General features: G+C 35.4%; 4 protein-coding genes across 13 annotated transcripts in view; 2 read left to right on the top strand and 2 right to left on the bottom strand.

The window, feature by feature from the left end:
- The first annotated feature begins 10,997 nt into the window (after positions 1–10,997).
- On the top strand, positions 10,998–12,892 carry LOC128221134 (uncharacterized). The gene is made up of 3 exons (XM_052929590.1): positions 10,998–11,146; positions 11,380–11,576; positions 11,795–12,892. The coding sequence occupies exons 1-3, from the start codon at positions 11,009–11,011 to the stop codon at positions 12,846–12,848; spliced, it is 1,389 nt and encodes a 462-aa protein (XP_052785550.1). The 5' UTR covers positions 10,998–11,008; the 3' UTR covers positions 12,849–12,892.
- Positions 12,893–23,702: 10,810 nt separating this feature from the next.
- Positions 23,703–57,750, top strand: LOC128222086 (uncharacterized). 7 transcript variants are annotated; one of them, XM_052930898.1, is made up of 41 exons: positions 23,703–23,956; positions 24,434–25,081; positions 25,536–25,648; positions 26,290–26,445; positions 27,524–27,889; positions 28,214–28,256; positions 28,556–28,627; positions 30,170–30,340; positions 30,792–31,031; positions 31,307–31,564; positions 31,719–31,772; positions 32,009–32,065; positions 32,341–32,394; positions 32,607–32,849; positions 33,532–33,694; positions 33,887–34,064; positions 34,411–34,521; positions 35,407–35,571; positions 36,050–36,249; positions 36,625–36,771; positions 37,235–37,390; positions 37,638–37,851; positions 37,997–38,107; positions 38,926–39,053; positions 39,914–40,126; positions 40,331–40,486; positions 40,766–40,851; positions 41,107–41,225; positions 49,045–49,338; positions 49,613–49,723; positions 50,056–50,131; positions 50,426–50,621; positions 50,994–51,129; positions 51,427–51,672; positions 52,316–52,603; positions 52,786–52,848; positions 53,336–53,401; positions 53,512–53,601; positions 54,168–54,233; positions 54,617–55,127; positions 55,588–57,750. In XM_052930898.1, the coding sequence occupies exons 2-41, from the start codon at positions 24,643–24,645 to the stop codon at positions 55,794–55,796; spliced, it is 6,765 nt and encodes a 2,254-aa protein (XP_052786858.1). In that variant the 5' UTR covers positions 23,703–23,956; positions 24,434–24,642; the 3' UTR covers positions 55,797–57,750. The 7 variants fall into 7 exon arrangements, with proteins under 7 accessions (XP_052786858.1, XP_052786857.1, XP_052786856.1 ...); XM_052930897.1 differs by having other exon boundaries at positions 23,703–23,981; XM_052930896.1 differs by having other exon boundaries at positions 23,703–23,981; positions 24,431–25,081.
- A 1,231-nt stretch (positions 57,751–58,981) lies between these two features.
- Positions 58,982–83,526, bottom strand: LOC128221763 (collagen alpha-2(I) chain-like). Its single transcript, XM_052930364.1, has 24 exons — positions 83,370–83,526; positions 82,435–82,566; positions 81,859–82,035; positions 80,260–80,311; positions 78,032–78,121; positions 76,743–76,859; positions 75,298–75,345; positions 74,968–75,084; positions 73,914–74,030; positions 72,600–72,680; positions 71,601–71,681; positions 70,515–70,595; positions 70,250–70,309; positions 69,433–69,696; positions 68,926–69,038; positions 67,586–67,754; positions 66,764–66,876; positions 65,895–66,036; positions 62,905–63,040; positions 62,019–62,143; positions 61,484–61,550; positions 59,926–59,995; positions 59,598–59,728; positions 58,982–59,061 (listed from the first exon to the last, which is right to left on the bottom strand). The coding sequence occupies exons 1-24, from the start codon at positions 83,505–83,507 to the stop codon at positions 59,040–59,042; spliced, it is 2,643 nt and encodes an 880-aa protein (XP_052786324.1). The 5' UTR covers positions 83,508–83,526; the 3' UTR covers positions 58,982–59,039.
- Positions 83,527–99,772: 16,246 nt separating this feature from the next.
- LOC128221872 (atrial natriuretic peptide receptor 1-like) overlaps positions 99,773–115,234 on the bottom strand; it is a 355,937-nt gene continuing 340,475 nt past the window's right edge. For all 4 annotated transcript variants that reach the window (XM_052930497.1, XM_052930496.1, XM_052930499.1 and 1 more), the window contains 7 exons: positions 114,774–114,923; positions 112,809–112,932; positions 110,983–111,051; positions 109,889–110,063; positions 108,412–108,510; positions 106,960–107,051; positions 99,773–105,124 (listed from right to left, as the gene is read on the bottom strand). In XM_052930497.1, coding sequence (XP_052786457.1) covers positions 105,044–105,124; positions 106,960–107,051; positions 108,412–108,510; positions 109,889–110,063; positions 110,983–111,051; positions 112,809–112,932; positions 114,774–114,923 — 790 coding nt within the window. In that variant the 3' untranslated portion in view covers positions 99,773–105,043. The remainder of the gene's footprint in view (positions 105,125–106,959; positions 107,052–108,411; positions 108,511–109,888; positions 110,064–110,982; positions 111,052–112,808; positions 112,933–114,773; positions 114,924–115,234) is intronic.

Here is a 115,234-nt window from a genome sequence, read left to right as displayed (position 1 = left end):
AAAGAAACCACTAAAATTGGAAGCATTTTGATTACTAGATAAATTGAATAATTTATTTACACATATGTATGCGTTTGTCATGTATATCAGCCATGTGGTATTGTCACAGGTTCATTACATAAACTTCATACAAACTATGTGCAATTCTGACTAATTTGAAACAAGTCATGTATTTCTTAGCATTGCATTTAGCTAGTGTTTCAAATATATTCATTTTGTTATAGAATCTTAAAGAATTATAAATGATTAAATCAGTATGTTATGTGTGACATAATTTGTTTTTCATCAGCCAGAAGGGCTTATCAGCATATTAAATCAGTATGTTATGTGTGACATAATTTGTTCTTGATTGGCCAGAAGGGCTTATCAGCATATTAAATCAGTATGTTATGTGTGACATAATTTGTTCTTTATTGGCCAGAAGGGCTTATCAGCATATTAAATCAGTATGTTATGTGTGACATAATTTGTTCTTTATTGGCCAGAAGGGCTTATCAGCGTATTAAATAAGAATGCTGATACACTCTTCTGGCTTTTAATGTCTAACGGACAAATTGTATTGTTAATGGAGTTTTCAAATCAGATGACATTATGGATGCGTGTTGACAGAATGGTTCACACATTTTGTTATATCCATATATGACGTAGTTTCATTGTCCATTGTTTTCAGATTTTCAACAGCGTTTGTTAGGATGAGTTAAATTTTTAAGTTGTGAATTAAATGTGGCACTGTTTAAAATGGTTTGTTTTGTTACGGTCTTAAGCGCATAATAACGATGATACAGATCTATGGCATCATTTGCTCCCAGGAATCAACAATTATCAGAAATATTGTTTTATTTTACAAGTGAACTTGCACATTTTATTTATATACTTTACTTATTAAGTTTATTCTGATATATTTGTATTATTTCTTGATTTCAACATTTGTTGTGATTTTGAATGGTAACAGAATAAATTTTAAGAAATTCAAATTAATGATTACATGATGTATTATAACGGCACTCAATATTTCCGATGGGCTTAAGTAAATATTTATTATTGTTAACTTTTGAAAGTAAAGATGAAATCCAAAGATGTTCTGAAGATCCATTTGTTTATCAGTTGTTTCTTCCATTCATAAGCTATGTGTTTTTAGCTTGTTCAGTTTGTCAAACAATGGAAATCAATGTATTTGTTTTGGTGGTTGGCGAGTTTATAAAGTGGAAGCATTTTAACCTAAAGAAAAAACCCATCCAAGATATTCAAATGATTTGGTCAACATGTTCTAGAGACAACACACACATGTATAGCAAGACCCATAACTCTGGATTAAATAGATATTGAGTTATGCTCCTTTCTCAATTGCAATAGTCTGATTTACGACATTTGGATTTAAAGCTGCACTCTCACAGATATACCGTTTCTACGTTTTTATTTTTTGTCTTGGAAGGAGCAAATGTTTGTGTAAATATCTACAAACCAATGATAAAAGATTGCTGACAAAAGACCTCAGATTTTCATATTTCTGTTCATAAATTAATGTTTTATAGCTTAAACAGTTACTAACTGTTCAAGTAAAATGTATAAAAAATCAATTTTTTAACTTAAATATAAAAATCTTAAGTTTTTGTCAGCAGTCTTGTATAACTGGTTTCCATGCATTTTCGCAAAAAATGTCTCATTTGAAGACAAAAAATAAAAAAAAGTTGTCAAAACGTTCAATCTGTGCGAGTGCAGCTTTAAGACTGTTAGTGTAGGTAACCAGTGAAAACACTTGTCCCGTAAATATCTGTGGTATGTTACACAAAGTGTGTGTAGATCTACATAAGATAATTTCTTTACTTCAGTATTTCTAACTATCTCTTGTAAAATGTAACCCAACATTGCTTAATGTGTTGTAAATTAATCTTGCCGAAATTTAAGTATTTCAATTTGCATTGAATTCTTTATACTGTATACATTTCTTTATCTTTAAAGCTGCAATCTCACAGATTGACTGTTTTGACAAAAAAATCTTCGAATGATCCAGTTATTTTGTGAATGTCTGGGAACCAGTGATATAAGACGGTTTACAAAACACAGATCACAGTTTTTCATATTTAAGGTTGAAAATTAATGTGTTACTAATGCTTTAAGAAAAATGACTTTGTCAGCATACAACATCAATTTGTGAATATTAATATGAAAAATTGCGATATCATCTTATATCACTGGTTTCCAGATGTTTAGACAAAAATTGGCTTATTCAAAGACAAAAATAAAAAAGTTGTCCAAAAGGTCAATCTGTGAGAGTGCAGCTTTAATAGTTGTTTTGTTATGTGACATGTCCACAGTGATGACGTTTACTGTATGTGACTTAATGTTCATGACATCATATTTGAAAGTAGTTTTTACATGTGTGTATTTCAGAACGGAACTAAATATCTAATTTGATTGTGTGTACCTGTTTTGTGAAGCTTTTTTCAACATTTAAATGATGGATGTTTTTTTTCTTTTGCATATTTCAAAATGAAGTTTATTTGATTTTTTGTATGTGAACGTAAAACCATAGATGTTGGCGTACAGAGTGATTTATATCTCCTGTCATGTATTGCGTTGCTTCAGTCATGTGGTGAATTTGAGCTATAGTTATCATAAAGATAATTAGAAACACATTCTTTTCAAGAGCAATTAACTATTTAAAACTTAAATAAATGAATCTTGTCTGTACATGAATGATACAGACAATTTATTGAACATTATTATCAGTAGAGCATCAGAATACTGCTATAAATTTGCTACACAAATTAAAGAAACTCTTTTACTATAATATGACGTCATTTGTATTTACTGAATTATGCCAGATTATGATTTATATACAATACAATACAATACAAAACAGACATCTTTATTACACTCAAGTTATATGTTCATGACAACATGAGCACAAATAAGCAAACACAGACATGTATAGCAGAAACATATATTCTGGCATGATATAAGATACATGTACATAATTATGTATGGTTGTTTTTTTCTATGTCAGGCATGGCAGAAGCAATGAAATATTTACCTTAGGGGAATAGTGTTGTGCATCTTGTATCTCTTTTGACGCCCATATTTCACATCCATAACTCGAGTTTATTTTTTAATGAATTTTTGATAATTCAGTTTAATCCAGATTCTGGATTTGCATAAATCAACAGATTTGTTGAATCAACCTCTGTTAAAGTGATGATATTAAACAACTAGACATATAATTTTAGGATTTTTATGAAATTCAATGACCATTTTACAGGAAAAATACAACTATTTATTAACCCTTTTAACCCTGCATTGAGATCTTCTATCGAACATACAATGTGTTTTCATTGGAATTGAATCATTGTGGCCTATCCAGGATATTGTGATATGCTTTAAAAAAGGATCGGAAAACTGTCAAGTCAATTGGGTGTGAGATATGGGGCTGAAAGTGAAATTTGACAGTATAATGTTAAGTGCTTCATTTCTTCTATGTTTGATCTAAATATTGAGTAATCTTTGTATAATGTTAAAATGCCTAAGTTATATTATATTTGTATAGACTTTTATCATTAAAATATGTTGATAAAGTGCAAACCTTTTTGTTTAATTATTCCACCACCTTTTTATCTAGAATATTCGAAAAATATGTAGAGCTATACTACTAGCATGTAAGCACCTTTAAGTATTTACTCTAGCAAATACATCAAGCTTTGAAACATTCGACATGTGTTCCCAACATTTCTAACCTACTTTATTAATGAAGTAAGATAACTCTATTTTTCATATAATGCAAATTGTGGCCCTTTATCTACTGTCGGGATTAGATTTAGAAATTCTGGCGAAGGTGTTGCATGTAAGCACACATTAGTAAATGTCTTAGCAACTACATGATGTATATCAGTGAGACTTTATACGATGGTACTCAACCATCCAACCTACTCTAGGTAAAATACTCAAGTTATATAACTCTTGTGCATATAATGCAAATCATGGCCCTTATTATTTCTCCGAAGAAATCCTTGTGTTTTCACAATTAAGTTAATCTCTCAGCATCTACTTGATGTATTACATTGATTCTATATGCAGTGGTACTCAACCGCCAATCGTACTCAAAAAAGCAAGAAAGATGACAAAACCTTGCTAATAATAAATTATGGCCCTTTATTATTTGACTTATGCCTTCTGGTTAAGGTTTTTCAAGTTTATATCTCACCAAATACATCATGTATTTTTCATGTTTTTTCAACATACTTCATAACGATAACTCTATCCATATAATACAAATTATAGCTCTTTATTATTAAATAAGTAAATCCGGTTAAGGTTTTCCATGTTAGCACACATATATTAGATCTCAACAACTTCGTGATGTATTGCATTGCCACCTTATACAACTGTACGCAACCATCCAACCTACTTAAATACTAGTAATCAGTTAAATAATAACTAGATAACACTATTATATACAATTGCCAGCCTCTAAGCTCTCCTTTTCAGGGTTATGGCTCTTGAATTGTGAATAATTACCTTGTCTGCTTTTTATCATGAAACATTTTTATCAATCATGAACAAACTTGTTCTAACACTAATTAGTGTTAATGCTCATGTCTCCGCAAAAAGTAAGAGCATCAAATATTGTTTTGAAGATACATATGCATTTATAAACGTTCTCAGCCGAGTGCCAATCTGTCACTGGGTGTTCCCCCTATCTCGGTACACCCTCTAGATGGTGGGGCAGGTAGTGGTGATCAGTCACTACCTCGTCTACTCTGGCTTCCAAGTCGGTTCATTGCGTCATAGCAAGAGCAAACTGGACGCTGTCTCTGCATCTCCGAAGAGCGTAGACGACGGTCTTTCTGACTCGTCTCTTGATGCTTACAGCTCCCAGCATTTTTCACATTGACCGTGATGGAAACCTCTACATCCAACTTCCACTAGAAAGATCCACGTCTTCCAACCCTTCTCTCTACATGTGTTTACCAAGTCTTGGTATTTCTTCTTCTTTAGCTCGTATGCCTCCTCACATCTCTCTTCCCAAGGTACTGCAAGCTCCACCAATACAACCAGCCTTGGAGACCTGGACCAAATAACTATGTTTGGCGGAAGGGTGGTATAGGCCACTTCCTCGGGGAACTTCAACTTTTCCCTCAGGTCTTCAAACATTTCCGAGTTTTGAGATTCTTGCATGATGCCCCTACACGTTGTTGTTGTTGTTGGCTTCTTCTTCCATTGTCTTACAGCGCTCAACGTATGTCAACATTATTTCAATTGTTTCTTACTTGCAAGAGAAAAAGAATATCAAGACATATCAGCAGTGGTTTAATGTTTCTTATCAGAAAGCCAAAAGTAAGGGCATCATATATAAAAAAAAAATGTCAACATTATTTCAATTGTTTCTTACTTGCAAGCCAAAAGTATGAACATATATTAGCAGTAGTTTAATGTTTCTTATCAGAAAGCCAAAAGTAAGGGCATCATATATAAAAAAATGTCAACATTATTTCAATTGTTTCTTACTTGCAAGCCAAAAGTATGAACATATATCAGCAGTAGTTTAATGTTTCTTATCAGAAAGCCAAAAGTAAGGGCATCATATATATAAAAAAAATGTCAACATTATTTCAATTGTTTCTTACTTGCGAGCCAAAAGTATGAACATATATCAGCAGTAGTTTAATGTTTCTTATCAGAATGCCAAAAGTAAGGGCATCATATATAAAAAAATGTCAACATTATTTCAATTGTTTCTTACTTGCAAGCCAAAAGTATGATCATATATCAGCAGTAGTTTAATGTTTCTTATCAGAAAGCCAAAAGTAAGGGCATCATATATAAAAAAATGTCAACATTATTTCAATTGTTTCTTACTTGCAAGCCAAAAGTATGAACATATATTAGCAGTAGTTTAATGTTTCTTATCAGAAAGCCAAAAGTAAGGGCATCATATATAAAAAAATGTCAACATTATTTCAATTGTTTCTTACTTGCAAGCCAAAAGTATGAACATATATTAGCAGTAGTTTAATGTTTCTTATCAGAAAGCCAAAAGTAAGGGCATCATATATATAAAAAAAATGTCAACATTATTTCAATTGTTTCTTACTTGCGAGCCAAAAGTATGAACATATATCAGCAGTAGTTTAATGTTTCTTATCAGAATGCCAAAAGTAAGGGCATCATATATAAAAAAATGTCAACATTATTTCAATTGTTTCTTACTTGCAAGCCAAAAGTATGATCATATATCAGCAGTAGTTTAATGTTTCTTATCAGAAAGCCAAAAGTAAGGGCATCATATATAAAAAAATGTCAACATTATTTCAATTGTTTCTTACTTGCAAGCCAAAAGTATGATCATATATCAGCAGTAGTTTAATGTTTCTTATCAGAATGCCAAAAGTAAGGGCATCATATATAAAAAAATGTCAACATTATTTCAATTAATTCTTACTTGCAAGCCAAAAGTATGATCATATATCAGCAGTGGTTTAATGTTTCTTATCAGAATGCCAAAAGTAAGGGCATCATATATAAAAAAAAAATGTCAACATTATTTCAATTGTTTCTTACTTGCAAGCCAAAAGTATGATCATATATCAGCAGTAGTTTAATGTTTCTTATCAGAATGCCAAAAGTAAGGGCATCATATATAAAAAAATGTCAACATTATTTCAATTGTTTCTTACTTGCAAGCCAAAAGTATGAACATATATCAGCAGTGGTTTAATGTTTCTTATCAGAATGCCAAAAGTAAGGGCATCATATATATAAAAAAATGTCAACATTATTTCAATTGTTTCTTACTTGCAAGCCAAAAGTATGAACATATATCAGCAGTGATTTAATGTTTCTTATCAGAATGCCAAAAGTAAGGGCATCATATATATAAAAAAATGTCAACAATATTTCAATTGTTTCTTACTTGCAAGCCAAAAGTATGATCATATATCAGCAGTAGTTTAATGTTTCTTATCAGAAAGCCAAAAGTAAGGGCATCATATATAAAAAATGTCAACATTATTTCAATTGTTTCTTACTTGCAAGCGAAAAGTATGATCATATATCAGCAGTAGTTTAATGTTTCTACCAGAAAGCCAAAAGTAAGGGCATCATATATAAAAAATGTCAACATTATTTCAATTGTTTCTTACTTGCAAACCAAATGTATGAACAGTTTAATGTTTCTTATCAGAATGCCAAAAGTAAGGGCATCATGTATATAAAAAATGTCAACATTATTTCAATTGTTTCTTACTTGCAAACCAAATGTATGAACAGTTTAATGTTTCTTATCAGAATGCCAAAAGTAAGGGCATCATATATATAAAAAAATGTCAACATTATTTCAATTGTTTCTTACTTGCAAGCCAAAAGTATGATCATATATCAGCAGTAGTTTAATGTTTCTACCAGAAAGCCAAAAGTAAGGGCATCATATATAAAAAATGTCAACATTATTTCAATTGTTTCTTACTTGCAAACCAAATATATGAACAGTTTAATGTTTCTTATCAGAATGCCAAAAGTAAGGGCATCATATATATAAAAAAATGTCAACATTATTTCAATTGTATCTTACTTGCAAGCCAAAAGTATGATCATATATCAGCAGTAGTTTAATGTTTCTTATCAGAATGCCAAAAGTAAGGGCATCATATATATAAAAAAATGTCAACATTATTTCAATTGTATCTTACTTGCAAGCCAAAAGTATGATCATATATCAGCAGTAGTTTAATGTTTCTTATCAGAATGCCAAAAGTAAGGGCATCATGTATATAAAAAATGTCAACATTATTTCAATTGTTTCTTACTTGCAAGCCAAAAGTATGATCATATATCAGCAGTAGTTTAATGCTTCTACCAGAAAGCCAAACGTAAGGGCATCATATATCAACATTATTACAATGGTTTCTTACTTGCAAGCGAAAAGTATGAACATATGTCAGTAGTAGTTTAATGCTTCTTACCAGAAGGCAAAAGTAAGGGCATCATACATCAACATTATTTCAATTGTTTCTTACTTGCAAGCGAAAAGTATAAAAAAAAGTATCGAGACATCCCATCAGTAGTTTAATTGTTGCTTGCAAGCTAAGAGGAAGGACATTAAATACCATAATAACATAATAAAATATTGTCAAGTTTTTTACTAGTTATTCTTTATACAAAGTGAAAAATCATAAAGACAAAAACAAGTATTAACGTACTTCAACAGTGTTATAGTTGTCTCTAACTTGAAAGCGGAAGATAATATAAAATAAGACACTGACGGCTGGAGGTTACTCTCTAGGCCAGAGTTTTTATATCTTTAGATTTACGGGAGCGCCGTACCTAAATATTGCAAAACCCAAATAAAAATAAAATTCATTTTCGTAGTTTAATTTTTATTTTTTCCGACGAACGGTGCTCGAATGTTAAGAACAAAATAAAATTAGTGTTCTATAACCCATATCTCAGAACCAACTGGTGTACCAATTGTCATTCATTATCGGTCTTTTTACTGCACAAACCACGTAAACCAGTCGGAAAAACGCGGGGGGGGGGGAACAGAACAGGTACCCGTTACCATAACAACGTCCTGTCAAAAGTGAAAGTACTTTTTGTCATACCCCTTATTTCTCGCAATTTCTGCAGCTATATCTAGGAATGTTTTACTACAAAAAACGTTCCGATGATTATGTTTCATTGTTTAAATCAAACCGTGGTGAATTTAGAGCGTGTTTATTGTGATTTTTTTGTAGATTCAGTATGTTGTTCGCGTTTCGTGAAATGATTGCGAAACTTCAGTCAAAATAAGGATACAATAATTCGTGGGTTGTATTGTCTATTAAAAGTCGTTGGCGCACGTCGTATATTAACAAGGATGAATTGGATTACAGCGCAAAAATGTATAGCTTCTGACAAACACAAACTGCAAAATAATATCGTTTTCATCATAGCCAAAATGGATATTTTTGTCTGAATTTGACTCTGGGGAGCATTGAACACACTGCTTCACGATCACATATTTGAAGAGAAAAACACAAGGTATCGTGATATTCGTAGTTGTTAATTAGTTTAATAATGATTTAGAATTTAAATCGTTATAGAATACTGAAAATGATGTAATAATAACATAGTGTGTGTTTCCGATAAAACAGAAAAAAAATCTGAACATAAGATATCTGGCAGTCAGTGCAAGAAGTCAAACTTATCCGTTTCTTATTGCCAACGGGCATAGCTGGAATTAGAAGGATATTTTTCAGGACTGATTCTAAAATCAGTTCTTAGACCTGTTTTTTTGAAACATATAACACTTGTAAAATTTATCTGAATGCTCCCGAATTTTCTTTGGTGAAGTACATAAATGTAGATTTTGACTGTCTGTGTATCCGTAAGCCCTGTCAAACTTTGAAGTGAAGAGGAATTTCCATCAGGGCTTCTACTTTTTTTGGGTTATATTTTCTATATAAAAACCACATCACGGTAAATTGTCACGGTGCTATTTCTTTAAAGACAGAAAAAACACATTTGACCTCCTTATTATACCGTGTCTGAAACTGTGTTCAATGTTTGATTACTTCACAATGGAAAGGATATGCTTATATTGTGGGCAAAAGGTTAGAATTGGCCATTTAAACTTCTTTATTACACTGACATGTTTCATAAAATCCATGGGTTGATAATATATGCACCTCATATGCATAGATGCATTCGAACAAATATATACAATTAATTTCAACGAGCACGTGAACTCACAGTGTTGAGGTCAATATTTTCAGTCATTAAAAGGATCTTTTAATTATGCTTTTGAAACTTTATGGTGAACTATCACGCTTTTTTCAGCCTATGAAATAGCTGACACAAGTAAGGTGTGTTTTGTCTTCATGATATAAGAAGTTTTAAAAAATAAAAAAAATCGGAGAAAAATCCGTTTTATTTTTATTTATTTCTCCTTTGGGACATTCTATGCATTTTATTTTTATTTTTATTTCCTCCTCCTTACCCAACTTTTTGAAAAATCTCCCGTAAATCTAAAGATAAAAAAACTGGCCCTGCTTATTAATTTCCCTATAGATAAATTCAATACAAAGAGACAACAGTTCAGATTGGAAAAATGACATTTCTAAGGTTTCACTTATATGACAACCATACTTTTCCATTACTTTCAGTTTAAACCTAATTGGTTTTAAAAGTGTCTCCGAAGAAAATTCACTCGTTTGCAAAGTTATTTTCAAGGATTGTTACTCGTCAAACGAGTGTCAAACATTAGTTTTACGTGGTTATCCACGTGGTTTGTAACGTAAAGATCGACATAACTGAGAATGGTATTTATATATTCTAATATAACTTATTATTATATTTGATTAGTCTTTTAATTATTGTTTAACGTATGTTATTCATTAAACACGAAATTCTACGAGATTGTGCAAACAATTGTCTATAACTTTTTAAAGGGAGGTAATATAAACTTCTGAAACATAATTTTCATGTAACCTGTACTTGGTATTAAACAATTTGTCAGATTAAAGTTAATTTAGCACATACAACGTTCTTTTTATTTTGCATAACATTTGAATCATATACTAGACAACTTGTATAAAAAAGAACACACAATTCCGCATTGTGTTACAATACTATTAACACTATTATGAATAATCATGCAAAGGGAGGTAATTTACCATGTTTGCTTGTTTGTTTCTATTAACGATTGGTGTACGTATACCTACTCTTTAACTTGTATGTATTGTCCTTTCCGATAACTCGATTATCTTTCCCTGAATACTCTTCAAGTGGGCATGCGCAAAAAGCGGAAATTTACTTCCGGGGACTACACAAACCAGGAAGTAAACAGCAACAAGTGAAAATGGAAAGTAAAGATTCAAAACTAATAAAGAAAACGGGCAGGAAAACCCCTAAGTACTGTTGTATTTGTAAAGGAATTTACAGAGGAAAGGTTATTGATGGGAGAAAAGTGTCATTGCACCGTTTTCCTCAGAACAAACGTTTAAAACGTGTGTGGGTGCAGCGATGTAAAACGGTCATGAGATCGTTCCAGTGGAATGAACACAGACGATTGTGTAGTGAGCATTTTGTTGGCTTCAGAGGACCTTCATTCCAGCATACACTTCCATCTATGTTTCCAACTGAGACTGGTGCTACCAAAACCTTCCAGCCAACGGTATTTTTTATTTCTTATATTAGTTTAAGTTCTTCCTTACATGCACCTCAAAATGAATTATGTTATATCAACGGTGCTTAAAAACAATGTCACAGCACTTATTTGTAAATTTTGTAATTTAAGAAATGATTAAAGAATTGTTTTCAAATACAGCCTGGAAAAATGTGTACCATATAGCCTGGCAGATTTTGTACTAAAACATTTATCTTATACAGTTTCATTTGCAATTTCAGCTCCTTGATGAAGACGTAGGTGATGATGATGATGGTGATACGGTCAATGACGATTTAGACCTAGAACTGTCAAATGATGATAGTATACAGCCACAACTGTCATTTGTATCCCCTTCCGGGCATGCCATTGATACCTCTGTCCACCTGCATGATTACTGCATGGGACCAGTACTACAGCCACAGAATCAGTCCTTTAGGTATTGTTCAATATATATATATATTGCTTCTTGTGCTATGAAATCGATCTGATAAGTTAATTACTTCTGATCATTTTTCTTCATTCTTTAACAAAAATAGGAAAATTTAAGTGTTTGTAAATGTTTAAGGCCAAAAAAACAAACATTTGGTTAGGGTTACCAGACTGTACATGTAAGATGTGGTAAATGGGTACATGATCAATTTGTATATGTTTCAGATGTTGTGACACACAGACTGAGAACAACTGTGCAGTGATGGAAGTACAAACTGAAGAAAGTTTCCTGGGAAAAACAGCAGACTTCAGTTCACAAACAGAACATTCTACTAGAGACTTTGGTGTACAATGTCAGCTACCTATGCTCACATATGATGACGTAAAATACAATGACGATTTGGTCAGTTTTTACACCGGAATCCCTAATCGAGTTGTGTTTGAAGCTTTGTTTGATGAAATCAAGGATGAAGCTGAAGTGCGGACATCAAGGCGGAAACTTAACTATAAAGATTCAGATGGAGGACGGCCAAGAACTCTAAGTGTTCTGGATGAATTTTTCATGGTGCTGATGCGCCTACGTCTAGGTCTGTTATTTGAAGATCTAGGTACTAGGTTTTGCATATCCACTTCACAATGTAGTGACATTGTTGAAAGATGGATCAACTATTTACATGTACAATTATCCTTTCTTGTTCAATGGCCATCTCGTGAGGTAGTGAAAAATAACATGCCTGAACAATTTAAAGAGAAATATTCTAACACTAGAATTATTATCGACTGCACTGAAATTTACAGTGAAACATCCAGTTCTCTTTCTTTGAAAAGTTTAATGTACAGTGATTACAAGTCTCACATGACTCATAAGATTTTGGTGGGTATAAGCCCAAATGGTGTTGTAACTTTTGTTTCTGACTGTTGGGTGGGCTGTACCAGTGACAAGAAACTCACAGAAAAATGTGGACTCTTGGACTTGCTTGAAGAAGGAGACGCCATAATGGTTGATAAGGGTTTCACTATTACAGACCTTACTACTCCAAGAGGCATTCATCTCATTATTCCACCATTTAAACAGAAAGGAAAACAATTCTCTAAACGTGAGGTTCTCCTTACAAAAGATATTGCAAGTTTACGAATACATGTTGAAAGGCAAATGGAGAGAATCAAGAACTTTCGAATATTGCATGGCAATATTCCTATAACACAGTCAAGGAGAATTTCTAAAGTGTTCAAAATATGCACATATTTGACAAATCTATGGCCACCACTTGTTCAATAATAACTCATGTGTCAATGAAAGCGTTTGTATATATCAAGCATTAGATTTAGGGATAAAAACTTGTATACTTCTAACTAGAACAATGAAATTACAATTTTGTTTTAAAATCATTTTTTCGAGCAAGTTATATGATAACATATGAGATTACACATTTGATTCAGGTTTGACAAAAATGGATAAGGAAATATGCTCATGTGAATGGATTTCAAGATTTGATTTGAAACATGTATGCATTAACTGATCAATTTATTGATATAATTTTTTGTTTGTGAAACATCTGCTTTGTATTTTGTGGTTTTATTATTTGTAACATTTCTAAGAATAAAAGTCAAAGATCACTTATTAAGTTTGGCTCTGAAATGAGTTTTTTTTTATTTGCCATGTGTAATTGATCTACCACGTACTTCAAATCATTAGTATTGAATTGCTTAAAGGATTTTTCAGTATGAACCATTTTCATATCAGTTTCATAATTGAACTAAGTGGAAATAAGAATAGGCAAGAGTGCCATAGATCAAACTGAAATGCCCGACAAATGTTAACTTTAAGATACATTAGATTAAAAAAACTAGCCCCATGCTAAATATGTCCCAATGTTTAAAGGGACTGTACACCAGATTGGCACCAATAAAGTTTTTTTCTGTAACAAATCTCAGGACAAATTATTTAATAAAATGTTTTACTCTTCTGATATGATAATGGTAAAGAAATACCAAAATGTAAAAGAAAATTGAGCTATGGATTGAACTAGTGTCACCAAAATAGCTGTCCAGTGTTGTATCCACTTTGCTACGAAGGCTTATCCGAAACCATATGAATGCTTAAGCTAATATACCTTACTTGGTTATATCCCATGATATCATCAACTAGCAAATCACGCATAAGAATGAATTCTACTAGGTATACATACCCAGTAAAAAAAAATTAATGGAGAAATATGGAAAAAATAATGCGAAAATAAATTAATTGTATACTACGGTATGTGGTACTTCAGTTAGTTAGTTTCAATGCATTGTACACATTGATACCAAGTTTATGTCAGTTTTTGACAAGTTTCTTTTTTTTTTTCGATATTTCATCACACGGTGTATAGCCCCTTTAAGTTTTGCACCCTGCAAACATAAGAAAGTAACACTCATTTGTTGTTTTTAATTAGCAAGTCAGAAAAGGAGAACAACTCGACAGTCTTGAGTTATGGGCCGTGCAGTAGCTACATGCAAACCAATATTCAATTGAACATCTTCAATTGTTTTAGAGTAAAACTCAGCTACTTCTTTAAACAATGGCAATATAAACGCTATCACTATCCTGCACACAAAATGCAATAATAACACACTTGAAAGGTTAAACATATGTCCATTTATTAAGCTCAGAAATACATCCCTGAAAACTAGATAAATGGAAAGGAAAAGTAGAAAAGGTCAAACATAAAACAAGGAAATAATTAAAGTAGATTTACAGCATCGCATAATCACAATATGTTGACAAAAGTACACATACTTTCAAAATACTGCCCAAAATTTAGATTTACAACTTTTTTATTCATGGTTTCAAATTATAGTAACAATACAGTCATTTTGGAGTTTCATTTTGAATATAGTTATGAAAATAACTGAAAGCAAACAAGATATTCACATAAATTGCCATTATTGATCATTCAAATGTACATGTATAAACAACACATAACTAGACGATGTACAAATCAATTGAACAGACTCATTCCCCTTTTAACACGTTGTGCGTACAGTTCAGGAATGTATGATTCAAGGCAAAATCTGTCAAGTTGACACAACATTTTCAGCCAAAATGATTCACAAAATGCAATTCTCTGTATAGAAAGACCTACACATGTCCAAACTACAAAATCACACCATTTCCTCCCGGTGATTCCCATCTGCCCTTGGACCTGGTAGTAATATTTGTGTGTTTCCTTGAGTAACACCTGGCCATTCTCTAACTGACAAAAAAAATCATTGTCTTCACAGCATTCCTCAGGCGTTTGCATCCTCCATTTCTTAGAGGCAGGACACTTAATCTCAACCAGACCAACACTTTCTGTACAATGTGAACAGAACACAAGCCCATCTGGACTGGCACCAAGGTAGGGTCTGTCGGCACATACAACTAGACCACTGTCTTTAACTGCTAGTCCTTTGTGGTCAGTTTGCATTGCTTTCGCATACATTCTCTTTGCAGCCTTCTCATGTTTAATTCCATATTCTGTGTACTTGCTTGTGAAATTGGAATACAACATCTGCCGCAGGAGTCCGTCAGGTTCAGTTGATTCTTTCCTACGACAGATGCTGCCAAAGTTTGAAGCTGTTAGGCGTTCTTTTCTGGCCTCTTGCCATTTCCCACTTTTTTGGCCCCTTGTTAAGATTTCAGTTAATTGAATTTCTTCAGCGCTTTGCTTCAAAGAGTCAAAATGATCCAAAAACACTGTCTTACTAGAACTGTCCCTCAAGTTTACACTATCATGGTAGTTGAATGGCACAGAATGTAACACAGGGAGATCTGGTTCATTTTCAGTTGTTTCAATTTCAAAGTTTTTTAACCAGCCTACATTCAACTTCGAACCAACCAGTTTCTGCCTAAATCTGTCAATGTTAACAGTGCATCCATTGATAGAGTTCAGTTCATGGTTTTTGTTTACAGAAACTTTACGTACTGACACGTTGTACAGTTTCTTCTTTGAGAACATAAGATCTTCAGATTTCCTAGGCGACAGCTTACGTTTCCGTGGTGCAGACAGCATGCTGAAGTTGTTCCAGGCACAGGGTTTGGATGTTGGAGCAAGGGTTTTTTTACGCGTCAGGTCTTCAAGTCCATACAGCAGGGCACCAATATGGTTGCAGCATTCACCTTCACTAGATGAAAATAAAAAAATTCATTTACATGTGTGCCTTTTTACTTGTTATACTTACATGTATATTCCAAAACATTAAAGTTTGAAAATGGAGGTGAATACACAGTATTTTACACTTAGTATTTCCTGGTAGGCCATGAACATACAAAACACAAACAGTGCCATAAGTAAACACCAACACGGTGAAGGGAGTTCATTGAATCAATACATAAGCTCGCCTGTTCTTTCATTCAGAAAAAAATAGCAAAACTCAGCTAACCATGAAAGCCAAAATTATGACAGTTATAACATGTGCTTTTTTGTCTCTTGTAACAAGTGTACCAAGTTTGATAAGAAGATATGAAATAGTTTGAAGAATGCCCCAAGTTTAAGTATTTGATAATACTGACAAAATAGCCTAGCGTGTGTGGGTTTGACACCTTTCATCAATGCAGATCAGAGACTTTGATTTATCACAAATTAATTCAACTTACCCAGCTGGACAGTTGCAGAACGCGGAGTGTATGCAGCCAGTCACTTTCGACAGAAGGATCCAGGGTTGGTACTCTGGTGACTTTCTTTTGTTTGCAGTTGGAAATGATGGCAGCACGGAAGCTTGAACATAACAGTGGCTGCACTCTTCGCTTATGAGATGGACCTGAAGAATAAATTATAAATAATATTTTAATTTAAATGACAATAAATAAACAACATACATCATAGAACATATGAAAATTGTACAAAATACATTATTTTTTTTAAAATTAAGATAAGTATATAGTCAGTGTGGTTCGACACATACATGTGCTTGCATCCACCACACCCCCCTTAATTGTGGCTAGCCCCGCCTACATAAAAATGTTGAGTACATTTTTCACACCAAATTATTTTTATGTCCAAGTCAAAATAGTCCCCTTGAGCTAATTATATAACTAGATGAAGTAAACATGGCAGAAAAAACAGCCTCAGACTTATTATAAACTCACTATTTGACATACCTCAACTTTCTGTACATGTCCGTCCACATAATAAGTCCTCGCCTTCAATTGACGTTTCGAGTCTCTTTTCAGTACAATGTAGTTGTATATATCCTTTTCCTCTACAGCAGGAAACAGATCAATAGTGGACTTCCATGCCTTCAGTGTTGATGGCGGTGGAAGACCCTCGCCACATGGGAGGATAAAGCGTTCGGTTGCTCTTCTCTCTCTTTCTTCCCGATCTCTCTCCTCCAGCACGCGTTTGTCAGTTATAGAAAGTCTATATGCGCCTTTTATCCTCTCAATCAATTCGCATTTAAGACCTGATACATTCAATTTCCGGTTCGCAAGGTATCTTTTCAAATCGACGACCTTAAATGGTGTCAACTCATTGTTATTCATACACGCCCCAGTGATCTCATTGTCTACGTCGGCCATCTTGCAAAATGTATTCCCCGGAAGTAGGAAATGGAGTAGCCTCCCTTAGAAATCAGGGGAAGTAACCAAGTTATCGGAAAGGACAATATTACAATTTCTAATATTCAAATTGGATTGTTGATACAATAGTCTTCTCGCATGTGTTGCACAATAACATGGTGTATTAAATACGTGATACCCGCATTACACCGGCATGTACCTTTTCATTACGTTCTGAAAAATGTAGCCGAACGGGCTAAACTGTGCGAACAAAGTGGACGTCGTAGCAACTATTTTACGACCGTTAAAGGAGCTTCATGGGCCGGCTCGCACGCGTTTGGTCGGGAATGTGCTCCATCACCGTTACGCCAGGCTCAGAATGCTTGGGGCGACCAACCCGTCCTGCAATTAGACGGAGTTACAACGTATTACACGAGATGGACTTACTTCGAATTGAATTGCCGTACTTCAATCGTAATAGGGACGTGTTATGATGTGGTTTGGCCAGGCATTGTCAGTACGTGTACCCAATGTCTGTCCATTTGTACCTCGTTCATAGACCGTGCATGCTAATTCTACCGCATTAAGTCGTTATTTCCTTTGCAACACGTTTCTAAGCAATTCTGAACGTTCGCAGCTCTCAATACGCTCTACCTCAACTCGTTTTGAGTACGTTTCCTTTTGTAATAAAGCAGCGTCAATTAGGTCAATACCGTATGCAGTTGAAATAAAAACATGCAACCTTAATGTGTTGGGTGTAGTTATACACTTTTTGTATTTTGGTTATATCGTTTATTTTCGTTTATTGAAGTATTTCCCGAGGTCCCAGCGTCTTCGATATAGCTAAATTTGACTGAATTCACATTTATTTTTGTAAAACGAATAAAATAAAGATGCTCTCTCTTTTTTTAAGTCTGAGTCTTAGTATTCGTAATCACAGAAGTTTGATGGAAACGTACTCCACGTCAGCAGTACAGCTCTTTTTAACTGTGCATAGTGTTGGTCAGTGAACTGGATTGCCGTGTTTATATTTCTGGGGAGATTTTTGACCACGCCCCCCCCACCCCCCTCCTTTTTTGAAAACCCCAGGCTTATAGCTTTTGGTACTTCCTCGGTGAAACTTATTGTGATGTTACACTGAATCAAACAAGTATCACCTATATACAGGTAATCCAGCACAACAGACTTGAGCAGAAAGACTATTATTAATTACGTTATACGAAATTAGTCTTTACCGTTACCATGCATGCCATGATGTGTTTTAAGCATGACCTACTATTTTTTTATTGGTTACGATCTAATATTGTTTGTGATAAGATTGTGCATTATGTTGTATATGAAAAGTCATGAAACTGAATTCTAAAGCCCTATACGTATGTGTAAGAGTTTATTTTGGCGATCTACAGAATATGGAACGAGCGCAGCGAGACCGCAAGCCGACAAATATCGCTCCATTCTATGAACAACGCCAAAATGAACTCTTATTTAATAGGTGTTCGCGTTTATTTGACTCACTAGCTCCGCCCTCTATATATAGTCACGTGATATTTTGGCGCGGAAGTTAAATCGCACAAGGGGTTAAATACGTGAATGAGTGTCGTGAAATGGTAAATTGTCGTGAATTTGTTAATATTTCATATCATTGTATGCCTATCAATTTTCATTTCCATATCCAGCAGTGAAAATACAGTATCACTATACTGTCGTTTTTTTGATTCCGTATCATACGAGTACCGTGTGTATTCCAGAACTACTTTCGCGTTGCTAAAAATAGCGTTACACAAAAAACTGGTAAATCCTGTCAACTTTTATATAAAATACATAAAATGATCTAACTTTACTCACCCTCCAGAAGCATGTAAATATTCAGGAGCATGGTTCTTCAAAGAAACATGAGGAGAGGCATGAAGCAGAGAACACTTCCAATCTATCTAGACAACTAGTTGTTTGCCATTTCAAGGTTCAGAAAGTAGAATTATCATAAACATGAGCAGCTCGCCAATACAGAAGAAGAAAGCGAATTCGGGTCATCGATATATATAGAGATTAGGTCACGAATTGCGTCTACAGGAAATGACGATTACTGTAGTGTATACTCGTAAAATAAGTACCGTTTTTTGTTGTTGTTTTTTGTGCTGTGACATTTAATTATAGTTTTCGTATAAACAATTTGTTAATTTAGCTAAGATATATAAAACATTTTCTTATTATTTAGCTCAATAAAGTAAATTTTGTAACTTCGGACTTCGTTTCGCGGTAGTAGCCTCCATTGACTTTAATACACAAAGTACGTATAACATTTTAAAATAATAAGAAGATCTTACGTAAATGCTTATTTCTAATTTTAAAATTTTCACATATACTTTTTGACCGTGTACTGAATATTTGTCAATACAATCCGATCGCTGATTGCACATCTATTTTAACTTAAAGTCATGACGTAAGCTTTAACTGCCTCAAGACAACTGCATCCTTAGCTGTCAATCATAGTTACTTTACCACAAGTGCAAAGGGATCAGCGACCTTTGGAAAATCGACGACTGTACCAAATCGTATATTTAGTACATATTAGTTGTCTATTCACAATGGAATGCTGCATACAATGACATAGAGTAAAGGTTTGTCGTGTCCAGGCTGTAACTTTTTCTTTTATGGACAGATTTTAAAATTATTTGCCAAATGTGTTTGACATACCAAGATGATGTGTCGCGTGTAAGACCCATGTCCCTACCTCTTTGGTCAAGGTCACACTTAGTGTTTATTCACAATGGAATGCTGCATATATGACATAGAGTATAGCTTGTCGTGTCCGGGCTGTAACTTTCTCTTGTATGGACATATTTTAAAATGACTTGCCACATGTGTTTGACATACCAAGACAACGTGTCGTGTGCAAGACCCGTGCCCCTTCCTCTAAGGTCAAGGCCACACTTAGGTGTCTATTCACAATGGATTTTGTCTATTCACAATGGAATGCTGCATATAAGGACAAAGAGTATAGGTTGTCGTGTCCGGGCATTAACTTTTTCTTTTATTGACATATTTTAAAAAAAACTTGCCACATGTGTTTTACATACCAAGACGACGTGTCACGTGCAAGACCCATGTCTCTACCTCTAAGTTGAAAGATACACTTAGGTGTTTATTCACAATGGAATGCTGAATATGAGGACATTAGAGGTAGGTAGGTAGGTTGTCAATTATAGGTGTTTTTTATGTTCAGAGGCAATTTAAAATAACTTGACATATGTATTTGACACGTAAAGGCAATATCAAGTTTTCATGTACTGACCTTGTTCATAGGTCAATGTCACATTCGGGGGCATTCGTCACATACTGTGACAGCTCTTGTTTACAAGTACGTTTGTTTGGATCTCGCCTGTGACTATGTTTTACCTCTTAATATATCACAATTACAAATATTGCACTGGGAAACTTCCTAACAAAATACCTTTTTTTGAAAGTTTTATTGTTTGGCTGTGTAAAGCGAGACGATTTAAATGAAAACCAAAAATAAACTAAAACCTGAATATCTAAAATAACGAGTCTAGAGTTCATCAAACATACGCTAGATCTACATGAATGCATTTACAGCGGAATACAGCGCGGCGTATACGAGACTCTAGCAAACTAAATCAAAATATAGCACTTTAAACATTTACATGGTTGCACTTAATTGTTTTAATACACTGAAACAATGCAACAATAGAACTATGTAAATAAATACGAACAAAGCTATCTTAAACGTACTATTTATATAGCGATTTATTCGCGATTTCGCGATTAATACAATCGTAGTACAGCCAAATGATGAGTTAGACCCACTTTCAATACTCCCCGCCGATTTTCGCTTTCTTGGCTAGCACACTGAATTTATAGATTTTGCGTTCCGCGGAGTTTGGATTTTAGGCCCTCTGAGAGTGATCTGTCGACCGAAGAATTAAAAAGGCGAGTTCCTTGCAGGTATAAAATCCGCGAAACTCCGCACACACTTGTTAACTCTCTATGCTAAAATTTATGTTGTCTGAATAAAAAAAAACAATCGATTATGATGGCAACAGTAAATTGCTTATATTCTTTTTAGATCTACTTCCGAGAAAAGATTTGATTAACTTTTAAATAGACTACAGATGGTCGTTAATATGGGCCCAGTTACCGCGTGTACGGATATTTATTTTAAAATAATGTAACATAATTTACTAATCTATTACCAAATTTTGTTTGTAACATAGCAGACAAACAATGGACGGGGGTTATCCTTTCTTGCTGCTGTAATGTTGGTGGAATATAAGCTCTAAATGACAGCGTATGTTATAATGCCATTCCTCAAAACATTAATATGTCAACTGAAAGTTACTTAAAATTTATTCGGTAAGATGAGTTTGTGTTTCCTGTTTTTTATGTGTAAGAGTTCATTTTGGTGATCTACAGAATATGGAAATTGAATTATGTTGTTGGAGATCTAAACATATGGAGTGAGCGCAGCGAGGCCGCAGGCCGACAAAGCTCTCACCACTCTATGTACAACGCCAAAATGCACTCTTGACTTATTGTGTGACCGCGTTTATTTGACTCACTAGCTCCGCTCTCAATATGTAGTGGTATTTCGGCGCGAAAGTTAAATCACCCAGGTGTTAAATACGTGAATAAATGTCGTGAGATGGTAAATTTTGTTGGCTCTGTTAATATTTCATAGTAGGAATTCAAAACAGTTTGTGATTGTACAAAATACGGACAAACAAAGACAGATGAACTTTTAGGGAATAATGAACAAATTGTAGATATTTGGAGTATCATAATTACCTTAGTGCGTTGCAAAGAACAGAAGCTTGGATGATATTCATAATGGTGTTAAGCTCTTCCCAATCACGCAGTTCTGATCTCTTTCTCATGAGGATAAATATCAACAAAATCACATTTTAGTACTGAAAAGAGCTTGCTGTGTTATAAATTAAATGAAAATCTTAAAATAATTAGAAGATCTTACGTAAATGCTTATTTCTTATTTGCAAATTGTCACAAAATCGTTTAAAAAGTGTACTAAATATTTGTCAATACAATTCGATCTCTGATTACTCATCTATTTTAAATTCGTGTCATGACGTAAGCTTCTACTGCCTCAGAAAAAGGCATCCCTAGCTGTCAATCATAGTTTTTTTCCCGCAAGTGCAGAGGCGGCCTAGGGAAAATAGACGACTGTACCAAATCGTGTATTCAGTACATATTTGGTGTTCGCACATATTTGTGGGCCAAATCATGTAGACCGACTAAATACTCTCTACGAAAAAACATGTTGTATTAATCGTTAAATATACTCTACTTGATATGGAGCAGCAGTGAATGGGGTAAATCATTGATTATCTTTTGTTCACAAATATGTGCGAACACAAATGTATAGCATGTGCTGAAATGTATATATTTGATTACTAGTATATAATTTGTATATTTTGCTTTTGTATTTGTTATGCGCGCCATTTCTGTAGAAATAAGGAGAACCTACCCACCTACCTACCTACCAGAGGTGGATCCAGGATTTGACGTTAGAGGGGGCGTTACTTCTGGGTGTTATCGTTGGACTCGCGCCCCTCCATAAGAACTGAATTTTACTTAGTTGAAAGCGTTGGCGGGGTGATGGGGTGGGGTTTGCTCCCTCTATATTTTTCTTTACAATATTTTAGTCCGGAATGGTACATTGTGTGCGTATTGTTTTACTTTTTTTCTCCTAAATTGAAAGGAGGTGAGCCCCCCCCCCCCCCGCATGATTAGCTATTGCCTACCTTCCTACCTTTCTATTTTACGATCTAGTGTGTGTTTCACATAGTATATAAATAGGGTAAGATTCCGTTTTTTAACAAATACGTTTGTTTGGATCTCGCCAGTGGCAATGTTTTACCTTTTAATATATATTCGAAATCCGGATTTGAAGATAAATATTGAATTTGAATTGGATATGAATTTTCCATGCACCGTGAAACAAAAGGGCAATTTGGAAATAAAACACATCGATAATATATGTTAATATTCACAGTTGTCAAACTTTGAACCTAAATAAGATATCCGAAAAGTTTTAAGGCAATTTAACAGGTTTTTTTATTTGTAAAATGCTTTTTTACTTTTACTGTTGCAGGTGCAGGCTGAATCACAACTACAAATATTGCAGTGGGAAACTTCCTAACAAAATACACTTTTAAAAACGTTTTAATTTTTGGCTGTGTAAAGAGAGACGATTTAAATGAAAAACCGAAAATAAACTAAAACCAAAATATCTAAAAAAAATCAACTGAATTAGGTCTCGAGTTCATTAAAAATACGCTAGATCTACATGAATGCATTTACTGCAGAATGCAGCGCTACCGAACTAAATCGAAATATAGTAGTTTAAACATTTTCAAGGTTGCACTTAATTGTTTTAACAGACTGAAACAATGAATAGAACCATGTAAATAAATATGAACAAAGCGATATTAAACGTACAATCTATACAGTGATTAATGTGCGTCAATTGCACAATCAATACAATCTTTTGTGCTTTATATAGCAACTAGGTAAGCTACATGCAGTTTCGTTTTCTGAAAATGAATGCATATCGAGCGCAGTCATAGCTTGTTATCAGCCATATTGTAAACGGAATCAAAACAAGACAGTGAATTGAGCTGTGATTAAACTTTCAAAAACAATATCATAAACATTTTTACGCTAACTTGACTATTGTGTGTAGCGAGTGATTTTTGTCATAAACTTGATTTAATTATATCTGGTGATCTAATAGTTCTACAATCATCGGAATATCGTGTAATATATCATGAAACCATAAAATGGCGGAATTGTTAACTCTCTCAGCGGACGCTCCATTCATATTATAACATACTGTATAATAACAGTTATACCAGCTGTGTATGTGAATACATGTATATATAACACTGTGTTTATACGTAGTTGGACTATTCTTAAGCAAACAGGAAGTTTTACCTATGTATATGCGTCTGTGGCATGTCGTTTCAAAGTTTCATTGTTCATTTTAGTCTGCACAAGTTTTTTTTTACATTTAAAGATAAAAATAACTTTACGATATATACATCTAGAGTTATACGACAGTGTGGTTATCGTTTATTATATAGCGTGTAATTAAACTCTAAAATACAGCATATTTCACATCAATATATAAAAGCAGCTAAAAAAGAAGCCCCTGTCATATTCCTCTATAATGGATTTAATCGGACGTATGTGCTTATAACGGATATATCATTTTAACTGTAACGATTAATGACAATGAAACGAATGTACAAATGAAAACCTAGTTAGTTTGAAAAAAATCTATTACTTAAATGTTTTCAAAACAAAAGCAGGTTTTGGAAAACTGAAACTGATAAGTTTACTTCTAGTGTTATGAATCAATCATTTAAAAAGGAAACAAATACACATGCGGAAAACAGAAGATAGTGGCGTGAATAACTAAACTTCAAAGGTACTTGTACCTTAATGAATATTTTCTCGTTGTTGCCAGTGAGAAGAATGCTGGTGACACCCTCGAATAAGGATTACGTTGAAATCTAATATGTCAGGCGATACAAATTTATATCGACCTCCATTCAAATCTTGGGTGAAAGCATGTATTGGTCTACGGTACATGCAAGATGGATGCGAAAAATGCGTAGAGGACGAAATTAAATATCAACATTCAACAATTGTCGCAAAGGTCGAAAGTAGAAGCCGGACCCCGGGCTACAAGTATGACTGCAGTGCTTGTACCATCGACAATTTGCGTCCAATTCACCGGAAAGAAAACTGCCCGTACACAAAGAAAAAATGCCTTTGCGCAAGGGAATGTAGCCCCACCCGACGACATTGCCCTCAATACAGCGCCTGTAGTCGATTTCACGACTATGTGTGGGATGAATATCAGGAAGGCTCATGCCCAACGTTTCTTAATAGCAATGTGGAACTCTGGTCTACCAACTTTTGGGAGTTTGGAAAGTGTTTTATTCAAACACAAGGTTTGCTTTAACATATGTTTTATTTACTTGATTAGTTCATTTTAATTTATACAAATAATTATATGCATGATACAATAAGTTATCATACAATAATATTAATTTCTTTTAACTCAATGGTGACGAAAGCTGATAACCTATAGTATCAATCTTGTGTCCGTTTTCTTGGTAGAAAACAGAACTGGTGTCCATTAAGCAAATATTAAATATTATGATTAGGTTTAGTTATTTTCATACTGGATGTTATCCACGTAAAAGGATAATGTACAGTCGACCCCATTGGCTTGAACTCGCTGGATGACTGGATGTAAAGGACCAATTTCTTTATATTGAAGGTAAAAATTCGCGCTTGGTTCGAATTTTTCAAAGCTCGAGGTGTTTATGCTGGTCCTTGGAAGTTCGAGCCAACTGGGTTCGACTGTATAATACGAGATTATATGTGTTTATATCGTTGAAGGCTACAAGGCGGTGACATCAGCTGCAAACACAGATGCTGCTGGGCTTCTTAGCATCTGTATTCATAACAGGACTCTATGGAACATGTTCGGACAATCACAGATAATTAAAGACGTAAGACATACTAAAACAATTATAATGTGTACTATTTTTATTAAAGATGCACTCCCAAATTAGATTTACCAAAATAATACAATTGTTTTACCATACCAAAAAGGATGAATACATGGTGAAAACAATGGTTCTTATGAAGGATACCGTGTTTAATTTGAAAGATGGTGCAAAAACACGGTATTTCTACCTTATGAGACAATAGTAGATCACAGTAAAACTTTAGAACTCACCAATTATTTAATATGTTTGCGTTTTCAGCTATTAACAGCAGGGGCCAATATCCTGTTTATTTGTTTATTTGTTAATTGGTATAGGGCCATTTAGGGTCAATTTCTATAATAAACCCCCCAAAATTGCAAAGCAGGATATTCAGATCGGAAATCTGATAAGACAATTGGGCAATTCGATTAAGATTAATACACAGAGGTTGTGTTCAATACACGTTTTTTGTTGTTGTTTTTATAGTGTGGGTGGGTTGGGGGGGGGGGGGGGGGCAGGGGGCACTTACAGAAGGATTAAACTTTAAGTAATGAAATAACTTCATAAGTGTTATGAATACCGTCCCATGTCTCGTCCGTTTCGTTTGCACTGCTTTTTTATGATAACTTGAATGAAATACATTGACCTTTATTGTGTTTTAGGCACGGAATACAAGGAATGCAATTCTTCACTCAGGGAGGTTAGACGTTTCCAAGGAAAAGTTAGAGGAATATTTAGACTCCATGGTGAAAATGCTCAGCCTCCCGAAACTTCAAAACGACGACAATGCAAAACGCGCCATTGAGAACATTGAGAAAGTAGGTTTGCATTTTTTTTTCGGAATTATTCCTTGCAAATTAGGAAAGAAAGTCGACTTCGGGGAAAATACAAAGTCAGGCCAAAATAGCTTATATAATGGCAAAAACACACCTTTTCACTTTTTAAGCTAACAAAATGATGTGAAGAGTAAGTCTTGTCAAGATTTGGTTTATTTTCAAAAAATTCATTGCTTTCTCATTTAAAATAGTATTCTGCAATTATCATTTCGGAAAAATATAAGTATTTGGGAAAATGGACATTTTTTCATTGGTGAAACCGCCTTGAGAAAGCAGTGAATTTTACCTAAAACACTGGTTTGATACCGGTTGTGATACGAATGATAGTTTTAGTTTTGTAATTATTGATGCATGTTGAGACAAGTGTAAGGTTATTGCCATACAAAAATGTATGATTCCACAAGTAGACTCGTGTTCGAGTGAACTCGTACTCAACACCGACCGCTCCAAGGCAGTTATCTCATTATTTATCGGTTAAGCTATTTCTTTCTACACTGAAAAACATGTTTGCACAATTTGCAAAACTTCTCTGACCAACCAGCTGGTAAAATTTGAGCGAGACCGCTTAATGTTTTACCACATTTACTAAAGTCAACGAACAAAATGTGTTGGAAATGAGATTTCTGTCGAGTTAAAGCTTAAAGTCCTTCGCGATGTTGTTATTGTTTGTGTATGTATGGTTCGTAATGTTAATGAACATATTTCATTAATAAAACTTATTCTATCGAGTGTCTGTTATTGGGTATTCATCCCATTATTTTAGTGGCCAACAAACTTGAAATGAGTTTCATCCGGGTATCCCCCCCTCTCCCCCACTACACAAGATCACACTATTGCATAAAGTCGTGCCAATAAGCGATTAATATAATGTTGTAATAGCTTGTTTCACATTTCTTGTGAAATGATTAACCTTATTTTTCATAATAAAAACGCATAAGCAAATACCGTTTACTCTCGTGTTTTTAACATGTCCTTTGTTTTTAAAGTCAAAACATGTTCTTAAAAAGTGTGAACTGCAAATTAGCCCCATACGTTTCAAATGCGTACATTTTTTCTTCAGCTTAAAACAGAAAACCTCGAAATAACAACAGAGGATGAATTGACTGCGCGGAAGTCAGCTTTGAAAGCTGTTTCAAAAAAGATATCAGAAATCATTGAAAAACTTGACGAGACAGAAAACAACGCAGATCAAGCAAAAGACGAATCGAATAAAGATGATATCACAAATGTGGACCAGCTACACGCTGAGTTGGCTACGTTAACCGTTGTACAAAGTGAACATCATGGAAGAATCGAAGGGTACATACGCGAATTGCAAACAAAAGTGACAGGTATTCAAGAGTCTATCAAAATGCACCAGGAAGACCTAAAAGCTATAGTAAATGGGTTAGATATAAACCATAGCCTACTAAAGGAAATACAGGAGGTGTGTATTATACCATAGTAATCGAAATTAAACTTAAGAATAAACAAGTTACATGTTGACTCCGGTGTATAATAAATGCTTTTTATTGAGAAAAGTTAATTGGTTCGTTCATGTATGACTCATGTAAAAATACAAAACGTTATTTCCACCTAAATACTTAATACAGGTGAAGTTGTAGTGACTGGCTCAGTAACTAGGAAGATTACACAATAAAATAAAGACCACTAAAATCATACCGGCGTCATATGAAACCATTCATTTTTGTTCTAACATACTAACATTTTTATCAGTACATTATGCTAAGGTTTTGTTTTTTCAATTCAGACGCAAGTGGTACAAGGGTTGACCATTACTGAGATAAAAGACGGTATGTTGGTTTTTATCCTTCTGTGTCGATAATGTTATAATACCGCAAGCTCTTGAAAACGCACCACTTATCAAGCCGATGTAATATCGTGGTAGCATGTATACTTAATTTTCAGTTATAAGAAGTGAAGACATTTCTCTATACTGAAGTGAACAAATATAAAAGATGGTAACTTTGCCTCAAAAAAAAAATGAAGTCAAAAGAAATATAAATGTTTCTATGATTATGATTCAGCATATATAAAGCGACCACAGGGTTTGAATTTTTGTCTTATAACATATTTCATTGTATTGTTTTAGATGTAAAGCAGGTTTTGGGTCAATTCATCGAAATGAGGAACAATGGGATGGCCAATGGCATTCCAATACCAGGTAACAATAAAACAGTATTTGTGTTTATAGCTGTACTCTCACAGATTGGTTGTTTTGACAACTTTTCTATTTGTTTGTCTTTGAATGAACCAATATTTGCGTAACTGTCTTGAAACCAGTTTAAAAAGACTAAAAAAGGAAAATTTCGGCAATTAACCAAACAAATGAAATCCGTTCTATTATGAGTTACCTTATATAACTGAATTGAAGGCACTGATGCCAAAATGAGCGGATTCTGACCCCAAAACAGAAATAAAAGGTAACAACTGTCAATTTGTTAAAGTGAAGGCTTTAAATCGTCGACATTTAAAGTGATTGTAATAAATTATATATATTTTCTGCATTTGTATACTAACTAAAGTGATCTCCCTTCCTTAGTATGTTTACTTTTCACTGTGTGTGTCTCCTGGAAAAGGTCACCCGTTACTTCTTCCAAAGTTATATAGCATGCCCCCACGGGGATTCACCATTTCCGTCTCTTCAAAGCTTCAAATACCTTTATTTAACCTTGTGGCATTTAAACATTATTAAGTCATGATATCTTGACGACGGGGTCAAGCAAACAATGGGCACAGCCAAACACCATCATGAACGCTTACAGCAAGATTCAAGACCCATAACTCTTTAACCAATTCCCCTTTGTTTGAAATGCGTTATCATAGGAATTTGTTAAAATCGGAATTTGATCTTGTATGGATCTTTATTTGTACGCATTGTCAATTACAAAAAACTGGTTTAAACCACAACTTAAAAATATTTGGCAGGAAGTTTATCAATCACATTGAAACATTTAGGTTATATAAAAACCATAACTATGACCCGTTGATAAGTGATATTCTCATTTGATATGACAACAATGTTAATTCTCTATAATTATATTGACGAAAGATAATGAGAACTGAAAGGTTGATTAATAACACACAAACCGATCCAGAAGAGCATTGGCCTTAGTGATATACAATACATTACAAAGAAAATGCTGTAATTCTTAAGTTTTTATTTTCATTTTTCTAAAACAAATTTATACATAATTCACCATAATACTTCAAATAAAGAGCCATAATTGTGTGACCAAATGCTTCCAAACTGAATTCATTTCTATGGAGTTAATCAATTTGGAAGGTTTTGGATGTAACTGAATGAAAGTTGAAGGTGAATGTCTTCTTACACTATTAGAACAAATTTAAATTCTGACCTGATACTCTAACTGCCTTCTTTGACAAGAAATATGATATTTGAAAATGGTTGATTACAATACATGTATATATGTCTGTGCCAAATTTAAAACTGAATATTTTACCATGATAGAAATGAAAGGCTAAGTCATGTTGGTTGGCTTTATGGTGCTCGAGACTGTGGTGTTGGGGAGCTATGACAGGAAACATTGTAAACCGATATGACTTTAAGAGTACTTCAAATTGCTCCTGCTGTCATACATACTATCATATTGTGATGGCCTTAGTTTTATCGTCCTCTAACTATTGTTTTATACATATTTTAAGAAAGACCGTATTTTTCACTAAGTTTCACTTTCAATATCAGTCATCCGGTTAGTATTGCTGACGAGGAACATATCCAACAATAAAGAACGAGTTCTTGGGGAGGTGATAGTTGAGGTAGGCGGACATGTCAAGGGAAAGGCGATATTGAAGGACGCGCAGTGGGCTCCAATAAAACAAATGGCCGAAGACTGTCTACAGAAAATGACCATTGGTAAATCCTACGAACTTACTCGTATATATGTCAAACTTTAAATGACGAAATTGCCTTTTGATTTCTGAATTATTTTAAACATCTTAAAATTAATGAGATTCTTTATTTCAAAAAAACGAAAACAACTCGTCGTGCTTATGTAATCGGAAGTAAGTTATATTAAATACATCAGTGAAATACAAGCCGTGAAATGTTCACTGCAAACTAAGGAGTTGAAATTTCAACACTATTTGGAGAACAATTTCTTCGCACGAGGGGCATCCCATGGGAAGAAAATGAGTTTTCCAAGAGGGGATATTTAGAAAATTAAAATTTGTTGAATTTCAGTGTTGATCGCATTTTATTTCACTCGTGATCATAGAAAAACTTCTTATCGATCCTACACTGAAAACCATCCATGTATTTATTCTAGACAAAAGACGTCTTAGTATAATTACTATATTGTTTTCAGACCACGGGGAGGACCAAAGAGACATTTTTGAGGTCAAAAACGAATGTATTGCGATATATGTTCAATGTTGGACTTTGCAATCGCTTATACACTTGTGTGAACAATGCATGTCCGGAAAGTTGACTGAGTTTTTCCGTCCATTGGAGGAAGAAATAAAGAGAAGGCTACCACATTACAGTGACCTTGAACTTGAGGTTGCCATTTTTGAAAAGGATTTGACTCGCTGCATGGATGTCTTTGGTGCGTATATTATCATATATTGTAACATGATTGTAGATAAAATAGGGGAGGACACAAACAAATTAATTCTATATTGTTGAATAGCAGAATACTTTATTATATTATAGTTGCATATACGACGCATCTAAATGTACAATGTTGACGTTGAAAATGAATAAAGCTGTTAATACGTAAATGAATGCATAAGGAATGCGAATAAATTGTTATACTAATTTATGGGGTTTTAACTCGTGAATGGATTATTTCCACTAAATGTGCACTTTAAATTAAAATAGTTGGGAGAGTAAAACGAAAGCTGATGTCAGAACATGCTGGTGTACAAATGGCTATAGTTACTCTGCCAAATGGTTTAGACGTCCGCCCCAGGCATTCGCTGAACAATGAAACTCATCAAGATGAGTTGTGTGGTGGAGATGAAACAAATAGCAATTTGAAAGAAATCGGAACGGATTTGGACATGACTAAAGTACACGATGAAACAATTGATGCTGAAAAAGTTAAAACAGTAATAGAAACTGTTTTCGTTTCTCAAGGTAGTAAAGTATTATTACTTGAAATATTTATAATTTTGAACAAATTTAACAATTCTTGGCATTAATATGTTTTGCAATTCAATAACGTTGTTCAATATAATTGATATAATATTGGAAATGCTACCACTCAAAGAATGTTTATGAATTGTTGTAGATGAAGAGGTTCTTTTGACAAAAAAGGAATCAGGCGATATCGCTATGCGTGCAGGTACAAATTTACATTTGTAAGATTACCTTTTTCGCCTTAAATACTCTTAAAACGGATGATCCAAATTAAATGCACATGTGTGAATTAAGTGCTCGAAAGGTGCATATCAGAAATTCAATGCAACTCTTTTTTGAACTATAATGTATTTTAAATTGGACTGCGCATTGTGATCACCACAAGTAAGCACATTGTTTTGTTGTCGTTTCACAGTAAGTATTTGTTATTTTCAATCCTAGAAGAGTTTGAAAACGAGAGTGCAACATCCTGTAAAGAAATAGATTTAAGGAAGGAAGGTAACGTGAATACTTATTCGGCAATCGTGTTTACAAAAATAATTGAAAAGGAATACAAATAATTGGTGCCCATAAAAACATAAAAAGTAAATAATATAATTTTTCTCCGTTTCTCAGTGTGGCTTACTTTTCGTAATTGAAATATTTGTAATCTTTAATTAATTTACTCTTCTAAGAATGTAATATATTTGATATTGAATAAAGCAATTAAATTTAATTAATCAAATATAGGAAAAGTTACCATTAAAGTGTAAAGAGTGTTTGATTACTTATAGAAAGAGGGGTTTCTTTGACAGACAGTGAATCAGGCGATATCGCCATGTGTGAAGGTACAAAATTACCTTTACATTCTAAATTATTTTTAAAATTAATGTTCCAACTTTTTTGTACATGCGTGTTTTAAGTGTATGAGAAATAATTCGATGCAATATACTTGCACAATAATGTTTTATTGTTTTACTGCAATGTTTTTCCTACGAGTAATCACATTGTTCTGTTTTCCTTACTACATTTTAAGTATTTCTGTAATTTGCGATCCTAGAAAAGAGTGGACACGACATTGAAGCATATAATCAGGGAACACATTTATCTGGAAGGACGGAAGGCAACACGAATACACATTCAGCAACCGTATTAACCAAATTAAATGGAACGGAATGCGACGAGACTGAAGTATACAATAAAATAATTGATGCTCATAAAGATGAAGAAGTAATAGAAAATGCTTCCGACAACGACATTGCAACATCCAATCAGAAAAGAGATTTATCCGGTAGGAAAAAAGGTAAAATTACACATTTGGCAATAATATTTACAAAAGTAATTAACTAGCTGAATATGTGTTTCATTTGGCGATTTAAAAGAGTTTTAGGAGGTTTATGAGACATGAGTAAGATGTACATGTTTCAACTTTGAGTCAATACAATACCATGCTTTATAATAGCAATACACTAAGCAATAAAATAGCATAGTGGTTAGGTATCATTTACCTCCCCCCCCCCACTTAACTGAAATGTTAACTTCAAGTGTTTCGATACTGAAACAATAGAATCTTCATTCATAATTTTTACAATATGTTCTGCTTTCTTGAAATCGTGAGGCAAGCCCCACTATGCGCTCGTTTTTTTTGGGCACTATACAATTACACCAAAATTGTTTTCACTGAGGAAAGGGAAACTAGAAAGGTTCCCGTATTAGCTCATGTCTTTTTCCACATGCTTACATTTATATTATAAACCAAATTTAGCATGACACATTTATACTCTCAAATGAAACATGTTGGCAACAGTGACGCATAAGTATGCAACTGCCATAAGTTAGACAAGATTCAAGATTCAAAATATTTATTAAAGTAACTTAAACATATACATGCTTCTCGTTACATGATATTATGAGTTAAACAAGGATGCAAAAATATGATTTGGTTCTATTTAACACTCATGAGTGAAATATGTTTATACTTTCAGATGTCACATGTTTATTGTGTAGTCTGGCATTTGCGAAAAAAGAGGACTTCAAACTACATCTTGCTGACCCCTCACATACACTGAGACTGATTCCACCATTAAGACAATCATCGAGATTCCGTGAACCCCCGAAGGGACCAGCAGAATATAAACTGTGCCCAAGGTCGGTAAAAGTTAAAGTATTGTCTTTTTTTTAAAGATCTTTAAAGATATGTTGTCGGTTGATTATCTTTAGTTGATGTTGTCAACTGAACTTTACTTTGCGATGAAAAAGAATTAAAAGTAATGTAAAGATAGTATAGTCCTTTAATCGTGTATGGTAATCTTTCATTAGCGTTATGTACATTGAATTTAGATTTGAAAAACATCCAAGATGTTCTGTTTGTTGTACGGATGCACATGGAAAAGATGAACTAGATGAATGGAACGCACTCAGACGAGAACACATTGATAATATAAATGTCATTGGTGTCAACTTGGAAACGCCAGAAATGGAAAAGGTTACTGCTAATTTCCCTCCGTTTGATTTGCCAGTAAGTATGACTAACGTTAAACTTTACTATCTTGAATATGAGTTGGTGTGTCTTTTGACGAGTTTCTTACTCGATTATGCCATGAAAGTTTTTTGTTATACATCTCAAATTCGTTGGATGTACGGGCTTGTTCCTACCTTCAGCATTGTTATACTTGTATTAAATGCAAAAAAAAATACAATCTGAAAAAAAATGAAAATGGAGTCTAGTACAACTTGTTCCTATAGTTTTCAATGTATTAATCATTATATGTCATAACGCCGGTTTGTTGATAAGGACATTATTATGACCATACATTTGAAAATAAAACCGTAAAGTCGAAACATATAATGAGCATTCATACTAGGACACGGTGGAAAGTGTGCAGTATGCAACCATCAACCAGACCTCTGATCTCAACATCTGTCTACCGAAAAAGCCACTAACTCATAAGTGGGTGTTTGAAATTCAAAGTGACGTAAGTAATTAAAAAATATAAAATAAGATATGATAAATATTATTTCAAATCGTTGGTCATGCAATATGACATGTCTTATATCGCAGTTAACATGATGCAGAAAATAAATCATATTAGTAACGTAAATTAAGAGAATGTTTGATGATATAAAGATAAGGTTCATAGAAACTGGGATTGTTTATAACATATTTCTACATAAATAATTTCGCTGGTCAGTTAATAACTACTTTGTTTATGCTTGAATGTCTAGAATAACCTTCCTATAAATGCCACCCCAACCTCTTAATGAGGAGAATTGCACAATGATGTTTATTGCCCGGAATATGTATTGCCCCCTGGTGTATATTATCGTTGATAAAATCTGAGATATTAAAAAGCATTCCCAGATCATCCCAGTTTATTTAAATATAGCCCTCAATGACAATTAGCCTATGAACAAAACACAGGACATTTGACACACTGCTGTGACATCAGGGCCCATATTTACCAATGTTTTGAGTCTTAAGTCTCAATTTTGTTGTAAAATGCTATTTTAGAAGCAGAGATGCTAAACACTGTTGTACCTGTTACGAATGATCTGTTCTACATTTAAATATGTATATGTTTGAAAAAAAATGTTGTATGAAACTCTGACTCAAGACGTGGGTGATTACCGAGGGGCGAATGCGAAAAGGTTCTAAGTGACATTAAATAAAGAAGACGATAGAACCTTTTCGCTTTCACCCCTCGATACGGACCCAGGGCTATCAACCGGTGATGCATAGCTACTTAGCTAGGCATTTCCAAGACAATTTGTTTTTAAACTTCACCTTTAAGGCTGCACAGTAACATCAAATGTAAATTAATAATCGTCGCACACATTAGTTTTATATCATTGTTTCGAAGGTTTTTCTCCAAAGAGTGAAGCTAGCAAACGATAGTGCAATAAACGTGTTTTCGGTTTATCGTGTCTATGACAAAACGGAAGACACCATCGTTTATCCTTCTTCACTGGAGTGGGAAAACAAAAACAAATCAAGAAAAAGAGATTCATTCCAGTACGAAATAGAGGTAAATATGGTATAATAATATTAAAATGTTCAGCGATTGTTAGGAAATTTAGTACATAAACTAGCACCTACCGATTTGTTCTTTTGAGTGGTAAGCTCTGAAAGTAAGTATTGCAATAAAAAAAACTACGGGAACAGGAACTGCAGGTAAGTCAATAATGTTTATTCTGTCACTGCCCATGTAACTGCTCCCGAATAATACTTGCTACTGGGAAAAAGCAATTGATGGATATTAGATATTTCTGGATAATTATCATTACTGGGTAGTTGCTTGGTAATTGCAAGGTTACAGTATTTGTTGAATAATATTAATTGATAGATAATATTTATTGCTGCATAATTGCTGGGTAATAGTGATACGGAAATGTGTTTTTATATGTTTTAGAAAATAACTTCAAATAATGTATTTCGGAAACATTTAGTAGATAGCATAACTTATTTAATGTTTCTTGCAATTCTTATGTACCGTTTGCTTTTAGGTGGCTTTCTCTGCAGAGGTATACGGTAATTTCCATGAGAGAGTTATCTTTGATTTTGGTCATACGCCTGCTGTTTGCAAGAAACTAACCGTAAGGACAACACAAAACACTAAAAACAAGACACCAAAACATTCACAAAGTAAGGATCAACATACGCGTTGGCAGGCAAAAGACGTCAAGGTTGTTGAGTTTCAACTAAGGTTAGTGTAACAAGCAGATTAAACTATCTATTTATTGAATTATAGTTTGATAAATTCTTCTAGCAGGGAATGTTATCCTGCTCTGATTTCCAAATCAAAAGTCAACGAACACAGGGCTGAGACACAATTTCAACGACGTCGCTTTCGTTAAGTCCGCATAAAATTAGTAATGTTTATCTAAAATACTACAATGAGCTGTAATTTAACATTCCTTTAAGGCACATAATAAAAAAGTTTTTTTAATACATACCTGGGGAATACCAACAGAAAATATTAGCACCGTATGTCGTGAAATATAGCTTTTGGTGCTTTCTCGGTGAAATAATTATATTGAGATTTCAGTGTGCACTTATCCTCTAGTTAAACATGTTGCAGAAACCAGGAAGAAAGACAGCTTTTAGAGGAGTATTCTATTGATAAATTTGATGAAGGTACATACCCGTCTACGCCATCGCCAACTAAACGTGATTACACCAATCTAAAAAGAGCCATGGAAATTTCATCACCAGAAATATTCTCCAAGTAAGATTTAAAAATGTAAAACTCTCTTAATGATATACTTACCAGTTTATTTTTCTTACTTTTAATAATTGCTAGTAAGTCTACAAAACTCTATTCACAAATTTTAAGCATTGCATTTTGCATGGGCAAATGTCATAAAGAGATTTATATCATTAATATACGCCATCATAAAATAACTTTATACTCATTATTATATGTTAGATATATATAATCAGCGTTATATGTTTTGACATGACGTTATTTATGTGAAAATCATTGTAAATTGCGTGCGTTATAGAGCGACGTTTAATAAAGTTTGCATGATAAATTAATACGTATTATATAGATGGTTGTCATTAAAATCGAACATTATCAAGCTCCTATACGGAAATCGGTACACCAACTAGACTCGTTTGATACATTATTTATTGTTTGATCAGTTATTGGATTTAAAAGATAAACATTTCAACATAATTCGTTTTAGAACGGACGACGAAAAGACGGATTCAAAAACGTCGAATACAGGAGAAGATTACGAACAGACACATGGGGTAAATAGACCAACCTTGAGTGAATACAAACGGCGCATGCATAAACTCCTGTACTTCGAAGAGAAAACGCAACTCTCTGTCATTTCAAAGTATGTTGAATAGTAAGACTAAAATTAAGTTATTATCAATATATGTTGTGTTTTACCTATCATCCAAGTAATTTGAATAATTATATTAAGCTTATATTATTTTCAGCACGTGCTCCTGTGTTTTACTCAAGATTGAACCAAGGAAAACATGTACAAATTAAGGACTTGTTCCATTTTTGGTGTATTTAGAAGAATTAACATTTTACATCCACCTATGATTTAAGATGTGTTCCATTAATTTATTCAGATTTGATGGGAAAAGAAAATTGACATTTAAAAACGAGTTGCCACCTGTGATTGAAACTTGCTCAGAGGCATATTACGCAACAAACGGCGCTTTGTTCACAAATATTGAGCTGAAAGATGAGCTGTCCGAAGATACCACTGCTGGGAGATTAGTCCTCCGAAATTCTGATTCTGTTTGGTTGACCCCTGTTGGATCACGAAAAATACCTGAAAAAGTACGTTTAACATATATAATGTGTATAGAATTTGATATAAACTTGTTTCAACATGTCGGTATAGGTATAGGTTTTCATGAAGCTGCTGTAGTTTATTGTTACCAGAGAAGAAAAATAAATTGCTTAATATAATCTGTTCTACTAGGTATATGAAGCCGGTGTGCATCATCGTCAAAGGAATTTTCTAGACTTTGAGCTATCCCCGGTGTGTGTTTCCGAACTTGGTTTAGAGACGAAACAGACGAGGAATTTTGAGGTACCGTTTTTGTCTCATTTAGATCAGTGATAATACTTTCTGACCTATTATATGGTATTCTTACTCGGTATTATGTTTAACATTTTCTTTAAAGCTAATCATGTGTGTTAGGTATTGACTGAAAATGAACTAAACCCAATTTGGTTTGTGAAATAAAAAGAATACGAAAGGATTATAAACCCATTTTAACGACTCCGTCCAAACCGACTGAAAAAGTTTACAAGGAACATTCGAAAGATGGCGTGTCTAACTGGAAGAGTGCGTCGCTCACAAAATAAATTCATATGAAACTATGAATAAACGGCCTTGGGAATGTAACGGTATTAACAAGTTTTGATCGCCCAAATTGCCGACTTTAATACAATCTGAACACCACTGCAATTTTTCATCAAAACAGCCTCGGATGTACATGGAAGGTTTACAATGTCAAAATTCTTCACATTAAACTACGCTACCAGCAGAACGCTTAGTGATTTTGATTTTGCATCAGTTAGCCAAAGGACTTAACTCTTAGATATCTTTATGATTTATGCAATAATACACTTCACTGAGAATCATTTTGAACTTAGTAGAATAGAATACCCGATAAAACACTACAACTAAATAACATCAATATTATTAATTTTACACACTACTTTTACTTCCAACCGGCATACTCGTCGAATGCCGGAGATGATGTTCCGAGTGGCCTATTTGACGAAAGAAGGCCATCTTCTACCTGCACAGCAGGTTGAGAACAAACATTGTTTGAAATATAATTATGGTAAGTTTTCATTATAAGATGTTCACTTTATTTATAATCAACACGTGTCGTTTAGGTGCAGCTTCAACTGAATAGAATACGGTTATGCGAAATGCACAAGGCAGTGGATGAACTCCAAAACCTCGAGATTGTCTTTCCAAATTCCGTCTCGAGCTGTGATGTTGACGCCAGTATTACTGATAAGTATGTCTTAATAGGATAACCATATCATTTCATAGTATGACTTTAATCAATACATGAACTTACAAAATACAGTCTATTTACATAGGCCAAATAAATGGTTCGGGTAATCCGAACCTACCTACGATATAGGCGCCGACCTTAACGATTTTATAGGCCATTGGTACCTTTAAATATAGTACGTATTTTAGTATGTAGTTTTAAAAAACGTTTACAACTTTATATAGACTTTGACGCCATTACCCTATGATGACAATAACATTCTGATATAAAGCATAATAAAATAACCTACATGACCTGTTTTGAAAGGGATGTAACTCTAACTAAACCATATTTTGGCCTTAGCCATATTTCTAAGGCACGAATACTGAAAAGGATAAATATCGTAGTGCCAATGGTATGCACCAGTCAATTGTAACCACAGCCCCGTCAGTTGTAACCACCGCCCCTCCCCCTTTCTTGTTTTCCTAGCTGAGAATGAAAGATCCCAGCGCTAAGTATATTGAGCGGAAAGATAAATTGCATCTGCTAGATATTTTAAAAATGGCGATGCTTTGTTGACAGATCAATATGAATTTGTGTTTCCTGTAATGTTGTGCTGAGATTAGAGTGTCATTAAACAAGTAGGAAATACTGCCCTGAGATATGTGTCTCATATGGGGCATAGGCAGTGTATCTTACCTTTACTATTAATGAATAGCATACGCTAGAACGCTAGATGTAGTTGTACTTCCGAAGGATTTCACTTCTACAATGTATTGCTAAATTTTGATTCAATAACTTTTTTGATATATTGAAGCAGTTTAGGACACTTTTAACACGGTATAGTTTGATTATTATTAAATAGTGCTTGTCCTTTTTAGTGATCATTTTCAAAATGATTTGTCGCTGAAAACGTGCAACGATAACCAATACATAGCAATAATAAAAGCTGCAAGTGTGCCGAAAAAACTGTCTCCACCCCTGCTCCTTGTTGGTCCGTTTGGAACGGGTAAAACATTCACACTCGCCCAGGCAGCAAAGGTCGTTATCCAGCAAGATGGCACACGCGTACTCATATGTACGCATTCGAACAGGTATCAACATGTTTTTTAACATTTATTTATGATTAAAAATTAATGAAAACAATCCAAATATGTTATTAACGACACATTCTACACTGAATAATTAAATGTATATATTTATATTACTATTAAATATACCTGTCTACCCAACCATTCAAAGTATCTCATGTTGTTAGAAAGGTATGGCATAACATATATTTTATAAATATTTTATAGCGAAGCCGACATATATGTTGAAGACTACTTTCATCCCTACTGCAAAGACAATCACCCAGAAGCAAAACCTCTCCGTATCTACTATCAACACAGATGGCCAAATACCGTGTCTAAAACTGTCCGACAATACTGTCTACAGGAAGGCCATTCATTTAGGTAAATGTATAATATACAAACAAATGAGAAGCAAACAAGACCAAGAAAATATACATCACATTATAATCATAGTAAAGAAATAGCCGCCTCAGCAGGAATCGAAATCGGGTCGATTGATTTTCGGTTAGGTTTGCATAATGTTTACCGAATTACAACATGAATATTGAACACTTTATAGCATTGATGAGGACCATACTATGTTTTAGGCGACAAGGCTCGTCGCTATAGTTTATTATTTAGTTACTGTTGTTAATTATCATCTGCATTTATAACGTTTAGAAAGCCAAGAAGGGAGGATATATTGCGTCACAGAATCGTTGTAACTACATTCAGCACCGCTAAAATGCTAACGGAATTTCCGGAAGGTAAAACTAGTACTTATCAAAAAGTGATATTACTTATTTAACGACTTTTCAATGTATGAATTATTGAAATAGCTATTATTAACATAAAGCCTTACTTATATAAAGCAAGGTGCATATTATCATAGCTTTTGTAGCTTATTTTCTCTTATAAAATAATGCACATGGATATACACTGTGCCACTGTTGTTATAGATATTAGTAATTTTAGTTATGATCATATTTATTCTGTAAAGTCCAATGTTTTTCCCTACTCAGATTTGTTCACACACATATACCTTGACGAGGCAGCACAGGTGTTGGAATGCGAGGCACTCATACCTCTATCTAAGGCAACGCAGTCCACTAGGGTTGTGTTAGCAGGAGACCAAATGCAGGTACAAATATATTTATTCATGTCCTTATTTAAGTTAAAAACGAAAAATTGCTACCACACATAGAAGCGTACTATTGTGTTATGCCTTTGTCGAACAATGTATGTGCACTCAGTGACCAAAATAAGAATCCAGTTCTGTTCACCATGTAGGCGTTTTAATTGATCCTCTGACAAGGGACCGCAGCATGGTGACCCAAATAGAGCTTAAATTGTTGAAGGTCATTGAACGCGTCAGGTTAAAAGTGATGACACACTGAAGACAACTGTCCAATATATTACAAGTAGTCGGCAAATAGCTATTCATAGATAATGGTTTTCTCTGTTATGTCATACCGACTGAAAAAATGATTTGATTTGAGTTGTGATATTCCGATTATCGGTTAAAGTCGATAAAAGACTGGTTGGGCCTGAATTTGGCGACAATCGATTGTATTTGGTCATAATCGATCATTCATTCAACCGGCGAATTGTTTTCCTCTTTTCTCTCATTTATTGCGTTTGGTTAATTTCTGCCAATTTTCTCCTTTGAGTTCGTTTATGCATCTGAAAGTGTTCAGTTGTTATCATTAACATTATGAACGAAAGCAACGACAAAATAGCTTCAAACATACGCATAGCAAATGCATTCTTAAGGATTATGAGTTATTGTACAATTATAAAACTGCAATTAAGTTATTGTCAAAAACCGATTGTACTATCGATAATCGGTTACTTGAATGGAACCGATTATCGATAGTCAACCTTGAACCAATTGCCAACACTAATTGGCGCCGCACTGAAGTGCACGCCTATTATGGAATGGGAATTTATTTTAGTTAGTGGTACGAGCGGTTGTTAAGTTGGTTGACAGTTGGGTTTTACTGTTATTTTAAAATGATTAAAAAATGCAAATGGGTGGCGATTGCATGGGTGTTAAAAATGCTTTTTGTGGTTGAATAGATAGTCTTCAATTTATCTTCAAAACATTATTTCGGAAGAACGACAAATAAGTTTAATAACTGTTCCCGATTCGTTTACGTTTTCCGATTGGTTACCTGAAATATCTGAAATATCATGTGCCGGAAATGCAAAATGTGTGGACCGGTAATTATGTGAATGGGAATAATTATGTTTCATGTTGTTTTGTTATGTTTACTGCATTGATAAACCTTGAGGTAATCTTTTTTCTTTAATCTAATCGATATTGTAATTAAATGTTGTAACACTTACCGGATGTTGCTATTTTTAGAACCAGAAGGTATTTCCCCGCTATTCATAGGTCAATAATGGAATTTCTACATCGTAGTAGGTGGAAACTCGGGTGATGATTTTATCATGAATATACGTTTAAAATAAGTAAACACTTAAAGTGCACACTGACAGTTGATTATGATACATCTTACAATTTGAGTCATTACAGTAAAACATGGATTATAAGTAAATTATACGCGTAAGAGAAGATTTTCTATCGAAAAAACGAATGTCAACAATCGGCATTGAACTGGGATATTCGTATCAAAGGGCTATGCATGTAAGTATCTTTGAGTAGTTTTGTACATTGATGTGTTCAAAAATGTTTGTTTTATAATTTATCATTGGAATTCTTCAATCATTTTTATTTGCTAAATGTTAAGACTTCGTGTTAATATTTTTACATACATGTACTACCTGGTATAATTATATATTACTATAAATATACATGTTACATCTACTTATGCACCAGTCAATTGTAACCACGCCCCCCCCCCCAGTTTGGTGGTATACCGGGGATAGCGGGGGGGGGGGGGAAAGGACCGTGTTTTTACCTTCGAGGTGTCCCGGCAGTGCATGCGGTGGTGGGGCGTGGTTACAATTGATTGGTGCATTATGCACCAGTCAATTGTAACCACGCCCCCCAGGTCATGGGAATAGCCGGGACTTTGACTTTCGGTCCAGCCAGCCCCAGGTAAAATCCTTGTCCTGCAAGGACGAACTGATGGTCAAATCCCTGCCATATGCCCCCGCACCCCAGGGAGCCAAGGTAAGGCATATTCCCCGCTATATTTTGCTCGAAGACAAAACCACCGCATTCACCCGGCACTGCAGGGCCACCTGAAAGGTAAAAACACAGCCCGTTTCCCCGGCTATCCCCGGCATAACCCCGGACCTGGGGGGCCATGGTTACAATTGACTGGTGCATTATGTACATGTTTCATATTTTTTGATGTACTTATGCACATTATTTATGTATATGATATGAGTATGTAATCTTTTATTTGATTGTTTTATCTTAGAAAAATATTAGACTTAAAATTTTGTTTAAAAATGATGTGTTTTGATATGTGACCTATCTTTAACATACCATAATACATGAACATACCCATTATTTGTTTACAAACTGCATATTTTCAAAATAAACCTGTAAGAAAAGACGTACATGGTTTCGGGCTGGAGGCCACGACAGCTTTGACACTAGCGACATTCATTTGCTTGGTGTAGGTCTCGTTAAAACCCCGTACTGTTGTGAATCATTAGCAACCATATGCACAACAACTACACATTTGTGCTTACCAACTTACTCTTGGCTAAAACGGATATTAGTGCAGAATGTATAATTGATACATGTGCATTTGTCTTTCACAGTTGTAGTTTCTGCCGGTTGATAATCAGAAGTCTAATTTCTTTCAGGTAGGAAATTGACTGAATATTACTAAGTCAACAAATTGGGGTTATGAAGAATTCCAGCCTGCATTAAATATTATGTTGTATCATTGAGACAGATTTGACATCCATGTCATCCACAAGGCAGTCACATCTCATAGAGATGATGTGAGTATTTCATATAAAACATATTTGAGTTGGTGTTTGTTGTTTTATAACCTCACTGTATTCAATAATCAAGTGGTGGTGGTGGTGGTGGTGGTGATTGTTTTTTTAAATAATGTCGAGAAATATTATACTGTTTATATTTTATTTTGTATATGTATGGCAGTATTATTATCTATACTTATAAGTTAGAAAGGCTTTTAAAGTACATTTTTTTCCTTTACATTACTCAACATTCTAGATGGGTAAAGAACCTGAAGGGGCATAAAAACCAAATCAGCATTGACTCAGCATTGAGTAATTATCATCTGTGCACACACTACAAGTACAAACGCATGGGAACAGACCAAACTTCAAATGTTGAAGAGTGAAGACTTATTGTGAAAAATTCTAAATGTAAGAATACCATTGACAAAATAAAACAAATAGACATCGATTACCTACAGAGACTGTTTACATGTTATAATATTAAACAGACAAATTAGTTGAGAACTTTCACTCTGACATGTTTGGAGGGGCATTACCGCCTACATGTACATAGTGTTCTTGTTTCTTTACATATTTTAATTTGAAAGTACATTCATTGTTTTTAAATCTAAATTCTGAGTTAGTATCATACGTAAAATTCATTTATTTGAATGATTACATTTTATGAATAAGTTCAATAAAGCTTTATCAATTTTTACAAGAAAAGGGTTGATTTTTAAGCATTTTATTAGCTATAAAATATATGGTTACATGACATTATGTATATTTTCTTCAAAAGTGAACGGTAAACTACGGGGTATCATAAATTATCTTTTAAATTGTTCATTAGACATCATAGAAAATATTTAAAATGATTTCAGCTGGTTGTCTTATTATTAATTATTTTTTATGAATTGATAAAACTGCTTTATATTTTCAAACATCGAAATACTGCTCTGTTCAGAAGACTCACAAGATCTCAAAATGATTTTTTGCATGAGTATCAATAATGCTGTTCGGTTGAACTTATGTTTTCTGTTAACTGAAGTTTATTTCACCAGAAACTGTTGTGTTTATTTCAAGCTCTGATAATGAGAAACAAACATCAAATATAGACAAAATATTTACTTGTCGCTCTTTGTAGCCCTTGGAGTTTGGGATTGGGTGTAATGAAACTTAAATTACTTTTTTAATTCACGGTAAAATATCTTCAAAATTTGGATAACAGTCCCATAGTGTATCTTGATAATAACTATGTTGTCAGTGAAAGCTTTTATTAAAGTGTGTATTACTTAAATACCTTAATTCATTTTAAATAATTATGGCCTTTAATGATTTTTGTTTTCATATAGATTTTCTGTTATATTGAGCTTTGTCAATTTTGTTGTTGTTTTGTATTATGTACAATTACTACTTCTATTTCCTAACTTAAATTTTTTGTCCCATTTGTCAAATTGAATTGGTACATATTTCATATAAAGTGAAAAACACACACACTATTTTTAAAGATGCATTCTTACTCCCAAACAAGACTGATCACAATAAATATTATTGTTTTGATTTTTCAAAATGGGTTGATAGATGTCAACAACAATGTTTCTAATGAAGGATTTTGAGTTCGATTTGCTAATAAGAATGAACATATAACATGGTATTTCTGCCTTGTGATACTATAGTAGACCACAGTCAATCTTTTAGCAATCACCAATCATTTAATATTTGTCATGCTTTCTGCTATTATAAACAGGGTCAAAAGCTTGTTATAAATCAGTAAACAATATTTCAGTAAATGCATTATTTAGTAAGTAGTTATTGTTTTATCAGTCAATTTGATGTGTGTTATAAATACAATTATATGCAGGGCTTCCATTAAAGGAAGTTTGGAAGTATATTACTCCTTAGAAATGGGTTAAAACTTTCAAAATTGATTTCTAGGAAGTACAAAAACTTCCATAATTTTGAAGAAAACCACCAAAGTAGAAAGCTTGGAAGTTCAAAATATTCAAACCTTGTGTCAATATTACTTTTATGGTCACAATTTCAATCAGTCTTAAGATAAAATGATTTATTATAATATAAGTCTTTGAATTTGGCAAGTTAAAGTTACAAATTACTTGATTTTTAACATTCTAATTGAAAAATAGTGGAAAAAGATATTGTATTCGGGAGATTTTAACTTCCACATATCAGTGTAAAACTTCCAAAATTGATGGACAGGAAGTTGATACTTCCAGTTTCAAATTCTTAATGGAAGCCCTGTTATACGTATTGATTTCAAATAAGAGTTTCACTTTAAAGATGCTCATTTAAAGATAATGAACAGACACACAAAAACTAGACACATTTGATACTAACTGTATGAATGATTATTGTTTAGGTGACCTCTGATTTGTTTTGGAGATATTCATAAATGGGTGTTATTCTTTGTTGTCTTCAGTTTCTTATACATTTAAGGATTTTTATAATTCCTTTTCTGGTATATATTAATTTAATGCAAATGAAAAAACACTTTAAAGCAGACACATTTGATACTAATTATATAAATGCACGTACTATGATTTGTTATGAAGATATTCATAAAGGGGTGTTCTTCATGTTATTATACATTTTGGACTTGATTTAGTATTGCTTTTCTGGTATATATTCATTTTAATGCACAAAGAAATTATTTTAAGTGTTCAGTATCACTTTCACACATTGTTTACTATTATTTTGTGCATATTTGGCCTATTTATGCTTATATGTGCATTGTTGTATTTCAAAACCTATATGAAAAATAGAAACAGTATTATTTCTTTCATGCATAGTCTGATACATATTCAGTTTGTATGAATTATTTTTATCATATTTGAAAATTTTGCCATTGTCCTATAAGACATATGCTATTTTTGTATTAATATCACTATCAACAAAAACGTCCATTTTAAACTCTTCTTTACCATGTAAATGGAGAAGTTAACATTATAACTCCATTGACCAGTTTTTAGCTCTACTGGCCAAAGGCCAGAAGAGCTTATGCGATGGTAATGTGTACGTGGAATGTGCATCTGTGCGTCCGTGCGTCCGTGCGGTCGTGCGTCTGTAAACAATTGGTTGTGAACACGATACAGTCTTCAGTTTTGATTGTATCTCGATGAAACTTGTACAGTATCTTGATATCCATTAAGAGCTCGGTTCCTTTCGAAAACCAGCCAGATCCGCCCATAAATGCCTAGATTATGGGCCATGAAAGTTTTAAAGAAATGCTTTCTATTTTTAGCCAAGTCTGCATGAGCGAATTCTATTTTAAAGCCAAGTTTACATGTACATTTAAATTCAAGTCTAGAGTTAAGGGAGACAATTTGCAAGTCTAGGATTTGAGAGACAATTTGCTATTGCTTCTGCAGTTGATTTTGTGAATTACTCTGCCTTGTTCTTGTTGAAAGCCCAAAGGCCATTTTTTAGCTTTAAGTTCTGCAGTTTGCGCATTCATTTTAACAAAATTGGTTGTGAATGTTTAAGTTATGCACCTGGTGTTATTACTGGCCACACCCAGGGTTCACAGGTTTGGTAAACATAAATCTGGAAAGGTTTGAAAATCATTTTGTGTGTTGTACATCCATCTCAGCACAATTGATTGTGAATGTTTGTTCAAATTGATCAATGTTGTCCTAGGATGCCCTTGACTTTGACCTTTTGACCAACTTTTTTAATTTTTAAAACTACATAAATTTTTACTATGAGTACAGTTTTGAAAGCATTGTTTTGTCAGATGACTATTACTTGGCACATATTAAAATAGTTCATGCAACTTATCTGCTTACAATACTTTCTGGGCTCAGATGTTGAACGTGCTACGTTTTCAGGTAACCCAAACACAAAACATTTATATGTCTGTTGCCTTTTACCCATACATACATGCTGTAGATTGATATGACCACAAAAGCCATGGCAGTAGAGCATAGGCCCTTTTGGGCCTCTTGTCTATGCAATTTGTCCAATTTCATACATTTTAGTATTATTAAACAGCTAAAAACAAGGCATGTTATGTTATAAATGCATTTTATCTAGTAAACAATGTTCTATTTTTATATAACAGTTCAATAATCATGTTCTATTTATGTTTGTAACTTTCATACGAAATGATAATGTTTATTAAAGTACTACAAAAATTGTTATTTCATGTCACTTCTTCATGATGAATTCACCATATAATCAGGAAACTTATTCTTCCCTTCAAGTTGTCATTCCAGCATGGTGACTTTGCCCCCTCCCCCTAAATGATTAGAACTGCAGTGTACAAGAACAATAACTCTATTTCAGCGAATTGCAAGAGTTATTCCCTTTGTTCCTTTTCCTGTCCGTAGCATAACAAGAAAACTACTTTTTGGAATTTCATTAAACATCATTCAATGGTAAAGCACAACAAGAGGAAGTGCAGTGCACAATGTCTATAGCTGTATTTCAGCTAATTACAGAATTATTGCCCTTTGCCTCTTTTTCTTGACCAGAGCATTACTTTCAAAATACTCATGGTATTGAAATAAAACTTGGTATATGGATAGGTGGCAATGACAAAAAGTACAGTGCACAAGCACCCTAATTCTGTCGTGTTCACTAATGTACCACACTCCTAATGAAATGTTCAACTTGAAACTCTTCTATTTGAATGCTTTAGCCTATGTTGTTAAGCAGAATACTACAAATATTTTGAGAATGTCATGGATGCGGTTCGATGCATTGTAATATGCCTGTTGGCCTTGACATTCCTTATTTTTCAACATATAACAAATGCATAAACTATTAAACGGTGCCCTTTGATGCTTTGCATCAATGGTCTTTCTTGTTACAAGTATTGAGAAGTCCAGAACTATCCTCCAGGGTCAAACCCAGGGAGTCACTGGAACGATTTTCATATCGTCTTTGTTATGACGCGACCAATGTTTACTCGTCCTACCTTCCATGATGGTGAAGATATTTAGAATTACATAGTACTTTCTTAATAATTTCAGTCCATATCTTTACGATACTCCAAAGTATTAAAATAGAAATTGTGCTTATAGCGGTATACCTCAATTATCTCGTTTTAGATGAGTCCTGAGATATATTCATTAGAAGGGAAAAAAGAAGGATTTCAGAAGTCATTACTAGAGAGATTAAATGACCTTTATCCGGACGATTGCGGATACAAAGTCATGTTGCACGAAAACTACAGAACTCATGACGTCATTTTGAAGTTCACATCTAACCTTTTCTATGACTACAAATTGTCATGCGCAATGCCACAGGAGGGACATCCCGAACTTTACCCTCTGGCGTTTTACACCGTGTTAGGCGAGGACGAGCCGTGCGGTCTGAAAGAAGGATTTTGCAACAAAGCAGAGGCATTTAGTCATTTAATATTACTTAAATTGCATTAAACTAATTAAACTTTATAGTATAAAAGCGAAATACAGACATCATAATATCAAACTTTCTCCTGATTTAATATCAAACTTTCTCCTGATTTAATATAACGTTTAGTGCCAGAATTAAGATCTGGTTTAGGCCTTAATCTAGTGCCTTTAAACTTGGTCTTCGTTAATTGGGTAGCTTCTTGACCCGTACCTGTAGTTTTTAAAACAAAAGGAAGTTTGATATCATTCTCTTTGTTGTTAGGTATGCGAAGTTGTTGACCAAGTTGCACTGCTAAAAGAGAAATGGCCTTCAAAACACTGGGGTGAATTCAGTTCAAAGAGTATAGGCGTTGTTGCACCGTATAGAATGCAGGTACTTTTTTAAGATTGTTTTTATCGTCACTAGTTAAGAAATGTATGGGGCCAGGCAACGGATCGAATCCAGGAAACCTTTTTTGGCATATCAGTTGCTCAATCAACTGACCTAACTCGCCCGGAGAACTTGATTACTTTCTGATATTTACGAGTTAGAATGATAAATTGACATGCTATTTTAAACTTCATTGAGAGTGTTGTACTTTCTATTATTGTCAATAAACAACCCCAATCAATCCGAATGCCTCTATCATGCATCGTGTGTTGCATATAAGTATTATGATCAAATGAAAATGAATCCATGTCAGAACATTCGTGTATTTTTGCAAGGTGAAGCTAATCCGAGATGGACTGCGAAAAATAAACATCAAAGACGTTTCCGTAGAAAGGGTTGCTAACGTGCAAGGTAAACACTCTAAACTAAATATATTCTTAAGATTTATGAAAAATATAGTAAGTGAATGTTAGCAAACTCGACATACGGTTAACGTGATTTCAGAATATATTTAAGTCTAATTGGTTTTATATACGAAGGTAATACAATTATTATTATTACAATAATCATGTAGGTTCATGCACGAATTGTATACCAATGTCAAGTGGTATCGTGTGATCGATTGAAATGATATCTTGCTTGAAAATGGTAAAACCAAAAACCAAAACGAGTGCGTTTAGTACATGTCCTAACTTAATTTTACAGGAAAGGAGTTTCGAGTTGTTATAATGAGCACAGTCAGGACAAAGGAAACATGTACAGAAGGCTATGAGGAGACTGATCAAATCGACTTTGGGTTTCTTTCAAACGTGAAGTTCCTGACAACAGTAATAACAAGAGCGAAATCGCTTGTGATGACTATCGGAGACCCAATTACACTGTGTTTGGTGGGACAATGTCGGTTAGAAATTATATTTTTATAGGTGTAATTGTGTTTAAAGATCTATACCCGAATCGGGATGATTTGCATGTCGAGTATTTAGCCAAAATACTGTACCATTCACGTGACGCAGGTAGCTAGTTACTCACACAATAATTGCAGACAATACTTTAGGTACTCTGTCGTACTTTATTCAAATTCACACATGATGTTCATTATCGCTTAACGGGACATCAAGCACTTCCGGGACTGCGTCAATCTAGCAGTATCAAAAGTGTGTATCATGTTTGGCCTCACATATAAAATTCATATAAGGACAAACACAGTCGACTTATGTAAAGACAACATGTTGAATGACATGTATTGTAACTTTTGCATATTTTTATCAAACAGAAAGGTGTGGGAAACGTACCTTAACGACTGCAACACACATGGAAGTTTCTATGGACTAAAATGGGAGCAATACCTTAAGATGAGAAATATAGAGCTGACCACTCTTAATCCAATGGCGGACGAATTCTACCCGAAGGTATATACGATGTTATAAAAAAAATTCTCACAAATGAATTGCATTTTCTGTCTACGTATCTATAAGAAAAGCATACATTATGTTTGAAAAGCGGAGACACGTGTTTAGTTTGTGATTCAAGCTTAAAAGAAAGTTTTGTAGTAAAGGCGTATGTCTTTGTGTTTCTTCGAAACAATCGATTTTTCGAATTTGGTCGTTCAATTCCTGATATGTTTCGTTCGTCTAACGTTATACAAAACAATTATACTTATGATATATATGAGGACTCTTCTATCATCATTACGATTTATGTGACAGGTAACACCTGCTTCGGTAGAGGAAGCAAAAAATGAAAATAAAGCAGAACCTAAAAGTTCAACGAAGTCATCACATGTGACATTCGAAAAAGAACAGTTTAGAACAAGCGAGTTGCCAAATACAAAGGAGGAAACTAGTATACCAATTAATGGAACTTTGTTGGACAGTGCCAAATCCGGTGTTTCACAAAGTGCTTTAGAGATTGAACACGCTGACAATTGTCTTGACGCAACAAAAACAGTAGAGGTATAAAGGGCTCCTATTGTAGAATAAGTTTCAAAAGATGCAATTATATCCATATGGTCTTTATATATATAAGTATATTAATCCCTAAAAACAATAATGGTTAGTGACCGCTTTTCGCCCGTACCAATTATTCGCCAAAGTTGTAAAGTTGTTGTTTAGCAATTTCATTATGATTAATGTTCATACAAATGATACTTTGTGTTCAAATGAAGCTTTATAATAGGAACACAAGTATTTTCTCTGAAAGTTATCTATTAGCAATATTGAAATTGCAACTTATTTCTTCTAACAGGATTTACGATTTTTCCACTCAACAAAATAGGAAATAGTACACCCCCAAAATATTCGTTTTAACAGAGCAACATGTTAAGAGTTTATAGAAAAGAGATTTTTTTAAATAATGATATTTTAAAAGTGGGCGAATTATTGGTACCTTACACTGTCTAGGAGCCTAGCTTTCTCCCTGTGAAATTTCATTAAATAAAATTTAGTTTTTCTCAAGTTAACAAGAAAACACTTCTATTTCCTGGCGAAAAGGGTTCCCTAACCAGTATGTGAATTATAGTTGATATATACATTAATATCTCCTTTGAATTTGGGAGACATTAATACCATGAATTTGATAAAATGTTGTACATTTCAGGCTTTAACACACCACGACAGTCATTTAAATGCAGATAGTTGCAAATCATTACACCAGTCAGACGGACAAAAAGAGAATGTATCCATGACTGGTACCAGCACTGTTCCAAGCTTTAAATATATCTACGAAAAGGAAGATAACCCATCTGCTTACCAAGGATCAATGAAATACCACTGTCCTTCGATAGTGAGTTTAGGGGAAAGTATAGAAACCGGTTATGGTAGTGGGATTGGAATCGAGTCCGACGACATCTCTCCGGAATTAAAACAGTGTATTTCAACAGACACTGTAAGTAACCTACAAAACAGTTAGATAACTATTCAATCTACTACGTGCAGTTTCAACGTGAAATAAATTTGACAAAAAACATTATACTTAATATATATTTTGAAATTAATAAAACGTCGCGACAGTATGTGTACACACATGTTTGCAATAAATACCGTAAAATTGGCATAGTTCATTTACAGCATAAAGTTGACGACCATCCGGTGAAAATGTTGACTGTCGACTCGATTTCACCTGAAAGCAAGGTAAATGTTTTTGAATGATTTCTTCATTCGGTTTCAAACCAAAGTGATTTAAGTACGTCAGTAATTAATTGTACATCAATTATCTTCTAACCGAAATATAAGGTGTAAAGTAAATGTTCAACATGATCGAAATAATTAAATTTGACTTACTTCAACTGACTCTCAAAACGGTTTAGAAATATTAGCCATGTGTATAATAATATCTTTCTAATAAATGACCTGCAGCCAATTGTATAAAACTCGGATAAGTTGTCCACTGGTTATTTTTCAGCTGGTGAACACTTTTCAATGACTTAATTGGTTAGAAAAAAACACTGGATAAATATTGACCAATCAGTTAACATTTCGGATAACTTTGACCAAACCAAAAAGATAACCGGTTTTATACAATTAACTACTGGACTAAAATTCTTAAACAACATGTTGCAAAACAACAGCATAATTGAGCCTATGTTAAAATTTCTCCCTGTATATATTCGTGTCACAGAGCGATGAAACCGGCAAATCATCCAAAAATAGTAGGAAGATAAAGACGAAAAGACCACAACCGGAGGTGAGACATTATTTAAGTGTATTTCTATTGAAAGCGAATGAATGAAAATAAAATAGATAACATTGCATGTATCGCAGCTTGCATGCAACTTTACATATTTTCTTTCGCAGGTCACTGAAATTAAACAGCAGCCAGTTTTTGAACCTGAAGTTGCAAGCTGTACAGAGGAGAATTTACATTCTAAACAAAAGATTTATAACGTGGGTAAACCTCTTGTAAACAATTTTATAAAATAAACTTTACGCAATGAACGACCACCCCCTATGAATGTATCAATACTTTCGCTGATTGCTCGCTGGTCATACCCAAAACATGTGTTGCTAAGCTACATTTTGTTATATTTATATATAACACAACATGTATACATGATTTGATAATACGGTAATGCAGTTGTTTCACTAAATATGAAATAGCGTAGTTTACTATACATTTTGATGTATAATTCATTTATACGTTGAATTTATGCCCCTTTCGGGAACCGTAACTCTGTTGCTGGCTGTCCTCAAGATGCCTCCATGACATGAAGAACCTTTAGCAACCGAATTTCCTTTTAAAATTGTTTTAGGCACGAATGAAAATTGGATATTGGTTGATTGGCGTTAGTGTGTGTATTACATTTACAGAAAATAAAACAACCTTCCTTTAATATTATTTTTGAGCTTTAAAATATTGGGCTAAAATGAAAGCTGGTTATGGATTTCGTTGACTATAACATATCTCGATGGCTTGCATTATGCAGTAATGTTTGCTGATACATATATTTCAGATCGAGCAAGAAAGGATCGGTCAAGGAAAGGGCGCAAGAAAAAAGAAGGGAAAACTTCAATCAACGGTAAGATAGTCCTTATATCTATCCTGGCGCGGTATATTTGTATTATTAAAGCCCATATAACACATAGTAAAGAAAATGTTTGCGATATATCATAATTTAAATTGAGTATGTCTTCTTAAGAATGTTGCACACAACTTACTTTGAGACCATCTTAGCCAATGTCACAACATCAGTTTACCTCAGAAAACCTTAAGTTTTTTTTTGTGTGAACACGACCCCAGTTAGCTTTATTCTGAATATAGATATCGGTGAAATCATTTAATTTTACAATCTCAGTCTCAACTCAGTTTACCACATATTCATTATATAATGTATTATATGTTTCTACATGCTATATATGTTTTATAATCATGATATATACTAAATGGACATTACTATTACAGGAAACTGTTTCACCACTGAAAGAAATAGCGGAAATCCCCGATTGGAGAAAATTAGCGATGCCGAAAGCAAACTTTGAGTCTCGCTTCAAAGAGCCTGTCTTGAGCAAAACTGAACAAGCTGACAGTAAAAATAAGGAGGAGGCGATACGTATTTCGAATTATTTTGAACTTAGCAGTAAAAATAAACCAAATGAAAGCGAAAACGATTTATCATTTCCCCGTGCAGAAAAACATACTTCAAATAAAACCTCGGCTGGTAAAGACGAAACAAAAACAACCACAGGAAAGAAAAAGACAAAACGGCCGAAATTTGTTTCATTACATGAATTTTACAAAGCCCCTCAAACCGAAAGGACACTTCGGCCACCGGCGTGGGTAAATCCAGCTCCTGCAGATGTTCCGAATTGGGAAAGTGTTTGGGATCCTGAACCATATTCATTTGAGGATGAACGACCATATCGTCCTGTAAATACAGGTCTATCCTTTGCTGACGCTACAAAATCTGCACCAGGTTAACTAATATTATAATTGATATCGTTCACATGACAAAAGTTCAATATTAAATACAAATAGAAAACCACTGAAGGGTGGGTGTCGACAGTTAATTTAAAGAGGCATAATATCCCTTCAAAGGAGTGCTCTTTCAATCTGCATTAATCTTTAATTTAATTACATGGCTTCTAAACGCCAGCTCCAACACGTATTGGTGGTAAAAGAAAATGAGTTGTCGACACTTCCGTGGTGCAGCTCTGCCTTGTGTTTACTTCTAAGTAAACACAAGGTACTACTGCACTACGGAAATGTCGACAGGTCTTTGTCTGCCCCACCGATAAACGTTGGGGCTGACATACCAAGGTGTTTAGTTCTCAAATGTCGAAATTTGAAAAAAATAACATTATTTGAGCTAAAACGCTCAACTTATATGAATCTTATAAAATTGTTCAAGGCTGTAAGGTTATTTTCTTTTCCAGCGAGGCATCAAGGGATCCTTACACCGGTCACCTATACCGAGGAACGTTCTTTGGCCTCTTATCTATGGCCAGAACAAGATCAGGTTTACATGAATCGAGGTCCTTCGCAGGGGAATAATCATAATTACTCATCCTTGCTCTACAATCAAAGTATAGGTCCCTCACGCGGTCCGTCGAGTGGATACGGAGTGTTTGGAAGACGTAAATAAAAACATTGTGTGCATGGTTTATGCATTCAGATCACAATTATTGATTTTACCATACTATTTTGTACGATAGAACTGTCCAATGTGCCATCAACTAAACAATTAATAGTGAAGTGGCTTCTAATAAGATACCATTATGATTAACATGATCCATGCCCATTTCGCTAGAGCCTTTTAGCTCGCCTTCAATAATCAAATAATAAATTAGTATATTTATGTCGTTTTAAGCACAGCCATATTATTATCCAACGCATTTATCGTATACAGTCTTTTGTTATTCGTTACGAAAGTCCATATGCATACTCTACGGTATATATTTTGGCCACAGCCATGATTTTGCTTTTGCTCAAACCTGCATGAAAACCAACACTCAAAACAATGTGCCAGGGATAAGCGAAATAGTTCTACCCTGTGTGAGATGTTATAGAATTATATTGCTTTGGGTAATTCAGTAAATACGGGAATTGAATTATTCAAATGAAAAACTCAGATTACTAAAAATAACGATATAACTAACTAGGGAGATTTATTGCATGAGTCCTATAATATACATGGTATAGATTTCATATTGAAATTTTGGTTGAATTTTAAACCTTTCGAAAAGGATCTGCAAAAAAGGCACATTCAAATAAAATCTCATTGATTTGTATTTCATATTATTATAATACATAAAATTCATCATGTGTGTAGGTGGTGTATGTTTTAATTATTTGTTGTCGGTGTGAAAAGCAATTGAAAGTAACATTTTTATTAATCATTCATTTTTGTTTTTATATATCATTTATTCTTGTAACGCAGACCTGAAACGTTGTCGATTTTTGCCCATATTTTCTTTACGTTTAACGTATTTGTGTATCCATTTATCAGAATGTTTAGATTTCTTCACAAAAACCATATTGTTTAAATCGATACTTATCTAGCCTGTCGACCAGGACAGCTGTATCTACAACGGATTTAACTTTAATGGAGTACACTGCATTGGCATCAATTTTCATTAATGATTCATTTATGATTCAAATCCACAATGGCATGCATGCTTGTTACGAAGGGTACATTCCGAATCGCTCAATTTTAAGTCCTTGTTTTTCTCTTTACTCCATTTCGATTGATAAGAAATTTCAACAGTATAATGTCTTTTCGGGTTCTTAAAGCTGCACTCTCACATATATACTATTTTTACAACTTTTTATTTTATTTTTTGTCTTGGAAAGAGCAAATTCTTACGTAAATATCTGCAAACCAATGATATATGATTGCTGACAAAATCAGATCGTAGATTTTCATATTTCCGTTCGAAAATTAATGTTTTATGGCTAACAGTTTAAGAAAATGCATAAAACAACAATTTTTGAACCTAAATATAAAAATCTGCGATCTAATTTTTTGTCAGCAGTCTTACATACCTGATTTCCATGGATATTTGCAAAAATTGGCTCGCTCCAAGACAAAAAAGTTATCAAGCGTTCAATCTGTGAGGGTGCAGCTTTAAAAAGGAGCCACATATATTTTTTAAAACATACCTTTAGTTTAAAATATCAGTCGTGATAATCAAGCTCAAATGACTGTGGTCTGGAATCAGCAAGCATATGTATTGTAACCGAACAGAGTCTTACTTATGCTCCGTCCGTTGTTCTTTGGCAATTTACTGTGTTGTCTTTTATCCATGTTATGAACACGTACTATGTGTATTGTAACAGAACTGAACCTTACTTTTATTCCAATCGTTCTTCTTTTTTAAATAATTGTTTTATCATTTAAAGATTTCATAAAAATGATTATCGGTGATGTTAATGGTAATGTAATTTGTAACTTTTTATATAGTGATTATCTGTACAGCATTTGTTTCTATGTACGTTTACATTACCTCTTTACAAGGATATCGTCATTTGGCATGGAATGGCGTTCAAATACAAGCTTGTATGATACATTAGTCATGAATAAACATGGACTCCTTGAACTGTGTCAAGAATTGTGTGTTAGCATTATTCATCAAGTCTTTACTTGATGCCCAAACATTGTTTGAATAAAATCTTCGTTGTTTCAAAGAATAATGTTATACATTTTATCCTACGCCGGACCTTTATATCCGGTCATTTATCAAATAGAAGATAAACCTAGGTAAAGTCAAGAGGCCCGAATGCATGGGGACGATTGTTTGCTTACCGTTGTCACGAGTGCATCTTTTGAACGATTTAATGTTTTTGTTTCATAATTTTCTTCACTAAAAGAACATTTCCAACGTATAAACATTGACCATTTTAGTTATAATCTTATCTAGAAGCAATCTCATTAAAGTCAGATCCCTTATACTCGCTTGTCGACGTCACAACGTAACGTTACTCTAAGGTATACAGCATAATGAAATCACAATATGGTTTTGTGTGGTTTTGGTTATTTGTTGTCTTGGAATGAGCCAGGTTTTGCGTAAATGTCTGGAACCACTGATACAATGCTGCTGACAAAAGATCAGATGGCAATTTCACATATTTTCGTTCAAAAATGGATGTTTTATCGCTAAACTCGTTAGTAAGCTTTAAGAAAAAATGATTTTCTTAAACAATTGAGATCTGTTATCTTATGTGAGTGAATTTAAGACATTGACACTAAAATCAGCTGATTCTGAAACAAACTTCTGTGAAACGGGAAAGCTCAGATGAGAAAGCAACATGATTGTCGCGATTATTCGTAAAATCATGTAAACTCATGTTTTTTTCGGCCTCCTACTAGCGTGCATTGACAATTCTATACTTTTTTGGAGGAAACACAATGTTTGGACCATCTGGTGTCTAGCCCTTTGAAAGGTCGCAGACGCACATCGGTCATTTAGACAAGCTACAAGATACAATAATCTTCATTTAGTTGGGTATATGATCACAAGAAACATTAGCCCAATGAGTTTTTCCCGACATGACAAAACGACCGATTGGCGACTTATGACCACGATCTTCATGCTCATATCGGGATGTTTTGGCTGTGTTTGTCATAGGTGGCAGCTTATATTGCTTGCCGGAATTCGCCCATCGGTCGTTGCATACATTTGACTGGCGCTTAATTCGTGACGCTAAAGGTAAAAGCGCTATACTTATTAAGCTCCCTTTAACCAAGACAGAATTTCAAGAACCTTGCATTGTTAGCAGTTGGTATTTTAAACGGCATTTTATTGACGCAAAAGAGTAATTGAACACTCGTGAGTTAGCACGGTTTTATTTATATCTATTTCATAAGTAATGATTTTCACAGTCACCTTTATCCGCTTCTTGTAGGAGGACTGAAAAGAAATAAAAATGAAAATGATTTATTAACAAGAGAAACGTCATTTTGTGGTTGCATAGCGACAATGTGCCAAAATGTATTTAAAATGTATTTAAAAGGTAAGCCTTCCATGAATTATAAAAGCAATGGCTTCTAGTAATTTTTCATTTTGAGATTACAAAATGTTTAGTTTGAATATTTACCGAGATTTATTAACATGGGCATTTTTATATATATGCATAGTGTTATATTATCTCCCTATATGAAATGTCATATAATAATAACGTCTTTCTTGTGTTTTCCAAAAATGTAATCTTTGCAAAACTAATTTAATGATCAATTAATAAAAATGAGGTGAGGGCGAGGGTAAATAAGCCCCACTCCCTTATCCTTAGGCTCACAAGGAAAGCGTTGTATGCGAGGGTTGGTCAAGTTGAACATACACACAAGATAACATAGTGCACATTGAATATCTAACTGCAGATTTTACTTGTAAACATATAAGTACAAGGAAAGTTAAGTATTGAATAAACTATTTTTTTTTCTACATACGTGATGGGCGTAGAAGTTACAGACTGTACACCGACCAATGCGGCACTACTTCCACTGGTTGACCAGACAACCACACCACCACTTCCGGGAATTACTCCGCTCTGTATGCCCGCTTTGCATATGGACGACAGCTGGAGTAAATATAAGTAATGACCTTATTATTGGGTTTGAATATATCCTCTGAACTGTCAGCAAACCAGGAGTTCACTGGGCGCTTAAAGAAGTTTATGAGTACTCATCTATTAATCAACATTTGCGTTGCCGCCATCGAAGGTTAAGCGTTAAACATGTTTTCTAGTACATATAAGGAAATATAAGCGTCGCTAACTTGTGTGTACATGACTGGTCCTCCAGCAGCGAAGGCGGGGAAGTTGGTACAGCCAGGCGGGCACGTCGCTCTGGGTTATAAAAAACAGCATTAATATGACATCTAAACGTAAGCGTTTTAAGTCCCACAGTCAGGCGTGCAGGTCTCTCTGAGATTTTGGCGGGTGGTGTAGGGGACAAAGCCAAGCAGACAGGTCTCTCTGGTTTATACAAACAATAACTTATGATATATAACACTAGCGGTTTTAGGCGGGAAGTTCGCTTTGAGATTTTGGCGTGTGGTTTAAGTGACGCAGTCGGGCGGACAGGTCGCTCTGGTTTATACAACCAACAACTTATGATATATAACACTAGCGGTTTCATGCGGGATGGTCGCTCTGGATTGTAAAATAATCAGTAAGGATAGTTAACAACAGCGAATCAAGATAGGATGGGTGGCACAAAAAGGCGGGCAGGGCGCTCAGGCTTGTGAAAAACAACAACAACATGCTAGTTAACAATGGCAGTTCTAGGCGGATAGGTGGCACAATCAGGCGGGGAGGTCGCAATGTTGTAAAATTGATAAGGATGTCTCGTTTATTTAAGCACTTTCAAAATTCTGCCGCGATCTTGCAACCCCATGAAGAGCGCTTTTTTACATATCTTGAATAAACATAAATGAATTGAAACCACATGGACAACACCAGTAGCAAATACAGCTGACACATGGCAAGAGTATATATAATCTACATTTAATAGAAGCTTTGGAAATATACGCTATTGAAAGTTCATATATTTTACAATCACTGTCGAATCATTGTATAATATTTAAAATATACATGTAGGCATTTTAGTCTCGAAAGAGAATAATAATGACATTCACTTATAGAAGCATTGTGTTAAATGACGATGACTATTGACCAGTGTGCGCATATAGTGATAAATTACTTCATATATGCTACGTCGGAAGGCAACATTTTGCTTAAAATGAAAACTTAAATCAAAGATAACTTTTCTTTTACAACACCATTTTAAATAAAACAAAGGACAGTCAATGTCACTTAAAGAGCCCCGCATTTGTTTTATTACCGAAATTTGATATGGTCATTAGTTTCATCAAACACTTCGACAAACCTGTTTCCAAAATAATGTTTTGACAGTGCTCCGTCAGACGGCCGTATTGTGAAAAAGGTTTGTCGAAGTGTTTAAGAAACCAAACTCTCAATCAAACTCTGGTAAAAGACCAAAGGCAGGGCTCCGTTAACGGCATAGACTGCGCTATGTTTCATTTAAAATGGTGAAGACATAGTGAAGTTATCTTTGTTTATCTTTTTTTTCAAATCAAATTTATGACGCAATTTTTCACGTGGTTTACACATACTGATGACTATAATATTATAATATATCATATATATATATATATATATATATATATATATATATATATATATATGAGAAACAGAAATATGGATATTCTATCCTGCTTGTCTTGATTAAGACTAATATTGCTGAATTGTTCCTATAATATCAGCATAAGGTAGTGGAATAAGGTAAAACATTCAAAACGAGTCACAACTCACCCGCAAAGAGTGTCAGTACAAGAATTGAACGACGCGGAGCAGGAGACAGTTCCCGTGTCTTTGTACGCTGCAATATATATTAAACACGACATCAGTTTACTGTGTGTCTGAAAAAGGTGTTTGTGGATGATATTTTTCTTGCAATTATATAAATGATTATTAATCATTATGTTGTTGACTACACGCGTAATCCAAAGAAGTGTTGAGCGTCTTTTTCTTCAATCGATATATTTTATTGACATGATAAGGTCTATTTATCATGTGTGTTCTTAAGAATCTAATCTATCCTATTTCAAAGGTTGCAGATTAGGTCAATTAATGCCCGATTTAGTTAGAATAAAGAGAAAACAAAACTCTTATAACTTTAAGTATAATGAAATTTGGTCAATTACTTCAAAATATAAGTAAACAGAAATTACCATTCAAATGATACCACGATACTAAGCATAAACAATGTTCATGGGGCAATCAAGGAACTTGCTTTCTTGTGAATGGGATACTTTAAGTATTACATTAAATGGCTTCCGATTCTTACCAACTGAGGTTGCTGACGCACTACCCAAATTGTTGGTAGCCCTGCATGTGTACTGGCCATAATCCTGGGATGTGGCTTGATTAATCAACAACACATCACCAGGTAGGATGAAAACATGGCCGTTACTGGAAGAATAAACAACATATAGTCTTATGTCTAAAAATCATCATCACCATCATCGGCATCATAATCACCATCATTGTCATCATTATCACCATCATCGACATCACTATCACCATCATCGTCATCATTATCACCATCATCGTCATATCACCATCATCGTCATCATTATCACCATCATCGTCATCATTATCATGAGTAGCAGAGAAATAGTCATCTTCATTATAATCACAACCACCACCACTTATACCATCATCACCACTACCAACACAATCATCAGCACCATCATCATCATCATCATCATCATCATAATCATCTTAAACTTCAGAATATAAAGTTGTAGAATGTAAGGTAAGAATGCATTGAAACAATACATTTGGTTCCAAATTTCTACAATAATTACTTCACTTATTCAATAACGTTCGTAAATTTTGTCTAAAATATTGCAACTACTAAACATAAAATATGGGAACACGGACAGAATTTCCGTATTACACACAGTGGTTGTCGAACCCGTTTCAAACAGTTGCACAGTGCGCATGTGCAAATCCAATTCCGCAATGTAATGCAAAATAAATGGAACGTTTAAAGGTCGAATTTAACTGCCATAACGCCAAAAAAACTATTGTAATTTTTAGAATGAGTTCGATATTTTAGATAATAAATAAAAACCAAATGATATAGACCAAACGCATATCAAGTAATGCAACCCCACAAATCAAACGAGTAGCATAATATTACTTATATATTGCGTAATGATAATTACTTTGTAATCCGTACTCCATTTTTAAACCACTCTACTGATAAAGGCCGGTCCCCGGCTGCCGAACACTGAATAGCAATATTCGAGGTCCCGCTTGAGACCGGTACCTTCGCGGGTGAAACAGTCACTTCCGGTGGCACTTGAACGAAAAGGAGAGTTATATATAATAATGGTATTCACACTATTAAATATACTTTTTTAATATATTAAAGGACAGACACGATCAAAACTAATTCTTTATCACATGTAATCAATAACTGAAAAAACTGTAGTGGCACTAATCTAACAAAGAAATCACACACTTGATGGCTGGTTTGAAAAACACTATTAATTCAAACCGTAAATAAAACTTCTACTTCTAACAAGCTTCATCAGAGCCTAGTCACGAACATCGCGGCGGATTGTAGAGATACATTTAAAACATCATGTATGATGTACCTAACATTTTTAAACACGGACTTATTGACTGTCAAGGAGGGAGGTATTAATATTATCTTCTCAATCCTTCCTTTTTATGTATGTTGTTGATGTCTTTGATTAATGTATTTAAATACAATAAAAATTGTTTAAACCAATCAGAGTCCATCACCTTGATTTTTTTAAATGAGACAAACAACCCATAGTTTGCGTATGTTTTATGAGGTAAGGGTTTGCATCGCGATAAATGAAATTTGAAACTGCGTTCGTCATTTGCAACTTTGATTATTTTTTTTAAGAAACAACAAATAAGCATGGTTTCCACAAGGTCTATTCGTTAAAGGTTTGCAGCGATATAAATTAATTTGATTGTTCTATGCAAAGAGAAAAACACTCACCAGTTCCTGATTCAAGTTAAATTCCCGTACCTCTTACTTTGAAATCAATTATGCCTGATCAATACCGAAACTGTTAAAAGCGATACACATGACAAATGTTGGGTCCATATCCTCAAATTTTAGTTTAAACTTATTTATTTTACAACAATTGTGAAACAAGCTTTTGCAACTTATATTATTCCCTCTCATTGGCACGATGTTACGCGAGAGTGAGGTCTTGTGCTGTGGGGAAAACCGGAGTACCCGGAGAAAACCCAATTGTCCGACTTGGTGACCACTAACCAAACCCACATGCGCCTAGGCCGGGAATCGAACCCGGGTCGCATATGGGACAAGCGTGTGCACTAACCACTGCGCTTAACGAAGAAGCTAAAAATCCTCAAATTTTGACTTTGGTTTTGTGAAGACAAATTAGCAAACATAACAATTATTGATTCAAAAAATACATGTACCGGTACTAGTACCTCTAACTGCGAGATTCAACTGCGCTTGATCAATGCTGCAACGGTGTGTAACCATTCACGTGAAGCTGTGTGGGTTCTGATCCTCTGACTCAATTGTTGTAAAGAACAAACACACCCAATGGTTTCTTATTGTGCTTAAAGCCTTGATAGATGCCGCAACGGTTTGTTATAATATACATGAAGCATTGTGGGTACGTATCCTCTACTTTGACTCAACTGATGTGAAGAAAAACCCACACGACATAGTTACCGCTTGTAACAATACACATTAAACATTGCGGGTCCGTAAACTCTGACTTAATTTTTGTGAAGAACGAAAACACACCCAATGGTTTCTTATGACTCAACGGATTGTTGCAATATAGATTAAGTATTGTGGGTCATTATTGTTTGACTAAATTTCATGGGAAAAACATACCCCAAAGTTTCTTTTGGTATTTAAAACCTCAAACTGCGAGATTTGAGTACGCTTGATAAATACATCCTCGGCACCCAAGTGTATCATAACCTATATGATACTCTGGGCAAAATGGCTAAAGAAACTTCGTAAATCTTGAATACTCATAAGCATTTTCCGTCCAATGAAATAGCCGATAACAAAAAGGAAATAATCTGCTTCGTAAAGAGCTATCGAGAGATTTAACAGTATCCTGCCTAAAACGATTTGTAAGCCGTGATCTCATTGGATTATTTCGAACCGAGATTACATCCGTAACTTCTCGGCCGTTTCCGCACCGCATGATGTGTCTCATGCGACTAATCAAGCGGCTGAATTTCACCTCATTAATTATTCATGAGTACGAGATTTTTACAGCTGATTTACCCAGGGTATCATATAGATAATGATACGCTGGGTTGCCGAGGAAGGATAAATATCGCAACGGCTTGTAACAGTACACATGATGCATTGTGGGTCCTTACCCTCTGACTTATTTTTTGTGAAAATGAAAAAAACACACGACACAGTGACCGGTTGTAATTAATGACTCATACCTCTAACTTGGTCAATATCGCAACGGTTTGTAGCAATACACATGAACTTTTGTTGGTCCTTATCCAATAGCCAATAGCTTCTGATTTATTTAAAGCCTCATACCTCTAACTGCGACATTCAACTGCGCTTGGTTAATACCATAGGAGTACATAGCGGTACACATAAGACATCGATATTCTTGATTATGGAATTAATGACTATGATAACATATTTATCAAAATTATCTTCACTATGACTTTTAAGTTTTGTAAAAAAAATACAAACCGTAGTTTCTGAATTCAGTTAAGTCTCCTACCTCTGGCTGCAGGATTCAACTGCGCTTGGTCAATGTGTCTCTTAAGTTGGAAAATTCAAACCATAATTTCCTAATCTAGCTAATACTCCTACCTCTGACTGCAGGATTTAACTGTGCTTGGTCAATGTGTCTCTAAAGGTCTTGAAAATTCGAACAATTGTTTTTGAATAAAGCTAAGAATTCTACCACTGACTACAAGATTTCGCTAAGCTTAGGCAATTTCTCTTTTTTTAGTTTTGGGAATTTCAAACAATTGTTTCTGAATCTAGCTAATACTCATACCTCTGACTGCAAGATTTAACGGCGCTTGTTCAATTTCAATTGGTCAATTCGTTTTTTTTTAAATTTGAGCTTGTTTCTGTAGTTTTTCACATAAGGTTTGGAAAATTCAAACCATAATTTCTGAATCAAGCTAATACCCCTACCTCTGACTGCAAGATTCAACTGCGCTTGGTCAATGCCATAGGGATTTGTAGCGATACATATGAAGTAACGTGAGTCCGTTGTCTGTGCGTTGACCACTACCAATGTTCCGTCCGAGTCCATGTAAGCATTAGTCACACCAGGCTGAAAAGTAACAGTATTTTAACATTTTTTTATGAATTAAACGTTTTAATATTTTGATTCTTCGTTGTTTAAAACATTCGGTCAGTGCAAGGTGTGTGAAAACTGTAGGATAATTCTGCTTTAAGATTATCTGTGCATTGTAAAAATGTTTTTATATACACCGATGAATCGTAATTCGAAAGAGTCCAATAATTATATTTACACTCATTCATAGCTCTTATGTGAATATTTGTTTATAAATTCAACAACATCAAGGGAAAATATAGCTTACAAACAAGTTGAACACATGCAATATAAATATGTCGGGTTCAACAGCGGCAGTGTCGATGACATCAACTGGTTTATCGGTTACATACATTTAACTTCAAGCACAATTTATACAATGTTCAATTTTGAATATGTCCTGTGATGCAAAGAATCTAACATTCGTTGCAATTCAAAATAAAAGTTTATAAAACTCGTTACATAGATTGGTGGTATTCAATGTTCAACTTAAGTAAATTTTATGGTAATAAATTATTGACTTCATTCACTATATTGATCAGTAATTAATAACAAGTAATCCGATTAGCTACATCGTTCTTAGATCCAATATTGAATACCAGCCCTTATAAAGGTCGCCAAAGGCGTGCTCAATAACTTTTCCTTATTTCAAATGTTAAACAATAATTATTAATTGTTTTGTATCAAATGGCAACTTCTTTAAGATCCTAAATTTCTATCTCACCGGGAAATTCCATGTGATGTTGGCGGGTGGATGAGAGTCGGCGTCACACTTCAGTCTCACCGTCTCCCCTTTGTTGACCACCATAGTGCCCGGGGGTTTGATGTGGGGTGGACCTGCAAACAGATATCTGTGGATTTAAACCTTGAATCGAACAGAAGTGTTGGATGCTGACGTCACACTTCAGTCTCACTGTCTCCCCTTTGTTTACCAGCATAGTGCCCGGCGGTTTGATGTAGTATGGACGCTCCTTTGTTTGTGATTTAAAAACATCAGAAATACCAAAACAAACTAGAAGCGAACAATAGTGACAATTATATGTGATATCGAGTGGATATTTGCCAACCGTCATAATGCAATGAAATTTGATATGAGGTCAGCGTGCACAGGAAGTATGACAATATAAATGATAACATCAGGGCATCATACATATATCATACAGTCGAACTCGTTGACTCGAACTCGCTAAGCTCTAATTCGATGGCTCGAACTGGATTTAAAGGACAAATTTACTGAAGGTAAGTATCTACCGCTTAGTTCAAATTTTCCTTTTTTCTAATTTTCAGACCAACCTATAAGCTAACGTTATCAAAACATTCAGCATATATGTACGTGTACATGAAGATGTTAAGATGCATTGTCGGGGCACGAGTAAATTCACATTTGTCATTCTAAAATAAAATACTATTTACAATTAATTGATCTACAATAGAATACTGTTTACAATTTATAAATCTACAATAGAATACTGTTTACAATTTATCGATTTACAATAAGATACTGTTTCCATTTATCAATTTACAATATAATACTGTTTAAAATTACCGTATGTATACAGGTAAGATGATTTCCGGACAAGTTCGACACCATTGTTCCCTTCACATATGTATTCCCCCTCTATACCAGTGTTCACGTTGTCTATATGCAATTGGGAGCCATTAGCAATCTTTGTTACACCTGCTGTAATCGGGTATCGACTTCCGTCAAACATAACCTGAAACATTTACATGAAGTCTATTTTTCCACCAAAGTTTACTTGTTAAAATAGAGTCAGTAGTAAAAGTTAGCATATACTTGACCCAAATATCACGAAAATACTTAAGTCAAAACTTAGTCTCAATCTCAACTCAATTCACATCATAAAAACATAGTGTTGTTCAAAATCTTGAATGATTTTATCCTTTTTTAAAACGTATTTTCTTATAGAATGTGTTATTGAAAGATTTTAACAATATTTCAAAGAAAACTTATCCTAGAGCAAAACATATATTTGAGTAATTGTTAAAAGGCAATGAATTGTACTCATTGACAAGTACACTTTTGACTGTATAATATCTTTTTTCATTTGAATCTAGACCAAAGGTTTCTATTAATATATTAAATGATAGAATGCGGTTTAAAATATGTGTAGAAACTTTCTTATTTTCAACAAATTTTGATGTTATATGGTAAAATGAGTTGAGAATGAGTTTGAGATTTGACTTAAGTTTTTTCGTGATATTGGGACTTGGTGTAGATCGATTATGACGAACGCACCAACAAACATCAAATGCGTTAGAGTCCTGCAGAAAAAAAGAGCGGCTACCCCGGCCTATGTAGCCGAACCCCTGCTGTGATATTGATGAATGACATTTAATTTGGTTGTCAAGTATACGGCGAAAGAGAATGTGGTCATATGAGGACCAGAGTTAAGAGTACATACATAAAAACAGCAAATATAGTGAAGTTAATGTTGTGTAAAAGTGTAGGTATGCGCATTTAAACCAAAAGGTCATAAAATGGATGCCTTTTCACGGCGTCTCAAAACAGAGGGCTAGTCCTCTATTTTATCACGATTGTAATTACTTTATACCAGAGAACCTTTATACATACATAAATACAGTATATATGAGTAAAATTGATGTCGTGGTATTCACATTTAGAACAGAGAGTTCATAAGGTCGATCGTTTTTCATGGCCTCTCAAGACAAAGGGCGAGCACTCTAATTTAGCTCGATTGTGATTACCTCATACCAGAAAATATGGGTATATGAGTAAGATTGATGTGTTGTAGGAGTGTAGGTATTCGCATTTCAACCAAGAGATCATAATTATTAATTCTTTTTCATGGCCTCTCAAAATAAACGGCCATTATTCTATTTCAGCTCGATTGTGATATGTATTACCTTATACCAGACAATCTGTGGATCTAAGGGTCCCTCCACCTTACATTCCAGCATAACAGAGTTTCCTTCAAGGACGGTATGATTTTGTGGCGCTTCGGTGAACTTCAGGTGCTCTAAAAGTAGAAACAACGTACCCTGGTTCAATCATAAGCAACAATTGGAAACTACAGGGACATGATCAGTAGTCAACATTTACAAAGGCCCTGTTTAATGCGAAAGGCTATGGCACAACTGTTACCGCCTTGAAAAATGAAAATTCTATAATCCGCTTGTACATGTGATCGAGATGCGTAATTGAATCGATTGGTTAAGATGTTTGGAGAGTAAAATATATTTCGTAAAACACATCCGACTTCAATCGGTGTGTAAGAAATCCTGTGCAATGATAGTACTTATCATCACTAGTTGCTAAATTACTGAATTGCATGTCAAATGATCAAATCAATAAGCATGGGACACATGCAAAATACTGTACAACTTCATTCACTCATAGTTAGCAATTCTTACTGTAGACTTTCAGCACAATTTGTTTCTGTGAGTCGCCGAGTGCATTCTGGGCCATGCATGTGTAAACTTGAGAGTCTGTGGTCTTGGTATATTTCATATCAATACTCTTTGGTGAAATAGTTGTTCTTGTCATATCAAATGTGTACACTGGAGGGTTCCAAGAAATCGCTGGTGGAGGGTAGCCGCTTGGGTCACAGTTAAGAGATACATTCGATCCTTCTGTTATACGAATTTCCTCAACACTGGTGATGAACTCTGGGGCAACTAGAATACAGACATGTTTGAATAATAGCAACTTTTCGGATTGCCTAATTGGACAGTTGTAGAACGTTTTTTTTTATTGTAACTACATCCTAAATAAAAATATATTAGAATAATAATTTAATTTAAAGATTACATTGACAATAAATTATGTACTTGCATGTCTATTTTCTTTCTTTTTTTCTGTTCTTTGAAATCATGGATATTTGTTCAGCGTTTAAAGCGATACAGTGTATATCTGTTACGTACGTATAAGAGTTAATTTCTACGTTTTGTATATGTATTTTTACTTACTGGTTGAATATGCGAAAGTCCATGAAAAACAACAACAAAAACGATACAACAAACTGTTCAATTTGTTCCATCATTATGCCAGTTTTAAGGGGGTAAGTATTCCAATGATTATAACTCTTTAAACTACTATTATCTTGAGTTTTTTAAAATGTATTTTCCAGAACAGTATCTTGTCTTTAAAAGCTACGGTTTAAACATCCGAGGGGCTGTAAGTTATAATTTAAGGAAGATAAAACTTATAAATGTTCAGCTGTTGCTCTACCTAAGCTGACGCAGCAAGCCTGAGTGACGCGAGAATCCTGTCCCATATCTCCTTTAGGACCTAAAATGCATAAACATAACAATTGTTTTACTTGATAATAACGGGCATTAAATTTTAGCTGTGACTCTACACGTAGAAAGATGGAATTTGCATCTAGTAACTGGGATATTTTATCAAAATCAGGAAATGAAATCAGAAGTATTTTGAGATTAAAATATTATATTAATTGTATTGAAAATCATATAAAACCACCTATATGACATACCGGTCATGCCCATTGGTCCTCGAGTTCCGGGTTCCCCCTTAAAGCCCTGCATACCTGCTTGACCCTGGTCACCTTTCGGACCTGAAAATGTTTCATTTCTGGTAAGTAATTTTGGTAATATTCGAACAATTAGATGTTGTATGTTTTACGAGTGCAATGAATCAACTTCTTTTTTCTCATATGACCAGGCAAGGCAAGGATAAGTGAGTGTAAATGTTTTGATTTGTTTTCTAAAACGTCTTGTCATGTTCGATTGCGACAATATTTACGCCGTTGTGAAAACTGCAAGGCGCAGTGAACAGTGTTTTGACGTCAGCGGTTCCTAAAATATAATTGGACAATTCCAGACCAGCCAACGATAACTTATTCACCGCTAACGTCAAAACACTCGATTTATATTAAAAAATGCATTGTTTTACGGACCTATCGACTATATATATACAAAGAAGAGACACATTGATGTTAGGTATGGTATAACAATATAGTTAAAACACCGACCCAAACAAGCCAGAGTCACTGTTTAACCAACTGTTATTAATAACTGTCTACGAGTTACTAGAATAACTATGTAATTTGTTTTCGTTTAACTTCGGGTTAGTGGTTATTAAACTACTGAGTACTGAGTTTAACATCAATACTGGTTTTGCTTGATCTGAATTCTTGGTATTGCATCATAGTTCTTAACATCAACATCAATTTTGCTCGAGCTTAATTCTGGGCAGTGAACCACCGAGCTGTACGTCGACACTAGTTTTGCTGTTTTTTATTCTGGTTATTGTATCACCAAGTTTAACTTCAACACTTGTTTTGCCTGATCTTGATTCATGCACTTTTGTGTATTGCATCATTGATATCAAAATCAACACTAGTTTTGCTAGCTCTTTTTATATATTGTATGTATGCATTGTGTTGTTTGTGGAGTTTTGTGTTGTTCTTCCGTGTTTCTTGATTGTGATTTTTTGTTTTGTGTTCTACGTCTTTGGCGTTTACCCAGTGTGATTAAACCGGGTTAATGTTTAAACCTTTTGCTACTGAGATTGTGTCTGAAGTATTGATTCTTTCTCTTAAGATTTGTTATGTACATACCAGCTGGTCCAGTCAATCCCTGGAGTCCGGGATCTCCCTTTATGCCCTGTATACCAGTAAGTCCCATCTCACCCTTCATACCTGTACAATACAAATGATTGAATAAATCATCAAGCAACTGTGATTTTAACAAGCACGAAAAGAATGTTATACAAGCTTGACTTGTCAAATATTGGATCCGTGACTTTTGGGTCTCCTTTAATCCCATTGTGGTCTCAACGTTCTAGCTTAGGGATACAATCCAACTTTCAAGCAACAATCGTTTTCACAGTAACAATGCTGTATCTGGCTGTCAATACCCCACAAGGTCAGATAAGGGCCCGGTGACCCTTTTGTCCTTATATTAACATATTAACCAAACTAAATAATCTGTGATTTGTGATAGATATATGGACTAGAAACGACAATTCTGACTAAATTATTTAAGTCTCATATGGTGCAATAAACCAAATGCCACGATTCTTGCCTTGAGAATTAAGCAATTAATAATAGCTTCATGTAGCGCATGGTATAATGAAAGTGCCTTGCGGTCCTTGGAAACTCAAATCTCCCTTTTGTGCCGAGAATAACATTGTAACCTTACAGTGTGGACTCCACAGAACAGTTTTGCTTGATTTTGATTCTGGTGTTGGACCACTGAGCATAACATCACCACTAGACTTGTTTGATCTTGATTCTGGTTATTGTACTACTGAGCTTAACATTAGCACTAGCCGTGTTTAATCTTGATTTTTGTTATTGTTGCACTAAGCTTCGCATCACCACTAGACTCGTGTGAGCTTGATTTTTTGTTATTGTACCACTGAACGTAACATCACCACTAGTCTTGTTTGATCTTGATTGTGGCCATTGTTACTATAAGATTAACATCAGAAATAGTTTTGTTTGCTCTTGATTGTGGAAATTGTGCTACTGAGCTAAACATCAGCACTAGCCTTGATTTATAGGCTTAACGAGTACACTCGTTTTGCTTGCATTTAAGAATTGCAGTGTACATACCAGCAGGTCCAGTCAATCCCTGGATTCCGGGATCTCCCTTTATGCCCTGTATACCAGTAAGCCCCATCTCGCCCTTGTTACCTGTACAATATAAGCCAGCCTTCAAGCAACCGTGATTTTCACAAGCATGAAAAGACAATGATACAGATTGGACATGCCAAACACTAGATCCGGGATTATGGTCTCCTTCCAGCCTAGAACTCTAAACCAACCTTCAAGCAACAATTGTTTGCATAGTAACTGCAATACCGTATCTATGTGTCGGGATCCCATATGGTAAGATAAAGCCCCGGTTACCCTTTTGTCCTAGAACGTATTAACCAAACTGTGATTAGTGATAGATGTGCAGCCTAAAAAACAATTCCTAGAATCCTGGATCTTATGAAAACTTATCTGGTGCAATCAGTCAAATATCGCCCTTCTGGCCTAGAGAATAAAGCAAGTAATAATAGCTACATGTAGCACATTGGCATAATGTGAAATCAAAGTGCCTTGCGGTCCTTGGAGACTCCAATCTCCCTTTTGTCCTGGAGTACAGACTGGAAATGACAATTCCTGGAATATAATGTAATCTTATATGTACAATAAGTCAAATGTCACCTTTCTGGCCTAGAGAATAAAGCAATTAATAATCGCTACATGTAGCACATCAGTATAATGTGAAATCTAAGTGCCTTGCGGTCATCAGAGACTCCAATCTCCCTTTTGTCCCGGGAATATCATTCTTGCCTTGCTATCTTTCATCGTTATTACTTGCCTTTTACTTCAAAATCTGACCTTCTTGTAACACTGCGGTTTCCACATAACCCTTCAACCCTTTATCCAATGTATGTATGTATTTCTTTAGACCTTGCGGTCAAGGATAACCCGTGAAAGTGCAAGCACTTATTTCCAACGGGGTCCTTGGTTTTTGCTGAAGGGACAGCACGCTGAAGAGACAGTGGTGGGATACAAGAAAGTCCGGGTGCGATACCCTAGCTCTTTTTCGAAGAGACCCCTTGGTTCTTTTACGTGCTCGGTGTAAAGCAAGTGATGCCATTATAAAAGTACACAATTTACTTAGTATGTGTTAAATAATCTGATTAGTCGTTGCGAGCAAAAAATAAATAACGCAATTTAAACGATACAAAACAACGGTCGTCTTTTTCCAGTTAATTTCAACTACTTACGAAGCCAGGCTCATGTGCATTGCTGTAGTTGTTTTCAATGGAAAATTATCGACGTCCTCCGATTATGACCACTACGATAACTACGCAAAGGCTATATCAATATATACACTTATGAACTGGCGAGCATAAATATACAAACTGATACCTTGTGGTCCAAGCAGTCCTCTTTCCCCTTTGGTTCCCGGTATTCCATTGTACCCCTGTAGGCCTTGTATGCCCTGGTCACCTTTGGGTCCAGCCGGGCCAACCTCTCCTTTGTTTCCTGAGATCGTAAACACTATGTACAACTACTTTCTTCTATTTCATTTTTTTAATTCCCTGGGTGTCATTGCAATAAAAACGTAAGTCGGTTTTAGTCGTAAATTGTTAATATCTTAGTGCCATAATTTTGTACTTCAGTTTTGATTTTTATGTGAATTGAACTTCAGCCAGTATTAAAAATGAACATAAAGTTGGGAAATTAATAATAATACAGATTTAAGATTGAATAAAAACCTTAACCGGAACAGGGCCGTGAGCTTTTTCAGCATTAAATCTTGGCAGAGAGGGTCGCGAGTTAGCTAGATGATACAACTATGGTGGAACTACAGTGATACTCTTAGTAGCGAAATACAAACAGGGACTCGTTCATAGTTAACTCGTTCATAGATTGTTTAAATGCACTTTTTACGGATTTGTTATCACAAAATAAAGTGTGGCAAACCATTAGGAGTGTTAAAACTAAGGTACTGACGTCTGGAACTCTTCAACAAATATTGCTCAAGTATTGTCTTTGAAGTTTACAATGTTGAAATGCGTTACTAACGCGATTCAACAAAAGGTTATAGCGTGGTGTATCGACTGACATTATAACATGATGCTAGCAATGTTTTCAAAAAGTTTTTCGTCAGGCTAGTTTGAGTCCTTGTTCGCGAGAGGCCAAGGCATCGGTCTTCTTTTTTTTCTTCACTTCGCTCACCAATAAAACTGATTTACTTAAATTGAATATGTTCTGCATCAAAATGTAATTGAATTTAAGTGCTTCCAGATGCATTACCGCGAAAATTATTTTTGGTACCAAAAATAAGTCGCTTTAATAAAAACTCGAGTCTAAGAGGACTCAATGCGCTTTTCGTCTCTTGAACTCAGTTTTAGCCCTTTTAGATCATTTTCCGTTACCTTAGACTAATACACTTACAGATGGATAGGTAAAGTTTTACCTTGAGGTCCAAGGAGACCCATGTCGCCTTTCATTCCTGGAATTCCGTTGTACCCTTGGATACCCTGGATTCCTTGTGATCCCTTTGGTCCGACCGGGCCAACCTCTCCCTTGTTACCTGAAAGTAGCAAGGATTAGCTGAAGAAATATTTCATACATTCCCTGATGTCCCTTTGGTCCGCGGGAACGCCCTTCTCCCTCTTTCCTGAAATAAGTCAGGTTTCACTGAAGAAACTTACAATATATTCTCTGGGATCCCTTTGGTCCAAGCGGATAAACTTCTCCCTGCTTCCTGAATATAGTGAGGATTAGCTGAAGAAATATTTAATACAGTCCCTGATGTCCCTTTGGTCCGCGGGAACGACCTTCTCCCTCATTCCTGAAATAAGTCAGGTTTCACTGAAGAAACTTACAATATATTCTCTGGGATATCTTTGGTCCAATCGGATAAACTTCTCCCTGCTTCCTGAAATTAGTCAGGTTCCGATGAAGAAAATAACAATATATTCCCTGATGTCACTTTGGTTCGCGGGGATGAGCTTTTCTCTTGCTTTCTAAAATTGTTCATGTTTCAACCCAGATATCTAAAATTACATATTCCCTAAGATCCATCTCTTTTGGTCTTGTCTGGCCAACTTTCCCCTCGTTTCCGTAAATGAATCAGGTTCCAGTGAACAAATTTACAATATATTCTCTGAAGTTTTCGTTTTACCTTCAATACATCAAGTAAAATTCTCATCTGTTACTGGGAACCGATTTGTATACATACTCTTAGAAATGTTCATCTCCAATGATATTTCAGGGGCGGATCTAGGAGTTGACGTAAGCGGGGGTGAAATTTAGGGGCGTAACCTTTTGACCTCACCATTCCCTCAGAACCGAGATTTGTATGGTTTAAAGTGTTAGCAGGTGAGGTTGTGGGTACTCAGCCAAGAAAAATTTAGCAATTTCTAGTCGGAATTGGTGCATTTTGGGTGGTATTTTATTTACTCTTTGTATCCTATATTGAAATAAAAAGTAAACATGGACGGCGCCCCACCCCTAGATCCGTTAATGTATTTGTTCCTATAAATACTTCCTACCTTAAACTTAAGCATACCATACAAAAAAAGCAACAATATTATTCTTTCAACCGTTCCAATCCCGGATATTAAATGTGAAATTATATTGACATAATTATTATTATTATTATTATTATTATTATTACATGTATTATTATTATTATGTACTTTATCTTTATATAGTACGTTTTCGAACAAAGAAACATTAACAACTAACGCCACAGTGCGAAGAAAACTCGGATAATTGTTTGTTGGTAATAAATTCCACCATGTGACGTAGCCACGATTGAAATATTTACTTTTAGTGTTCATTAGGGGAAATATATTGCGATCTTCAACTGAAACCAACAGTTTGTATTTTTATTTCATGCTTAAAAATGATACCTATCAAATGACATTTATTGCTGTTTTTTCAGAAAAGCGTACCAAAGTGTAAGCGAACGAAAAGTCATTTCGGAAATGTGTGTCCCTGCCCTGTGCGTGCTGACGTTTGATTTGGAATCGAGGGTGGGCCAAAATTTCAAAACAGTGAAAAAAATTAAAATGATATTTTGTCTGTTTGAAACAGTGAAATATCATTTTTATTTCACTGATAAATTTCCATTAACCACCGGGAAGCATTATAATATACTCAACTACAATGCACTAAGGAAAACAACAACAACAACAACAACAACAACAACAACAATGCACTAGTGGAATTAACACACTTTACCCTGTGGTCCTAGCAGGCCCATGTCCCCTTTCATCCCTGGAATTCCGTTGTATCCTTGTAGACCCTGGTCCCCTTTGCCCCCCTTGGGACCGAGTGGGCCCACTTCTCCCTTCAAACCTGGTATGCAAATAAATGATAACGAATACCATTGCGATTAGAAGATATTAATCGAGCTGCACTCTCGTCGATTGAGTGTTTATTTCCCCCTATGAAAACTGTCTCAGAATCAGCTGTTTTTTGCATTGATGCCGGCCATTCAGTCATATAAGATGTCCCAGAGTACAGAATAGACTCAACTGTTCGAAAAACGTCCGAATAGTGCAATAATCTTAAAGCGTTAGTAACGTTTTTAACCATAAACAAATCTTTTTTCGACCATAAATATGAAAAAACTGCGTTCAAGACATTAACGTAAAAAATTGGCTCATTCCAGAATAAAAATTAAAAAAAGTTGTCAGAACGGTCAATATGTGAGAGTACAGCTCTAATGTACAAGCCAATTGTTTTAAAGGGACTGGATCACATTGAAAACGGTCAGATGTAACGGTTTTTTTTGTGAAATGTGAACAAAATGCTTGTAGCAATGATTAAACATAACGAAAGTTAAAATAAGCCCTTTTTAAAATAAAATCGATTCATTTTTGGCTTAGATTTACTAAATTGTTCAAATAAGTACCTGGCAGGTGCTGTTTGGTCTTTGGTATAACTATTCACTTTAACAATTTAAGAAAAAATGTTGCCAGTATAAATTTGTGAACAAGTCCCTTTAAGAGGTTGAGCGAAATTAATAAAACGTTCGCAATTATCCAATTTGAATGAAGTATACACTTTATTTAGTTTTGAAAACTATTCATTAGCGTGGTAGCTCTCGGTAAAAATAATCTTGCATTTCATATAGTCCCACATTTTGTACTATTTCATTAATGGGAGAATTAAGCGTGCAGTCAATGTTCAATAATGAAAAACAGAATGAATCCAATGGACAATTTAGCTAGTTCCGTCATGACTCCAAAATCAATTGTGTTTAGTTGTGTAACAATTAAAAAATATGATAATTATACTATTAAAGGCATTTTAGATTATAATTTGAATTTGAATATTTGCCCTTTATTTCAACTAAAGTCAGACTGGCAAATTTAGCCGTCACCGAAGGTCATACTATTTTTTACCAATAATAAATCGTCAATTAATTTCATATAAAACCTTCACCATGAAAAAAAGATAATATTTGGTCGCAAGGTATCCATAATACCTGTATTTGAATATCGGGTACTTAAAATACAACCTACCCTGTGGTCCCATCACACCTCTATCACCCTTCGTCCCCGGGATACCGAAGGCCCCGTCTGTGCCACTATCACCCTTGGTTCCTTTCTCACCTAGACATTGAAAATAATACAGTATAAACAGCAAGGATAACCCCGGTAGCCAGAACTTCATCAAATTCCTACGCAGTGGTCTCCCCTAACAAGTTGAATAGATCTCTATCGCCATGAACGAGTAAAGGTGGAGTTCAGATTTATAAACCATATATACTTTTTTGAATGTATTTTCCCTCTTTTAAGGTCAATTGAGTTGCTGGATTTCAGCTTTACAAACTATATATATACTCTTTAAATGTATTTCTTTTCTTTTTAAGTGTATTGAGTTTCAAACGCAAAATTATATTCATAATTAAAATAATTTACAATCTTTACCGATATGTTAAATAGTCACGTGATTTGCATGGTGGCAGTGACTACTGTACTGTAAGGGAGATAATACTGCGTGGAGTTTGAAATTTAATAATAACCGTGTTTAGAGGCGCCATGCTGCAGGCCTAACATACGGATACAAAACAGACAGATAAAAGATGCATAAATACAATTATGGTGACATACTTCTGCCACCAGATAACCATATAACTAACTGGTTAATTAAGAGATTTACTAGTTACGTAACTAGTTAACCTCTTAATTAACTAGTTAGTTATATGGTTATCATAACAGGAAATAAATGTATGTAAGTGCCTACAACTGCCATCCTTTTATTATTTTACCAGCTTAATGATAACCATTTAAATAACTAGTTAGTTATGTAGTTAATTAGTTACGTAACTAGTTAATCACTTACCACTTATCCAAAATATCGCTAACTGATAACTGGTTAACTAGTTACGTAACTAGTTAACCACTTAACATTAAGCTGGTAAAATAATAAAAGGAGGGCAGTTGTAGGCATTTACATGCGTTTGTTTCCCGTTATGATCCTTTATTTATTGAAAAAACAACAACTAGTTACGTAACTAGTTAACCACATAACTCACTAGTTAATCAAGAGGTTAACTAGTTACGTAACTAGTTAACCTCTTAATTAACTAGTTAGTTATATATCTGGTGGCAGAAATATGTCACCATGTACAATAGCTTAAACAATATTAAAACAATACACGTTCGAGTTACCGTCTTGGAAAGGTCACTCGATAGGTAAAAGTAAATGTTCTTAATGATTATATATAAGATACGGAGGGAACCCTTCCACTTTCAAACCTCCATCTAGATCTTTTTTTTTATTACCTGTTGCTTTTATTTTACGTGCCTATAGTGTAGGCAAGTATTTTCACTTTGAACAATTTTAAATAGTTTTTTTTTTAAGTAAAACCTACTATTAAATTGAAAGTTTATAAAGATGTGTGGCAAAAACAACAACGTAAGTAAAGTTATATGATGAAATCGAATGTTCAATATGTGGTTAATGTATCCTGTTTGTAATTATTCAAGATAAACACACTATTATGAAGCTGCGAAACACTTTTAGTACAGGTACGTGAACGTGTGGACTACTTTTTGTGAATTATGTCATCCATGTATGTGTACTATTACACGTTTATAATAGTAGCATATGTGTGTATATCAGCGAGCCAGCTACACGTATACGTTGAAAGGGAATTTTCCCGAAATATTAAACACAACATCAAATTGTACACGTACAAGTACCTACACATACACGTGCATGTACACATACACGTACAAGTGCCTACACATACACGTGCATGTACACATACACGTACAAGTACCTACACATACACGTGCATGTACACATACACGTACAAGTGCCTACACATACACGTGCATGTACACATACACGTACAAGTGCCTACACATACACGTGCATGTACACATACACGTACAAGTGCCTACACATACACGTGCATGTACACATACACGTACAAGTACCTACACATACACGTGCATGTACACATACACGTACAAGTACCTACACATACACGTGCATGTACACATACACGTACAAGTGCCTACACATACACGTGCATGTACACATACACGTACAAGTACCTACACATACACGTGCATGTACACATACACGTACAAGTACCTACACATACACGTGAATGTACACATACACGTACAAGTACCTACACATACACGTGCATGTACACATACACGTACAAGTACTTACACATACACGTGCATGTACACATGGTGTTTTGCAGCCACTCTGATAGGTCTATACGTACCAGGGAGACAAATCTTGCTGTCGTTGCCGCAGTATTTATTCAAAATGTCGATCTACAATGCAGACATAGTTGGTATGAGTACTTGAAAATTAAGTTCAATACTAATAATGTCAAATTCATATCTTTTTACCTCGATTATAACTTACATTTTAAGTCAATGATATAGCAAATCGACCTAAAACGAGCCATGCTCAATTGTAGATGATAGCAGCATTATAACTTAGGCCAAAAAATTTCTAGGTAGGGTAGGTAGGGATTTTTTTTTTTATTTGATTTTTTTTCAAAATCTGTCGAGTGTTTTCTTGCACATGGCAGTCTTTCCTACATTACTGTCATTGCCTGACTTTGTTTTATCATATAAACAATAAATCTGATGAAAATCTGCATTTATCCGCCCTTCGTAACTCTCTATTCGCTAACGAATATTTTTTTTGCTCAGAAACGGAAAAAAATAGTTAGGGTCGGCGCAATTTTAAAGGTAGGGTCGGGTTACCCAAAACAGACATATTTCTTTTTAGGCCTTAACAGAAAGTACATCAACAATTGTTCCCCGCCCGTTGTTCGTTCGCTCTGACCTTCGTTATCATAAATTGTTTACATAACATGTTCTAGTTATTACGTTGGGTTTAATAATTATTATTTTTAAATTTACCAATTACAAGCATATCATTTCAACTGACCATTTTTTTTTGGAGCGATCTTATGTCCCTTTAAAAATGGGATCAAGATAAGCTCAATATTTTTTTTCTTATAATTTTTGTAGTATTTACATTCGTTAAGGTCTTTGGATTGTAAAAGTAACGTATCTCCTTGATATATACAATATACTTATCTATATTTAGTATAATCATGATTAAGTTAGAAATTTAGGACAGTGAAATTAGCAACTTTTTAGAAATTTGGCCTGTCTTGCAAAGCTAGTTTTAACTTAATTTTAAAACATAGAAATGCATATTAATAAGGAATTATTGTAACATGAAACAAATCCAGAATTTACCCCATTCACTAGCTCAATATTGTTTTTAAAACAATATACAAAGACAAGCAGAATGGTATTAAAAGTTTATATGACGTAAGCTGTAAATATGAACGGCGGCGCCGATGGTGTGACGCGTCTTTTAAGGTCAAGGATTTTTTTATGGTAGTGTACACCAAGAGTTTTATCTGTGATGAATAATTTCTTAACTTGCTTACAATCCGATTTAGTTATTTTTTATTTTATTGCGTTTTCATTTTCAGCTCGTTTGACTTTAAACCAAAAAAAATTATGATTAAGGTACAGATAAAAATTAGTTAGCCTTTACAATAATATATTTTAATTAACAACTACGTGGCCACATTTGCCTAGTTAAAAAGTGTAAAAAAATCGCTATATTTTATCTGTTAATTAAATCATATGTATTTTTTTTTGTTTTGATCATTAAAGTCAATAGAGTAAAAACATACTAAAATGCATTACAATGAAAAATACATTTTGCATCAGTCTATAACGGCGCCTTTAATAACATGGTATAAATTTGATAAATGAAAATTCCAAAGTTCCAAAATAACTATGACTGATAAGACTCATTTTGCTTGTCGCCGTTAAGAAAACCTTACCTCCGTTTGAGCTATTTCACCAAACAAGCTTGCAAGGTCGTTCCCGCCAGTAACAGTCTGTCTCTTTCTTGTATCCTCCTTGCCCAGTCCTGTTCTTACGAACTCCGCGGCCTCCTCGATAGTAGACAGCGTCTCCTTGTGTGCTTCTGCTTTGCATTCTTGAATCCATTCATGTTTCTGATATAAAATAATCATACAATGAGTGAAGTTATCTCAGATCTGTTTTACACACTTTGTACATTTCCATTGTTAAAGCTACTTGCGATTAATAGTGTTTTTTTCAAACATCTTCCTTTTTGACTTATATTTGTACTTACACCAATAGCTGTTATGCAAGACACGTGCTTGAATGTAAACCAGCAGGACTGTAAGTATATACCATGGCCGCTAATGTTAAATTATAAGTATTTTCCATGGCCGAGAGTGTAAGACAGGTTCATGCCGACCCGAGCGTAGGGTGTTTTGCGGAAACGAAGTTTACCTCACGCTTATATTATGGAAGTAAAAGTGATGAACTGCGCATGCGCACGCCATCGGTTACTCAGGCAAACTAGTACAAAGGGCATTATAACTTACAAGCTGTTGAAGTGCTTTGTCCAAGAGCGGGTCATGTCTTATGTTAGAAGCTTCTCTCTTTGATGCTTCTGGGTGGATGTAGTTCTTTACGTCATCAGAGAGATTGTCGACAATCTCTTGAAGGTCAAAGTGCTGAAAAAATATATATTCCATATTATGATCAGAAATTGAATAAAAAAAATTGTATTTGATGAACAGAGATGAAATAATCTAAGATTGTAATGAACACAATTGGAATATCCTATATTATGATCAGAAATTGAATATACTATGTAATGAACAAAAACGAATATGAAATATTCTCTGAGAGTGATGAACAAAACTGGAAAAAATCTATGAGATGATCAGAAATTGAATACACTATATGATTTACAAAAAATAAATATTATATATGATCAACTGATTATTAAATAGTATATGATATTGATGAACAAAATTGGAATATTCTATATGATGATCAGAATTTAAAATACTGTATGATGTACAACATCTAATATTATATGTGATGAACTGAAAATATATATTCTATGATAGTGATGAATAAAATTTGAATATTCTATGGTGTTAACAGAAATTGAGTATTCCGCTGATTTCGGTACAATATTTATATATCTCCCCCTCCCCCGCCCCTCAAAATAATACCAGACTTATAATGGGTCGTCATCCAAGATATACGTTAATTTACATTCGATAAATAAAGGGACAAAACGAAATAAAAAGTCTTCTTTTGGCAAATGTCCTTCTTCATTTCGACATGCGAGTCGTTCGCTTATATGCTGGTAGATACTATTATAAACCATATTGTATATATAATGGCATTATGTCATCACGATATTACACTTATCTCCAGACTTGACCTCACCTACTGCACATGTACAAACCATAAAGAACTGTAATATCCGAACACGTAACTCATTAACAAAAATTTTACTAACCTTGTCAAGCGTGACGGTCGTCTCATATTGGAAATGATATACCAGGAAACTGCATAGGGCAACGAAATTTAGAAAGGTTACGAAACTATGAAAAAGCCAGCAACAATTGCTCGATTTCGATTCCTTTCCGTCAGCCATTTTGGTCTCCCTGAGTAGAACTAAAAGGGGCACTCATTGACGATAAGGATTCAAGTGAGGGGCGTTCAATATAGTGCGTTATCTTCCATTTGAGGTCGAAGATATACATTCGAAACTCGCTATGTCGAACACCGTTATCACGTTGTTCCGTTTAAGTCGAACGTTTTTCGATCTTTTGAGGTTAAGCTAGACATATTTTGTATTTCGGTTATATCGATTTTTTGTTATTTCGATGTTTTTCCTGACGTCCCTACGACTTCTATATAACGAGTCTCGACTCTACAAATAATGTTCAAATGAACATTTATTAAGTCGGACATCAAAACATACATTTGCTGTAAAATGTTTGCTTCAAAGAAGATATGTAATAATTACATCATCATCATTTTAAAAAAGGCTCTATTGTAAAGCGTTATATATAAATATGTGAAAATGTCCAAAATTTGCCGAAAAGCATTTGTATTGAACCCAATTGACTGTTCAAACACAATTTACAGACTAGTAGCATGGGCTGGTATTCAATATTGGTCTGAATTGGATTTAAGAACGATGTAGCTAATCGGATAACTTGTTATGTTTTTGATAACTGACTAATAGGGTGAATGAAGTCAATGATTATGTCCATAATATTAACTTCCACTGGGCCAATGTCACAGAGTGAGAAAAATATGCAGCAAGACCGGGGCTTGAACCCGGGACCCTCTACCGACTGAGATTCCGGACCGCTTTCACACTTTCTCAACGCCTGATAAGAAAACGATACCGTGACATCAATACAATTAGAAATTTGAGGTCAGCCCTCGATATGTAAAACTGTGAGATAACCTTACGATCTTCTAGCATTTAGTACATTTATCAATGAACTAGAATATTTATGAATGAATGATTAAAATGGATGTCAGTACTAACCTTTCTAAAGGGTTCAGTACAACATATACGTCATGTAACGTATTTAACACTCCTCCGTATGAACTACATTATACACAATGTGTTGTTAAGGAAGTTTGGTTAAGTGCAAATGTTATGGAACTAGGTAACCCTCGATTGATCCAGTGGTTGTCTGCTTTCAGCTCGCATATGTGATTAACACAATACATTCAAGCATTAAAAACGAAAATACGGTTATTATTAAGCAATCTCTTTTCACATAATTACCTGAAAGGTTGCGCTGTTTTTAGCGCTTTCAAGGTAAGCGTTTATTGTTTAAAGTTTAAGTTTGAATTTAACATCAGGTGGTGCGAGATTGAAGAACGCGGTGGACATTGCGGTTACTTTCCCCGAGCTAGATGAAAAGGGTACTACTGTACCGGGAGTTGTTTGTACTTAGTCCCGAGCAAAACAAATGACAAAAAAAATCGAACGAACTTTGCTTCGACGATCTGCTGAAGGATCATTTTACGACTGCAGATTGAAGAGAAAAAGGCCCATGGCGAGAAGACGCGTCTTCTCAGAGAAATAGCCCCGTTTTCACTTTATCATGGTTGTAGCCATGATGACGTTCCGAGGCCGAAAGCTACAGAAGGCGGCCTTTGTTACCAAAACAAACCCTACCTCTTCAGCGCCGAATATATTATAAGACATTTTACTTCATATATCGTTTGCACTCAGATGACAGTCAGCCGTTTGCATATATTTTGTCATTCTTCCCATCAATAAATGCTGGATAGAATAAATAACCCAAGAGGTTGTGGGCTCAATCCACATCAAGGGTACCTTCTCGTGACCTCCAAAAGTGAACACCAGCACTGGTTTCTATCCAGGAAAGGGGCGCTGATGATTCAATAAGCTGATAGCTTTGTCACAACCGAGCGAAAAGAATTAAATATAGACTAGAAAAAAAACCTTTATCAAAGTATTCACAGGCTCGGAGTTCACGTAGAAAAATGTATTCTTGCATACCTGGCATGTGTTTCTAGTCATGTGACCAGTTCTGGAAAAATCGATCGAACATTACCATGTATCATGAATACCCCCCCCCCCCGCTATTTTTAATTATTTTAATGTCTGACGTCAAATGTGCTTTTAACTTATTTCGATTTAAACATTCGGAGCTCCTCGGCAATTTTTATCGTAAACAACCTCGGATGTATATGGACGGCTTACATACTTAGAAATCGGTATGTTTAAGCAGTTAAACTTAATGACTTAAAACTCTCAGGATTCTTAATTATGTTTGCAATAATACACATAACTGGCAATCAATTCAAACTTAGATCAATAAATACAACTTAAAACACTAAATTCAATTAATGACATTATTAAAAAAAATACGAACTACTTCTACTGATGTACCGGCATACCTCCGAGGTTGTTTTCGATAAAAACGGCCGAGGAGCTCCGAGTGCGCTTTATGACGTAAGTAAGCAACGACGAGCGCATATGTGAAATGTACAATTCTAGGTTTTTAGTGCTATTTTTGATCAAATTCAAAAAAAAAAATCGAAAGAAAAAGCATCAATGATATTTGTCCGGCATGGATGGAAATATCCAACTTCCGTTAATGGCTTTCGCACGTGCCAATGGGATCAAGTGTTCCATTCCCACCAAAAACAAATGGAAAAAAAATAATAATATGAAAGGCCAGCTGAAAGGTTTTGGTCGAGTTACTGCTGATAGTCTGGGGATATAATTTAGCAGCTCTGGACGATGTTGTGTTAGTTACATTACGGAGAGTCTACAGCTCTCAAGGGTCGTATTCAATAAGGAACTTAGATTAAACTTAAATTTAAGATTAGAAACTTAGTGTTTTGATTGGCCTGTATAGTTTGCTGACCAATAGTCTGAATGGAATCACTGAGGCTTGTCTAAACATCTGATAAGATCAAAATGGAATACGGGGCCTGGGGCGATATTCAATATAGTTCATATTCTGATCATGCCTCAGTGACATGCCTCAGTGAACATGCATCAAAGACATGCCTCAGTGAACATGCCACAGTGACATGCCTCAGTAAACATGCCTCAGTTACATGCCTCAGTGATCATTCACCAGTTACCTAAGTGACCATGCCTCAGTGACATGTCTCAGTGATCATGCCTCAGTGACCTTAGTGATCATGCCTCAGTGATAAGCCATAGTGACAAGCAACAGTGATCATGCCTCAGTGACATGCCTCAGTGATCATGCCTCAGTGATCATGCCCCAGTAATCATGCCTCAGTGATCATGCCTCGGTAATCATGCCTCAGTGATCATGCCTTAGTGACATGCCTCCGTGATTATGCCTCAGTGATCATGCCTCAATGATAATGCCTCAGTGATAATGCCTCAGTAATCATGCCTCAGTAACATGCCTCAGTGATCATGCCTCAGTGACATGCCTCAGTGATAATGCCTCAGTGATAATGCCTTAGTATGTCGACATGCCTCAGTGACATGCCTCAGTGACGTGCCTCAGTGATCATGCCTCAGTGATAATGCCTCAGTGATAATGCCTCAGTGACATGCCTCAGTGATAATGCCTCAATGACATGCCTCAGTGATCATGTATCAGTGATTATACCTCAGTGACATGCCTCAGTGACATGCCTCATTGACATGCATCAGTGACATGCCTCAATAATATGCCTCATTGAAATGCATCAATAACATGCATCAATGACATGCATCAGTGACATGCCTCAGTGACATGACTCAGTGATCATGCCTCAGTGACATGCCTCAGTGATAATGCCTCAGTGATAATGCCTCAGTGATATGCCTCAGTGATCATGCCTCAGTGATCATGCCTCAGTGACATGCCTCAGTGATAATGCCTCAGTGATAATGCCTCAGTGACATGCCTCAGTGACATGCCTCAGTGATCATGCCTCAGTGACATGCCCCAGTGATCATGCCTCAGTGTTCATGCATCAGTGACATGCCTCAGTGACATGCCTCATTGACATGCATCAGTGACATGCCTCAGTGATTATGCCTCAGTGATTATGCCTCAGTGACATGCCTCAGTGACATGCCTCAGTGACATGCCTCATTGACATGCATCAGTGACATGCCTCAGTGATTATGCCTCAGTGATTATGCCTCAGTGACATGCCTCAGTGATCATGCCTCAGTGACATGCCTCAGTGATCATGCCTTAGTGATCATGCCTCAGTGATTATGACATGCCTCAGTGATCATGCCTCAGTGATACTGCCTCAGTGATTATGCCTCAGTGACCTCAGTGATCATGCCTCAGTGGCATGCCTCAGTGATCATGCCTCAGTGACATGCCTAAGTGACCATGTCTCAGTGATCATGCTTCAGTGACATGCCTCAGTGATTATGCCTCAGTTATCATGCCTCAGTAATCATGCCTCAGTGATTCTTCAGTGATATGTTTCAGTGATCTTGTCTCAGTGATCATGCTTCAGTAATCATGCCTCAGTGACATGCCTCAGTGATCATGCCTCAGTGATCATGTCTCAGTGACATGCCTTAGTGATCATGCCTCAGTGACATGCCTCAGTGATTATGCCTCAGTGATCATGCCTCAATGGTATACCTCAGTGAACATGCCTCAGTGACATGCCGCAGTGATTTCATTCACTCTATTTGTCATTTAATTGTACAGACCAATCAAAACACTCAGATTCTACTCATTCAATACAACCACTGACCAGTAAAACTTAAACAAAGTCAATCAGGGACCATTATATTAAGGATGGTATGGACTTATGTAACTTAATTGTGTGTTAGTCTTCCACAACTGTGTGGAGTAGGAAGTGATTTGAACGAAAGGTATTGTAGTAAAAAGTGATAATGTCAACTTGTCGTAATATCTCTGACAGAGGACAGTTAGTCCATGCTCTAGTTTGTGGCGGCAAATGTAAGATAATGGCATGTTTATAGTGTGATTACTTATATAAACCGACATGGGAATGAAAGCATGATGTATTGTGTGTGATCAATCCTAACCCGTTGGAGGACATTAAAGCTGCACAGATTGCCCATTTGACAACTCTTTTTTTAATTTGTGTTATGCACCAGTCAATTATAACCACGGCCCTCCCAGGTCCGGGAAATAGCGGGGACCTTGACTTCCGGTCCAGCAAAGCCCGGATAAAATCCACGCCCTGCGGTGAAAAACTGCTGGCAAAATCCCAGCTAAATGCCCCCACACCCAAGGGACCCTAGGTAAGGCCCATTCCCCTCTATTTTTGGCGCGAACACAAAACCACCTCATTAACCCGGCACTTCGGAGGCCAGCTGGAAGGTAAATACATGGCCTTTTTCCCCGGCTACCCCTGGTATACCCCCGGACCTGGGGGTCGTGGTTACAATTGACTGGTGCATTAGAATCAGTCAATTGTAGCGTAACTGTCTGGAGACCAGAGATATAAGACTGCTGACAAGAGAGCAGATGCCAGCTTTTCATATTTGCTGCTTTTTATGTCGAAAAACTTTTTTCTCTTAAAGCGTAAGTAAAGCTTTTAGCATTAAAACATAATTTTTCGAACGTAAATAAGAAAAATGCTATCTAATCTTTTGTCAGCAGTTTTATATAACTTGTTTCCAGACATTCACGCAAAAATTGGCTCATTCCAAAACGAAAAATTAAAAGTTGTCAAAACCGTCTGTCTGTGATAGTGCAGCTTTTACTTTTCGGGTTGACATTATTTCATTATTACCCCCAATTTCATTTTGAATGCAAAGTTTTCATACGGTATCGGTAGATATCAGGACAATCAAACTTGACTGTCTTTTCATGTAAAAAGTACTGTCACCCGGTACGAAAATACACGGAGATAACCAATGATTGTGCGCATGCGCATTTATTTATTTCCAACGTAAAAAGACTACCAAAGTAATAGACACAGTACGAGTTTTTCTTCAAGTGTGTCCTCTTTCAGACATAAAAAGCCGTTTCGCTAGGACGAACAGCAATTTTGTCCGAGCCGAAGTAAAACTCGTACTGAATCTATTACATAACAAATAATAAAATAGTGTAATGTTCTTGGAGTCATAAAGGCCGGAGCCCGGAAAGTAAACATTTCCGGATAGTACAGTTTGGCGTAGGTTTTTATGTTATACGTACAAAGTAAATAGTATTATCGTCTGAAAAGTAAGTTGAGATTTTACACTTCGTTTGAGCTTTAAATAAAAGGATAATCAAGTAAACGTCTATTTTTCATATTTCAAGAATGAAACAAATCAACTTCTTCTGTCTCAGTGAAAGTTATAAAGAATTTGACTATTTACCGTAAAAACGGTTTTCGCCATTATCGCTATTACTTCTTTATGATGATTTCGTGTATTTAATACTAATGTTATGGTTTTAGTATTAAATGTCTAAATTTAGCTAGTAAATGATTAATTAATACGAATAAGTTGTATTCTTAATAGTTTTCCACGTTTTCGTATGTTTGATAAAGTTGACACCCCTACTCTGTAACGCTAGTTATATATAATGGTTTCACCCTTAGAGCTTGTTAAGAATGGACCATTCCATTCTGGTCACGTGATGTGAGGGTATATAAGAAGCGAAATGCATAGAATTAGTTAGTTCGTGTCTCGACGCCGATGTAAGAACATCAAGTTAATAATATATAGGGAAGCTTTGAAGTATCTTTTTGTACTGTTTAGGGCGGGTTCTGAACTATTGGAGGCTAGGAGAATTAAAGTGAAGCATTGCGCTACAGCTTCTAGTTTCCAGGTTCGGACATCCGTGGGGTTTCTTTTTGGCCTCTTAGTAAGCCTGGATCATTGCGATACAGACGGAACAGGGTCAATGGTTTGATTCCCCGTAAAAGCTATACATTTAGGACTGTGGGTTTCGCTGATATATTGTGATTGGTTTATGAGCGTTTTGTATGCTGGTCCTGTTTGAAGTTACAGCATAGTTGTTGTAGTGTTTCTGTTTGTTCGTTCTTGCTTTTGGGATAATTGAACGTTGATTCTTGAAGAATAATAATTATTTCTCCAATCATTCGGTTTTGTAAGCAATCATTGTCAATCACGTGTATATAATATAAATTTCATACTTAATTTTTGGGACAATGCAGTCCGAGAATAGGTTTATAGTTTAATTTAATGTAGCGTGTCCGAGCTAGCTAGGGAAGAAACGTTACAAAATTTGGCGCCCAACGAGGGACAATATAGATTCATAGCAATCTAGCTTACCCTGAATACTAAAGAAGCATGGACAGCCCAAACCAGAACGAGGTTTCGAGGCTGATCGACGAAAATGCTGTCTTGAAACAAGAAATTACAAGGCTTAAGTTGGAGCAGGAAATTTCGTCGTTGCAAAAGGAGCTCGATAAAACTGCAGCACCGAGCATGACGTCTACGCCCAAACCTCAGCTTAAACCACGCATAAGGTTTGATATAAAGAGTGGACGATCGGATGATGCTCAAACTGGCTATAGCAATTTTTCGTCTCCAATAGCGGACGAGACCCTGTACAGGAGCATGGACAGACATGTTACCCAGCGTATAAAACGGCCGGTTACAAAACCTAAAAGTAGTACAGGCCAGAATAAGTGCCATGTGAAGCCTGCTACATATGATGGCACGGGAGCATGGACGGACTACAAGGCCCATTTTGAGGCATGCGCTCAGCTAAACGGATGGTCTGAAGAACAAAAAGGTCTGTACCTTTCGGTATCATTGAGGGGCCATGCCCAAGGTGTCTTTGGTAACCTGAGCTCAAACACAACTGACTACAAAGAGTTAGCCAGAGCATTAGAAGACCGATTTTCACCTGCTAACCAGACTGAACTATATAGGGTTCAACTTCGGGATAGGCGACAGAAGGCAATGGAGTCCATGGGAGAGCTAGGTCAGGATATTAGACGCCTTACGAACCTTGCGTACCCTAGTGCACCTATAGATGTAAGAGAAACCTTAGCAAAAGAGCAATTTATGGATGCGTTGGTTAATTCAGACATGAGATTAAAAATCAAGCAGTCAAGACCAACCAACCTGAATGATGCTGTGAGGCATGCAGTGGAGCTAGAAGCTTTTTATCGGGCTGAGAAAAGACAGCATGAGCAGATAAGGACGGCATCCACTGAGACTGAAACACAGGCTAAGGCTATTGAAAATCTGACAAAGTCTGTCTCAAGGCTTGAGACATTGGTTCGGGACATGCAGAGGCAAAACAACCTAAGGGACACCAAGCCGCCTTTTAACTCAAATTATGTACCAGAATTCGGTCGGATACCAACGCAGTCTTTTTCCAATAAGACCAGAGAAAATGTAGATAAACCAAGGACCCTGAAAAGAACATGTTATCAATGCGGGTCGGACAGACACTTGAGGAATAACTGTCCACAGCTTAATGAGAGGTTGAGACAAAGTCCAAAATCAAACGCAGAAGAAAACAGACCTAAGCATACCGTTAAGACTACAAGGAGACTCTCTGCAGGACTGTATGCTTCTGCTCAGATAGACGAAACAAAAGTAAGCTGTTTAGTTGACACGGGAGCTACCTTATCCCTGATATCCAAACGACTTTGGCAGAGTATCCATACCAAGCATACGATAACAAACTTCGATAAACCAATCGTTTCGGCTACTGGTAACAACTTGGAAGTTGTAGGAAAAACAGAGCTGACGCTAGAGTTTGGAGAAATTCAGTGCACGATATTTGTGGTAATAGCAGAATTAGAAGTTGACGTAGTATTGGGTATAGACTTTATGCAAGCTAATGGAGTAATTATTGATACCCAAAACAACACAATGCTCATTCATGGAGATAGGATACAGTTACAATGCAATGGTAATATAGGATGTTATCGGATTGTTTTAGCCGAACAGGTGGTTATCCCAGCTGGTTCAGAGATTATGACCACAGGAAGATGTGTAGAACCAGGAGTCAAACGTCTTGGACTGGGCGTAGTGGAGCCTACAATGAAGTCTTTGGAGATTGGCAAAGGGATAGCTGCACGCACATTGGTGAAGGCTAATGATATTATTCCAATAAGGCTGGCAAACTTTTCAAAGGAAGCACAAACCTTGTATCCAAACACCAACATAGCTATTATGACGCAGGTTGACAAGGTTGAAGAACCTAGAATGAAACAATCCGATACCACCTGTCTTCCTGAACACATGCATGACGTATATAACCGAGCATCGGATGGTATGACAAGAAATGAGAAAATTGAAGTGCGGAAGCTGCTGACTAAGTTTGCGCATATATTTTCCGAAAACGATACCGACCTTGGCAGAACTGGCATTATAAAGCATCAGATACCTACAGGAAATGCATCAGCAATTCGACAGCCGATTCGACGTATCCCAGTACATTTGCAAACCGAGGCTGAAACCCAAATTGACAAAATGCTAGATGAAGGCATCATCAAGCCTTCAACTAGTCCATGGGCAAGCGGAATCGTTCTCGTAAAGAAGAAGGATGGAAGTCGTCGTTTTTGTGTTGATTATCGTCGTCTGAATGACGTTACCATTAAAGATGCCTATCCATTACCCAGAGTGGACGAATCATTGGACCAGTTAGCTGGATCAAAATGGTTTTCTTGCTTAGATCTTAGTTCGGGATACTGGCAAGTTGAGATGGACGAGAATGATAGGCAAAAGACAGCGTTCATTACCCGGAAAGGTTTATATGAGTTTACAGTTATGCCATTCGGTTTATGTAACGCTCCAGCCACCTTTGAACGGCTCATGGAAGCCGTATTGGCTGGTTTGCATTGGACCGTATGCCTGATATACCTGGATGACGTTATAGTGGTTGGAAAAACATTTCGAAACATGATGAAAAACTTGAAATGCGTTTTTCAACGGTTCGAAGATGCAGGTTTGAAATTAAAACCTAGCAAATGCCAGCTCTTCAGAAAAGAGGTAGAATTCCTCGGTCATATAATCAGCGAGCATGGCGTGAAAACTGATCCAAAGAAGATAGACTGCATAAGGCAATGGCCAACACCCTGCAATGTGACAGAGGTACGCTCTTTCCTAGGGCTATGTGGCTATTATCGACGCTTCATCGCAAACTACTCTCACATTGCCAAGCCACTTCACAGGTTGACAGAAAAGGGAAGAAAGTTTGAATGGGTATCTGATTGCCAAGACGCCTTTGCAAAATTAAAGCATTGTTTAGTTACAGCTCCATTGCTCGTTCATCCAGACTTCAGTAAGCAGTTTGTTTTAGATACAGACGCCAGTGACTTTGCTATAGGCGCAGTATTATCGCAGAAGACTGATGGTAAGGAAAAAGTAGTTGCTTATGCTAGTAGGACACTCACTAAGGCTGAACGCCAGTACTGCGTCACAAGAAAAGAGCTATTGGCTTTGGTGTTCTTCACAATGTATTTCAAACACTATCTGTATGGCAAACCATTTAATGTGCGAACAGATCATGGGTCACTTAAGTGGTTAATGAAGTTCAAAAACCCAGAAGGGCAAGTGGCTCGATGGATTGAAGCTTTATCTTCATATCAAATGACAATAGAACACAGACAAGGGCGATCTCATGGAAATGCAGACGGACTTAGCAGGATACCATGTAGACAGTGTGGTATGAGTGATAAAGAAAGGCTCAGCCCGACAGGGAGCGTAAACTGTGTTAAAACAACTAGTAATGACACAGATGATCTGGAGTCATTACAAACCGAAGACAAGGACATAGCCAGGGTAATTACATGGATCCACGACGACAAAAAGCCAACCTTTTCTGAAATTGCTGATGAGAGTTATACATTAAAAAGTTTGTGGAGTCAATTTGAACGTCTAGAACTACAAAAAGGAGTTCTGGTACGAAGGTTTGAACACTTTGCGATCAGACAAACAACGTATCAAGTGTTGATACCGACTAAACAGAGAAGGAAAGTCCTTATTCATGCCCATGATATCAAAGCAGCTGGTCATTTAGGTTTTAAGAAAACCCTCAAAAAGATCAGACAAACCTATTTCTGGCCAGGTCTCCAGAAAGATGTCCGGATCTATGTGAATGGATGTGAAACGTGCATGAAACGAAAAGGACCTAACAAAACCAAGCAAGCACCAATGCAAATTGTACGGAGTGGTTATCCCATGGAAAGGATTGCGATTGACATTTTAGGTGAACTGCCTGAGACTGAAAGCGGTAATCGGTATATCCTTGTGATATCTGATTATTTCACAAAGTGGGTTGAATGTTTACCTATGAGAAACATGGAAGCAAGAACAGTTGCAAATATATTAGTCGAAGAAGTCATTACTAGGTTTGGCATACCAAGAAAGATTCATTCGGACCAAGGTAGCCAATTTGAAAGTAAACTTTTCCAAGAAATGTGTAAATTGTTGAACATAGAGAAAACTAGGACGACACCATACCATCCTCAATCTGACGGTATGGTCGAACGATTTAATAGAACACTTACAACTATGCTAAGTGCGTATGTCCAAGACAATCACAGAAACTGGGATAAGCAAATACCCTATGTTCTCATGGCGTACAGAAGTGCTGAGCATGAAACTACAGGAATGACACCAAACATGCTCATGTTGGGGCGGGAGGTTTCAACCCCGTTGGACCTACTGTATGAGTTACCTTCAGGTATTCGTGAAATTCCTGACCATGAATGGGTTTGGGAGCTTGAAGAGAAGATGGAATCAGCTCATGCATTTGTCAGACAAAACACAGGGAAAGCGATGTTAAGGCAGAAACAGATACATGACAAGAGAACTTCATATGAGCATTTTAGTTCAGGTGACAAGGTGTACGTGTATTTCCCTGTCAAGAAGTCAGGCACGTCATCAAAACTAACATCTTTTTGGCGTGGACCATACACTGTAGTAGCTAAGTTCTCAGACGTTCTTTACAAAATAGACTGTGGAAGAAACAGAACTGAGCAAGTTGTACACTGTGACAGGATGAGAAAGTGTAAAACTCAGTTGTTAATAGGCGAAGAAATCCAGTGTGAATCAGAGGATAATGATAGTGAAACTCTTTCAAATGATCAGGATAATACACAGTTGAAGACTACTGGTTGTGAGAATGATGATACTCCTGAGATTGATGATTTGCGAGAAACACTGACTGGGGGTAGAAAACGTAAGCCACCTGTATGGTCAAAAGATTATCTTTTCTATTTTCAGGTTGGAATGGCAAACACTAAGCAGACCCCTCGGAAAGACCAATGTCGCCCAATATGTCCGAAGTGTATGAAGGAGGTTCCTTCTGGACAGGTGTTCCATGAGCACATAAAGAAGTGTGTCCCAGAACCGAACGTTATTTGTAGAGTATGTGCAAAACTCTTCAAGAAGCGGGAGTATCTCCAGAAACATTTGAAAAATGTGCATGGGATAAGGGAGAACTCGAAGACAAAACAATCAGCTGAAATTTGCACAACACAAAGTAAGGCAGGGGAAGCGCCGAAAGAGCAATCGGAACTAGCTAAAGGTACAGTTATGGAAGAGGAAGTGTGGGATGTGGATCCGGAGGTGGATCTGGAACTCTCTGATAGTGAGCAGGAGGTTGCCGAACAGGAGAGTGATTGTGAAAGTGACGACAGTGAACTTTATGTTAATGATGCTGATGGTGGCGTGAAACCAGGTTCTAGTAAGGATGAAAGCCTAAAGGGTTGTGAAATGGAGAAAGTATTAGAAGGTAGGACTGTCCGAAAGCCTACCACACCAATGCTCCCTGGGCCAAGAAAACGTGTGCTTCAAAGTGAAAAGCCAAATACCATACCAGAGAAAACAAGGGTGTTTGAGAAGGAGAAAGAACAGCCGCCTCGGGATGATGCGAGTTTTCTAACGACGTCTGGTCGGAACAGACACGTCAATCTTCATTTCTGCCGAGTAGAAGAAGGGATGAAGCTAAAGCAGAAACTAAGCGTTTCGGAAGATGATGACACTATTTACGAAACGTCAATGGTCAGGCAGAAATCTAAGAAGATGAAGCTTGATATAAACTTGGGAGATATTCTGGATGAAGGCACTATTCGTCCGGAAGACATCACCTTCAAGGTGTCCGAGAATGGTGAAGTTGACTTGGAAATTGACATTCAGTGAAGTTGCATGTTTTTAAAGCGGTCACTAGAACGTGCATGAATAGGGTTTAAAATCATGACTTGATAAAAGTTTAATACACCAAGAAGGTGTTTGTCTGTACATACTTGATATTTATTTTTGTTTTATTTTATTTTATTTTTATTTTTGTGGAAAAGGTATTCCATGCGTATGAGGAATGTTTGGCATTTTTTTTTGATAACCTTTGAAACCTTAATTTTACGGGAAAATGTACCTATCTGTGTGTTAACTTAATTTTGAATAGATATTGTTTTGAAAATATTTGGTCTCTTGTTCTAGTGACTTATTTCTTTTTCTCATGCGGGACCCATGTACCCGGAGGCGTGGGTAATGTAATGTTCTTGGAGTCATAAAGGCCGGAGCCCGGAAAGTAAACATTTCCGGATAGTACAGTTTGGCGTAGGTTTTTATGTTATACGTACAAAGTAAATAGTATTATCGTCTGAAAAGTAAGTTGAGATTTTACACTTCGTTTGAGCTTTAAATAAAAGGATAATCAAGTAAACGTCTATTTTTCATATTTCAAGAATGAAACAAATCAACTTCTTCTGTCTCAGTGAAAGTTATAAAGAATTTGACTATTTACCGTAAAAACGGTTTTCGCCATTATCGCTATTACTTCTTTATGATGATTTCGTGTATTTAATACTAATGTTATGGTTTTAGTATTAAATGTCTAAATTTAGCTAGTAAATGATTAATTAATACGAATAAGTTGTATTCTTAATAGTTTTCTACGTTTTCGTATGTTTGATAAAGTTGACACCCCTACTCTGTAACGCTAGTTATATATAATGGTTTCACCCTTAGAGCTTGTTAAGAATGGACCATTCCATTCTGGTCACGTGATGTGAGGGTATATAAGAAGCGAAATGCATAGAATTAGTTAGTTCGTGTCTCGACGCCGATGTAAGAACATCAAGTTAATAATATATAGGGAAGCTTTGAAGTATCTTTTTGTACTGTTTAGGGCGGGTTCTGAACTATTGGAGGCTAGGAGAATTAAAGTGAAGCATTGCGCTACAGCTTCTAGTTTCCAGGTTCGGACATCCGTGGGGTTTCTTTTTGGCCTCTTAGTAAGCCTGGATCATTGCGATACAGACGGAACAGGGTCAATGGTTTGATTCCCCGTAAAAGCTATACATTTAGGACTGTGGGTTTCGCTGATATATTGTGATTGGTTTATGAGCGTTTTGTATGCTGGTCCTGTTTGAAGTTACAGCATAGTTGTTGTAGTGTTTCTGTTTGTTCGTTCTTGCTTTTGGGATAATTGAACGTTGATTCTTGAAGAATAATAATTATTTCTCCAATCATTCGGTTTTGTAAGCAATCATTGTCAATCACGTGTATATAATATAAATTTCATACTTAATTTTTGGGACAATGCAGTCCGAGAATAGGTTTATAGTTTAATTTAATGTAGCGTGTCCGAGCTAGCTAGGGAAGAAACGTTACAATAGCTAGTAAACGGTTTTGCACCATATACGAAACCGAATAAGTTTATAATTGGTATTTCTTGGATGTATGAACAATAAACCATTGATCCCCTTAAAATGTTTCGGTATACAGTGATAGTTAATTTCGAGGGGTGAATGCGAAAAGGTTCTAAGTGACATTAAATAAAGAAGAAGATTCTTTTCGCTTTCTCCCCTCGAATTGTAAACTTAAGGAAATACTGTCAACGTCAGGCGCGTAGCTGCCTATACGCAAGTTCGCGGCTCAATCCACATGATTTTGACAAAAAAATCAGCCAATTAGCTGCAGCATCCGTACTTGACTACGTGATCCTAAAACTGTCCATTTTCCAGTACTTAATAAAGCACATCAGAACGCCCAGAATGCTCCAGATTGCATTTTTTTTCGAAGGTGCATGCAGACTTAACAGCTCATTATTTGTAATTAAGTTCCGCCATTTTTGATTCTTTTGTTTTAAATGAAACACATGTTGTCAAGTACTTTTCTATTATGCCGGTACTCTGCGCCTATCGTGCAAATCCTTAATAACCAGCAAATATGAGTATACCCCTTATTTTGCCGCCCAAGCAAGGATTATTGTGGCCATCTTGTTTTGGGACCACGTGATATTACCCAATGTGCAGTGTATTACCAAAATTATAATTATGTGAGTTGTACACTAGTTATGACCACTGAATATTACAAAGGAGGGATGCTGTAGACGATAATATAGCAAAAGCCACAAGAAAGTAATCCCCGATTGCTCGTTTGGTAGGTCTCCGGACTGCGGAGCTCAAAGGGCTCCGGTCTGCGGAGCTCAAGGAATATTTAATCAATTGTTTCATGAAAAGAGAGGATTTAATGCGATAAAAAATACACATATATGTACAGTTTTAAAATCTGCATTTTACAAGTGATCAATAAACATTTGCCATTCTTTGGCGAGATATTAACCTTTGTGTGCTAACATGCAAAACCTTAACCAGAACTTTTAAGTCGCATCATAAAGGGGCAAAAATGATATAATATGCAAGATAGAGTTATCTTTCCTGATTAATTAAGAAGGTTGAATGGTTGGGAGCCTTTGTATAAAGTTTCAATGCATTACATGATGTATTCTAATTTCTGTCGAATAAAAAAGGGCTATAATTTGATTTTTTTTCTATGTCTACGAATTTTGGTGATGAAGAATCGAACTCCGGTCTAACTGAGTCAAGAACCTCTTGATCGACACCACCGTTTTGAATGCCAAAGACCGATACGCCTTTTACGTGTTCTTTCCATATTACATCGATCACTAGATACATTTTGAAATAATGTGGCAGATGTTATTGTGTATCACATCGACCCGGCGGTAAAGCCTTTGACGTATTATTTCGCTCAAAGGTCATGGCCACAAGTAAGTGGGCAAAGTTAAAACTATCACATGTACGCTCCATAACTACTTACTTGTTTGAACTATTTAAAAAAAGAGAAACTTGGCAAACATGTTTACGATATCAAGCTAATAGATAACGTACCCGTTAGGGTCAAATGTCGAATAGATCTGTTAATAGCATTGCCGAAAGTAAGGGGACGAATGTCAGCTTTGTTAAGGTCATGTCTAAAAGTTATTGGAAAACGGTCGATCTGAATAGGAACTGGCCACATGAAAGGGGTCAAATGTCAGAATCGTAAATGTCATGGCCAAGAGTAAGGAGTCAAAGGTCAGATCCGTAAAACCCTTTGTTTCAAGTGAGGTTTATACGTCAGATCTGAAAAGTACTGATCTTGGGTTTGGGTTAAAGTTCAAATGTTCGCATTCGCTAATTCTTTATGGGGAATATACAAGACAAATCAAGTCATTATGAAACTTTCAAAATCTTTATTTTTATCAATAATATAATAATAAATCAACTATCAATTCTAAACGGTTTAAATACATATACAACACATTTTGTATGACAAAGTTTACGAAGATTAAAGAAGTGTGTGTATGTGAACAAATACGATGTACCATGCCATTTCTAAATGACAGTGACTTATAAGAGTACGGATTCTACTAAAGACATCTCTTAAGACATTAATAAAATACTTGTTTAGCAATTGTTTCTAAAACACAGAAGTTTTGTGTACCTGATGTAATTATTTAAGAAGTATTTCAACATATAATTTGGTGGTTGCAATTATATTTTCTTACTGTGCCAGGGTCAGGGTCATTGCAATAACGATAGTGAATAAGAATATACATGTATAAGTGTTTAAAAGTTTTAATTTCTTTTACACAACATAACCACTGTATAATTTAAGTAAAAAAACAAAGACACAGTAACAATACTTAAAAAATTATCAAATCGATGATATATTTGACATTATAATTGTAAGAACATTTATATTGACTTTAAAGAAATATGTATACGTGTGTATATTTAAGTTGAGAAAATTACAGTCGTGCGATATAATAATTGTAACAATATATTATGTAAAAACAGTTAAAGGGACTCGTTCGAGTTTTAAAAGGTCGAGAAAAGAAAAAAATAATTTCGGGTGAAATCTGATGAAAATACTTGTTTTTGTTGATAAAACATCAGCGAAAATTCAAATTACTTTAAACTTGCAATTAGAATAAGCTGCCAAAGTGTGTTCATAAAAGTATAACAAGTTCAACAAAGTTTAAAAAAAATATCGTTGCCATCTTTAAATCTGTGAAGGAGTCCCTTTAAGTTGATATAACAATAACACACGAAATCTGTTTTTTTTTTTTCATCGATGCTGAATAGATTTCTGGTATCAACTAAAACATGTAAAACTGCGGTCGTTCGAACAGGCGGTCCCTCGAGGTCGAAGCTTAGTCCCAAAAAACGAAATAAGTCGAGGAGTCGAGCACAATAGCCGGTCCCAAATACTCAAATCATGCACAAAACCTTATGGCTCCCTCGAGGTCATAATTTCACACTTTTTCCCGAACGCGTTTTCCAAAATAAAAAACAAAAAAAAACAATTGCTAGGTGTTTAAAAGTTGTAAAAATTGCAATGACAGTTGAAAGTTGTACATCTATTATGAATGATAGTTTCGTTACAAAATACAAGTGTTTCTGTGGTCTAAAGACATCATGACACATTCGAACACAGCAAACACACAAACAAAATCACACTTGTCATAAAACAAAATCTCAGTTCAAATTTTAAGGAATTGGGAACAGTATTCAATAGAATTCTTATACGCTTATACTTGTTCTTAGGTAACATATGTAGTTGTGGTAAGAAGCAAGCAAAAACATTTCATATGAAACCAACATTGAATGGAAATGTATCAAAACTTAACATAAAGGTCAGAAAAAAATTACTTATTTGTGAGTCGGACTCCTTAACAACAGAAAATGTATACCGTTCTACTGCACCTGATTATATGAACAAACTAGTATATATCAAATCTAGTTTCAAATTAGATCTTGGTTATTTTATTGTTAAACTAATACACAAAATGCATTCACTGCAAAAACAAAAATTGTAATATCATTTTGCAACATGGTTCGTGTTTAGCCAATTCAACATATGATAAAAAATTAAAACGACCGCGGCTGAGTTAACGCCAACGCCGTAGTTCCTCCCGTCAAACAAGCGGTATAGCTTAAACGTTATAAAAGCCTTGATTTACACGTGTTATACCTTAAAGTCGGTCATAATTCATACAAAGGTACATGTAACGCGAATGGTAGGAGTATAACACTTGCACAATGTACACATCTTTTAATGCGAGCACACAAAAAGTAGTTATCTTTTGATGCGTAGCACACAAAAAGTAGTCATCCTTAAATACGAAGCACACAAAAAGTAGTCATTATTTGATGCGAAGCCCACAAAAAGTAGTCATTCTTTGATGCAAAGCACACAAAAAGTAGTAATCTTTGGATGCGAAGCACACACACAGTAGTAATCCTTGGATGACGAAGCGCACAAAAAGGAGTTATCCTTGGATGACGAAGCACATAAAAAGTAGTCCACACTAACAAATACCCACTTATCTCAAAGCGAGCGATAAGATTAAGTTGATATTGTTTAGCAAAAATAAGGCCAACAATATTTAATAATTTGGCGTGTCTCGATCGACTCACTAAAATACCCACTACTGCATTTTCGTAGCCTTTCCAATTAGTCATAACTTCATTTTTGTCTTTTTGTTTTCGAAATGAATGGTTTTGAATGATATAATAAGCAGTTATGAATGAAATTAAAACAAAAAAACTACCTACCCACACTCAAAAATACTGGTAGGGAAACCCCAACAGAAAAATCTTTATTTTTTGTGGCCTTATTCATTGGCAAAATTGTAAGAACATGGGGGCCGTTTCAAAAAAGGAATTTAGTCGTAACTACAGTAATCTTAAATCTGTTTAAAAGTCACAAATTGCAATGCATTGATTTTTTGTTTCCTTAACACATTGTTTATTAATATTGTTTGAAGTTCAATCAAATATGTAGCAAAGAAATAAAACTATGCATACTATCATTTTGAGATTAAAATCGAATAAGGTCGTTTTTGAAACGACCCCTGCGAAGTACAGATACCAAATGGCGTTCTTATTGTAAACTAATACAGAATACAAATAATGTAAAATATAACACATGAAATATCGACATAGAGCATGTATAAAATAAATGGATTTTCAACAGGAGTGCCACGGAGCGAACCGAACTTTCGTCTGTTTTTGTTAAGTCAAACATTTGGCATCGCTCGATAATTGTTAAAACCGGAGTTATACGCATTGCTATACAAGTGCACTTTGCGTCTGATAGCATGGGTAACAAGTTTCATTTGAATATTTGGGATGGTGTTTAAGTCATGGCCAAGTTTAGTGTTATTGTTATAAAACGACATACAAGACACAGACGACACCACCGCCGACGAGGCCGACGACGATGCCTACGATGACGACGACGACAATGCCGACGATGACGACGGCGATGCCGACGACGATGCCGAAGATGACACCAAGGCTATGACATTGCTAAAACAATTCGTCAGCGATAATGTAAACTTGGTGCTTGTGGATAATAATGGCGGAACAAAAATTATTTAAAATAAATATAATAAATGACAGAAAAGGGTATACAAAATAAGTGATTGATGTAAAATTTGGCGAGTGGCTGGATTTTTTAAGACCCAATAAAAAAAGACAGCAATATGGAAAAATAGCACTCTTTTCCATATAAAACGAGCATAAAAATATATAAGAACGACTAACAAAATAACAAAGAAGTGACACAGTCAGACAAAATACTATCATTGAATGCTGCTTGTGATTTTTTTCGGGATTTGTTTTCAAATATTCTATATTTTAAATGAATGCTTGACTTTGAAATAAGACATTTCCTATCAACTTTACTTAAAGGTAAACTCTTTCAACCTATGTACAATTTAATCCGACACTTTGGGTGGTATTCAATATTCAATTTATGATGATCTTATGGTCATACATCATTGACTTCATTCACTCTATTGTCTAGTTATTAATAACAAATAATCCGATTAGCTACATCGTTCTTAGATCCAATTAAGATTTATATTGAATACCAACCCTGGATCCTGGATCTGTATTCATAAATAATCTTAAGTCATTTGCTAGCTTAAGTCAAGTTCCTATAATACTCATAGCTTAATAAAAATATGTATATAAAATATATTAGTGTTTTAATATTAATTTTCAATTAAGCAAATGACAATAAAGTATTTAAGAAATTATCAAACTATTTCATCATATGACAAGTAAGATACTTAACTTGGAAAAATTAAATAAATTTGAAAATAACGATAAGATATATTTTATGAATACCGGCCATTCAGATGTATAACAAATACCTTCGAATCTACATTTTTCAATATGTAAAGACTAACATCAAGTTTTGTCATAATATAACAAACTTAACGACATTCATACGTAGGTTAAACAGTTAATTTCAAGGTCTTACGCATTGTTGATCCATTTAAGGGACTCATTCATAGTTTTTTAGGGGTAGATATCGAAACAATTAGTTTTGTTTTAAGTGAAAACAACTTGCTTACCACAATGATTAAGAAAAATCATTAAAGGTCAAATTTGACCTATATCGTTATTAATTAATCAAATATGTTACCGAAAATGCTATATTTTATCGAAAAGCGCGAGTAACGCTATCATTTTTAATCATTTTAAAGCTTGGATTTACAAAATTATGTTAAAATAAGTATCTGTCAGTTGCTGTTTGATCATTGTGCATAAAAGTAAGAAAAAATCAGCCGACCCCCGTTGGCTCGAACTCGTTTGGTTCAAATTCCTCGTTGGCTCGAACTAGATGTAAAGTACAGATTTCTTTAAACTAAAGATAAACAAACCTGCTTGGCTGAAATTCCCCGAGGCTCGAGGTATTTTCGCCAGACCCTGGGAGCCAACGGGGTTCGACTGTAAATAATTTTGGAAAACCCCCACTTTAAAACAGTAAGCGATTAAGTCCCTTTAAAGAGAAAATGTATGTTTTCTACAAATTAGACACAGGAGACATATTTTCCTAGACACAGGTACACGAAAAATATTAACATTTGGTATATTTACAAGATTACTTACAAAGTGTAATATTATGTGGGGAAAACATGTAACACGTAATAGAAAGACATTCTGTTTTCACCACACCTATAAGTGATGCGGAATTATATACACAAGCATAAAGTCATTTCTGTCCATAATAATTATTGGTTATAGAATTGATTCTAAAACATCAAACACGGAAAAACTCTATACATTCCTGACACCGAAAATTATCTTATCTTAACATACGTTAGAAATCCTAGCTAACTTAACAGTTCACCAACATGTCTGCAATCAAACCTTAACAAAACCTTCCACTACCGGATTGACTAACTACTGCCTAAAAATCAAACATTTTAAGAAGAGACAAAAAAATCAATCACATTGAAGGAAAATCAGATATGACGAAATATGTATATTATGACGTCATATTTATTGGTGACGTCATAATCTCCGTTTGATCTATGGTTTTTATCCTCCCATCGTATTGTACAGATACGAAGAAAAGTTAATACTACGACGTCATGTTTTTCTCGTGTCATCACTCAATAGTATGACGTCATTTCATCCGTGACTTCATCAGCAGAATGGAACAATTTTTGTTTGTTCTAATTTTATTCTCTCCCCTGATAACCAGTACGTGGTTACCGCCCCTTTACCCTGAAACGAAAAATGCATTATTTAGATATGTTATAAAAACATCGCTACCAAGTCTATTCAAAACGATTAACTCCATTGAATACCGTGAGCATCCAGTACTCATTATTATGAAATGAGCAGTAATCCGGACGTTAGATTGGACGCCTGAGGTGTGTCTTAGGCGTCCAATGAAACGTATACTTATAGAGCGGGCGAGCTGTTTTGTGTGTCTTTAATCACTGGTTGGCAAATATTCAATCAAACATTTGCTCATTCCAAGATAAAAAAATAACAAAAAGGTTGTAAAAACGGTAAAAATGTGAAGGAGCAGCTTTAAGGTAACAAATGGTAAGTTAAAAAATTTCAAAGTTTTCACCAATAGTTTTTTTTATACATGTATAAGCATTATGTTATTTCATTTCACCTCCCTTTAATATATCATATCTAATTGGCCATCCGGCTGATTTTAAATTCGACCTTCGTTAAATTGTATTCTAATGGACTTTCCCCTGTTTTTTCCATTTTAGTGTTTAATATTTACACCTCAACCATTCCCTAAATGAACTGCCTTACGGCAATTGCAGCTATCATCCGATAAACGCAACTTCTTCGGATATGTTCAGATCGCGAGTCACCGCATAACAATATACATGGAAATTGTTTATGGTGTAATTGTTTTTATTGTGTCAGCAGGCCCCTTAAGAAATAATTCAACATAGAAAGTGTTAATTTATGATATTTTAAATGTATTGTTGCCATTTGTGTTTCAAGAGTACGTTTATACGTGATTTCAAGTAGTTGATCTTTTCCCGCGTTATTGTGACGGTCGGGTCTTTTTATTTACAGAATGGATGAGAAAGGATTACTGTAAGGTTTTCTTAAATAAAATGACGTATTTTTTAGCAATTATTGTATTAAATAATGAACTATTGGCGTAAATATAGGTAATAAAATGCGGGATTGGTGTCATTATCGTGTCGGATATGAACGCAACTGGGCTGGTCAAACTACGCGTGGTCGTACTCCACACGCTTTAACCACCCCAACTGCGTTCATACCCCGATAATGACATCAATGCCACAATTAATTCCTTGGAATTAATAGATAATATATATACAGGGACAATCCATGTATCGAAACGTGTCCGAAGGTCATGGCTAAAATAACATGGCTAAGACCCGACAGGCACTTTAACTAGATACACACGCTAAAAACAGCACAAACATACCAAACACCCATCAAAATATAGTTATACACTTATTGGGGTTATCGTCTTGGAACTGTCAGCGAAACTCCTCGGCCATTATTCATCGAAAATTAATGATAATAATGTTAATCAATTATAGAGTTTTAATGTATAGTTTGTACTTCTAGGTTCAAATTGATTCCCAGACATGCGAATTATTGCATAAATAATTATTGTTCCTAAGAGTAAAGGTTTAACTGCTATATTTAGATTACTATGTGATCTACTTACAGCGTAGTTAAATGTAAAGAATTCTGACACGGTAAACCGTCCATGTACATCCGAGGTTGTTTTCGATGAGAAATGGCCGAGATGCTCCGATTACGAAACAGGAATTCACTGTAGGGATCAAATATACCCCCTCCCCAAATACATTCGGTAATCCTCGGCCATTTGTTTCGAAAACAACCTCGAATGTATATGGACGGTTTCCATACTCAAAAAGCGGTACGTTTAAATCCGCTGCAAGTAGATCGCGTAGAAATTTTGTTTAGCAGTCAAACTTTATCACTTAAATCTTTGGAATCTTCATTATGTTTGCAATAACACACTTTACTAAGTTTTTTGAAAAGAATGGCCGAGGAGTTCCGAATGCCCCAAATACACATACCTTCATTTCTACTGGTCCCCTGAGTTCAAGCTCGAACGATCCAAACTGGTCTAGAACTTCCTTTGTGAACGGACTCACGTGAATTCGCAACGCTGTACAAAAGTAAATGGTAAAAATATAGGGTAACAGTATTATTAGGGTAGCATTATAGGGTAGCATTATAGGGTAGCATTATAGGGTAGCATTTTAGGGTAGCATTATAGGGTAGCTGTAGCATTATAGGGTAGCATTATAGGGTAGCATTATAGGGTAGCATTATAGGGTAGCATTTTAGGGTAGCATTATAGGGTAGCTGTAGCATTATAGGGTAGCATTATAGGGTAGCATTATAGGGTAGCTGTAGCATTATAGGGTAGCATTATAGGGTAGCATTATAGGGTAGCATTTTAGGGTAGCATTATAGGGTAGCTGTAGCATTATAGGGTAGCATTATAGGGTAGCATTATAGGGTAGCTGTAGCATTATAGGGTAGCATTATAGGGTAGCATTATAGGGTAGCTGTAGCATTATAGGGTAGCATTATAGGGTAGCATTATAGGGTAGCATTATAGGGTAGTATTATAGGGTAGCATTATAGGGAAGCATTATAGGGTAGCATTATAGGGTAGCATTATAGGGAAGCATTATAGGGTAGCATTATAGGGTAGCATTATAGGGTAGCATTATAGGGTAGCATTATAGGGTAGCATTATAGGGCAGCATTATTGGGTAGCATTATAGGGTAGCATTATAGCGTATCAATACATGGTATTATAGGGTAACACTATAAAGTAACGGGATAGGGTAACACTGTCGGGTCATATCATTAGGTAAGACATTATATAGTGTGCTTATAGGGTACATTATAAGGTACCTGGATATGGTAATTATGTAGGGTGAGATTATCAGGTTATATTATATGGTACAATTTAAGGGTAATATTTTATAGTAACATTATAGGGTAATAGCATAGGGTAACTTGAAAGGGCAACTTAGTATGGTAACGGTAATTGGTTATATTATAGGCTAAAAGCATCAAATTAGATTATAGGTAGGATTATAGGGTAAAGTTATATAGCATCATAACAGGGTAACACTATCGGGTACAGTATAGGATGGTATTAAAGGCAAACTTTATAACATTACAAGTTATGGCAACTTAAAGGGTAACATCATATAGTATTATTGTCAAGCATTTACACTGAATCTTCTACTACACTATGCTAAATGCACAAGCATGGCAATGCTGTTTACATTTATTCCTGGAATGACCAGACTGTCTTTTAAATGTGGAGCAATGTCACAACGAAATTAATTATGAAATAAGCTTGAAAGAAGCTTAAAATAAAAGTATATTTATAAGGGAACTTTAAGCCCAAAATCAATTCAGATTTTGAAACAATAACAATCGAGGGGTGATGGCGAAAAGGTTGCAACTGAATCTTAATCTGAATCAACCCAGAATTTCCTTACGCAATCCATTCGACTCCATTCGAGATGCTGTGTTGACCGTGTCCCCAAACAGGCAATACCTGGGCATCTTAAGGCCCACTACCCCCGCGCACACCGATCCTACAAAACATATATAATGACTTTATAAGGTGATAATTTCAACCAACTTGCAATACCTGGGCATCTTAAGGCCCACTACCCCCGCGCACACCGATCCTGCAAAACATATATAATGACTTTATAAGGTGATAATTTCAACCAACTTGCAATACCTGGGCATCTTAAGGCCCACTACCCCCGCGCACACCGATCCTACAAAACATATATAATGACTTTATAAGGTGATAATTTCAACCAACTTGCAATACCTGGGCATCTTAAGGCCCACTACCCCCGCGCACACCGATCCTGCAAAACATATATAATGACTTTATAAGGTGATAAATTCAACCAACTTGCAATACCTGGGCATCTTAAGGCCCACTACCCCCGCGCACACCGATCCTGCAAAACATATATAATGACTTTATAAGGTGATAAATTCAAACAACTTGCAATACCTGGGCATCTTAAGGCCCCTACCCCCGCGCACACCGATCCTGCAAAACATATATAATGACTTTATAAGGTGATAAATTCAAACAACTTGCAATACCTGGGCATCTTAAGGCCCACTACCCCCGCGCACACCGATCCTGCAAAACATATATAATGACTTTATAAGGTGATAAATTCAAACAACTTGCAATACCTGGGCATCTTAAGGCCCCTACCCCCGCGCACACCGATCCTGCAAAACATATATAATGACTTTATAAGGTGATAAATTCAACCAACTTGCAATACCTGGGCATCTTAAGGCCCACTACCCCCGCGCACACCGATCCTGCAAAACATATATAATGACTTTATAAGGTGATAAATTCAACCAACTTGCAATACCTGGGCATCTTAAGGCCCCTACCCACGCGCACACCGATCCTGCAAAACATATATAATGACTTTATAAGGTGATAAATTCAACCAACTTGCAATACCTGGGCATCTTAAGGCCCCCTACCCCCGCGCACACCGATCCTGCAAAACATATATAATGACTTTATAAGGTGATAAATTCAACCAACTTGCAATACCTGGCCATCTTAAGGCCCCTAACCCCGCGCACACCGATCCTGCAAATCATTATATTGAGTGATAAATCCACCCAATATGGCCGACTATCCCCTCTGTAAAAGCTAGCAAATATAGTGTTAATTTTAGTAACAGTCAACATATACTTGTTATGTGATTTTGTAGGGGCCGGCCATTACAATGTCAAGTAGGCCAAACCTTTTGAATCTTTAGGCCCACAGCACACGCACACAGTGATTCTATTCAAACATATATGAAACTGAGACGGTAATAGTGCACACAGATTAAATAGGTCACTAGGCTATATTACTTGATTGTATTTATTGGGTTTATGACGTATGATAAAGTTGACATCCAATTTATTTACCTGAATGGATACCGATGCGGAGTTTTAATTGGTCATTTGGTTTATGACGTATTCTGAAAGACAGCACAGCGTTGAGAAGGGCGATTGACATGCGGGATATTTCCCGCGCATGCAGGTTCCCGTTTCTGACCGGAAGGCCCGACACCACCATATAGGCGTCGCCTATCGTTTCAACCTGCAAGAAAAACAACAACATAAGAATTAATGTTACTATACTACAATTACTAACATTCATTATGGAAACTTTAACAGTTGTGGCACCAGAAGTTGCTGTATTTGTGAAGAAATCGTATCAGTGGAGTAGTTACGAAACATATGTACGTGTTCAGGTAGGCTGCTTTTGTGTACTACGTCATCCAGCTATGTGAACATTGTCAAAAGGTCAGAGACTACTAAATACGTTTCCTATATGTTATATAGACGCGGAAATAACACTGCTCTTTAGTACTTTAGGACCCCAACACCATATATGGGGAGAAAGTTCCACTTGTCTACTAAACATTAAACAACTTTAGAAAAAAGTTAAATTTTGAATAAGAAAAATGAAATTGGTTGAACATAACCACTGTGTATTCGATAAAGTGACCAAATCCGGTGTAGGGGTAAACCAATGCGGTATAAATGTAAAAAAAACAACAACAAATAGATCAAGTAGATCCAGTATGTCATTCTGTTTTTGAAATCACAAACCATAACGTTTCAAAATCTATAAAAATGGAAAGTAGCCAATAGTCTGAGTTGGTATAACCATGCTAAGTTTCACTGGCAGTTGAACATTCGCTACTTTAAACGAACGTAACTCCATGTAAAAGTGCACGTAAACGTTGTGTTTCGCAGCCTCTTTATAAAAAGGCGACTCATACGAATTATGATTAGAAAACGTTTGAGAAGCAGCATAGGCAGACGAAATGGTCAGCGAAACGCATCAATTATTAGTGTTTTGCAAGAACCTGCATTATGACGCTGTCTCCCGTACTCTTGAACACTGTCCCGTAAGCAAGATCATCATTTCATATTGGACTTTTAGGGTTGTCCCCTTATAGTATAAGTAATGTTTTACGAGCTAGCAGTACATGATAGGGGCAAGAACTTACCTTGTAAACATCGAAATTTTCAATAATGGAATCAAACGTAGTGTAGAGATCATTCAGCAGGTCTATAACCTGAAAAACGAATAAAATCATGCATCAAATGCATAACAATTAAACCCCGTTGGTTCGAACTCGCTAGGCTCGATTTCCTCGTAGGCTCGAACTATAAACCTGTTTATAACTTGACAATCGAAAAAAAACATGTATCAAATGCATAACAGTCGAACCCCGTTGGCTCGATCTCGCTTGGCTCGATTTCCTCGTTGTCTCGAACATTAAAAAAACAGGTATATAGCCTGAGAATAGAACAAAATATTTTATGAAATGCATCACAATCGAACCTTGTTGGCTCGAACACACTTGGTTGGATTTTCTCGTTGGTTCGAACTTTAAACAGGACTATAACCTTAAAATCAAACAAAATAATGTATGTAATGCATTTCAACCGAACCCCGTTGGCTCGAACTCGTTTGGCTCGATTAACTCATTTGCTCGAAATTAATATAAAGGACCGATTCACTTTTACCATATAGTGTTAATATAAAATTCGAGCGAATGGCTACTGAAACTTTGCAACGCTAATTAAAGTTATTTGAATGCAAGTGGACCTTTTTTCCAAACCGCTTTCAGAAAACGCTCTCAAAAGTACCTTTATTATTATGCTTATGATGCATTAGTATTGTACTAACATTTAACCAATGTTATCCTCGTGCTATTATTATAAATAAGTATGAATATCAGGCTACTGACACAGGGGACATTGCTTATATGTAATATAACCCAAACTAGCTACATCTGAGTGATGTCCTACGACCATGACAGTGATGGCTAATCCATCACCATGCGTGTTCTTGGAAAAAACAGGGTCTGTATTTACTAGCACCTTGAGTCGGAGTTTGATACTTGAGAATTAAAGCTGCAAATCTTTTTATTGTATTATTGCTATTTAAAGGGAAAGAATGGTAACAATTGCAGCAAACGTTTAAAATAAGACTTATTTAGAGGGAAACATGGTCCGTCGCTTGGGGACGAACCGACAATAAAGGAGGGTTAAAAAGCCATAGCAATTACATTTTTAAGTTATATTTTACTTCAACTTCTAAAAGATTACTTTTTGTAATGGAATACTACAATATTCGATCGGAAGAATTATTAAATGAATATTCGAATCGCAATTTTGCCATTCGTTTGCATCTCTGAAAATAGCGCATGTTTTAATAATATACACACATTTTGTCAAAGTATTTGTATTACAGATAGTTACACTCGAACCCCGTTTGCTCGAACTTGCATGGCTCAAATTTCTCGTTGGCTCGAACTGGATGTAAAGGACCAATTTCTTTATACTGAAGGTAAACATTCCAGGTTGGCTCGAATTTCACGAGAGTAAATGTATTTTTGCCGGTCCATGGGAGTTCGAGCAAACGAGGTTCGACTGTATATCAACTGTAAAACTGCGATCGCTCGAGGATACCAGGGTCTGAGCTAAAACCTCGAAGGAACCGATTTTTCGAACGACCCATTTCCCAGTTTGTTATGAATTGACTTTCAGTGTTGTTTTTTAAAGTTAGGAGCTGTCAAACAGAATGTTTACTTCGACACCGATTATGTATTGAGTTGAGGAAGCATGATCTGTGTATTTTGTGCTCGACTCCTCGACTTATTTAAGTTTTGATGCAGCCGCGGAATATTTTATATGAAAATAGAAGGAAAAATGTTCGAGACTTAACTTTAACCACGAGGGACCGCCGGATCTCGAACGACCGCCTGTTCGAAAGAACGCAGTTTTACTATACAAGCACAAAACCGTTTACTATGCTAATACAAACCTGCATTGGAGTGCTCTCGGAGGAAAGCGCGGTAAACCCACATATATCACTGAAGTAGATAGTCACGGAATCGAAGGTTTCTGGCATCACAGTCTCTCCTCGGATCAACTGGCCCGCTACCTGTCTGTAAAAACAATACAACATTTCAGTTTATTTCTCGCTATATGATGATTGGTAGCCAATACTTAGTTACATCAGTGGCATAGAATACATACTAAAGGACAAATACCCCTAATATATTTTCGTTGTACAAGTAGTGAAAACATTGCATACAATCGAAAAGCGTTATGTCGATCTCTGTTATCTCGATGTTCCGGTTATGTCGATCTTTTTTCTTATATTTTGAGTTGAGTTAGACATGTTTTGTATTTCGATTTTATCAAATGTTCTTTACCTCGAAGTTTTTACCAGAAGTCCAAACGACTTCGACATAACGAACGTCTACTATACATGTTTTCACAGTTTTTACATGTCATCTTCATCTACATGTAAACGCCATTAAGAATGATCTTTTGGCAATGTTCCATTTTAGTGGTATTTTTTTTTAAAACTTGACTTGACTTGACTGTTACATGTTCAAGGTCCATGATCATAAATGCTGCGTACTTTGTGAGTACCTAGTATAATATAATTATAGATCTACTCCTTTTAAACTGATGGGCAATGATCGGTGTTTATTCATTAATAAAAATATATCTGGATAAATCAACCATAAGGGCCTCAAAAACATGTAACAGTTATGAATCCTTATTAATAACCAGTAATCCGATTAGCTACATCGTTTTTAGATCCAATTCAGACCAATATTGAATATCAATCCATGAGACTGTTCTTACTTTTTGCAACCACAGGGATAATTCACTGGCACCGGATTTTTAAACCTTATTTGAAAAATCAAACTCTTGAAATTCCAACCTTAGTCTAAGGTTGGAATTTTAAGATTTTTTTTTAAATGCAAAAAAAAAAAGGTTAAAACTTATTATTTTTTTCCATAAATATGCACTTTGTACTGTCTATATATATGATAATAAATAGACAGTTCAAAGTGCATGTATTTCAAAAAAAAAAAATTTCAATATATTTTTTTACATTTTTTGCGTCTTAATTTTCAGTTTGGAATTATTATAAATAACATATTTAAAAATAATAATTTGAGTTCAAAAATCCGGTGCCATTGGGGTTCTTTTCCTTAAATCAACCAGTTTAATCATATTTTTGAGAACTGAATGCCCTTATTTTGAGTTGTGGAATAAACAAAATCATATTATCATACGAATAAAGCTGGTATTGTTTTTAATGGAGGCCCGCTACTGTTTAGAATGCCGTCCCTGCCACTTTACATATAAAATGAGTCCAAATATCAAATTGAATTGTCTTAAAGCTTAATTAATTCACCGACGCAATTCATTTCCAAATGCACACCGCCAGTCGCTCTAATATGTCGCAACGCCTACAAATATGTTGTCTTTACGACGCCTATACACGCAAAACCCAATGCATCGGTTTCCACAGACGAAACTTAATGCCAATGATTCCTTTCATATGGTTTAACAATGTAAATTAGAGTGATAAAATCATTCCTTTGAACGTTTATTGACATTTTTTATGATTTACTTCACGAATCTGCCATTCCTTATTGAAACACAAAACCAGTTATTTGGCCATAGACCAATAAAGCATACATACATATGTACAGGGGTTATGTCCTTTTACTTAAGGTATATCATACTGATCTGAACACCAATTCAGTGCTATTGTAGACATTTTTTTAAAGACGAATGTAGTACATTGCTTTTGTTAACATTATATTAAGACGAATTTCATAACAGTGCTAATGATAATTTGCCTTTCTCTACAATTTATCTCCGCTTACTATCTTATGTTCGACTAGAGATGTATTGCATATGTTATCTTCCCTTTATTCTACAGTTTACCCCCTTAACTGGGTGTGTAAGTTATCTTTACTTTGGAAGCATCATATAGAGCAGGTCCTCCGCTTTCTTCTTCTGCTCGAGGAAATCAGCCGTTCGTTCCTCCACTAACGATTCTAAGTTGTTGGCGTATTGCTCCATACGGGATAACAGATTGTCCAAGATATTTCCCTTATCTCCATCCCTGCAATAAAAAACAAGTTTTAGAATACGAAAAAATAAATTCATAGGTTCATGGGTTAGAAGTTGACACGATATGGGTTATATACGGGACAAAGGAACCCATATTGGGTGAGAGCGAAGATCGAAACCCGAATATGTCTTCCTGCGCCCCGTATATCCCAAATCGTGTGAACTACTAACCCCGTAACGTATATATATATATCACGTCGAAAATCATTTATTCATCGGATACGGAAAGAGACGCCATTTTTATACGATATAAAGATAAGTGACCCAAAATCAGTGCGGAGGTATGATATATAAAAATACAGT

This window comes from Mya arenaria, chromosome 16, assembly GCF_026914265.1.
Source record: "Mya arenaria isolate MELC-2E11 chromosome 16, ASM2691426v1".
Taxonomy (NCBI): Eukaryota; Metazoa; Mollusca; class Bivalvia; order Myida; family Myidae; genus Mya; species Mya arenaria.
Note: the sequence above shows the minus strand (reverse complement) of the source record. Positions and strands in the feature narration are given on the sequence as shown.

What these genes read in the sequence shown, in the direction of transcription:
- LOC128221763 (XM_052930364.1), bottom strand. Translation starts at nt 83,507, where the DNA reads ATGGCTGACGGAAAGGAATCGAAATCGAGCAATTGTTGCTGGCTTTTT. An exon ending in CAGCAAGATTTGTCTCCCTG is followed by an intron (nt 78,122 to 80,259) that starts GTACGTATAGAC and finishes TTCAATGTCTAG; the next exon opens with GTGAGAAAGGAACCAAGGGT. An exon ending in CCAAAGGGACATCAGGGACT is followed by an intron (nt 75,085 to 75,297) that starts GTATTAAATATT and finishes TGCTACTTTCAG; the next exon opens with GTAACAAGGGAGAGGTTGGC.
- LOC128222086 (XM_052930898.1), top strand. Translation starts at nt 24,643, where the DNA reads ATGTCAGGCGATACAAATTTATATCGACCTCCATTCAAATCTTGGGTG. An exon ending in TACTAAAGGAAATACAGGAG is followed by an intron (nt 27,890 to 28,213) that starts GTGTGTATTATA and finishes TTTTCAATTCAG; the next exon opens with ACGCAAGTGGTACAAGGGTT. An exon ending in AATAGATTTAAGGAAGGAAG is followed by an intron (nt 32,066 to 32,340) that starts GTAACGTGAATA and finishes GATTACTTATAG; the next exon opens with AAAGAGGGGTTTCTTTGACA.
- LOC128221134 (XM_052929590.1), top strand. Translation starts at nt 11,009, where the DNA reads ATGAGATCGTTCCAGTGGAATGAACACAGACGATTGTGTAGTGAGCAT. An exon ending in CCAAAACCTTCCAGCCAACG is followed by an intron (nt 11,147 to 11,379) that starts GTATTTTTTATT and finishes TTGCAATTTCAG; the next exon opens with CTCCTTGATGAAGACGTAGG. An exon ending in CCACAGAATCAGTCCTTTAG is followed by an intron (nt 11,577 to 11,794) that starts GTATTGTTCAAT and finishes TATATGTTTCAG; the next exon opens with ATGTTGTGACACACAGACTG.